Source organism: Toxorhynchites rutilus, chromosome 3 (genome assembly GCF_029784135.1).
Source record: "Toxorhynchites rutilus septentrionalis strain SRP chromosome 3, ASM2978413v1, whole genome shotgun sequence".
NCBI lineage: Eukaryota > Metazoa > Arthropoda > Insecta > Diptera > Culicidae > Toxorhynchites > Toxorhynchites rutilus.
The window spans coordinates 182805406-182919308 of record NC_073746.1 but is presented as its reverse complement, the minus strand read 5'-3'; the positions used below and the strand labels follow the sequence as shown (position 1 = coordinate 182919308).

The 113903-nt window shown below is 39.0% G+C and overlaps 3 protein-coding genes across 4 annotated transcripts; 2 read left to right on the top strand and 1 right to left on the bottom strand.

Annotated features, from left to right (window-relative positions):
* The first annotated feature begins 6581 nt into the window (after positions 1-6581).
* Positions 6582-85511, top strand: LOC129775271 (peptidylprolyl isomerase domain and WD repeat-containing protein 1). Its single transcript, XM_055779784.1, has 10 exons — positions 6582-6827; positions 6892-7279; positions 7343-7575; positions 7633-7846; positions 7908-8100; positions 8161-8270; positions 22352-22470; positions 22628-22968; positions 23030-23173; positions 85229-85511. Exons 1-9 carry the CDS (start codon positions 6716-6718, stop codon positions 23171-23173), a joined length of 1854 nt encoding a protein of 617 aa, XP_055635759.1. The 5' UTR covers positions 6582-6715; the 3' UTR covers positions 85229-85511.
* Positions 23175-39805, bottom strand: LOC129775274 (uncharacterized). Of its 2 annotated transcripts, none has more exons than XM_055779787.1 (5): positions 39670-39805; positions 39538-39613; positions 23531-23597; positions 23364-23468; positions 23175-23299 (listed from the first exon to the last, which is right to left on the bottom strand). In XM_055779787.1, the coding sequence occupies exons 2-5, from the start codon at positions 39601-39603 to the stop codon at positions 23217-23219; spliced, it is 321 nt and encodes a 106-aa protein (XP_055635762.1). In that variant the 5' UTR covers positions 39604-39613; positions 39670-39805; the 3' UTR covers positions 23175-23216. The 2 variants fall into 2 exon arrangements, with proteins under 2 accessions (XP_055635762.1, XP_055635761.1); XM_055779786.1 differs by having other exon boundaries at positions 23528-23597; positions 39538-39611; positions 39670-39780.
* LOC129773710 (uncharacterized) lies at positions 41014-109342 on the top strand. Its single transcript, XM_055777353.1, has 6 exons — positions 41014-41074; positions 45607-45763; positions 90829-90890; positions 92968-93109; positions 106129-106406; positions 108364-109342. The coding sequence occupies exons 1-6, from the start codon at positions 41014-41016 to the stop codon at positions 109035-109037; spliced, it is 1374 nt and encodes a 457-aa protein (XP_055633328.1). The 3' UTR covers positions 109038-109342.
* Positions 109343-113903: the final 4561 nt, after the last annotated feature.

Genomic DNA, 113903 nt, shown 5'->3' with positions numbered 1-113903 from the left:
TTCTCAATATTATCGCATGATGTTAAAAAATAACTGGTATAATACGTATTACCATATCAAGAGTGTTAAAACGGGTAAATGAACGTTTTATAACCGAATAAGTAAGTCGAACAGAAGTGTATGGTAGGTCGAATGTTAAATGTAAATCCACCATCTATAAAAGTTGTTACTTTCAGTGAAGTAAGTGCACTTAAAAAATGTCTGAAGGCAAATCTGAATTTTTAAATCATTGATGATTATAATCTAGGTAGTGCGGACTGAATCAAAACGGCTGTCAAAAAAGATCCAATTGAAATGTCAAAAGAGATCCAACGATCAGGAGTGTTATTTTTCTTATGATAATCAACACTATAAAAGAGGTATTGTTGTCAAGGGCAAAAATAATCAAAATTATAAAATGAACGAGCTACATTTTTCCGTCAATTGTTTAATTAACCATTCCATCTCTGAAAGAGCATCTCAGCCTTTCACTGAGCAACGCATTTTTAATGTCCCCTCTCTTTGACATAACGTTTTCCGAACGAAATAAAAACAAACGAAGTCAGAGTCACGTAAATGTTTACTCCTGCGATTTGAAAATATTCGATAAAAAGTGGAAGGGAGAGATGCCAGATGATTTTTAAAAAAAGTCTGTAAAAACATGTGAATGTCTGTTAAAAATGTGGAAAAGTCTGTAAAAGTGTGCAGATCTACAGAAATGTCTTTTAACGTTAATTTTCACATATTCATTAATACTTTGTACATCGCGTGGCACGTAACATTGTATTTTGTATATATATACAGCCATTCCATGCCTAACCAATATAGTGGTTCTCAGATCTTCGTCAGAAGTGATAATTTTGTTCTTTATCGCAAAACATTAAACTCGTATTTTTTTTATTTTCTCATTAGGGTGCGCATTTCCATTTTAGGGTGATCCAAAAAATGCGGACTGAAATAATTTTGACGTGAGACTACGTCTAACCGGAATATATGGAGGGTAAAATGAAAACCTAAACACAGAACATGCAGAAAAAAATGAATGATTTCGAATGCTTATAGCTCGAACATTTCGTACTGGATAGGAGAGATGTTTGCATCACTTGATAGGGAATATTTCTACGCATCTATCGCAACTAACAAAATGTTGTTTTTCATTAGATAAACAATTGAATAACTGTTAAAATATTAGGCGTTATCTAAATGCCCTAACTACATCGTTTTGATTGGCCCGATTTACGGTTTCCCTAACACAGCCATCAAAACCAAGCAGCCTTGGGGAAATCGGCATTGCAAATACATGAAAGTAGGGGGACTTTTGTTCTCATCGAAAAATGTTCCCTAACACAGACTTTAAAACCAAGCAGCGAAATCGGCATTGCAAACACACGAAAGAGCCTAGAGGCGAGTGAACTGAAAAGTTTAAACCCTCTTAAAGCCAAAAAGAAGAAAAAGAACACACGAAAGTAGGGTGAGCTTTTGTTCCCACCGAAATGTGTTCCCTAATAGAGATTTCTAAACCAAGGTGCCTGGAGAAATCGGTATTTCAAATTCATGCAAGTCGGGGGTATTTTTGTTCCGACTGGAATGTGTTTCCCTAACACAGACTTCAAATCCATGATGCGTGGGGAAATCGGCATTGCGAATTCATACAAATCGGGGGTATTTTTGTTCCGATTGAAATGTGTTTCCCTAACACAGACTTCAAAACCGAGGTTTCTGGGGATATCGGCTCTGCAAATAAATGCAAACTGCGAGTACTTTTGTCCTCGCTTGCCTTTGTGCAGAGTGGAATATGTCTGTCCTAACATGATCTTCTAAACTTAGGAACCTGGGAAAATCGTGCAGCCACTAGAAGCGAATGAACTTCCCAGTTTCAAGCAAATTCGAGATTCGAGAAGTATGTACACTTTTGGGATGTAAACTTCAGAGGGAAATGTAAAATAAAATAATCGTTTGATAATTTTGTTGTTGTCTTTATTGGAAAGATTTTCAGCCTTAGGCTGGTTCATCAAACGTTTGATAATTCTTCCGTACATATATTTTGTTCTAGTCATCATACCAAACGTAAAAGGTCCGTCATTAAATTTACTTGTAACGAAGAACAATCAATCACAATAAATGAATTGACTTTACACGGCATTTGTTCATTTTTTTCACTCACAGAGCAAATATATTGAACTCAATTGAATTTGGAAACTGTTTCATTCAATCAAGAATTTAATCAATACAAACGAATGATTGCTAAGCTAAGGTAGTTCCACGTGAACCTTGCGGTTATATCATAGATATAACCCACTCATTTTTTTTCCACTTTTTCCCAAAATGACTTTTTTCAAAAATTTATAACTTTCGAACCACTTAACCGATTTAGCTGATCGACATATCAAATTCAAGCCAATGAGCTTTAATTGAGAAATATTGAACTTGCAGATAATATCGATCCTATTTTCGCAATTATTGAGTGTAGTCGTTTTTTAATTTATTCATGGCTTTGGACCAGGGGGCGCTTTTTTTCTATATTTTTTCTTGAAAGCTGATAATTTTTACATAAAATATCTCGATATCAGAGATGCTATTTTTTTCGTTTTTGAAATATGATTCTTCAAAACTAATCGATGGTTCGAAAACAATTTTTCCCCATTTCTCCCACTACAAAAAGTCATAACTTTTGAACTATTGGACCGATTGCTATCATCGACATATCAAATTGAAGCTTACGAGTTATTTTTCTATGAAAAGATTTTACTTAAAGATAGGAGCGCTATTTTTTTTATATTTTTCATGGAAAGCTGAGTATTATTTACCTAACATATCTCGATATCAGACATGCTATAATTATCGTTTTTAAGTTATAACTTTGTAAATTTAACATGTTTTAAGTCTTCGATCAATATTCATATGTGCCTAAACTAGACCTATGCTACTAGAATCCAAACTTCCCGCAAGTGTGATATTTTTTCAAATTTTGCTTATTGGCTTCCATTTAATATATCGATCATCTAAATCGGTTCAGTAGTTAAAATGTTATGATTTTTTGCAGAATGTTATTTTTGGACAAAGGGGGAAAAATGATTTTTTGGACCACCGGTTAACTTTGAAAAATCATAACTAAAAAACCAAAAAAATAGCATCTCTGATATCGATATATGTTATGTAAAAAAATCCTCAGCTTTCAAGAAAAAATATAAAAAATATATAGCGCCCTCTAGTCCAAAGTCATAAAAAAATAAAAATACGACTGCAATCAATAATTACTAAAATATAATTATTTTTTTCGCAAGTTAAATATTTTTTGATAAAAGGCTAGGTCAAATCAGTTCAGTGATTCAAAACTTATTAAGTTTCATTTGTCATTTTTGGGAATAAGTGGAAAAAATTGATTTTTCAGACCACTTAATAACCTATGTGTTGTAGGTGTGTTTAAATGTTTCAACGATCTACACATACATACATACACGTACATACGCGTTGTTAATTTTTATAAAAATCAGTATTTCTTCGTTGATATATTGGACATCCACCAAGGCTTGCGGTCTTGTCGTTGATGAAATTTATAAGAAAATGCAGTGTATATTTTCCATCCGCCATGCGAGGCTATACAAGTCTTAGATCACCACATGGTCATGAACCATGTCTGTGGTAACAATATCGAACAGTAACCCATATTTCGTTATAAGCAGACCCGAGAGCGAATGTAAGTTGTTGAAAATAGAATGAAAATTTTAATTCGATGTTGTTTAAATACTTAGAAGACATAGTCCTGACCCTAACTTAACTATTTTTCAATAAATCTCCTTGCATTTCAGCAAAACAATCTTATCTAGAACAGAAAAAAATTATCAGAGACAATTTTCATTCAAGATTTTTCCTTACCTGCAGAGAATGCAATTTTTCATTGATTGTGAATAATCGTATCCTCTCTTTCGTTTGCAATGATGTCAGGGCAAAAGTACGGGTTTCAAACTTCATACACACCAGATGGGCCAACCAGAAAGACTGCCGGGCCGCAGGTTGAGTATCGCTGGTCTAACGTCATGTGTATTGATATAAATGTATTGATATAAAATATAATAACTTTTCTGTATTAAAACTGTGGAAAAATGTCATATGGTGAGTCGAATATCTTTGGTGTGATGAATAAAGCCTCTTATTTTTCAAAAACCTGTGAAATATTGTTATATCCAAAAAGTCTACAACAAAAATAAAACAGATATGTCTGTAAATTTACAAACATATTTGTAAATCTGGCATCCCTGGTGGTCTGAGAATTTATTGCAAGAAATCGCTTGAAAACATGCATGAATTTGCTTGAAAATGAAGTGGATTGAGTCCGCACCACTTAGATTATAATAAATTTATGTTCTTGAAATCTTTAAACACGTAGTTCTACGGGCATTCGGAGCCAAATGTGTTGCGCGTCCACTTACTATGCGAACGATCATGGGTTGAATCTATCTATCTTCTAAATGGCCTTTTCAACGCACATATTGATGAATAAACTTAAAAGTTCATTAATGCGTTGCAAAAGTTTTTACCCATCTGTGTTTTGCTTCGAACCCGTATCAGATTCTTTCTTCAGCTCGTAGAGGGTCTCGATTGATGATTGAAAAGGTGAATTCATTGAGAAACTTTATTGCCGATTGCAAGCCCAGAAATGAGCAGCGTTGGAGTCAAAACTTATCCCCAAACTCTGTAAAATCGTGTGACCCAGTTTGACCATGTGGTGAAAGCTAGGCGGAGCACCATTTCGTCAGCCTGCGTATGAGGTACGATACGGAGCATGTTTGGAGTACGTGGTGGAACAGCGTCTTGTTAGCCTGTATGTTTTTTTAAAGAGGTGAGGAACGACCTGCCAGCCTTGTCTGAGAAGGATTAACCTAGATGTCGAGTGAGGATCTCATCCATTAAAACCTAGCCCTCTAGCTGCCTCAATCCCTCCGGGACCACATCTAGGCGACTACTTCAGGGAGCGGTTGTGCTCATGCACTTCACGAGTCTCCAACGCTGACTATCGCTGACCCTCCACGTAACGTGCGCCCCGTCACAGTCACAATGATGCATTATGATGTATTATGATTATGAAAAATGAACAAGATTCCTCTATTTTTTGTAAACTTCTGATAAGTATTTACTGCACAATGTTTTATGTTGATGTTTAATTTTTTTTACTATAATGCATCTTCGTGTGATATAATGTCACCTTACCCTAAGGTTACTTTGGATCGGAGTACGCACGAAAATTCGATTGTACGAAGAGAAACAAACAATTTTGTTCGATAGAAGCTGACGAATTCGAACGAAGCAAGGGAGAAACAATGTAACCACACCAATATAACTCAATGTGGTTGTTTACTTTCACTACTGACGAATTTACGTTAGATTTACAACCAGATGGCGCAGCGAGTAAAGTGATGATGTTTTGTTTTTTTTATATGAAATTCGTTTAAATTTGTTAGAAAAATCCGAATTTTCCTTCAAACTTCCCGGATTCAAGCATCCTTTCTATGCTGAAAAGGTTAGAAAATCATCATTTTACAATGTAGTATGTATATTACGAGGAATAGCTTGTTATAAGTATTGTAACTTTAAATTTCTTCAACTAAGTAAACGATGAGTAGCGTGTTTTGCGCTAAAAATACTGCAAATCCTTCTCGTATCGGCCCCTACATAATCAATGATGTCAGTCAACTTGAGATGATATCGATTTCATCGCAATTATCTATATTATCAATAACCGGTACGCATCATCAAACTTAAAATTTTTGAAGATTATCTATGATTTTAGTCAAATGGCGTGTTGAAACCATCCTAAACATACAAAACTCCAACTTTCTTACCATATACTGACATTTAATGGCTGAAATAAATCTAAATTGAAATAAAATGAATAATCACAACCGAATCTTGCTTTTCAGTGCGTAAAATAAACAAACACCCTCACTTTTGTGGTTCTGAGCTCTAATGTAGATGTCGCATGAGCTGATTCAGCTTTGCGTAAATTCGTCAATTGACGTAAACGATGAATAGGGTGATCTGCGCTAAAATACTGCAAATCCTTCTCGTATCGGCCCCTACATAATCAATGATATCAGCCAATTTGATATGATATCGATTTCAATTGGCGATCTAACGCAAAACGTAAACGATCGATGAGACATCTGGATTTTGTTTTTGAACTAAGAAAATTATGCTAATGTAACCTAAAACTCAAAAACAAATCACGTATATTTTACTTCCGGGCTTTCCAAGGTAGTTCTCACATGCAGGGATCGTGCATTTTTCTACTTGTGTTTGGTTGTGCTCTCGAATTTCCTTCTTTAATTCAACCATTGTCAACATTTTTATAGTTTTCACTACTGAAAGAGGTAAATAACACGTTATATATAAAATTGCGCAGAATTAAATCTCTTACAAACTTATCGCAATCAAATAATCTTTTATGATTATAACATTGTAATTCATGGAAAGAACTACAAACCTTCCATAAGCTCACATGACAAAATTTAAAACCATCATCACTTTCACCGCAGCGCCGCTTAGGTGTAGATTTGTACGTTAGATCGCCAATTGAGATGGCACTTCGTGTGCAAAAGATTTTATAAATGCTTTGAAACGACTTCACTGGCATCCCTGCATTGAATATAAACAGTTTTTGTTTACTATCACTGTTTTCATCGAGTAATTAATTGTAACTAATTTTAATTTCCCACATTGAAAATATTTCGCAAACGTAATGAGCGATTCACAAGAATCTACGCTGAAACGGCATCAGGATGACGATGAAGAGGAAGACGAATGGATTGGCCCCCTGCCGTCGGCCGCAGCTCCACCAAAAAAGCGCAAAGGTTTGTATACAATTCTGCATAAGAAATTGCTATTTCAATGCCACAACATTTCTTCAATTCTAAGTTCTCGAACATGAAAAACTGTATCTGGATAACTTGCCAAATACGGACTGTTACGAGAAATCATTCATGCATCGGGACACTATCTCCCATTTGGTAGTGACGCGGACCGACTTCGTTGTGACGGCAAGTGTCGATGGACACGTGAAGTTCTGGAAGAAGATGGAGCAAGGCATCGAGTTCGTTAAGCATTTCCGGAGTCATCTAGCTCCGGTAAACTCGATGGCGGTTAATTTCAGCGGTACGTATCTCTGCACGGTGTCGGTCGACAAGAACATCAAGGTGTTCGATGTTATCAACTTTGATGTGATCAACATGCTGAAGCTGGATTACGTCCCGTACAGAGCGGAATGGATACACAACACGGGCGATGCCATAGCCTATTTGGCGGTGTAAGCAATGATCACTGTTACTATACGTTATAAAGTTCTAATATTTCATGTTTCATTCGGAAGAACTGACCAAGATTCAACCAAAATCTACATTTACGACGGGAAGGCGGACAACACCCCACTACACGTACTCGAAAAGCTTCACACAAAGCCAGTGATTATGTTGAAATACAATCCCGTGTATGAACTAACCGTTTCGATCGATAAAGCTGGCATTTTGGAATATTGGTTGGGTGCGCGGCATGATTTCAAATTTCCGTCGAAACTGGTTCACTTCGAATCCAAGCTTGACACAAGTAAGTTGTTTCGGTTAGCCCTGGGAATTGCCTGCAATTACCGTGCTTAATTTTAAGGTTTGTACGAGTTTGCAAAAAATAAAACAATCGTCTCATCGATGGCATTTTCGCAAGATGGCAAAAAATTCGCCACCGTGTCGACTGATAGGAAGATTCGAGTTTTCGGATTGCTTAGTGGAAAGCTGCTTCGGGTGTACGACGAGAGTTTAGCTCGATATAGCGAAAGTCAGCAGCTATCCCAGGCTTTATCGAATATGGAATTCGGTCGAAGGTGCTTCCTTGTAGGATTATTTTTCGTTTCTGAATAAGTGTTCGAGTTTTGCTTTTTTCAGGATGGCAAATGAAAGGGATTTGGAGAAGTCGGATTCGTTTAGTCTGATAAATATAACATTCGACTATAGTGGGCACTTCATCTTGTATTCAACAATGTTGGGCATTAAGCTTGTGAACATTGAAACGAATAAATGTTTGAACATTATTGGAAAGAATGACAATTTGCGCCCTTTGCATATAGCGTTGTTTCAGGTACGTGACTGTTAGCATTACAATTGTTATCGTTATATGTCGAAATTCCAAAATACGCAGGGACGGGTTAGAAACTCCAAAGCAGCGATAACGCTCGAGCAGGAAGCATCCGATAATCCTACCATGCAATCGGTGATGAATGATCCAACGTTATTTTGCACTGCGTACAAGTGAGTACATTTATTTGTTTATTTGGATTTGGAGCCCATTTTAGTGTGCTTGTAGCTTTTTTCTAAAATGGGCAAAAAACCTGCTCATCTTTTGCGTCAACAGTCAATACAGTCCAAATGACACAATCTTAATCCTAACAAAAATACGACTTATTCTAACTTAAAACTAGGGTAGTATGTCCAAGCACCCCATGGAACCTACTCTTATTGACGTGACGAGACAAGTGATAGTCAAAAATATGAAAGCAACGGTTGAACACACGACACATACTACTAATAGGCTCATTATAGCCATGATTGGTACGAAATGTACGAATTCGGAGGAAGTCATGGGTTCTCAGAGTACGACGAGGAATATTTATGTTGAATAGCTGACCTGGCAATCTTCGTCCCACCCAAAATATATTTTTCGTTATCACATGCACGTTTCCTCACTAAGCGCGCGTTCATGGGTCCAATCGCAGAACTGTTCATTGATTGATCTTCTAATCTACCCTTCAAAATTATTTTTTACTATAAAATTCAGTACTTCTACCAAAACTCGGCATTATAATATCGGATTATTTTCAGACACAATTCTCGTGCAAGATTTTCATCCACTTGCAAATAACATTTTTCTCCGTTTCATGGAATAAATGTTTGATACAGAAAATATGATAGAATGAAGACAGCCCTAAATCGGACAATTCCTTTCTCGAATTTTGCTCTTATCAACACATTCGCTAATCCATTTTTATTTATATAGATAGAAGACGATATAGGAGTGCGAGTTATCACATTTAAATCCATTTCCACTTTCGAACGAAGATCAATTTCGTTACCGCGAAAATCAAATGGACTAACAACGCTTGTCAATATGGAATTAAATTTTTCTAATTTTCTCATTTTCTTCAGAGTTTCCCGAATATTTTCAATTGTCATGTTTAGTTGGAATATGTTTGGTTGAAATATGTGCATTATTTTTATGGGACCTCCACTCCTTTCCAGAGGAGGAAGTGGTGTCATACCATCATAGAAACATTTCTCGTACCTGAAAACCCTCACATCCCAAATTTGGCTCCATTTGCTTGATTAGTTCTCGAGTTATGCAGAAATTTGTGAAAGGTGGGAGGAGTGTTGAACCACTCAGGGACAGGGGTGGAGTGTCTATTCACCATAGTTTCGTGACCCCTAAAACCACCACATATCAGATTTGGTTTCATTTGCTTGATTAATTCTCGAGTAATGCAGAAATTTGTGTTTCATTTGTATGCCAGAACAAACCACCCCCCCTCCCCTTAGAGAGGAGGGTGTAGTGTCTAACCACCATTTATTGCACCCTCAAACCTCCATATGCCTAATTTGTGCGAGGGAATATTGCACATTTGCTTCGCTTTGAAGATGAAAATGGTTAGCAAAAATTTTCACAAAAACTTTATTGGATACGTTAAAATTTGCGATTCTCGGCAAACATTTTCAAATCTGAAATGTAATGTGTAATACAGCAGAAATAAGAAGGGTCCAATGTAACTACCCTGTGGAACACCGGAAGTAACGTAGAAAGGTTCAGATATAATATCACCTACTTTAACTGCCATTGAACGACCAACAAGATAAGAATTTACCCAACTTGGTAGCGTACCAGAGAAACCAAGACGTTCAAGTTTTGCTATTAGTATTTCAAAATTAATTTTATCGAATATCGTGCTGAAAAATCCGTGTAGATTGCGTCTATCTGCTTATGAGCTTCTATAGCTCTGATGATGAAAGACGTATAGCTGATAAGATTGGTGCTTGTTGATCTTTTCGGCATGAATCCGTGTTGGGTAGGGCAAACGTGGTTGGAACAATGGTGCTTGAGAGAGTCGAGAACAATCAGCTCGAAACGTTTAGAAAAGGCGCGTAATGAGACAATTCCCCTGTAGTTTGAAACTTCCCTTTTATCGCCTTTTTTGAACACTGGAAAGACGAACGATTTCTTCCAGTATATAGGAAATGATCCAGATTTCAGAGTACGATAGAAAATTGTAGCTTGGGGCTTAGAGATAGCCATACTGCCCTTTTTCCGAATAATTGATGGTATTCCGTCGGGACCAGGATTTGATGAACCTTTCAAACGCGTGCATGCTGTTTCCACGAAGTTATGAGTGATCAGTGGATGAGGGTCGATGGCTGGGCGTTGTGGTACGTTATATGGAACATTACTGATCTGAATTGGGTTAAGTGTTTCTTCGGTGAAAACTACTGAGAAACGTTCCTTAAAAAGATCACTGATAGTAGGGAGAGATGATGTTTCTTTGTTATCTAGCTTCATGGTTGAGGGCAATCCTACTTCCTTCTGCTGTTCATCTATATAACCCCAAAACCTCTTGGGATTTATTTTCAAACTAAATTGAATTCTATTCAGATAAGTGTGGAACAATTGCTTGTTCCTACGTTTGTATCTGTTATTGCAGGCAAGGTAGTACGCGCTAGTGTAGGAGTTGCGGTCTTTGGAAAGTTTCTTAAGCGCCGATCTCTTAATCGACTTTAGCCGCTTGTGTGTTTTGTTGGATCATGGTGGGTAAGCATTGACCTTACATACCATTTCACTATGGTCCAGGAGGTGCATTTAAGTGGAAATTAGCATCTAGAGCTCGACAGTGATTCTCTAGACAAAAACTGTCTTCGACAAAGTTGTAACATATAATAGAGCGCTCATTTTTATGTTATCAAAAATAGGGTGACCAAAATTTACGATGAAATAAAAAATCTAACTTTCTTATTTTCATAGATAGAGGTAAACATAGGTCGACAATATTGTAGCCCTGGTTATTTTAAGTAACTTTGTGGAACAATATTTCCTTTTATCTCTTCAAATAACCGATACAGCGTTTTTTCTCTAGGTTGAGTTAGGGTTACCATGAAAAAAAAGTTTTTTTTTGCTCTAACTTTTATATGTAAAATCCTACATCAAAACTGTCTTCGATCCACGCATTTTACGGTGCATAACTTGTATGTATCTTAATTCTACTCAAAGTTATTGATGTTTTTTCCCCGAAAACACGACCTTTTCATTTGCTTGTCGTTTTTTTTGGGGCAAACATAATAAACAAATATTGATGGCATTTTAAAGAGCACATTTGACTCTACATAAGGTGAAACTTTCAAAAAAGTGTTATTTTTTTGTATTTGAGTAAATTAAATTTGAAATTATAAGTTTTTGCATATAATGGAACAAGTTGCAATTTTTGAATGCATATAGTAAGCGTAGACTTTGAAGCAGCATCACTTTAGTTCAGTCTTATAGCCACTCAACATGGAGGTTCAAATAAGACACATTGTTGATTTCCTTTTTCGGTGGACGAAATATAGAAGACGTTATACAATTATTACGAGAAAAATGCCTAGATATATGTGTTTTGAGTGCCAGAAAGTGTCTGAAATTTGAGAAGTTAAAATTCTCAACACAGTGGTCGAAATGTGCTCGTACACGCTCCCGATTTGAACGGCAAAATGCCACGTGGCTCGAAGAAGTCTTGGTTTTCTCAAAAAATACCTTTCTAATACTGCAAGAAGGCAAGAAAGGAAATGTTTCTCTGAGCTGAGTCAAAGGATGAAGCGTAACCGTATTCGGGAGATTACAGAAAAAAAATCTGCTGAAGAACTGGGCTTTGCAACAGCTCCCAGTATCAGGGTTGGTTGGTCCCGTCATTCGGCTATGGTTGTAGAAAATTTGGTGAAAACGCCTAATAAGAAAAATAGACGTTCTAAAGATACAGATACAGATACAGACGATCCAGAAAAATACCAGTATGGAATTTCACCGCTTCACGCAATTATTCGAACTATGGAAATCTTTATTAAGATTTCTTCCCGTTTGACCATGGAGGAGCCAGCTTGGAAAGTGCCCAAAACAAATCAAATTGCCAAAGAACGGGAAGAAACCGTTTGCAAAGAATTGAAGGAGCAGTTGGGATTATATATAAATGAACCACGCCCAGGAGGTATAGTACACCCGTGGCCGAGTGGTTAGCGTCTCACATTATCATGCCGGGTGTTCGGGTTCGATTCCCGTTCTGGCCGGGGGATTTTTCGTCAAAGAAATTTCCTACGACTTGCACTGTGGTCACGCGTATTCACGAATTTGCCCCTCGGAATACATTCAAGGCGTGTTATTTGGCTTAAGAAATCTCAACTAAGTATTAACAAATGACGCTAGTTAATGCATACGTTGAGACGGCAAAAGTTTCACAGGGAACGTTAACGCCATCCAAGAAGAAGACGCCCAGGAGGAGGAAACTCGAATTGCGGCAACGTTGTTCGTCGATTTTTCGAGAATAGAGAAGCGGTTGCGGAAATTACGGGGTTGGATAAGAAGTTATTGGAGAAATTTTATGTAATTTTGACATTAATCAATTGTAAGGCGCAAATCGATGTGCATGCTTATCAAGTGTATGTACATGCGCTAAACATGCGCTACTTCCAATCGGTATGTTTTCCGAAGAAGCTGCTGAATCCCGTAATAAAAGCATCCGCCAGTTCAGAGAGCGACACGTCAGGAAATTCAACAGAGAAGTAAACTTGGAGGACGTCTTCAAGAGGCTCCTCTTGACGTCGGATCCAGTATTATCTCTTAGTAATAGACAAACACCAGAGTATTCCGATCTTCTGATTCCGGAAAATGCTATGCATTTGATTTTGTAGTTTTTTTATTTGTATGATTTTTAATTATTACTATGAATTTAATTTCCATTATAACAACTAAAATAGGTTAATGTGTATATACGGAAGATTATAAAAATAAATTTGAATAAAACAATAGGAACAACAAAAGTTTGGTAAAATAATGTCATCAATCAACTCATCGCCAGTAAAATATGTCAATACATTACTAAAAAATAACACGTGGAGCCCGGAGTTGTTCTTTATACGGTTTCCATTCAGGAAGCATTTGAGAATTTGTCGGTCCCCGCTTTTCTTTTTATACAATAAATATAATTTATTGTATAAAAAGAAAATAGTCAGAAATTTTTCTCGTAATAATTGTATAACGTATTCTATATTTCGCACACCGAAAAAGGAAATCAACAATGTGTCTTCTTTGAATCTCCATGTTGAGTGGCTATAAGACTGAACTAAAGTGATGCTGCTTTAAAGTCTACGCTTACTATATGCATTCAAAAATTGCAACTTGTTCCTTTATATGCAAAAACTTATAATTTCAAATTTAATTTACTGAAATACAAAAAGTAACACTCTTTTGAAAGTTTCACCTTATGTAGAGTCAAATGTGCTCTTTAAAATGCCATCAATTTTTTTTTATGTTTGCCCCAAAAAGAACGACAAGCAAATGAAAAGGTCGTGTTTTCGGGGAAAAAACATCAATAACTTTGAGTAGAATTAAGATACATACAAGTTATGCACCGTAAAATGCGTGGATTGGAAAGCTCTTACAGTCATTCGAAGACAGTTTTGATGTAGGATTTTGCATATAAAAGTTAGAGTAAAAAAACCTTTTTTTTTCATGGTAACCCTAACTCAGCCTAGAGGAAAAGCGCTATATCGGTTATTTGAAGAGATAAAAAGAAATATTGTTCCACAAAGTTACTTAAAATAACCAGGGCTACAATATTGTCGAACTATGTTTACCTCTATCTATAAAAATAAGAAAGTTAGATTTTTTATTTCATCGTAAATTTTGGTCACCCTATTTTTGATAACATAAAAATGAGCGCTCTATTATATGTTACAACTTTGTCGAAGACAGTTTTTGTCTAGAGAATCACTGTCAAGCTCTAGATGCTAATTTCCACTTAAATGCACCTCCTGGACCATAGTGCATTTTGGGAGTGAACTGATTGATGGCATAGGAAACCACGGTGGTGAAAATCTCGACCGCTGAGTCGACATTTAAATCCTGCAACATGTTATCCCAATCTACAAAATATAAGAACAGGTTCATTTCCATGAAGATCGTTTTCCTGAAGCTTCTGAGACCGGGATGTATTGACAAGGAGTGAAATTCTTTTTTTTTTTATTAATTCGTTTATTTTTACAGGCTTAGTTACTTAAGTTTAAAGGAGCCGAATTCTTAAATATAATTTTAAAACTATATATATATATATATATATATATATAAACAATTTTCTTACATCTATGGTTAGTAAGGTGGAAAACCGATTACTCGCGGTGTACTCGAGTTTAGGAGGGTGACATATTTTTAGGAGAAGGATGGGATATAAGGAAATTGTAACAATGTTGATGAACACTCATTTCATAAATCTATTCGTATATCTATAGTGTATTTACATTTCAACTTATTCTACTATTTATAGCAAGGGGACGAATTACCCGCAAAGGAAGGAAAGGAGGGTATAAGGATGTAGGGACAATCACACACGAAGATCTATAGCTTTAAGGAAAATATATATATGGGACATGTAATCAAGGTCTAACCGAGCCAACACATCTCTCACCGGCACATTGGGCTGTCTTCCTCGGGCCCGAAGGGAGTTTTTTAAATTCGATCTGGCGACCAGATACACCTCGCACGACCAAACAATGTGCTCGATGTCGTGATAACCTTGGCCACAAACGCAGAGATTGCTGCTGGCAAGATTGAAACGAAAGAGTAGTGCATCTAACGAACAGTGATTGGACATGAGTCGGGAGAAGGTGCGAATAAAGTCCCGACTCAAGTCTAGACTTTTGAACCACGGTTTGAGGCTAACCTTAGGGATAATCGAGTGAAACCACCGGCCCAATTCATCTTCATTCCACTTGCGTTGCCAGTTAGCGATGGTATTTTTGCGGACTAAAGAATAAAATTCATTGAAGGCGATTTGACGCTGATAAATATCGCCTTCAATTGCACCTACCTTTGCTAATGAGTCAGCCCTCTCATTACCCGGAATGGAGCAATGTGAAGGGACCCAGATAAAGGTAATGACATAACAGCGTCTGGATAAAGCACTCAAAATTTCTCGTATTCTTTCAAGGAAGTACGGCGAGTGCTTTTCCGGCCTCACTGAACGGATAGCTTCGACAGAGCTAAGACTATCCGTTACAATGTAATAGTGTTCAACAGGTCGTGAGGCGACGCTGTCCAGCGCCCAATGAATTGCTGCCAATTCAGCAATATACACTGAGCAAGGATTCTGAAAACTGTGTGAGGTGCTAAAAAATTCGTTGAACACTCCAAATCCTGTGGACTCGTTTATAGTGGACCCATCAGTAAAATACATATTATCACAATTGATACCCCCATACTTTTCATCGAAGATCGTTGGAGCGATCCTCGAGCGTTGGTAATCTGAATATCCATGGATATCTGGCTTCATGGACAGATCAAAATGCACAGAGGAATTGATGTAGTCAGGGAAACAAACACGGTTGGGAATATACGAAGAAGGATCAACCTGCATGGAGATGAATTCATGATATGAACTCATGAATCCGGAGTGAAAATTTAGCTCGGTCAGCTGCTCAAAATTTCCGATCACCAATGTGTTCATAACCTTACACCGGATGAAGAACCGAAGAGATAATAAATTGAAGCGATCTTTTAGTGGGAGTAGGCCTGCCAAAACCTCGAGACTCATGGTATGCGTTGAGGGCATACATCCCAACGCGATACGGAGACAAAGATACTGAATTCGCTCGAGTTTAATGAGGTGTGTTTTGGCAGCTGATTGAAAACAGAAACTGCCATACTCCATCACTGAGAGAATAGTTGTTCGATACAACATTATAAGATCTTCGGGATGGGCTCCCCACCAGGTGCCGGTAATTGTACGGAGAAAGTTTATTCTTTGTTGGCATTTTTTACTCAGATACCTAATATGGGCCCCCCAAGTACATTTGGAGTCGAACCAGACCCCAAGATACTTGAATGACATAGCATGAGTGATCGGTTTACCCAAAAGTTGAAGCTTTGGTTTTGCTGGTCTATGCTTCCTAGAAAAAAACCACCATCTCTGTTTTCTCCGTGGAGAATTCGATCCCTAGCCCAATGGCCCAGGTTGAAAAATTGTTCATAGTATCTTGTAAGGGTCCTTGCAGGTCGGATTCGTTTGATCCTACGACAGACACCACTCCATCATCTGCAAGTTGTCTTAGGCTGCAATTTTGTGTAATTGTCGATGTCGCTTACATAGAAGTTGTACAAAAGGGGGCTTAAACATGAGCCCTGGGGGAGGCCCATGTAAGAGACCCGACTTACTGCCGAATCTCCATGAGAAAAGTTCAAATGTTTCTCACAAAACAAGTTATATAACATATTATTCAATAGAGGCGGCAGACCCCGAGAGTGTAATTTGTCTGACAAAACCTTTATTGAAACAGAATCAAAGGCCCCCTTTATGTCCAAGAATACTGAAGCCATTTGTTTTTTTCCGGCGTAAGCCATTTGAATTTCTGAAGAAAGCAACGCAAGACAATCATTCGTCCCCTTGCCCCTGCGGAACCCATATTGTGTATCTGAGAGTATGCCATTCGTTTCAACCCATCGATCAAGGCGAAACAAGATCATTTTCTCCAACAATTTCCGTATACTAGACAGCATTGCTATTGGGCGGTACGAATTGAAGTCGGACGCGGGTTTTCCGGGTTTTTGAATAGCTATAACTCGTACTTGTCTCCAATCATCTGGAACAATATTATTCTCCAGAAACCGATTGAATAAATTCAACAAGCGATGTTTCGCCACATCAGGGAGATTTTTCAGCAAGTTGAACTTAATTCTATCCGATCCCGGAACAGAATTGTTACATGAAAGCAGAGCAAGAGAGAATTCTACCATCGAAAACTCGGAATCAAGATCGCACCTACCTTGTGGTATATCTCGAACAATTTTTTGCACAGGAGCGGAATAAGGACAAACCTTCCGTGCAAAATTAAAAATCCATCGATGTGAATATTCTTCGCTTTCATTCGTTGAAGAGTGATTTCTCATGTTTCGAGCCACTTTCCATAATTTTTTCATTGACGTTTCTCGTGACAAACCTCTCACGAAATTTCGTCAATAAGCACGTTTTTTCCCTTTGATTAAGTTTTTAAATTGATCTTTAGAGGCGAATGAACTGCAAAGTTTAAAGCCTCTTAAAAACAAAGAAAGAAGAAGAATTGATCTTCAAGGGCTAAATACGTTTGAAAATTTTCAGGGGTTCCACGTTTCCGAAAAGCTTTAAATGCATTCGATTTTTCTACATAAAGCTTGGAACATTGGCTATCCCACCATAGATTGGGAGGCCTTCGGGAAATGGTGGAACCTGGGATGGGTTTCGTTTGAGCGCGAACCGCGCTGTCATAGATCAAACGAGAAAGGAAGTTATACTCCTCCAATGGAGGTAAACCATCTCTGGAATTGATGGCTAGAGCAATCGCGTCCGCATATTTTTTCCAGTCAATGTGTCTTGTGAGGTCATATGCCATGTTTATAGATTCAGAAGAATTCGACCCAATGGTGATGGGACTTTTTGATTGGCAAGTGATCTCTACCGTTGGGGTCCTGGATTACATTCCACTTGCAATCTAACGATAGTGAATTCGAGCAAAGCGAGAGGTCAAGAGCACTTGGGTTAGCAGGAGGTTTAGGTACACGTGTTGTTTCCCCAGTGTTCAAAACGGTCATATTGAAGCTGTTACAAAGGTCATATATCAACAATGAACGATTGTCGTCGTACTGTTCCCCCCAGGCAGTTCCGTGAGAGTTGAAGTCTCCCAAGATCAATCGTGGCTCAGGAAGGAGTGAGCACATGTCATCAAGTTGTTTGCGGCTAACCGCAGCTCTCGGAGGCCAATACAAGCTGACAATACAGAGGTCTTTGCCTCTGATGTTTGCATGACAAGCAACAGCTTCGATCCCTCCAATAGGTGGAAGGTCAATTCTAAAAAAATGAGTGGCACTTATTGATCCCCAAAAGCACCCCTCCGTATCTATCATCACGGTCCAAGCGTATAATATTAAAATCGTGGAAAGAGATATCATCTCGCGAAGAAAGCCAAGTTTCGGACAGAGCAAAAACATCACAATTGAAGTTATGAATTAAAAATTTGAATGTATCCAATTTAGGGATAAGACTACGACAATTCCACTGTAAAACAGTGATATCTCCGACCTCTCTATTTGAATTAGACATCAAGAGAGATAATCATTGCAAGGAGGGGCCATGTTTGCATCAATTGTTGCAAAATTGTCTTTAATACTGGAAGCATTGAGATGACAATGGTTCTGATGGAGTCGGAAACATTAAAACACTTGAAGATTTGATCCAAAAGGTCAGACAACTTTATAAATCCCGATTGGGAAGTTGAACTGGACGGAAAAATAGGGACAGTTGGGGTTTTTGATGTCCCCTCGAGTGCTGGGTCGTTCGAAGATGAAATATTCCCACAGAAGCCAGGAGGAACCTGGTTTTGCTTGTCCGCTGCACTCGATTTTTTAGGCAAGCTAACAGAGGATATAACCGTGGGGACTTGTTCTTGAACTTTGGGAGTGGTCACATTTTTGCGCCGGGGATTCCCTTTGAAAATAAACGGTGTGCCCCCGCTAGCTGTGTCCGCTTCCATTTCATCAACTGGCAACGTGGAAAAGGTATTGTGTGTTGAGATTGGTTGTTGTTGTTGTTGGGTCAGTGGCGAAGCGCCCTTCAAAATTTCCGCAAATGTGCGCTTCGAGCGTTCCTTTAAAGAGCGCTTCTGTTTCTCCCAGCGACTCTTGTAATTTTCACAAACTGAGAGCTCGTGTGGGGATCCCCCGCAATATGGACATTTATGCTCAGTCGCACTGCAGGATTTCCCCTCATGTTGCTCTCCGCAAGTGGCACAGCGCTCCTTGTTGGCACAATAATCCGAAGTGTGACCAACTGACTTGCATTTGTTGCAAGTCATGGGCTTTGGCACGAAGAGTCGCACAGGTAGTCTCAATTTGTCCACCATAACGTAGTCAGGGAGGGCGGCACCAGCAAAGGTGACTCGAAACGAGTCGGACGGCGTAAATTTAGTTTGGTCCCCATCATGGGAAAGTTTCCCGAGTTGGCGACAGTCCAAGAGTTTCACTTCCATTGAGGGGAGCTTCTAGAAACTTGCCTTTTCCTTCTGCTTTTATTTCTTCGCTCGTCAGACCCGTTTCAGTCATCACCCCCTCAATTTCTACGTTATGGGAGGGTATAAATGTTCGATATTCGAGAGTGAAATGTTGATCAGCAACAATCTCGTTTGCGTGTTTCCGTTCATTCACGACAACTCGCAATTTGTTCGGTCTAACCCTGCGAATTTCAGATACAGAAGTGTATCTGGCCAGATCTTTCATGATCTGAATCACGTTAAGGTTTTTTTCTTTCGGTTTTGGCCGGAGGAAAACAACCCAAGGGCCAGTTCCAGGTGCATCTTCTGGATAAACTCTGACACGTGGAGCGGAGACAACAGAGGGGGAAGACGAGGACGAGGACGAGGACGAGGACGAGGACGAGGATGAGGATGAGGACGAGGACGAGGATTGGGTTGGATCGGAAGCATCAGAAGGGGGAAGCGAAATCGATGATGGGAGAGGGGGAGTGGAAGTAACAGTGGGTTGAGAAGGGAGGCTTGTAATTTTCTTAGAGGGGGGCTTGGTAGGATGAGCGGATTCGTCCCCAGAAGAATTATCTTCCTTATGAGGGACTCGTTTATGTTTTTTCCCAGATCTTGTATGAGATTCATTATCGGAGATCTCCATCTCTGGAGATCCTCAACTATACTCCATTTTACAAAGATTTCTGTCTTATTTTTAATTTATTATTGATTTTAACAATAATCTCAAAAAAAAATAGCAAAAAAAAAATATGATAATAATTGATAATAATATTAAACAATGAACAAATGAATTGAATAATAATATTAATAATAAATATGTGTACCTTAATATAAAAGATGTTCCAATAATGCGCTCTACTGCCCTAATCAGGGAGAGACAGAGGCTACGCGCTACGGAGACAACACAATAGCGCAAGAATAGCTTACGGAGCCACGTGGTGATGAATCCCGTTTGCGACAGTCACGCGATGTCGATCCCGTTATGCCGAATCAGTTCAACAGCCGCAATCCGGCTCGCTGCAAGAGCGCTGGTTCCTTTGTTCCTTCGTTCCACTTAACAAAAGGTCAGGTCGAAAGCGGACAGCAATGACCTTCACTCGTACACGATTCACTCGTACCAATAGCACAATAGCAAAAGTGGCAACGCACAATACCGACACTGAACTTCACTCGTCAAGAGTTGGATAGCGAATGAGTGAAATTCTTGATGAACAAGATTATCCAATATAGCGATTAGAAGGAATATAAACGACACAGATAAACGTTGTAAACCCAGGAACGAAAAGTTCAGGCAAGTGCAATCAGGGGATTGCAGTAATCGGCATTTGTAGCCAGTAGTTTTGACGCTCGTCAGGTTTGAATGGTCTGAACGGAAAACTTTATACTCATTTCCAAATTGAGGAGAGTGTGTGACAGTTGAGCCAGGTCTCAGTAAAAGCATATAAATCGTATGCTCAAGGGAAGGTCTCGTTAGTCGTTGAACCCACTGGTCTATTAACCGAATGCGAGTTATATCGAGAAATACTATTTATCAAATACTACTGAACGATTTTCTTGATTTTTTTTTCCGTGTTCCAAAATTGCGACCTTGAGTTCTTCAATCGTGGTGTACCGTGTTCCCTCAGTGTAGATTCTGCGTACAAGGATCCCCCTAAGATTTTCAACAGGATTCAAGTCTTTAACCTTTCAACCCCTCTTTATGTGAGGATTTTTCTACCAAAACTTTTTTAACCAGAAAGCTTCGATTTACGTGAAGCTCTTTCCTTCTTACCGTATCCTTGATGATTCGTCAAATAATTGAGCACTACTAGATGGGATTGACCAATCATTTTCTTGGTGAAAAGCATTGATTTGTCTTTCTTTTCTCTCCGTGAGCACTTTTCCCTTTGGCATTTTCCAGATTTATTGGTCAAAACAACTAAAGCTACGGAAAAATGTAACTGGTCACTTGACACTTGAAAAATATAAAACCTTCGGTTTACGCTCAGCGCTCGCACACACACATGTGAAAATCATGCAGTGTATGGTAATCACCAATACCAATTCACTAGAATAGAAGTTGAAGCATTGTTTGTTTACACTGTTTACAAAGCAGCCAGATCATCACCTGGTCTTATAGAAGATGGACAGAGTGTATAATGCGACGCTCACACACACCAAAAGTGAAACGGGTTTCTGCAGTTTTTTTTACCCCATTTATTTATTAGGCTCATTACCATTTAGCTGTAACAGAGCCGGGTTTAATCGTGTACATGTACATATGTTTATGTTTCTATAAATTGTGAATTACACAGTAGTTAGTAGTAGCCATTTAGGCGTTAAGTTTTCTGTTCCATTACATTATGGTAAATTACACAGTAGTAGCCATTTAGGCGTAAGGGTATTCTTTCTGTTCTTCCATTGTTCAGCAGACCGGACAGCGGAGACAGTTGATATTGATCATTGTTGAGTTATTTATAGAACAGCAGCCTGATGTTTCTTGCAGAGCAGAGCAGTTGTATGGATGAATCGATCTTTGTTCCACCGTGGATCGATTTCCATCGCTGATGATGGTTGCGTGGACGTAGTTATTCTATAACAACACAAAGATGGTCAATTGAGGGCCCTGAGTTTGAACTCACGATCGATCGCTTGGTAAGCGAACGCGTAACCAAGTGGCTACGAAGACCCCCTAGGGTTTCTGCAGTTCGCACAAGTTATTTTGCTGCAGTGGGAAGCAGCACATTTTTTTGTCATCTCTTCTACACAAATTGCACGAGTGGCTGGAGAGAATGTATTGACTGATCCATTGTTCAATGATAGCGGTGACGTGTAAAGATGAAACTATATTTATCACTAATAATTCAGCACTTGGCGACCGAATAACGACGCGCAAAGCTATAAGCCGTATACTAGCGATGAAATATATAATTATCTAAACGTTTGAACGACCATAATCAGAAAAATAAGGCGGAAAGAAATGAAAGCGATTTGTTGATGTTTTTGTTGTTGTTGTTGAAAAGCTTCCAACAATTTCTCGTGCATTGATTTATCTTTTTTAACCGCAGAAAGCAACGATTTTATTTGTACAGTCGAAGGTTACCATCCGACCTGCAGGATGCTGATCGCGATGTCTTCAATGAGAAGCCTTCGAAGGAAGATATTATCTCAGTCACTGAAGGACAAGGTAAATACAAATATATTTCGAAGATTTAACTCGCATTGAACTGGTTTCGTTTAATCCCATTGCACTAATCATAATAAAGGAGAAGGTATCAATCAACAGAAATATCTTGGAGACATTATTGTCCACAATATATTGATCTTTTTGCATGTTTTGTTAGGTTCCCAAAAGATATACGATCATGCTGTGATCCACACCACCATGGGCGACATCCACATGCGATTATTCGGCAAGGAATGTCCCAAATCGGTTGAAAATTTCTGCGTCCACAGCAAAAACGGTTACTACAATGGACATATCTTTCATCGTGTTATAAAGGGGTTCATGATACAAACGGGGGATCCAACCGGAACTGGAACGGGTGGCCAGTCTATCTGGGGAGGAGAGTTCAAGGATGAATTTTGTTCGACTTTGAAACACGATCGTCCGTACACGGTCAGTATGGCGAATGCCGGTCCAAACACAAATGGAAGTCAGTTTTTTGTAACAGTTTTGCCAACGGTAAGTTGCCATCATGAGATCAGAATATCTTATTTTTTGTTAATCATTTCATACTTCATAGCCCTGGTTAGACAACAAACATACAGTGTTCGGACGTGTCCATAAAGGTATGGAAGTAGTACAGAATATTTGTAATAGCAAAACCAATCCAAAAACCGATAAACCATATGATGAAATTCGGATAATTTCTATTAATCTCTCGTAGGTAAGCAATAAATAGTTCTTTGTTTTCTCTTTAATACAGTAGATTAAATTTGATCATACGAGGGAGGTTTTTGGTATAATCCTGGTGATTTTATCACTTCCTCATATTTGGGCAGATGCGCTTCATCTGAGAAAAAAATATGTTAGGATCAATTTAACATAATTTTAAATGTCTCCTGAATTCAACATACTGCTTTCTGTCGGTAGTTCGGGTGAATTGTTGCGAACACTGTTATCATGTTGAAGACGAGAGTTGTAAACTGTAAAAATGTAAAATTGTTGACCGTCTACACTATCTGAAATGGGAAATGTGATGCGCTTCAGAACGATATTCAAAGGTGTTCTTCATTTTTACCACTGTTTTGGTTTGTTTGTGGAACCTGCTCTCGCCCTGAATCTCGTATTCCAAAGTAGTATACACGACGCTGCGAAAAAAATAAAACATTATTTTTTAGGTTTTTTGATATTCTATCAGATAGCATTGTATGTACAGGCAAACCTTTTTTGTGCGGGGGATAGGGACCGCACAAAAAAGTCGCATAAAAAAATCGTGCGAAATTTCACCAGCAGCTTTAAATAATCGTGTTCAGTACATATTTTGAAAAAAAAACTTTTTTTTGTGCGGTTAGTTGCATGTCGAAACGTGTTGCTGTTAGAAATCATGTCAGGCAAAAACTTTGAAAAACTTAAAGCATTTGGATTTCAGGAGGATTTCAGAAGTGGATGATTGAGACAAAATTATGCTTTTTTCGCACTGAAGTGCATATAAACCATCGAAAAAAACGGAATGGACGACAAATATGCTTATTTTCATACACCGCACAATAAAAAATCGCGCAAAAAAAAAATTCGCACAAAAACAGGTTTTACTGTATTGTTGTTAGATTTGTAGAATTTGACTGATGATAACAATTGAAAGATGGTTGCTTGGGAGTTATCTCGGGATTAACCCAGGAGTTGAGTGTGATACTTTAATATTTATTTACCAGCTACTCGGCAAACGTTCTTCTTCTTCTTCTTCAATGGCACTAACGTTCCTAGAGGAACTTCGCCGTCTCAACGTAGTATTACTTGCGTCATTTTTATTAGTACTTAGTTAAGATTTCTATGCCAAATAACACGCCTTGAATGCATTCTGAGTGGCAAGCTCTAGAATACGCGTGATCACAGTGCAAGTCGGAGGAAATTTCTTTGACGAAAAATTCCCCCGACCAGAACGGGAATCGAACCCGAACACCCGGCATGTTAGTTATGACGCTAACCACTCGGCCACGGGTGCACGGGGCGGCAAACGTTCTGCCATATAAATTGTTTCTAGGAAATAACTAATGTATTGTAAGTGTATTTGAATGTTTTAACGATCTATGAAATTTATCGAATGTGATCGCTTAAATAGAACGAAAGAGATGATTTGGACGAAAGTCTGTTTGATGTTTATGCTACCGGAAATGACGATGCGCATTGTCATTCGATAAACAAACCTGAAACGTTTGTGACTCTATTGAGGAGAAAATACAGTCAATCGCAAAATTGAGTGAACAAATTCTACTTGGCGATACTTTCCATTTATTTGGTATAAAATATTTTGAATACATTGATTCTTTTGATGCATATCAATTACTCACACATTTAACTAGCTGTACGTGCAATAAAATTCCGCGAAAAAGTTTCTGCTAATTGTGTATTCCTAAAAATTGAAAACAATATTTATTTTAGGCATCACAAAATTTAATGTACACCTTAAATTTCTCCGAAGAAATTAGTAGGATCTTCTAAGTAGGATCTTAGCGAATTAGCGTACTTTTTTGTCAGTGATTGATGTCAACACATAACCACTGCTTTGGCAGTGTTGGTTTTTGTTTTTTATTGATGTTTGAAAAAGTTTTTATCAAAATGGTGATGATGATGAAAGAGTAATTCTGCGAACATTTCGAAAGAACTCTAAAACCAAACATTCCTAAATTGACTACCGAAGTAGCCGGCATCGTTGGAATACCTGTCTGCGCAGACACTGTCTGGAGAGCAGCATACAGGAACAATCTGGGAGGTCTCGTTGGCCGTGAAAAGTCTTTCACCTCAAAGGTGAATATGAAAAAAACGACTACAGTTTGCTAAAGCATATGTGAACAGACCTAAGGAGTTCTTGAACAAGGTCTTTTATACGGAAGAGCCGGAAACCAATCTCTTTGAATCGGATGGAAGAACAGATAGTATGAAGGAAACAAGGATCGGTGCTCCAGATTCAGTATTTGGTTCCCACAGTAAAACAAAGCGGCGGCAGTCAGATGATGTATGGTACATTGGCGGCTTCTGGATCTGGAACCATGGAGTTTATCGATTCGGCGATGGACAAGATGGCTTAATTGAACGTTCAGAAATTGAGTCTGCCTCGTGATTACTACTTTCAACAGAATAATGACCCGAAGCAAACTGACCTGCTCTATAATGTCCCAATCAACTCAAAAAACTTCCGCAATCACCGACTTCAACACTATTGAGTATTGAACAAGTAGGGTAGGAAATCAAGAACCATCTGAAGAATAAAAATCCAGGGGACAAAGCGGAACTCAAATCGACGATTACGGAGATCTGGGAGGCACTCCTGTCTACAGTGTCCAAAAATCTCGCCACGGCGCTTGCGGAAAATGCTGGACGCCAAAGGGGGGCCATACCAAATACTAGGGGATTACCTTTTAGTTATCTGTTAACATTTCTGAACTGATTTAAATTTTCCTTAAAAAAAACATAAACTGTACACTCAATTTTGCCACGTCTTAATTGGAGATTTTGAATATTTTAAATATGACGTAGAAATATGACCATTTAATTTTTTTTTCTTATCACTATATGAAAGTAAAATGGATCAATTTTACGATTAATATGAGTCGCATTTAATTATTTACTTTTTAACTCCGAAAAACTCAGAAATAACAAAACAGCACGAGGTGTATAATTAATTTTGCGATTGACTGTAAGTATAAATCGAAAGTGAAATATTAAGTTTGAAATTGAAATTGTGTGTAACGCAGCTCTGTTCTAGGAATTTTTCGAGTCGGATTTCGGATGTAACTGTACCGGGCCGATTACCTCAAATACGACGATAGTGGGCATAATCTATACGTTATAGGCCGTTAAGGATAGATTCCACGTGGATATCGAGCAAATACGTGGAGGTTTGACGGTGTATGGTGTTGGATCCTTGTAAAATAGTCTCCCCGAACGTAAGTATGATGACGGCTCATTCTTGGGTAAATATCAAATTGATATCTAAGGATGCGATCCAGTGGCCTAGCGTACCCGGGTGACACTCGGGGCGGGTAGTCTTGAGTGTCACCCCCTCCATTCAAACTTTGTAATTTGGTGTAACCTAGGCTCGCCCGAGATCCAGTCCAACTGTTATCAAAATCTGTTTGTTATTTGCTTATCATTTAACTTAAACATAATTTCGGTGCGTGCGAGATACAATTGATTTCGTACCGAAAGCGATCATTACGTTCTAGTTTGCATGCTTGTGTATCATAAAGCGTTAACCGAAGCAGAGTTCTCTGGTTCTCATTTTGGGTTATGATTCGTAGCATGTAACAACAAACGAATGCCAGTGGGGGAAATTACTTCTGCAAGAACATATCTGAACCATTAAAAGTATGTTATTCAATGCAAATAACATTTAAGAGGCGAATGAATTGAAAAGTTTAAACCCTCTTAAAGCCAAAAAGAAGAAGAAGAAATAACATTCGCAACGTTATTCGGTTCACAACGAAAACTGGTGAACTCGTAAGCGCACGAGACCCTGGCATTCTTATCCCGATTTTTTTAAACTCAAACTCAGTTTCAAACTTTTTGGCGCTTTTTCAAACTCACACTCAGTTTCAAACTCACTGTATGAAAGATGATGAACTGAAGCACATCCGATGCAGTCCGATTATTGGCATTTTGCAGCTTGATTTCAACGCCCTTCATACAGAAATCATGATACAGAATCATACAGAATCATGGTATCTCTAGCGAAAAATCTCTCCATAACTTCGTCGTAGAAATAGAGGCGAATGAACTTCCAAGTTTAAAGCCTCTTAAAGAAAGAAAGAAAGTCGTAGAAATTTCTTACCTAGAGAATCGACTTTTCAGTTCGCTTTCAGATGCTGACATGTGTTGAGCTTGAATTACTTAAACAAACCGATGATTTTGAACGCCTTTGTAATTATCGATGGAAACGATCAATTCACTCCAACCATATCTTTCTCGTCCTTTATTTTCCCGAGTTTGGAAGGTTTTACCACTAAAATTACCGACAGTTTTAATATACCTATTTCTACCAAACCGGTTTTGACTGTTTTGACCGATGCGATTTTTAGTTGCCAAACTATAAAAAAATCGAAAAAAAATATTACAGAAAATAATATATTTCATTCTAATATTGCAAGTACATGATAAATACATCGATTTGAATAAAATAGAGTATTTTAATTTGTATTGACATAGGACTTTGTCTTTGATTTCTATATAGGGGGTCACTCTAAGAAGGAAGGTATTGAATTAGAGAGACTTTAAACTCTGAGAGTTCATTCGTCTCTGTCACTCTAAGAAAAATGTAACGATTCTTTAACACTGCTATACTCGCGTATTGGTCTGTCAGACCGAGAAATCGATAATTCGTAGTTAGATTCATACGTTCAAAAGCAAAATATAAATGTTTGACTTTCGCATAGTTATTCGCTAAACATAATGGTCATACATATACACACTTGTGAAAGAATTTCACTTGTGGAAGAATTGTAAACAGTAAACTATAAACTAATCGGTGGCTTATGGTAATTTTTAACAGTTACAGTTTCGGAGATATTTTTTTTATAATAGACAGTATCGACAAGAAAACAAGGAAAAGAAAATGAAGTTCCTAGAAATCATTTTATATCATCTTTTTGTGCCCCATCTAAAAAGGCATTAATTCTTAGTTTACCAAGAATACAGAGACGAAGAATATGCAAACTTCATATTCCAGAACCTTCATCATCTGGTAATTATCTAGAAGGTCGATATACATCCTTCTCTTCGATAAAAGACCCGAAAAACACGCAACAACTGCATGAAATGTAAAAAATATGTTTGTTTCGAGCATGCAGTTATGCTATGTTTTGATTCTTATTCCAATGAAACCACAATCGATTAATACGTTTTTATATTATTTTATAACTCTTTTTACTTCCCTGAATTATATTCAGTTGCTTGCATTTAATTGATAACAGTGAAAAATTCGAACTTCGCTATTACTTCGTAAATTACTCTGTTTTGAGGATGCTGAATTAGATGACTATTAAAACATAATAAAGACAAAGAAAACATATTTTTTGAGTTTTTTCATTCAATCATACCCTCTTCTTCAAATAAACACCAATAAAGCCTGAAAAATACACAATGGCAACATAACAGAGAAGTTCAATTTTCGGTCTGTGACACCGTGCGCGAGTATACGTGTTATGATTTTGCACGCGAGTACAGGAGTGTTAAGAGTTTTCAAACGTATTTTAATCGTCATTGCGACATATGTTTATATACCATTATATACCATTAGACAGGAAATTCATCCAGCATTTTTTTTGTTCAAAACATGAACATTGAATTTAATTAAAAAAACAGGAATCAGGTATCTGTGGTATAACCGCAAGGGTGACGTAGGACTATCGTTGATTTAGTGATCGTTTGTTTTAAGTGGCCTTTGAATCAATTCTGAATGAATGAATAAATGAATATTTGGGGGAAAACGAGAGAGTTCGAGGCACAAGGTTTTATGCATATAATATTGGATACGAAAATATTCTGTTCTGCAGAAACTTTCCTGTTAATTGCACTTGATTGAAAAATCACAAAACGAAATGCAATTGATCGCAGTATTATATGAATAAAAAACTTAAAGAAAACTCTTTCGCTTGAATGTAATTTTCAATACCAAGGGGAACTGGCAGATCATTTTTCAGCAACGATCACTTCTTTCCGGATTCTTCTCGATAACCAGCATACGAAAAGAGTTGCGCGCGTGATGTCTCAAGCGTAACCAATTTTCGATGCTGGTACTTTCTTGGTCGCCTTTTCAGTGGCATCACTCTCCTCCTGATGGATTCCCTTCTGGCCTAAGGTGCACAAACAGGCTCTTGGTGACACCGTTCATCAGCGCTTTCATGATGAACGAAGTTAGCTTCACCACAACAGCGACAACATGCTCCAATCGCTGTTCAATTATAACTGAGTGGATTCCCGAGCGGCGCTCGCTTATATACCGATTGGTGATTTCAATAGCCTGTTTTGAAAGCAATTCTGAGGCTATTGAAACAAGTTTTTGGATCAAAAAGTAACAAGTATATAACGCATAGACATTCATTTTATCTTTCGAATGAAGTGTTTATCATACATTTTACACCCCGGTATAGAAATGAAAGACGTAGTCCTATGTCAAAAAGGTAACAATTTGACGATTTAAATGGGTATGTTTTCTTTCGATTGCACCAACCACTCGCTTTCCTCCCCGACGCAACGAGCAATCTCTTTGCCTAAATTCGGGCGTTAGCTCGCAATGTGAGTTGATGCGTGTAATGAATTATTTTCCATTTACCGATGATAGGAATTTATCAGTTATTGTATTGTATGTTGCCCAATAAACGCCGTGCCCCTAGCCTCAGACCCATCAACTTTTTTATTTAGATATACACTCGACAAAAAAATTAGAGGAACAGAGAGTTTAGGTGATTTTTGAAATGCTGTAAATCTGCTTTAAGCTTTATGCTTTATGCTTTATTATCCGGTTTTGTCATGATTTAATGGGCAAGAATATCGGGAAGAAATGAAAAATCGATTTTTCTTTGGTTTTTCAAACTTTTTGTAGAATAGTAATAAAATCAATAAATAATGATCGCATCGCAAACGGAAAGGTAGTTTTGAAGACTTCAATAAATTATGTATAAAATTATTTGAAAATACATTTGAATATTTTTGCATCGATTTTACAAAAATTGTCAAAAGCACCTTTTGTTTTTGTGTTTGTGTTGTGAATATTGCAGTAAATTTCAATGTTAGCAGGTAATTATTTAGCATAGTCCCCTAAACCCCTGTGAACGTTTCGTATTGATACGTTCAGCCCTTTTTCCTGGTCGATCGATCAAAATTTGGAATAAATTTGAGGAGCACTTCATCGCACACTGTACCAACATTACAAAATGCTATGCGTACCCCCGAAATGAACGATTCGTAACTTTCGTTTCTATGCGTTTGTGGGTATGACGATTGCAAGGAGTGATGATACTCACACATATACTCGCGTATTCCTACATATATACACACACCACACACAGCTGTGGAGCTGCCGGCCTAGAATAGCACTTCGGGTCGAGGTCCCCGTCCCTGTCGTAGAAGATGACTAATCGGGTGACAACGCGAGTAAGGGCGCGGTAAAGCCTATTGAGAATGCACGGGGGAAATACCGTGTACAGGAGCAGCGAGAGGAGTGCCGAGCACATCAGGATCGACGCCAGTAAGATCCTGATTACGACACACTGGTATGACATGGAAACGGACAACATGCGACACTAAAGGCTGACAGTCGTGCTATTCTGCTCCCTGAGTAAGGAAGGGTGATACCTTCTTGAAACGGCGGGTGGGGTAATAGTGCGATTGCCCCCGTCCCGGTAACAACTTGGCTAGTCTTCGGGTACGTTCGATGCTCGTCTAGGCTCAGGCACTAGGTACTAGGCATCAGATGTCACATTCCTGACTTGCGCTGATCCGGCTCTGAACACGGTCCCCATGAAGGACCGTGTCAACCCCTGCATGGCCTCACTGCTTGCATAGATAACCATGGGATCACAAAAAGGCGACTATGTACAACGAGCGGAGATAGCGGTCCGGAGTTGGAACCCAACCAAAATGGAGACAACTAACAAAACCAACGAAGGACGAAGAAACAGTATGATGGATACAGGAGACCAAGCCAACGCGTTCGCTGGTAGTAAAAAGCTGCTGCGATCGCCAATACTGAAACAAGTGGTAACACCAGGTCCTAGTGGCAGTAATGGAGGAATACCCGAGACCCAGCAAAGTCGAGGGATCAATCCCCTGTTCCTGCCAAAGTCCAGCGGTAGTTTAACCCAGGAAGGAGGGTTGACTGGAGAAAGCATACTGAACACGATCATGATAAGGGTCAAAGAACTAGACACATTCGTGCAGGACAAACCCAACGTGCATAAAGAGATCAAGACCAGGGTGTCGGGTATAAGATCTCTCTTGGGACGAGCTATGAAGGAGCACGATGGACTCGTCGAAAGGACGAAAACTGCCGAGAAAACACTCGCAGAAGCGTTGCAAAAAGCTGCAGCTGGACAGGTGACGCCAAAGATTCCTCCAAACCGTTCGGAAAAAAGAAAAAAAGATTCACCAGCAGAAGAAGAAATGCTTAAAAAACGCAAGGACGACCACGACAACGACGATAAAGGCGATAGTGCCGCCCAGGGCGACAGCGAAGAGCTGGGTGACAGCGACGACCAGAGCGGCACCGATAGCAAAAGAAACGACTGGAGCACGGTCACGAGAAGAAACAAGAAAAAATTAGTGAACGAGCAAAAAGAGAGGGAGAGAAAAGAGAAAATGGTGAAAAAAAAAAGGATGAAAAGAAACAGGGGCCAAATGACAAGAAGCCTAATCCTCGGCGGGCGAGAGGCAAAGGCGATGCACTCATCGTCGAAGCCAAGGGCGACGTATCATATGCTGACCTCTTCAAAAAAAATGCGAGAGGACCCTGGCCTCAAGAAACTGGAGGAGAGCGTGGTGAAGTCTAGGCGCACCCAGAATGGCGAAATGCTGTTCGAGCTGAAGAGAGACCCAGAAATCAGGAGCACTGCATTTAAGGATCTTGTCGAGAGGGCTCTCGGTGACGGAGCGAACGTAAGGGCCTTATCCTCCGAGTCATCGATTGAATGCAGGAACCTCAGTCTGTTCACTACCGAGATGGACCTGCGTCAGAAGTTGGAGGAGGAAAACATCGTGGGCAAAGTTCCGATGAAAATCCGATTAAGAAATGCGTATCGCGGGACGCCGACCGCAACGATTTGTCTCCCAACGGACGCAGCGAACAAGTTGCTGAAGCTAGAGAGTATAAACGTCTGCTGGGCTGTGGGTCGTTTTAGAATCGTTCCGCCTGTTCCAAAGCAATTGGAACGATGTTTCAAGTGTTTAAACTTCGGCCATCTGGCGAAAGGCTGCTTGGGGCTAGATAGATCCAAACTGTGCAGGAAATGCGGAATAGAGGGACACTTTGCCAGCGACTGCAAGGGAAAGCCAAGGTGTATGCTCTGCGAGGACAGTAATGACCATACGACGGGAGGCTTTAATTGCCCTGTGTACAAACAGGCGAGGGCAAGCGAACAGTGATGGAGATAATCCAAATAAATCTCAACTATTGTGACACCGCACAGCAACTGTTGTGGCAGTCAACGACAGAAACAAAATGTGATGTCGCAATTATCGCGGAGCCGTATCGCATTCCCCCCGGTAACGGTAATTGGGTGACGGATAAAGTGGGAATGGCCGCCATCCAGGTCATGGGCCGATATCCCGTTCAGGAGGTAGTCTCGAGGACTCGCGAGGGTTTCGTGATCACAAAGATCAACGGAATTTTCATCTGCAGTTGCTACGCACCTCCCAGATGGACGATGGACCAGTTCCACTATATGCTGGATGTCCTCACCGAGGAGCTCGCCGAACGAAAACCAGTCGTTATAGGAGGGGATTTCAATGCTTGGGCAGTAGATTGGGGAAACAGATGCACCAACGCGAGAGGGACTAGTTTACTAGAAGCTCTGGCCAAGCTGGATGTTACCCTGTGCAACGAGGGTACCACTAGTACCTTCCGTCGAGATGGCCGAGAGTCCATCATCGACTTGACTTTCTGCAGTCTGTCGTTAATGACAAAAATGAGATGGAGGGTATGCGAAGGATACACACACAGTGATCATCAAGCCATTCGTTATACCATTGGCCAACGACACTCCGTGGCAGTACGGATAACTAGGACATGCCCACGCAGGTGGAAGACAAAAATCTTTGACAAGGATCTTTTCATCGAAGCACTACGCGTGGAGAGTGGCGTCTTGAACATGAACGCGGATGAACTGACGGAAACGCTAGCCAAAGCATGCGATATAACAATGCCAAGAAAAAGGGAACCCAGGTATAAGCGACCTACAGCCTACTGGTGAAGTGAGACACTTGGCGTGCTTCGGGCCAACTGCCTCAACGCCAGAAGACGCTTCCAACGGTCAAGCATAGACACCAGAGAAGAGCGGAGAGTGGAATTTAGAGAGGCTAGATCCACTCTTAAACGGGCGATTAAGCGGAGCAAATCTAATTGCTTCAGGGAGTTATGTCGGGACGTGGACGTCAATCCATGGGGCAATGCTTACCGAGTGGTGATGGCGAAGCTCAGGGGCCCAACGACACCTTCCGAAATGTGTCTCGAAAAATTAAAAACTATCGTGGAAGGGTTATTTCCGCAGCACGACCCAACGACCTGGCCACCCATGACATATGGAGAGGATGAGGATAACATCGAACGCAGAGAGGTGACGAACGACGAGCTAGTTGCAGCTATGAAACGCCTCAAAACGAAGAAAGCGCCTGGCCCAGATGGAATCCCCAACGTAGCTTTAAAAGCGGCAGTCCTAGCATTCCCTGATATGTTCAGGACAGCAACGCAGAAGTGTCTAGACGAATGCTACTTTCCGGATCGATGGAAGGTACAAAAGCTAGTACTACTGCCCAAACCAGGAAAGACGCCGGGTGATCCAGCATCGTATAGACCCATATGCCTGTTGGACACTCTGGGGAAACTTTTGGAGAGAATCATCCTCAATAGGCTGACGGAATGCACGGAGGGAGTTCGTGGACTGTCCGATAGTCAATTCGGATTTCGGAAAGGGAGATCCACGGTAGATGCCATTCGCATAGTGGTCGAAAGAGCAAACAGAGCATCCAAACAGAAGCTCAGAGGAAATCGACACTGCGCAGTGATAACGATCGACGTTAAGAACGCGTTCAATAGTGCCAGCTGGGAGGCCATCGCGACTGCGCTCCACACGATGAGAGTCCCTGAATACCTGTGTAGAATACTGAGAAGCTACTTCGAGAACCGTGTGCTGGTGTACGAGACAAACACGGGCCAGGCGCAGATTAAAACTACGGCTGGAGTTCCGCAGGGCTCTATCCTGGGTCCATCGCTCTGGAACAGCATGTACGATGGCGTACTAAAACTGAATCTGCCCAGAGGTGTGGAGATCATTGGCGGATGACATTGTTATTCTCGTGACCGGAGAATCCTTGGAACGGGTCGAAATGCTCGCGACCGAATCGATAGACATGATCGGAAGGTGGATGCAAAGTGTGAAACTGCAGATAGCCCACCACAAGACGGAAATGTTGATTGTCAGCAACCGCAGGGCGGTGCAACGTGCAGAAATCACCATCGGAGAGCACTTGATAACTTCGAAGCGAGATTTAAAATACCTGGGGGTGCAGATCGATGATCGACTGAACTTCAACAGTCACGTCGACTACGCTTGTAAAAAAGCAACGAAGACAATCAATGCACTGACACGAATCATGCCCAACAACTTTGGCCCAAGCAGCAGCAAGAGGCACCTTTTGGCTAGTGTCTCCTCATCGACATTACGATACGGGGGTCCAGCCTGGATCGCGGCGTTAGAAACTCAGCGGAACACGAGGAGGCTGAATAGTACGTACCGGCTCATGGCGATGCGAGTCGCGAGTGCGTACAGAACCATATCAACAGAAGCGGTCTGCGTCATAGCCAGGTTGGTCCCTATCAACATCATCTTGGCGGAAGACAGCGAGTGCTATATGAGGAGGGGAACCAGAGGAATCCGGAAGCTAATGAGGGCAGAGTCGATGGCTAGGTGGCAGCAAGAGTGGAGTGCGGCTCAAAACGGCAGATGGACGCACAGGTTCATACCGACACTAATGGGCTGGGTAAACAGGAAACATGGAGAGGTGAATTTTCACCTAACGCAGTTTCTGTCTGGGCATTGCTGCTTCAGGCAGTATCTGCACCGGTTTGGACATGCAAGATCGCCTCTTTGTCCGGAGTGTGGAGATGTGGAGGAAACACCGGAACACGTCGTATTTGTATGTCCAAGATTCACCACAAGGCGCGAGGGGCTGCCTACCCTTCATGCTGGGAACATCGTAGAGGAAATGTGTCGTGACGAGGGCACCTGGAACGCAGTGAACAGTGCAATCGTCCACATCATGTCCGAGCTACAGCGGAAGTGGAGGGCCGACCAGCGTGCGGATAACGCCTGACTATAAAAGATGAACCACAGTGAGATCTGAAGCACCGGAGTACCCCACGAGAGCGGCCGTGACGGAGTGCGCGTTATGTTGGAGGGCACTACCTAATCGGCGCTCCGCTGGGAAGAGAAATCCTGCGAGGGTGACTGTGACGGGGCGCGCGTTACGTTGGAGGGCGCTTCCTAATCGGTTCACGTCTCGACAGGTGAGAAATCCCGCGAGGGTGGCTGTGACGGGTTGCACGTCAAGTTGGAGGGCAATTCCTAATCGGTTCACGTCTCGACGGGTAAGCGAAATCTGACAAGAAGGATTGACAAATTGCTGGCAATGCCTCATGGTGGATTGTAAAGAAGAATACTGCGAGGACTTCGACGAAGCGAGCGCCTAGGAAGGCGTCACCAAATCGGTGTGTGCCTCACGAGAGTTGCTGTGTCGGAGTGCGCGTTATGTTGGAGGGCACTACCTAATCGGCGCTTCGTTGGGAAGCGAAATCCTGCGAGGGTGGCTGTGACGGGGCGCGCGTCAAGTTGGAGGGCGCTTCCTAATCGGTGCACGTCTCGACAGGTAAACGGATACTGTCGCGAAGAACAGAAAAATGCCTGCCTGTCAACGCCTTATCGTGGCCTGGATGGAGGAACACTGCGAACATTTCGAAGGAGCGAGCATCATGGAGGAAGCCATCGACAAACTGGTGCATACACCACGAGAGGAGCTGTGACGGAGTGCGCTTCATGTTGGAGGGCACTACCTAATCGGCGCTCCGTTGGGAAGAGAAATCCTGCGAGGGTGACTGTGACGGGGCGCGCGTTAAGTTGGAGGGCGCTTCCTAATCGGTGCACGTCTCGACGGGTAAATGGATGCCTGCAAAATGATCATAAGCGCAGTGGAGAACAACGAATGGTGAATAAGAATATAGAGAAAAAGGGAAGGATCAACGCTAGCTTGCGTTGAAAACTCGTGAAGTGCATGAGCACAGCCGCCCCCTGAAGTAGTCGCCTAGATGTGGTCCCGGGGGGAATGAGGCTACGAGTAGAGGGCTTGGTTTTTGTGGGTGCGATCCCCACTCGACGTCTGGGTTATCCCTTCCCAGATAAGGCTGGAAGAGCGTTCCTCACCTCCAATTATTGCTTTGAAATGACTGTTTATTTATGTCCTTTCTAGAGTACATTCAGCTTTTTGTGCAGATAGATCCATCAGCAGAAATTTCAACTTGTTGACGGTCATTGACGTGCTAGCGAAAAAGCTCGACGACTCGTTAAAACCTATTGTAACCGATCGTGGGAAAATTAAAACATCTATTGTCCAAGTTCAACTTCCCATCACAGTCTCAACAACAGTCTGGCCCAATATGTAACGCCCTCGCACTGAATTAAATGTAACGCCTACAAGAAAGCCAACAGCAGCTCTGCGAATAGGGACTAAGTCATCAGCACCCACCAAGACTATCGCAACTGTACTCAAGCCTGCTGATAAGTTCTGGATTTATCCTTCACGGATTGACCCGCAAGTCTCTGAAGAGGACGTAGCCATGTTGGTTCAGGACTGCTTAGTATGCTCAGATACTGTCGTTGCGAAGAAGCTGGTGAAATAGGAAACCGACCTGACAAAATTTCAGTTTGTGTCATTCAAAATTGGAATCAATCCGAACCTGAAGGACACGGCAATGGACCCTTCTACCTGACCCGTTGGAATATTCTTCAGAGAGTTCGAGGATGTTCGTCGTTCCCAGGTTTTTCGGATGCCGAGCATGACAAAACTTCTTCGTCTGGACCGACCACTTCATCCGAGGCTCGCACACCTCAGTCTACTCAACTGTCGAACACGATACCCCAGTGATAGATCTACCACTGGAGGATATTGAGGGCCATCGGGCCCTTATCCAGATAACTCATCACCTCCAGTTGATCCTGTATTCGCCATATACTACCAAAATGTAAGGGGATTACGTACGAAGGCCACGGAACACCGATTGATGCTCTTGACTTGTGGATAGGACGCTCTAGTTCTCACCGAATCCTTCGTGTGGACATTTCAGATTGTGAACTATCGTCAGAGTATCAGTTCTTTCGCTGCGACTGTAATCGAGTTACCAGCCAATTTTCCAGAGGAGGTGGTGTACTTATCGCTGTAAAATCCAACTACTCGTGTGCTATAGTACCGCTTGAGGACTGTGGCCATCTTGAGCAAGTGGCTGTGCGCATTAGTCTGCTGTACTATACATCGCAGCTATCTAGTTGCGCCCCCTCTCCAGTCCGGCTCTCTACACGTCTCATACCAACGCGCTACAGAGGATCATGGATGGATGTTCGAGTAAAGATGTAATCTTGGCACTAGGCGACTGCAACCTCCCGTTTTTGAGTTGGGTCTTCGATGAGTACATGAACGGCTATTTATCATCTAACGCATCTACGGAACAGGAACTGGTACTTACTGAACCGATGCTAAGTTTGGGATTAACTCAAGTGAATTCGCTTCCAAACTCAAACGGCAGATTTCTCGATTTGGCGTTCATAAGAGAATTGGACATTGCGAATCTTCTGGAGCCAGCGGTTCCGTTATTGGTATCCGATGAATTGGAATCAGGTTGTGTAATTTTGACTCGTTGAACAATATACTGTCCTCTATTGATTGGCTTCAACTTCTGGACGGAGGCTCGGTTGAAGTTATAGCTGAACGTTTCTACGACAAATTGTATGAAATTCTCTACGCGCAAATTCCCCTCCAACGACGTGTAGTAAAGCCAATTCCGACGCAACCTTGATGGACCTCTGATTTACGGAACGTACTGCGGGAGGTACGCAAACGCTATTTGAGCACAAGATCAACAGAAGATAATAGTTGTTAGTCTCAGATTAACGGAAACGAATTACAACGCATTATTGAGGTCGAGGTACGGAGAATATATTAGGCTGTCAAAAAAGTCCTGCGGTATTTCCTCGAGGTGTCGTTGTAAGCGCGTAGTTCTAGTTGTGTTCATTGTATCGAGTCATACTATAGCTTGTTGGAAAGGTATTTTTGCGCGCTATAATATAGTCCTTGACAGTGTATTGTTTGGTTAAGTCGTTCGTGAGTTATAGTGTCGCAAATATGGAGCAAAATAAAGAGAAAATTCGACATATTTTACAGTACTACTATGACAAAGGCAAAAATGCATCTCAAGCTGCCAATAAAATTTGTGCAGTTTATGGACCCGATACAGTTTCCATTTCCACCGCACAACGATGGTTTCAACGTTTTCGTTCTGGTGTAGAGGTCGTCGAAAATGCGCCACGCTCCGGAAGGCCTGTCGTCGAAAATTGCGAGAGAGAGAGAGAGAGAGAGAGAGAGAGAGAGATACTTCTGGCGACAAATTGTAGGAGGCCGAGTTCCGTTTGTCGGTGTGACCCTATCACGCGTTCAAGCATTCTTTGATGGTCTTGTAATCGCAACAAGGGGCTGATTCTGCTTCTCCTACAATTCTGTCGTCGTTGCCTAATGATTGTTTGTTCCGACACACTTGTTCTTATCTGTCATATCTGTTGTCCCAAAGGCTTCAATTTCTGTTGTCCTTGATGGTGAACAACAACTGCATTTGCGTGTGCAGCCACTCTTTTAAATCTGAAGATTGTATTGTACCATCGAGACTGTTGGCTGGTCCATCGATTTCACCATTGACTATTGAATGTCAATTTTCCGATGATCATGTGAACTTTTTAAGCACGTTGAATTTATTTTTTATGTTGTATCGATGTAATAATGGCTTCTAAAATCTCTTAGACATCTTAAAACCGCAAGTAGTAATATGTGACGTCACATGGCTTATAAAATCTCAACTAAGCATTAATGAATGACGCTAGTTAATGCATACGTTGAGACGGCCAAAGTTCTACAGGGAACGTTAATGCCATTCAAGTGAAGCATAACATTGATAATTGTGAGTGATGTAACATTGTTCTTATTTACGACCCTGCAGATCCTAGTTTCCACTGAGTTTCCAGGGGTTATAGAAACTGGTATGTGATTTTATTTCTTAATACTCACCAAAATAGAGAAGAATAATAGTATCACCAGTATCAACCAGAGCATATGAAAAAACCACAACATCATTGCTTTACCTCTGTAAAAAAACAATTGCCTCAAGCTCTCTTTCGATACAATATGTTATTTCAATACATTCAGTTTTACCCCGCAGTACCACTACTCTTGTTCTGAACAATTATTACGCGCTTCTGTTTTCTCCGGAAACAAAATTTGCAAACTGCTGTTCAATTATTGCACGTAGTGTTTTTGAATTGTGGTGATTGCTGGTTTGGTTTATTCGCCACGAGCGATAAGCCTGTGCTGGCTGATAAGTTTAATTATTGTGTAGGACTTTTATCAGTCTGATCGATTCGATTGCGTATCGTTTACCTTTCCGGAGATATCCAGGGGTATATTCAATGAAGAATATAAATTTATTCTGTTATTCTGATAAGCAAGGGAATGCGAAGGGAATATTAGGAAAAAATAAGTAAGTACCGTTCATTACTACTTTATTGATGAGTGAAGACACCTGTATTTATTAGAATCCTCTTCAAACATTTTAGAATATTTTTTTTCTCGATAGGAACGCATATCTATCAATGCAACCATCCGACCATCGATGTTCCTCATTGCTTATCACAAAATATGTGAACCATATTCAAAGGGAGCACGGGTTCATTGGAGGAATTAAGCTTATTTATTACATTTTTAATCGCTCTGATTTACGGTTCACGGTCACATCCAATGGTAATTGCGGTGACATCATATGCCTCGTGTACTCTTTAGAATCCGTCCGGCAAAATGTATTCCTCCCAATAAGTTTAGGGAGCTTTAGAGTCGATCGTGTACTTGAGTACGCGACGACGAATACGACCTTTGACTTCCTTTTGACTGAAATGGCGACATAGAAAAATACACACATTTTGTCAAATATATACCGGTAATTCTTAATTTCAGAGAAAATGCTTTAATAATCATCTAAATTTATATTGTCGCCTTGTCGCCCCTTCTGAAGAAATACAATTTTTCCAACAAACAATCCAGTTATCGAAACACTTTTTATATCTGTATTCAGGAATTACCCTTAGTTCACGCAGCGAATTCTTTTTTATGTCTCCAATGATGTCAAAATGGGTCCCACGAAGCGGTAATTTGAGTTTTGGGAATAGGAAAAAGTCACACGGGACCATATCTGGATAGTACGATGCTTGTTCAATCACATTCGTGCCATTTTTGTCATCGTGGAGCAAAATCCAAGTGTTATCGTTCCACAAATCTGACCGTTTGCGGCGAATTTTCTCTCTCAAACGCCCCATAACCCCAAAGTAATATTCTTTAATGACCGTTTGGCCCCCCGTTTGGGAATCTCGCATGGACAACATCATATCAACAATGGAACATTGGTCCTGAAGCCCCCACAGGCTGTAGACTTTTTATCGTCCAATAGTTTGATCGACTTCTTGATCAGTACGGAGAGATATGCATACGCGCATAATGTTAGCCCAAACCGCACAAAACTATCGGTCGATGGAAATTCTGCAGTCTGCGGAGGCTCGTAGTATATGAGCGCAACAAAATTACAACTCGATGCCCGCTTTCGTGGATGCCGCCGCTTCCGTTTCTGCACTTCTGCCGCTTCTACCGCCACATTTTAGAACAATAACCTTACCATATCAGCTCTGCTTCGCGGTTAAAAAATGAATGATGCATTTAAACATGAGGAACAATCAAGGATCGTCGTAGTACAGACAGAAAAGTGATCGTTACGACGCCAAGCCTCTCAAAAGTCGTCAAGAAGCGAATTCAACGCAACCTACGAAACACAACGTCTAAGAACACCGAGTACTTGTCAACGGGTCTGAAAATGCTGGTAAAATCAGAAGAACGGAACTTTGATCGTCTGTATATGTATATAGTGACTCAAATCCGTAATCGTACACCACCATGCAGATCTCTTTTCTCTTCTTTTGAAAGTGGAAAACAAGCTTTCGGAAACAACTCGATTTCGAAGGAGTTGGCCAATTTCAGAATTCAATCATTAGAATGGAATCCCTTGTCCATTGCAACTATCTTTAGCTGTATTTAGCCGTTATCTACGAGTTTTTTGGTGTATCCGGAAGGAATATTCATCCATTTTTTCATCAAGTTTTTTTAGAATCGTTATTTTTAGAAATCTGGTGGTTTCTAAAACACAGATAACATCCTTAGTTAGACGGCAATTATAATGTAACCATGTGCGAACTTTACATGCCTTATACTCTGGGTCATTGTCGTAGTAAAACTTGAATCCTCGATTCCATCCCATTTTGTTGACATTTTGCCTCAAAATTTCCTTCAGGATGTTCAAGTAAACATTCTGATCCATTAAACCATCCATGAAAACCAAATTGCCCATACATGCACCCTCATACCATCCTTCCACCATGTTTCAACGTTGCTTTCAGATTTTTTTACGTTTTATTTATCGTTTGGCTTTCTGCATACGAAACGATACCCATCGGAGCCAAAACTATTAAATTTGGACCCATCTACGGAAGTAACATTTTATCAGTAAGGCATTGATGTGTTTCATGCTATTTGGAAGAATCAAATTGGAGTTACTGATATTTTTTTTTTGCTGAGAAACGGTTTGTCCCTCTGTGCTCGGGCATTCAAGTTGCCCTTCCTAGGCACATTACTAACTTTTTGTTCCTCAATTTGGTTTTTTTTCGATGATGTAATGGAGAAAAATGTTTACTTGAACACCATGAAGTGAAATTCGAAGCAAAATGTCAACAAAATGGAATGGAATCGAGGATTCAAGTTTTATCAAGACAGTGACCTAGAACACAAGACATATAAAGTTCGCAGATGGTTACATCACAATTGCTCAAAAGTTATTGATATTCCTCCACGATCTTCCGACATCATTCCCAGTAAAAAAATAAGCAAGTTATCTGTGTAGAAATTTAGAAACCATCAAATTTCTAAAAATTACGATTTTAATAACTACTTGATTGAAAAAATTGTTACATATTCTTTTCGAATACACCAAAAAACACGCAGATAACGGCTAAAGACAGCTCAAGATAGTTGCAATGAACAAGGGATACTATACTAATGATGGAATTCTGAAATTGGGTAATGCCTTCGAAATCGAGTTGAGATTTCAACCAGCAAACGAATATAAGTTTGAGTCAATTCTCATACATTAGCACATACATTCGCCATTCCTCGGAAATTAAGAACCATTACTCTGAAAACAAATAGAAAACCTCTCAACTATCATATGACACTATGACTTTATCTAAATAGAATGTTCCGAAAGCTTGTTTTCGACTTTCAAAAGATGGGAAAAGAGATCTACATGGTGGAGTACGATTACGGATTCGAGTCACTGGATATCTGATCCCGCATCTGTGATATTATTTTTCGCTGGAGTAGCCGCTGAGTCGAGGACGGAACTGTTTTTTGTTGAAATAAAATGTGTAAAAAACTTTTTAAGTTAAACGGTTTCATGTGATTAAACATGATAACTATACAGATAACTAAAAGCTAGAAAATAATTAAGCAAGTAGCAGTTAGCAGTTATCATACCCCTTCTTTCATTAATCAATGACATTGATGAGACTAAAATAAAATCGCGGGGCGTATGATGCGGGTAATGGAAACCCAACGTGCCCCACGATTTTATTTTAGTCTGATCAATATCAATGACATTGAAAGAAGGGGTATGATAACTGCTAACTGCTACTTGCTTAATTATTTTCTAGCTTTTAGTTATCTGTATAATTATTATGTTTAATCACATGAAACCGTTTAACTTAAAATGTTTTTTTACACATTTTATTTTCTAGTTAGTACATTATTTGTATCACTAGCATATTTCTCAGTAATAAAACCATTCAACTTTTTTTAATTTTTTTTTATTTGTTACCTAATTTTCCTCGGAATATTTTTATGATGTACTGTATTCTATTAGTCAAATCGTTTCATTTGATACCGACTTTGAGGGGATTGCAAAAATACATGGTACGTACCCCACAGACATTCTAATATACATACAAACAGGTCAAGATGAATTAAACCATTTAGAAAAGTAATCGATTTTTTGGGGACTGCGGCCATCTTGGATTTGGTTTTTTATGATCTACTACGTTCTAATAGCACTTTCATTTGATACCCTTATTGATGGGATATTTAAAAAAAATTACCGTTTCACCGTTCTGTAGTGGTGGTCATTTTGGATTTGAATTTTTTATAATTAACTATGTTCTACTAGTAAAGCCCTTTTATTTGATACTCATATATTGATGAGGTTTTTAATAAAATATCTATAATGTGCCATTTTAGATTTGCATTTTTTATAAACAAATGTGATCTGCTAATCAAGCCCTTTTATTTGATACCTATATTGATGGCGTTCTGAGAAAATGTGTAATCCGCCATTTTGTAGTGGACGCCATGTTGGATTTGCATTTTTCATAAAAAACTGTTTTCTGCTAGTCAAGCCCTTTCATTTGATACCCATATTGATGGGGTCTTAGGAAACCCCATATTGATGGGGTTTTGAGAAAATATGTGATCCACCATTTTGTAGTGGCTGCCATCTTGGATTTTCAAGATAAGGAAATACGCAGTTTTATAGTGACTGCAGAGAGAAGTTGTGTTTTAAATTTCAGATCAATCGGTCAACAGGAAGGGGGTCAAATGTCTATGAATGTGGGACAGCGCTACAGACATGTTACAAACATACAAACAGGGCAAGCTAAATAAAACCGTTTAAAAATGTGTAGAAATCGATGAAAATTACTGCTCGGTTGAGGTTTTGAAGAAGAATGTGATGCAATGGGTCCAGAAGACCAACAATAACCACAATTGAATTTTCATGCAAGATTGGGTCCGGCTCAAACACAGAAGACGGTCCAAGACTAATGACTTCTCCATTTAGGCGAACTTCGAGAGAATTACTTTCGTTTAGATAAACTTGTTCACGCGTATAACTTGTGATGCACCTAGCACAAAACAGAACGTTGAACGTCTGGTAAATTCAATGTATACTCAGTTTATTTAACCCTTTCACTGCAACAGTGTGCTTCGTGGAAGTGCTACCACTGTACGGAGCATTGCGCCGAAAAGTATGCATATCGCGCTGGTGTGATCAATGTGCAGTACCACCCTGATGTCGTCTATAGACGACACTCGTACACACAGATCGTTGCGCGGATGTCACCTATAGACGACACTCGTAGAGAAAGGGTTAATAACATTGGATGAAATGAACCACTTCGATCGTTATGAACAAGGAAAAAACGGAAGTCAAAGTTGTAACACAAACAACAAATTGTCCAAACCACCACGTGCAAGCCTTGCGTGAGTGTTGGCAACCCTATCGAGAGACTGGGATTCTGCGAGCTTCTCGTGAGTAGAATTCGATTCGGTGGCTTCAGTATCGTGACTACCTCGATCGAGTCAACAAATATTCAGTGCTCGTCGGTGATCGTGGTTCATTGTTGGCGCTATTTTTCGACCTGTTCGTACAATACAACGATCATTTACCTGATCGCAAATTTGTGGCTCCCAATGCCGGCATCCACCCGTCTATGATCTATGTAGAAGAAGACGGCGAATAAAATACATAGGATCGTGTGCTAGTAGTGCGCTTCACATTCGGTATCAAGTCGTCAATCAAGCCGCGTTGTTCGCAAATTGACAGGTATTCAGCGTTGATTGTTTTGGGCGTTATTAAAGTGCGACAGTTTGGATGTGCTCGTGCGACCGGTTTCGTTGATAACAAGTTCGTTCCACTCAGGGCCCATCCGGAATGTGTGTGTGTATGTGAGAAGAGAGTGCCCAAATCTGTGACAGCATTTGGTTGCGAGATTCCGCTGGCTCAGTTTTGATTTGTGTGGTAAACAGAATACGCAGTGAAAATGAGATTGCAATGCGCAGATAGGTAACCTGTGCCGCGGTGATTTTGTTGTGTCGTTCAGCGTCCTTACGGAATGGATCTTGGAGTAGTCCGTGAAAATAAATAGTTCGAATACCTGTGATTGGCAACGTGGAGACCTTAATGGGAAATGCATCTGTCATAGAAGATTCTGTGAGAACATCAATTAGATTGCAGAGCTTGGCGCGGGGAAACATGCGTTGCTTTATTGTATTGGCTGGCGAATGACAATAAATACGATTTGATTGTGACTAATAGATCGACGCTCCCCAGGCGAGAATACGTTAGGCTTAGAAAGGGGATTTTGTTTTCATGGTGAGTATGTATTTCGTTTCGAGTAGCATTTGTATTGGCGTGTGCGTTCGTTTGTGTTATAAGTGATCACATGACTTGAAATGAAAATATTATGTTTTATATATCATTTTCGCAAAACTTATCTGTATGTATTCCGGTTATCGGAAATCACCTGTGTATGTCAGCATAGAGGAACACTTCAGTACATCATTGGGACCGAATCAAAATAGTTTCTTTGATTCTTATTTTCTGATTCCCCTGTACCTTTATCGGACTTTGAAAATGAGTTTTTATGACAGTGGTATCTAATGAATTCATTATTCGAATATTTTTTTTGAACAAAGCTCAAAAATGTTTGTTGTTTTGTGCTTATCGTTAATCCGCCCGAATAAATTGGAGAAGTCATGTGCAACAAGAACAGTTAAAGTTCGGTGCAAAATTTGGTAGTGCCTGTGGGAAACCACTGTTGCAAAGGGATGAATACATCGATTCATAAAGCAAATCCATATCATTGAACATTGCATTGAGAAAAGTGATTCTTCCAGTTCTTCCGACTTTTATCAATTCGTATCTCAAATGATACGAACAATCTGTTCGTATCATTTGAGCAACTTTGACGCCTGTCCCCATGGGGAGCAACATCTGATGTAACAACAATCCTCAATTTGTACATAAGGGAAAGTAGAAGTGATTAAGAGTCGACATTGAACTGGTTGTGCACTATTCTCGAGTGATTATAGCAAACTAGCCACAAATCCCGACATCACGCGAAACCCGTATAACGCCAGCTGGTACCAATTTAAGTGGAGCGCTAGGTTATCTGGTTGTGTACCGAGGGTAAATATTTGAAAATGATTAGTATTTACTAACCACAGCTAAGGGCACGAGACAGCACAGAGTATACATGCAGTATTTCGATTTAATTATAGAGGTATCGTTCATTAGACGACAATCGATGGCTGTCGCTCATGAGGCCGTAATAATCACATGAAGTCGGACTGTGAAATTCTGTGAATCGACAGAAAGTGTACAAAAGTTTTTTTTAATTGACTATTCATTCGAGTATACACTGTTCTGCAATTGACGCCATATTTCTTGTTACACACATTTTCACGTCGGAAAACCTTCAAGTGTTAATGTTGGGTATAGGAAAATTGTCCATTGAGAAAATGAGAAAACATGGAGGGTTGTGAACCTAGTCAGAACTCGAATTTTCCTCTCCAAAAGCCTAATACAGGTCGGACTCGATTATCCGGAGACTCGATTATCCGGAGATTCGATTATCCGGAGTATTTTAATTTTGATTTTCGGAAATTTTGAATAATTTGTATAATAATTCCATATTGAATAGCTAATATGGGTATCAAAAGAAAGGGCTTGACTAGTAGAATGCAGTTATTTACGAAAAACGCAAATCCAATATGGCGGCCACTACAAAATGGCGGATTACATATTTTCTCAGAATCTCATCAATATGGGTATCAAACGAAAGGGCTTGACTAGCAGAACACAGTATTTTAGAACACAGTTATTTTTTTTTTTCACAAACCCATCAATATGGGTATCAAATGAAAAGGCTTGACTAGTAAAACACAGTTATTTATGAAAAATGTCCAAAAATGTATCAAAAGAAAGTTCTCGACTAGTAGAACATAGCAGATAATGAAAAATCCTATTTCAAGATGATCGCAGTCCCCGAACAACTAATTACTTTTTGAATGGGTTCATTCAGCTTGACTCGTTTCTATGTATGTTTGAATGTTTGTTGGGTTGTCCAAAATTAATAGAAAATTGACCCCGTTCCTGTTGAATGATTGATCTGAAATATGGAACATACATTCAATTCTACTGTCATTATATAGGGTTGGGGAAAAAGAAATGTCGTATTTCTGATCGAAATCTGACGCTTTATTTAACATACTTAAAATTATATAATTTAAGTCAAATATGCGCCGTTTTGTTCGCGAACTTGTTGCCATTTAGAAGGCAACTTCATTATCCCCCCCCTTATAAAACTCCCCTCCTTATTTGCAAAAAACTCAGACAGCCAGTTTTCGCAAGCCTCTTTTGAGGCCAACTTAGTATCACCAAGAGCGTTTTGCATGGACCGGAAGAGATGATAATCACTTGGAGCCAGGTCCGGACTATACGGTGGGTGCAATAAATCAAATGAAATGATTTGACTAATAGAACACAGTACAGGTCAGACTCGATTATATACAGACTCGATTATATTCAGTTTGGAAAACAATATTTTTTTATATTTCAAATATGACTTATTTCATGGAGAAATGTAACCTTTCAACGTTAAGGTGGAGTTTAAGTGGCTATTACATGTACAGTGAGGTAAAAGTCGTGATTTTTGAAGATTTTGATTGAATTTTCACCAGAAATTGTTTATATCGATATTGCAGCCAAATTAAGAAAGATAGAAGTTGTGCGTCAAAGAACAAATTGTGGAGCGGTAAAGAACTTCATTTTAATTGAAAGAAACAATATAGTTTAATATAGATTTTTAGGATAAAATTAATAATAACACATTAAAATTATTAGCTTTTAAGTGTTTCACTTCCAAAATTCACTAATATAGTTGTTTCACTACTATATCCTGCACTAAATTTTCTCGTCTTTCAAATGAAAGCATCAGAATCGTCCTACGTAGCGTACTTTTTAATGTAGAGCCAGTATGAAGCAACAGAGTCCGAAACAAAAAAAAAAAGTTCTGTAACTCTGTCATTGTTGAAATTCGAACATATGCGTAGGAGGATTTTTTTAATCAAATATTATCGTCTATCACCTCCTGGGAGAATCTGGATAAATTAGTTTTTTTCATATGAGAAAGGTGTTTTCTGACTTTAAGGGGATGAATCAAAAATCAAATTCCTCTTTTATTTTCAAAAAACCAAAAATACATGCAAAAAAAACAAATAAAGAAAAAAAATTGTTTTTACTCGATTATCCGTAGGATTCGATTATCCGGAGTGAAAAAAAATCAATACCCCGGATAATCGAGTCCGATCTGTATACGATAGATCTTCTCGGTCTTTGAGGACTGTCCAGTATAATTCTAAGGTATTTATTCTGAATGATTTGCAGCTTGATTTTGATTTTCGCGTTTGACTTCCGGACCGACTAAGCATAGGGGAAGGTGGTTGTAACTCGACCGGTGCACCTCTACCGAAACTATTACTGGTATCAATTTGGTTGTATGGTGTACTTTTTCCTGGGCCCTTCATTAGTCCGTTTCGGCGCCATTTTGTGTTTTCAAAAAACGAAGGATAGTTTTTTGACCAGAATGGAAAATGAATCAAATGTTGTTTAAGATCACCTTTGATCAATCTGCGGCCCGGCGAACTCTTTTGGTTGGCCCACTTGGTTTTACTTTATTTTAATAAATCATTACCTATTTTTATGACGTGGAACTACGTTTTTTTTTAAATGGTGCCAAATCTGAAAACAGAGGCGAATAATCTGTGAAATTTGAAAACCTCTGTAATCCAAACCATGATCATGATCATCAAGATAGATATCGCACACAGTGATTCAATTTGGTTCGGTGGAGACAGCGCACCGATTTAGATGCCGCTAGGTGGAAAGTGCTTCTATATTTTTAAACCACACCATTCCTGTGTCTGAACTGGGGTGTAAGGTTAAAATTTCGAAAAATTTGTCGACAAATTTTCTAAAGATAATCGTGGCTCAAAAACAGGAAGTGAGTTATATCTGTGGTATAACCGCAAGGGTGACGTAACCCTATCGTTGATTTAGCGATCATTTGTTTTTAGTTGCATCTGAATCAATTCTGAATGAATGAATAAACGAATATTTGGGGGACTTTGAAAACGAGAGCGTTACGTTGAAGGCACAATATTCAGCAAAAGAAGCAATCACACGAAAGTTGTATAATACATAATACATTGCTTGTATTGTGATATGATCTGTTGTATCAAATCAGGCTACATAATTTTGGCGTTCGCTCATCCTTTCTCACAACACCCATTTCTCGTTTGAGAAATTGTTGAGTAAACATCGTTTGCCAGTGCGCGTAGAGCGGGAATTCCTTCTTAAGATTCATTGCACCTCTAATAAATTGCCGAAAGACGTGGTCTTACGTTGATCGCACTTGATTGAAAAATCACAAAACCAAATTTTCTAAAGATAATCGTGGCTCAAAAACAGGAAGTGAGTTATATCTGTGGTATAACCGCAAGGGTGACGTAACCCTATCGTTGATTTAGCGATCATTTGTTTTTAGTTGCATCTGAATCAATTCTGAATGAATGAATAAACGGATAGAAGAAAGAATGATTATATGGATAGAAAACATTAAAATAAACTTTTTCGCTTGAATGAATTTTTCAATTCCCAGGGGAACTGGCAGATTATTTTTCAGCAACGATAACATCTTTCCAGAATCTTCTCGAAACTGGATGGCAACCGAACGAAAATAGTTCCGCGCGTGTATGTGTGTGTGTGGCTGCTCCGATGTCTCAAGCGGAACCGTTTGTGGCATCACTCTCCTCCTGATGGATTCCCTTCTGGCCTAAGGTGCACAAACAGGCTCTTGGTGACACCGTTCATCAGCGCTTTCATGATGAACGAAGTTAGCTTCACCACAATAGCGACAACATGCTTCAATCGCTGTCCAATTATAACTGAGTGGATTTCCGAGCGGCGGATACCGATTGGTGATTTCAATAGCCTGTTTTGAAAGCGATTTTAAGGCTATTGAAACAAGTTTTTGGATCAAAAAGTAACAAGTATATAACGTGTAGACATTTTATCTTTCGAATGAAGTGTTTATCATACCATTTCGTTCGGTTGTTTAGGAGCTATTAACGCTCAAAATCTCGGTCTCCGGCGTAACGCTTTCGTTTTCGAAACTTTGATTTTACACCCCGGTATAGAAATGAAAAGCGTAGTCCTACGTCAAAACTGCATTGAAAGCAAACTATGGAAATCACAAAGGTCCATCAAAGTCAAGATTGATCGGCGGTTGATGCATGCCGCCGGATGGCTGTGGAAGCACTATTAACATTGTGTTCGCCCTGGCCAACCTCATTTTGCTACCGTGTTGAATGGACGTGCATAAATTCTTGCCTCGGAATGCATTTTCATATATTACTAGCTGACCCGGCAAATTTCGTCCCGCCCAAAATTTGTTTCTTTGTTATCAATACCTTCAAACATTCACGTTCTCTAACTATGAGCAAGTTCATGTGTCCAATCGCAGAACTGTTGATTGATTGATCTTCTAATTGACCCCATTGAATTTACCTTTTACTATAAAAATCCTAGAATTTCTAACAAAACTCATCATTATAATATCAGATTATTTTCAGACACAATTCTCGTTAAAGATTTTTCAACCACTTGCAAATAATATGTTTCTCCGTTACATGGAATAAATGTTTTATACAGAAAATATGATAGAATAAAGAGCACTAAAAGAAGAAGATATAGGAGTGCGTTTCATCGTGCGTGGAACATATGGGAATTTAATTTTTCGAATTTTCCCTTTTTCCTTCAGAGTTTGTGTTTCATTTCTATGACAGTACCGCCCCCTCTCCCTCAGAAAGGTAGGAGAAGTGTTGAACGACTTTAGATATGTTTTTTGCCCCCTAAAACCTGCTAAATTTGGTGCAGTTTGCTTGATTAGTTCTTGAATTATGTAGAAATGTATGCTTCATTTCTATGGTAGTCCCTTCTGTCCAGAGAGAGAGAGAGAGAGGATGAGTGCCTATTCACCATGGAAACGTTTCGTGTCCCCTAAAACATTCGCATGATAAATTTGGCTCCATCTGCTTGATTAGTTTTCGAATTATGCAGAAATTTGTCTTTAATTTGTATGGCAGCTCCCCCTTAGAAAGGGATGTGAAGTGTCTAACCACCGTAAAAACATTTATTGCTCCCTAAAACCTCCACATGCCAAATTTGGTTCCATTTGCTTGATTAATTCTCGAGTAATGCAGAAATTTGAATTTCATTTGTATGGCAGCCTCCCTTTAGAGATGGGGGAATAGAGAGTCCAACCACCATAGAATCATTTATTGCACCCTAAAACCTCCATATGCCAAATTTCGTTTCATTTGCTTGATTAATTCTCGAGTAATGCAGAAATTTGTGTTTTATTTATATGGCAGACCCCCCCCCCCTTCTTAGAGAGGGGGTGGAGTGTTTAACCATCATAGAAACATTTATTGCAGCCTAAAACCTCAATATGCCTCATTTGATTTCATTTGCTTGATTAATTCTCGAGTAATGTAGAAATTTGTGTTTCATTTGTATGGCAGCCAACCTTTAGAGAGGGGGGTATAGTGTTTAACCACCATAGAATCATTTATTGCACCCTAAAACCTCAATATGCCTAATTTGATTTCCTTTTCTTGATTAATTCTCGAGTATTGCAGAAATTTGTGTTTCTTTTGTATGGCAGCCCCCCTTTAGAGAGGGGGTGGAGTGTTTAACCACCATAGAAACATTTATTGCACCCTAGAGCCTCAATATGTCTAATTCGGTTTCCTTTTCTTGGTTTCCCTGAAAATTGGTATTTCAAGTTGATCGGTTCAGTAGTTTCCGAGTCCATAAGAATCAGACAGACAGACAGACAGACAGACAGAAATCCATTTTTATATATATAGATAGCGCGAAGTAATCATAGTGCAAAGTTTGCACTGACGAACAGAAGCAAAACAAAAGAAAAATATTGAATAGGGCCTACCGCGTCGGCTTTTATATCGTTATGTGGAGATTGGTTGTGTATGATTGAATCACACTTACTTATAAAATAGATAACATGTGGGGGGAAACAAATACGAAATAGCCTTGGGCCGCATTACGAGAAAAAAATCACGATGCATACTGAGTGCGCTATGTGCATTGGTAATAAGGACACAAATCTCATGTATTGTTCTAGCGAGAACAAGAATGAATCACGAATGTCCCATATCCATCTGCTTCTACAAGACTACACCAATGTGTTTTTTTTCGGGGCCATCAAAACTTTCAAACAAAACATTCTGCAATTATATCCGAAGAAATCAACAGCGGATTGGTTTTTATAGTTGTTTACTGGAACAGAGCTTCTGTGAATCTAGGAGCGTGTTCGGATTTATTGGTATAATGTTTCGAATTATAGAAGAATTATATAATTTTTCAGACTTCCAGACTTTTCAGTCCATCCGCCTCTATCAATCAATTTATCAATTTATTTTAGTGAATTCGAGCATTGTTTCCGGGTCAAAGTGGCGTCAAAGGGCAGCGTATTCAAAACTGGATGTGAATAAAATATTTTTCTGTGATGTGATGTGTGTGTTAGTATGAAATAAATTCAAAACGTATGAATAATATTCCTCACTCATCCTTCATATCCCTTGACTCGAACCAATATGAACCGATCTTTTTTTTCTCACGCCCTCAACTCAGTGTTATTTTTCTCTTGCTTAAAATTCCGAATTCAATACAGTTAGTGTGTTACGCTGTCTTTGAATTTATATAAATATCAGATATTCTAGGACCTCCAAAACTCCAAAACACTTGAGCAGTATTGCTTTGGTATTGAATCTTTTTAGTATTGGAATTTTGGAATATTGGAACAATTACTCCAAAATTTTAATACATATATCATTGCATAAATCATTCCACGGAGACGTCAGTTTGAAAGTTTTGCTCATGGTGTTGTTAGGCTCTCATTTGTTGCAATTTCTAATGTCCGCGTTCAAATGTTAACGAACGGGAGCTGAAATAAATCACGTCATACCGAAGGTTGATTTTTCTTATTCTACATTCTTCGTGACTGAGAAAAAGATTGCAACGAATATGGTCAAAAGGAACACTACCGAAAACAAAATTCGCCTTAGAAGAAAAAAAAAACTGAGAATTAAAGTTAGATTCCGTGTCCCCATGCACCTCAATTAATCTGAACATGGCATGACATGAAGGACATGGTGAACATGAAGCAATAAATATGATATTTTTCAAGTTTTATCATGTTTTCGAGAGGTTCTAGAAAAATTAATATTGCTTCACAACAATGTTCGAGTAATGTCATTTTAATCTGCTCGAATGATATGAATAATAAATTTTCTATTTCGATATTTAACAAACCTCATTTAAAAACTACACGAAGTTATGAAGTAAATTTAATTTCTCAATCCTTGGAATGGGTAAACAAATTATTTTAAAGCCGATCTTTTCCAAATAAAACAACGGGTTTACAGGACTCAGTTTTCTTCCAGTTTTTTAAGAGCAATCTTCAAGTTTTTTTGAAAAATATTTTTGCAATCCTGATTACGGCAATCGATATCGTTCGACCTTAGCTGCTCGGTACAGCCGAATAAGTGTGGAAGTGCCGCCCGGGCTTGCTGTCGTGCCGAAAACCGTCTCGAGTCATACCGAACCCAACCCGAAACAAGTGGGTCCGGATCGAAGAAAGTCGAAACGGAACAAAACAAAGTACATTCGTGTTGAAGACATTGTGCTTCGTGTGCAGAGATGCCAAGTTTGAAGACATGTCTTCATTTTGAAGACGTTTGACTTACTGTAAAGATTTTTGATTTTGTTAAGACATTTTGAAGACATTATCAAATATGTGTAGACATTTCTGTATGATAGCGTACGTGGATTTTCGAGAGATATTATTTCCAGGAAATTCTAACTATTGTCCGAAAATATCGCCCAAAGAAGTACGTCAGTGTCATTCTCTAGCTTTTTTAATCAGTGTCACTTGTTTACTTTTGTTCTTAGTAATCAACGGAGACTTTTGTCTCGGGGTCATTCACTTGCTTTCCCAAGCAGAAAATCCAAAAGCATATAGATTTAATTCAACAAGACCGATGCCTATCGGCATAATGTGAACGCGCCTTTATTCTATCAATTTTTCAATTGATATGAAGAACGCCAACAACAGTGAACCAAATTATCCAACAAGTGCTCTTACTTTTGGTTTGTTTGTTACAATGAGATTAGCAACTTGTCATGATCTTCCTACTATGCAAATCCTACACACACCAAGAACCGTGTTGGCATGATGCATTGACCCCCCATGTGGCCACTTTGGTCGCAAAACAAAAGCCATGCATCCGTCTATGCGTGTGAAATTGTTCGTGAGTGAATCTGTAATTATTTATAAATTCTGCGCTTTCCGCTATGTGGTTTGTGCCCCGCAGCGTGTTGCATTCAGATACATTGAGATTTACATATTAAAACTTAATCCACTGTTACGGTTTACTCATTAGCAGTGATGATTCCGGTATTTACGTGTATTCTTGCAGTGGTTTTTTTTTGTTCTTTGTAAGTCCTGATTGGGAGTATTCAATTGTGCAATCTTGGAGATATTGTTATTGTCTTCTGCTCGTAGTCTATAAAGAATATTGGCCTCGTTGACTTTTGACTTGTCTTTTCAATTCCATGTATGATGTTTTCAATCATCAATTTGAGTTTTGAGATTTTTTAAAATGAGAATTGCCGTATACTTTAGAGAATTCCACTCAATGAATTGCAATTGCTGGCTACATAATCTGTTTCAAACCGAAAATCATCGCACATTACGAAATCGTTACTGAGAATTAAATTCCCTTTACAATCGCCAGACGCATTCACAATGAGTTTATTGAAATTGATTTCAGCTGCTACCGGCGCAGGTATTGTTGAAATCCTACCCGCGTATCCGGTTGACCTAAAGCAGATTTTTCCCGCAATAAACTACGCGTTTTCACCCCCAGTGGGAACGAGATGCAGCCAGGCGAAAAATGGCAAATGCCGTTATGTCTTTATTGCATTGTAAATTTCATTTCATAAACTTATACAAAAAAAACATAATAATTGAGTCCTGCATGGGTGAGACGTGTGCATATTTCCCCTGTCGAACGGTGGGAGAAACAAGGACACATTGGTTGATTCGCAGATTTTTCTGCATTTTCATGATCACGCCTCACTGCTCCGTTTTGTTGTTGGTACTTTAGGAAACAAATGCACTGGAAAACCCGCACCCTTTTAATGACATGTTATTATTTAATCAGCGTTCACAATTCATTATATATATTTTTTGTAAACGTGTGCACATTTTTTCAACGCTTCCGGTGAGGTATCCTGCTCCTCCTGGTTCGCTTTTTCTACACTTGCGTCATGGTTTGTTGATTAGACGAGCAATTCAGAAAAAAAGCCTAGGGGCATAGACGGGATCTTGACATAGGACTGTGATTGTGTGTAGTAATTGCATTTGAATTGACTTTTTTCATCAAAATCTGTATTTTTTCTCTTTTGATACATCAAATGGAAGCCCCAAAAAACTGTTTGCTGTATGAACTTGTATCCTTTAAACGGGTTAGATGAGATAACGTGGTAGAATCCGGAACCACATTATGTTCAGAAATGTACACAAAAATACCATTAAAGCCATTACTACCCTTTTTTTCAATTATGCAGAAGAAGACAAAGAATCATAATTTTTTTCTGAATTATAGTGACTTTCAACCCTTTTACTTTTGACTGATTCGTCACTTCAACCTTCCATTTTGGAAGAATGTCGGGAGTGAGAATTGAACTCGTGATCTTTAGCGTGAGAAGTATGGATGTTACTACTACGGCAGATCGCCTCCCGAGTTATCATTTATCATTTTTAAACACAAGTCCAAATAGTTAATATCTACATAAATATAAGCCTAGGTCAAATGAATATATGACTACAGAAATATATTATAGATAAAAATAGTATTTTCTCTTTCGTTGCCACGTTGGAACATTGTTTGTAGGGGGTTGTAATAACTTTATAGTTATGTATATTAAGTATTCTATTGCCATGAGTGCTCTCTTGGGAAGTTCATGTAGCTGCTGTAGCGAACTGTTCTCATTGGGTGATAAGTTCTGCTTATGTATAGGGAAAGGAAAGGAGAATGGCAAGTGCATTTGAGGGTATGAAGTGGGCTTCTAAGGTAGACATACATATATTAAGATCGCGACTTCTCAAGCTATCATAATCTGATATGCGTGAGTATACCCTTTCGAACCTATAAATCAGCATCCAGTTCAATTCTTTACTTGAATTTTTACTTTACCAAACAACATGCTCGATGATATCCTGGACCAACAGTACATAAACTGTTAGTAGCAAGATCTGCACGATAAAAACGTGAATTGAGCATGAATTGATCGGACAACATACAATGCAACAACTGATAAAAACCTATTATCGGCAAATGGAGAATAATTCATAATACTCATTGATTAACATTGTGGGCTAACGCCCGCATTTAGGCAAAAAGATTGCTCGTTGCGTCGGGGAGGAAAGTGGGTGGTTAGAGCAATCGAAAAAAACATACCCATTTTTGTCATCAAATTGTTTAGTTTTTTTTACTATATTTTCTGCTCGCGTTTCAAGCAAAAATTACTGGATAATTTTCTGTCTAATGATATACAACACAACATATGTCGCAATAACGATTTCGAGTAATATGCGTTTGAAAACTCTTAATGAATCGTTACATTTTTGGTGGAGTTACCCCCCTATATAGAAATCAAAGACATAGTCCTATGTCAAAATATAAGTATTTTTCAAAGCGTTACTAACGAAGTTTTACAAAGCAGCGTACCGCTCGTCAAATAATAATTAAAATTAGTATTGCAGCCAATATATTAAGTTGTTCAATTCCCGATGGCTACAAAATTTGATGATTTACTTTGTTCCATTGTTCAATTTGTCATGGATGTTATGTCCAACTTTGATTCAATTCCAATTAAAATTCCTTCTGCATTGAAATGTTTTTTTTGACAACGTCAAGCAACACGATGCTCAGTGATCTTAGTTTGTTCTGTAGATAAATTAGTGTCATGTTTTTACATCTGCTCTGTCATTGACATTGATACTACCTTGATCAAAAAGTTCCCGGAATAACCATAGTGTGGCGCTCTCAGTCACCCGTTTTTATTTTTCTTTTTTTTTTTTGGTGGGCTGGCACATCTGTCATTTTTAGATAACTGTCATGGTAAGCGCGTGAACGTGTGAACATGTTAAATGATTACGAAACTAAAACAGGAGTCGTTATACTGCCCATGATTGCATAGGAGACGTAATCGCCAACACCATTAGTGTTGGGAAAACGCAATTTTGTTGTTTGTTTTTGCCTACGAGCGTAAGCATGCTAATTTCTAATGAAATTGAAGTTGAAGGATATTATCGACAAAACGAGGGCCTAGGAGGTTTTGCGGATTAAAACATATTTTTTCCATTTGGAAAACGCCTGCGTCTATTTATGCGGACAATCAATCGTTTCAATGAACATTTGGTTGCCATGTCTGTAGCATTAGTATTTACATTTCCGATAATAGTCAAAACGTATCTGTGGTAGTTTCAGTTGTTATCGGATAAAATCAAAAAGGTTTGGAAGAAATTTAGTGAAATGTCTGGAAAAGTTGCTCTGGATTTGTTACAAGTCTATGATAGTACTTTTTTCCTGAATACACTGGGATATGATAAGAACAACAGGTTCGTTTTTTTTTCAATTAATTAGATTTGTAAAGGCAATCAGTGCTCCCGTGGCCGAGTGAGTAGCGTCCCACACTATCATGCCTGGGGTTCGGGTTCGATTCGATATCACGATCGATCGTATAAAGATGGTGGAGTGACTTACACCAACGGTATGAATTAATGCTGAGTATGTGGAGTAGTTCGATGTCGAATCCATAGTTATAATGCTAAGAACCAATATTATTTTAATTTTACTACTGATCTGATTGTTCCATTATCTACTTCAAGATTCAAATGCAGAAATTCAGGTAATTATAAAATTAAAAAACACAATTGCTTCTTATATTATTAATGGTTTCTTATATTCATCCATTAGGAAAAACTAAGTAATAAGACACTATCGTGACAGACATGTTTGGACTTTACAAACAATGTGATTCAAATTTAGATTTAGCTTATAGTACATAATACTTATAATTGTTGATTTTCGAACGATGTATGAAAGCTGTATGGAACTACGTCTGTTATGCGGACAAACAGTGATTTTTCGGAAATGTTTGTTCAAATTACTCAAATGTTTTCGAACAAAAATTTTTGTTCATTTTGTCGCTTATGTCTTCTATACAAACATGGGCAGTATAGAACCCCCCTTTTTAGGTCGGTTCAGGACCACCTCGACTTTTTTCAAATGAGGACATGTCGTTCACTACAGGCTCCAGGTAGATTCAAGTTATGTTAAGAAATGAAACATAAAATGGCGCCAAAACCAAATTGTCAGCGTTTTGACACCTTTCATTTGGGTGTCGGTTCAGGACCACCGGTCGGATTAGGAACACCCTGTACATGTTATTCTATGATATTTGAGCCACTTTATGCTATGGACAAACTGTTGAAAGTGGAAGAAGTGAACGAAATCGGAGAATTATAATTGATTCTGGGCGCGGATGTAATTGTTGCGCCTTTTGAATGGTATAATTTCAAAATTCAATCCAGTGATTAGGGTGGAAAATTTAAATGATTCAAATAATTTTACTGGTGGGGTGAAAAGGAAGAAAGACGGATCGTGAAAAATGTTTGACGCATTTGTTTATTCTATTCTTGTATTCTATAAGAGGAAAACGAACGTAAATATCACTTGACAGGTTTCGAATTACGGGCTAAACATGTTCTGTTGTATAAGGAATTTACGAAATAATTCAGGTTTCCAACATTCAACGAACATTCGAAATGATTTCGTATCCTGATTAAATAATTATTTCTCTCGCGAGCGATAACCTTTTACAATTTGTATATTGACGAATTTCATGCCAAATCGACTGGCCGTTGGCAGCACCGTCTCAGATAGTAGTGAAACGTTGTGGGTGTAAAGACATGGGTCATTCAAGCAACTTTGCATACTTGAAATATTCGAAGAAGAATTAAGCTACTTTTTGAAAAAAGCCAATTTTTTTACGAAAGTTTATTACTACAAAACCTACCTACAAAATTCTGGTCAAACGATAAAATGTAAGAAATTGTTTGAATTTTTGCAAAAAAATATCAACATTTTTTTGGAAAAAAAATTCGCTGAAAAAAAAATATTTTAAAATTTAAAATTAAATTTTCTCAAAAAACGTATTTTTTTAAATTCCCAAAAAAAAAAAAAAAATATATATATATATATATATATATATATATATATATATATATATATATATATATATATATATATATATATATATATATATATATATGAACAGCCCTTACAATTCCCAACAAGTCGTCCATACATCGGAAGATGGGCACTTTTACAGGGAAAATGTTTTTCTAACAAAAACTTTTCATGTTTTCTTTGAAAAAATTATACCTGAACCTCATTTTGTTTAAAGTCAATATATCGATAAGAGGGTCTTCGTAGGTTACGCGTTCGCTTACCAAGCGATCGATCGTGAGTTCAAACTCAGGGCCCTCAATTGACCATCTTTGTGTTGTTATAGAATAACTACGTCCACGCAACCATCATCAGTGATGAAAATCGATCCACGGTGGAACAAAGATCGATTCATCCATACAACTGCTCTGCTCTGCAAGAAATATCGGGCTGCTGTTCTATAAATAACTCAACAATGATCAATATCAACTGTCTCCGCTGTCCGGTCTGCTGAACAATGGAAGAACAGAAAGAATACCCTTACGCCTAAATGGCTACTACTGTGTAATTTACCATAATGTAATGGAACAGAAAACTTAACGCCTAAATGGCTACTACTAACTACTGTGTAATTCACAATTTATAGAAACTTAAACATATGTACATGTACACGATTAAACCCGGCTCTGTTACAGCTAAATGCTAATGAGCCCAATAAATAAATGGGATAAAAAAAAATATATCGATATAGTGTATTCGACAAAATTTTTGGATATTATCAAAATGTGAACTTTTGTCGAAGACATCAACTTTCTATCTTTCATAGTGTTTTGGAATATAAGTCATTTTTGTATGAAGAATACTGAAAAAAATAATGTTTTGCTCGTAACATTTTTGTGTGTAAATTCTCATATTTGACATGTTCTTCAATTTGAATTTAGACACAAATAGAAAACAGCTAGCAGAGCAGGTAAATTGCGATAATTTATACATAAAAATGTTACAATTTCTACATTAATAGTATTTTTCGAAAGAAAAACATAAAAAAGTTATTGTTCGAAAAACTTTTGGCATCCTGCTACGCATATTTTTTCAGAGTTTTAAAAACATGTTTCCGGAGAAAACGAATTTTATTTTTCAAAATATTTTTTTAATGATTCTTTTTCCAAAAAATTTGTTTGGAATTTTTAATGAAAACCTAAATAATTTGCTACATTTCATTCTCTAACCAACTTTTTGTAGATCTTAAAGTTTTTAAATTAAGATTTCTCGAAAAAAAGAAGCTCACAAAAAAATTTATCAGACCTACAACATTTTGGTCAAAGAATGGAATGTAGGAAATTATTTGGGTTTTTATTAAAAATTAACAAACAATTTTTTGGAAAAAAATTTCATAGCATTAAGTCCCAAATAAGAAAATACAATTAAAAAGTACGCTACGGAAGATGATCCTGATGGTTTCATTTGAAAGACGAGAAAATTTAGTACAAGATATAGTAGTGTAACAACTAAATTAGTAGATTTTGATAACATTTTGGAAGTGAAAAGCTTAAAAGTTAACAATTTTTAATGTGTTATTATTAATTTTATCCTAAAATTTTTTATCAAACTAGATTGTTTCTATCAATTGAAGTGAAGTTCTTTAACAGCTCTATCTGTCCTTTGACGCCCAACTTCTATCTTTCATAATTTGGTTTCAATATCGATATAAACAATTCCTAATGAAAATTCAAGCAAAATCTTCAAAAATCACGATTTTTACCCCACTATACATGCAATAGCCACTTCACCTTAACGTTTAAAGGTTACATTCCTTCTTGAAATAAGCCATATTTGAAATAAAAAAAAATATGTTTTTCCAAACTGTATATAATCGAGTCCAAAATTGTATATAATCGAATCACATATAATCGAGTCCGACCTGTACTAACATAGTCTTAAGGCAAACATTGTCGAAATATTGAACCGGCCCCGTCAGGCTGACGCCATATGAGCCTTAACAAAAATATATATTTTGGATGAAAAAAATTTTGTAATTTTTTCAAAGAAAACATGAAAAAGTTGTTGTTAGAAAAACTTTTTCCCTGTAAAAGTGCCCATCTTTCGATGTATTTGTTGGAAATCGTAAGGGCTGTTCATATATATTTTTTTGAAAATTAAAAAAAAACAGTTTTGAGACAAATGAATTTTAATTTTTAAAATAATTTTTTTTTCAGCGAAATTTTTTCCAAAAAAATTTTGGTATTCTTTAGTGAAAATCTAAACAACTTCCTACATTTCATCCTTTGACCAAATTTTTGTAGGTAGCATAGTTTTGAAGTTATTAATTTTTGTAAAAAAGGTAGGTAGCATAGTTTTTGTAAATAAGAAAAATATTTTGGCTTTTTTCAAAAAGTAGTCTAATTCTTTTTCGAATATTTCAAGTATGCAAAGGTACTTAAATGACCCATGTCTTTACACCCACAACGTTTCACTACTATCTGAGATGGTGCTGCCAACTCCAAAGACGAGTTGGCATGAAATTCGTCTATTACACTGCCTGTTTGTTCTGCCCTCATCATATGTCCGTTATACATCATCACATCACAAAAATGTTCAACTTTCCGGTCTGTTTTTGTTCTAGCAAAACATTGGAAAACAATTTCTTGGGCAACATTTGATGAATTAGTTTGGGAAATAAAATATTGAACTGCAAAGGAACCCAATGTATCAAGTCCGCGCTTATAGACGAACAAACTAACCCGGCAAACTTCGTCCCGCCCAAAATTTATTTTTCGTTATCACATTCACGTTTTCTTACTAAGCGCACGTTCATGGGTCCAATCGCAGAACTGTTCATTGATTGATCTTCTAATCTACCCTTTGAAATTACCTTTTACTGTAAATTTCCTAGTACTTCTATCAAAACTCTTCATTATAATATCAGATTATTTTCAGATACAATTCTCGAAGATTTTTCAACCACTTGCAGATAACATGTTTCTCCGTAACATGGAACAAATGTTTGATACAAAAAATATGATAGAATGAAGACGGTCCTAAATCGGACAATTCCTTTCTCGTGTTTTACTATTATCAACATATTCGGTGATCTATTTTTCTATATAGATAGAAGAATATATAGGAGTGCGTTTTATCACATTAAAACCCATTTTCACTTTCGAACAAGAAGCAATTTCGTTAGCGCAAACATCGAATGGACTAACAACGTTTGTCACAATGTAATTGTGGAACATATGCGAATTTGAATTTACCTAATTTTCCTATTTTCTTTCAGAGTTTTCCGAAAATTTTGAATTGTCATGTTTAGCTGGAATTTGTTGGGTTGAAATATGTGTATTATTTTTATTGGACTCCCTCTCCATTTTAGAGGAGAGAGGGGTGTCATACCATCATAGAAACATTTCTCGTATCCAAAAACCCTCATATCTCAAATTTGGCTTCATTTGTATGGCAGCCTCCTTGAGTTCATGAGTTATGCAGAATTTTTGAGAACTACGTCTTTCAGGAAGGGTGTCAAATCAGAAAACAGGTCATGTTTTTATGAAATAAAGTTAACGTTAATAACTATTTTATATTATTTCATATTATATTTTATATAGGGTTTTCTATTTCGGGCTTCCGAAAGTATACAGCCCTGCGCTGACAACCGTTTGACATAGCTGTCAACCAAAGCGTCATATCGTTAGTTGAATGTCTGCCATTTTACAATATGGATCGTTTTAGCATCGCACAACGTGTTAATTTTGTTAAAGTATACTATAAAAATGATGAAAAACCGGCAAATGTTTTTCGAGCATTACGGACGGATTTTGGTCGTCATGGACGGCCTACAGAGCACACAATCGCTAATGTAGTGCGTAAATTCGAACAAACTGGATCCATAGCGGATATTGGGAGACCTGTGCATCATCGTAATGTGCGTTCGGCCGAAAATATTGCTGCTGTTGCTGCCAGTGTGGAGGATGACCCGAATGTTTCGATTCCACGGCGTGCTCAGCAATTGGGCTTGTCAAACACATCATTGTGGCGAATTTTGCATTTGGACTTGCACCTACATCCATATAAAGTCCAACTGGTACAAAAATTAGAGCGTGGTGACCATGGAATGCGTTCGGCTCACGTCGATTGGGTGAACGAACAACAGCAGCAAAATGCTGAATTTTCGCATCAAATTTTCTTCAGCGATGAGGCACATTTCGAGCTCGGTGGCTATGTGAACACCCAAAATTTCCATATATGGGGCTCAGAAAATTCACACGTGATTGTTGAGAGGCCATTGCATCCGCCAAAAGTCACTGTTTGGTGCGCATTATGGTCTGGTGGAGTCATCGGGCCGTATTTCTTTGAAAATGAGGACGGAGAGACGGTAACTGTGAATGGTGAGCGCTATGGCTGCATGTTAACCGATTTTTTTTTGCCACAAATTGAAGATATGGATACGGATGACATGTGGTTTCAGCAGGACGGCGCCACGTGCCACACAACACGACCGAACATGGCCATATTGCGAACGAAATTTGAGGGACGCATAATTTCGCGTTTTGGTGATGCCAATTGGCCGTCCAGATCATGCGATTTGAACCCGCTAGACTTTTTTTGTGGGGTTATGCGAAAGACCGTGTCTATGCCAACTCTCCGCAAACTCTTGAACATTTGAAAGGCAACATTCGTGAAGTTATGACCGAGATACCGCCCCATATGTGCCGAAAAGTCATCGAAAATTACCTGTTCCGGATCAAGGTGTGCGAGGAAGCCCTAGGTGGACATTTGAATGATGTTGTATTTCACACATAATGGTATAAACCAAACTTTAATTTGAAATAAAAGTTTCATCGAAATTCGAATTCTAAGTGTGTTTTATTTCAATTTACTTTCGGAATTTAAAGTTGGAAAACCCTGTATTTTCACTGTGAACGAACTCTCATGATTTGCATACCAATCGAATTGGAAATTCTTTAAGATTTGTTTGAGATGCTATACATAACAATTCGCTAATCTCTAAACAGTTTAAATTCATGAAAACTGGAACAACTTCCTTTTTTCCCATACATTTGTTCTGCCGATTTGTGTGCTAACCCTACCCGTATTTCGAATGCTCATAACTCGAACATTTCTTAACAGTTCGAAAAGATGTTTGCATCAATTGATAGGAAATATTTCACGCGTTTATCACAATTAATAAAATAGTATTTTTCATGAGATGAATAATTGAATAACTGTAAAATGTCAAGCGTTTTCTAAACGCAATAACTGCCAAGTTTTGATTGGCCCGATTTACGGTTTCCCCAACACAGACTTCAAAATCGATGTATCTGTGGAGATCCGCTCTGCAAATATACATACAAGTCGGGGGTATTTTTATTTCCACCGGGCTGTGTTTCTCTAACACGAACTTCAAAACTAATGTGCCTGGGGGAATCCGCTTTGCAAATACACGCAAGCTGGTCGTATTTTTTTGGTGTTGAGTACTTTTGTACTCGCTTGTCGTTGTGCAGACCGGAATATGTTTCCCCAAAACGTACTTTTAAACTGAGAAGCCCGGGAAAATCGTCATTTCAGATACTAGAGGTGAATGAACTTTCGCGGTTCGAGAACTACATAAACATGAGATGTGCAATAATTTTAGAAGGAAATGTAAAATACAATGATCTTTTGGCAATTCTTCCGTTCACATATTTAGGTAGTCCTAGGGATCATATCAAACGTAAAAAGACGTTCATCAAATTTATTTGTAACAAAGAACATAATCTATTACAAAAATTTCGATGCATTCTAAAATAATATTCGAAGCAGTAAACAAGTGGATTGCATAATTGCGTAGTTCTACGTCGAAAATATGCGGTCGTGTCCTAGATACAACCCCTTACAATTTTTTTCATTTGTATGGCAGCCCTCCACTTAGAGAGAAGGGAGGGGGTATGTAACCACCATAGAGACATTTATTGCACCCTAAAATCTTCACATGCTAAATTTGGTTCTATTTGCTCGATTAGTTTTCGAGTTAAACATAAATTTGTGTTTCATTTGTATGGCAGCTCCCCTCTAGAGAGGGGGGGAGGAACGTCAATTCACCATTGACACGTTTTGTGCCCCCTAAAACCTCCACATGCCAAATTTGGCTCGATTTGCTTGATTGGTTCTAGAGTTATGCAGAAATTTGTATTTCATTTGTATGATAGCCTCTCTTTAGAGAGGGGGAAGAATTTCGAACCACCATAGAAAAATTTATTGCCCCCTTAAACCTCCACATGCCAAATTTGGTTTCGTTTGCTTGATTAATTCTCGAGACATGTAGAGAGGGGGGAGGGGTCATATGAACCTTCCCCGGCCCCAAAAAACCCTACATACCAATTTCCATGTCGATCGGTTCAGGTGTTTTCGATTCCATAAGAATCAGACAGACAGACAGAAATCCATATAGATATAGATTTAGTTTAATTCAATCTCCGCGTAAACCATGAATGACATTCATTTTAGACAGGTTCAGTTCGATGCAGATTGTATGTTTAATTGGATCGCTACAGAAATCCAATTAAACATACAAATTGATGATCAATCAAAACAGTATACCGGAAGCAATGATACTTTTAACGTTGAAATGTAGATGGAGAAGAAAAACAATGTTGTTGCTGAGTGGAGGAGACAAAGAGTTCGAAAGGCATTTAACACTTTATTTAAAGTCAGGCGACCGTGGAGAGTGGATGTATGGACAAAAGCATCGCCCGAATGCTGCATGCCGTTGTATACATCCCAAACCTGCAAGAAAACCCCCGGAATAATTTTATTTGCACGTTGAAGAGCCGGTAATCATCCCATTGTTCATCACCGTCAATGCCAAAGGCGCAATAACATTTGACTATTTTTAGCAGTTTGTTGCTAGATTCGTCACCGATTTTGCGATCACGAAAAACCAATTTTATCATTCTTTTGACACCAAAGTGTCAACAAATAGTTACACATTCGCTCGACACATTGATTACTTCCATTTCGATTTGTCATTTCGTCATCACATCGCAATTATGCCCCCAACTGAATCAGGAAAAAAGACAAACATCAAGGCGGGACACTTTTGAATGACACAGATTCTCGTTCTCAGTGTTCACACTCTTGAATGTGGTGTAGACAAGCCCCATACACTTCAGGCTATCGACAGGCACTGATATATCAGGCACTTGATATGTTTGCCCTAGCCATCAATCCAACCGCAAACAGCTCCTCCTTTTCTGGTATGAGCAGCAGGTACACAACATCGCTCATATGTATATGCTGCAACTTAGACTTAACCCTCAACGGCTGATAGACGCCGCAGTGTCAAACATGTTCGGTTTGCTCGGAGCTGTAATTTATGCGGTCCCACGTGTGTACATTTCAGGTGAAGTAATTTGTATTTGGCTGCTAATTGTGAGCTCAGATGCCCACATATCAACACATGTTGCATATAGCTTCTGCGATCTGGCATGCTGTATTGAAATGTTACATTTTAAATTTATGGAACACTGGTAGGTTTGCTATACATTTGATACGAATTTGTGATCGTATCAATAATAAGAGAAAAAAAATCAAGCATCCAGCAGGGGGGATCAAACATCCAGCAGGATCTAAAGTATATCTGGAAGATGCTGGATGGTGAAGATAACATCAGTAATCACGACGAGCCTTAAAGTTCTCAATCACTCCTTGCGAAGTCCGGTGAAAAGGAACGATGATCTATAAATAACGATTTAGAAACAAACAAAGTTCGTAATATAGTAGCACGATTAATTTTAAAATCAAATAGTCTAAATGACTGATTCCTTTGATTTTGGATTGACTTTTTCGCATACACACAGGATAATAATCCAAAATTGTCACGAAGTTAATGAGAATGTATTTGCGGTGAAAATGAATTTTCATCTCGCAAGATAAACTTCTAAGCAATAGAAAAATAATTGCATGCAGTATAAACAATAGTAAAAAACTGCACTGCCACTCTCTTCCGATGCTCGAAATAGGTAGGTGAAATTGGACGGTGAAAATGACACATAAATATAATCGCCGGCATGAATTGGATCTTCTGTGTTGCAAATAAATCTTCAGTCAATAATCGTTTGTTTCAATTTATTTGGTGTGATGAAATAACACGACGACAATGTTGAAGACTATGCAACGGATACAGGAAACGATGCTGCACCGCCCACCGGATTAGCCGTGACGATAGACGAATCCTGCCCCTATCGCAGGGAAACCAGTTGTAACAACAATGGGATGAAAGTCTGGCCTCTGTTGTTTCACAGTGCCTAGAGCAAATAGTATGCAGATTGTTACTATGTCTGCCTAGAACATTGTTTCATGCTTCAAATACTGAATAATGCGTTTTGTAGCGTCATCGGTTTGAATGGTTCAAATATTGTACAATCGTAATGGTCGTTTCGGTGTGACTCGATGAGTTTCAAGTTGTTGAACAGAGAAGTCGGTGATAAATAATCACAGAAAGCAATACTAACCGGATTTTCGGGACAGAAGTCATAGAAAAATACAGTGATTCTATGCCTAACCGATATAGTGGTTCTCAGATTTTCATGAAAGTGGTAGTATTGTTTCTTGTCGCAAAATATAAGACCAGTATTTTTTTATTTTGACGTAGGACTACGTCTTTGATTTCTATATAGGGGGGTCACTCTACGAAAAATGTAACGTTTATTAAGAGTTTTCAAATGCATATTACGCAGAATCATTCTTACGATATATGTTATAATATATACCATCAGACGGCAAATTTATCCAGCATTTTTTTCGCCTGAGACATCAGCAGTGGAAATAATAAAAGAAGTGAGCAATTTAACAAATAAAAGAGGTATGTTTTGCGAGCGGATGCGAAGGTAAATCATGTATTATGCATTCTTTCTTTCAACTTCGTTCCCATGATGTTGTATTAAACACAAAATTGTGTGCAATAATTCTTTCTATGTCGAAGTAATCAGATGCAAGATTTCATGCACACTCCAATTTCCATCAAGATTTCATTAAAGCAACGAGGAAAGTGTCACTCATACAGCTACTGCCTTAAGCCGGATATTCAATGTAATCAATGACGATACATTCTTTTTATTTACCGATCCACATATACTTCATCTGGTAGATGAATGATTAATGAATGTCAGTGTGACACATAACAGGGTGTCAGTAAGACAGTTGAATTTCCTGCCAGAAGCTCATTTTCTTTTTGTGTTCGTTGACGGTTATGAGTACATATAACAAACTTTACTGGACTACTTTTTGGATTTTCAAAAGAGTTAAGCTAACAGATTTCTGAACAATGAAAAGAATTTCATTCGAGAAAACAACTGTTCTGAACAATCACAGTCCTACGTCAAACTTTCGTCCGTAACCCTAGGCTATGAGCCTTCTACTTTATTTTATTAGGGTGTCCATTTCCATTTTAGGGTGGTCCGAAAAATCATTTTTTGACGTAGAACTACGTCTTTCATTAAGGGTGCCAAATCAGAAAACAGGTCACGTTTTTATGAAATAAAGTTAACGTTAACAACTATTTTTGCCGCGAACGGATTTTGGCGATTTACATACTAAACGAATCGGATATTCCGTAAGATTTGTTCAATATGCTATACATTAGAATCCTCTGGTTTGTAAATGGTTAAAATTAATGAAAACTTTAAGCGTTTCCATTTCCCATACATTTGTTCTGTCCATTTGTGTGCTTTCCCGAACAGAGCTATCAATAACGAGCAACTTATCGACGACCAACGGAGGAAAAATCGTAGGATTTAAGGTCTCCGTGAACAAAGGAAAAGTAGAAGAATGAAGGGGAATACTTGCCTAGAGTATAAACAGTGGATCTTGCTGAGGCAAACTTTCTCATTCATTCGGCATCGGACTGTTGAGCAGTCCAGTTCACTTTGCTTTCGCTGCGCTTCGATCTAAGATTGGACCCCACCAGTGGTAATCCAACTTGGATATCGTCGTGTGGCTTTTTTCCTTTCGTTTTTCGCGTTATTCGTATCGTGTGTTTTTCTTCTTTCCGCGTCATAAATTGAACGCTTCGCGTAGTGTGATGAGCAAGAAGAAGAAGAAGGCAGGCTCGAGCCCTGCAAAAAATGAACGCATTGCCAGGGGCAATAAATTTTCAAGGCAAGCGTCATCTAATGATGCACGCGATGGTGGCGCGGTTAAAAGTGCTCGCACAGAGCCGAGCCTTCGAGACTGTGACACCGCATCGAACGGCACCGAAGCAGGCGACTTCGACGCGACGGTTGGAAATGCAAACTCTGCTACTCAGGTAGCAACCAAAATCAAGCTCCCTCCGCTGGTGGTGAAGGCGGTCGCTCTCGACAAACTCATCAGTGAATTCGCATCGATGGGCGTTAAAGCAGAATACAAGCTATGTGGCATCGGCACTAAAGTTTTCCTCCGCTCGCGGAATGAATTTGATCTGGCCGTGGCGTTTCTGAAGAATGCCAAAATAGAGTTTTTCACCCACGACATCCCGGGGGACAAACCCTTCAAGGCTGTTATCCGCGGCCTGTCCAATTACGACCCGAAGATGATCACCGCTGAACTCAAGGATCGGTTTAAGCTAGTCGCAACCGCCGTTTATCGGATGAAACGTAGAGATGAAAACGAGAAGATGTACCCGGACTGTCTGTTCCTGGTGCACTTCCATAAAGGGACGGTGACGCTGAATGCCCTCAAAGCAATCCGCTCTCTTTTTTCCCTCAGAATCCGATGGGAACCATACCGTGGCGGCCGTCGCGACGTCACTCAGTGCCAGCGGTGCCTGAATTTTGGGCATGGCACCCGCAACTGTAACATCAAACCTCGCTGCAGCACGTGTGCTAAGGACCACGCCACTGGTGACTGCCCAGTGGACAAGGCTGGTAAAGTGGAGTACAAATGTATCAATTGTGGTGGCGCTCATCAGGGTTCGGACCGGCAATGCCCGAAACGCGAAAATTTCAAACATATCCGCAGACAGGCGTCTATCAACAATCAACCGGGGCGGAAGAAGGAGAAGACGTTCAGGGCGGAAGATTTTCCTCCGCTACGCCCCACCCAGCAAACAACTCATCCAAGCGCTCGAGAGCGAGCTGCCCCTCCTCAACGTACCTTCGGTGAGTCCGCCGGACAGCGCTCGCCTCCCCCCCCCCTGGATTTTGGCGACCACCACAAACTGAAACCAACTCCGAAAAGTTCATCCCGACGGAGCTGCTGGAAATTTTCGACAAGATGACGACCGCCCTCCGCGCGTTCCGCAACAAGCCCGAGCAGATGAAGTTTATCATTGAATATGGTTCTTAGGTCTCTGAAAATTGCCACTTGGAACGCTTGCTCGATAAGAGCAAAAGCCATCGAGTTTGCCGACTTCATTGGCAGACACAGCATCGACGTGGGTCTGCTCTCAGAGACCCACCTAAAATCCGGCGACAGTTTCTGGCTGCCGGATCACAACATCATCCGACTTGATCGCACCAGCTCTAGGGGGGGGGGGCGGTGGCGGTGTTGCGGTCATCGTACGGAAAGGCATCAAATACATCATTCTTCCGCACATTCGCACGTCGATCATCGAGGCGCTCAGTGTGGATGTCGAATCGACAAACAGTAACATCCACTTCATTGCCGTGTACTGTCCTCATCAGTGCGTGAACAGCAACGGAATGGCGCGACAGTTCCAAAACGACTTGACCGCCATTACACGCACCTCTTCTCGCTTTGTCGTCGGGGGTGATCTCAACGCCCGCCATGAGGACTGGCGGAACTACCGACAAAATCAAAATGGGAGGCTTCTCTTCGACCACGCGCAGCATGGGCAGTACGCAGTACAGTTCTCTGATGAACCGGTGGGAAACCCAACGACATTGGACATCTTCCTTTCGAACATCATCCTGACCAAGCCAGTGGCGCTCAACGAGCTCAGCTCCGATCACCTGCCGGTAGTTGCTGAAGTTGCAGTCAACATTGTTCCAGCAATCTACCTCCGAAAGGATTACCATCACGTCAACTGGCTGGCGTTTGGAAGGATGGTGGACCAGAACATCGAGGAGAACCCGCCGCTATACTCTGTGGAAGATATCAACCAAGCGCTGGAAAGACTCCAATACGCCATAACCGTGGCCGATGTGGCGTGTGTGCGTAGTGTTCCTGGGAGGGGTAAGTTTGTTGCTATTGACTCTCACACTCAATTTTTGATCCGCTTGCGAAACGTGCGTAGACGCCAGTTCCAGAGGACCGGGGATCACGACAGAAAGGAATAGGTGGCCAATCTGAACAGGCAGATTGCTTCCAGGATGGTCTCTCTCCGAAATAACAGCTTCGGGCGCACGGTCCAAAATTAGGATGATTGCTCCAGACCATTCTGGAAGGTAGCCAAAGTGCTGAAAAATCATCCAAAACCAGTTCCTCCTCTCAAGGTTGGCGATAGTCTCCTCGTTGCGCCTGTTGAGAAAGCAGATGCGATAGGCAATCATATTGTATCGTCGCATTTGCTTGGTTCGAACATGGCTAGTCCGCTTGAACAGCAGGTTGCGCAATGCGTCCGAGATCTAAATGCCTCCCCTTGTGCCGTACCTCGGGAAGATATAGTCAATGCAGAACAAGTTTGCTCAGCGCTAAAGGCCACTAAGAACATGAAGGCTCCCGGGTTTGATGGAATCTTCAACCTGATCCTGAAAAGGCTCACACCCAAAGTTTATTTGTTACTCAGCAACATCTTCAACCGATGCTTGGAATTGTACTATTATCCAAGCATCTGGAAAGAAGCGAAGATCGTGCCGATCCGCAAACCCGGGAAGGATCCAACTCTACCTTCAAGTTACAGACCCATCAGCCTCCTATCAGCGCTGGGCAAACTTTTCGAAAAAATCATTTTGATCCGTTTGCTAAAGTTTGTTGAGGTCAACAACATCCTCCTGCCTGAACAGTTTGGGTTTAGACGGGGGCATTCCACCATCCACCAACTGGTAAGAGTTGTGAACACCATCCAAAGGAACAGGGCTGTATCCAAGTCCACAGCCATGGCATTGTTGGATGTCGAAAAGGCTTTCGACAATGTCTGGCATGACGGACTTATATATAATCTCTGTTCCTTTAACTTTCCAACTTACCTCGTTAAAATCATCCGGTGCTACCTTCAACAAAGGTTGTTCAGGGTATCGTTAAATGGCTGTTTGTCAAAAACATTCTCTATCCAAGCAGGTGTTCCGCAGGGAAGTCTGCTAGGCCCTTTGCTGTACAGCCTTTACACCTCCGACATTCCTCCCCTGAGAGATGGCTGCCCGTCCTTTCTGTTCGCAGATGACACCGCAATTGCCGTCAAGGGGAGGATGCCTCGTGAAATTATAAACAAGCTTCAACGATGCCTTGACGCCTTTGTTGATTATGCTAACATGTGGAAAATAAAAATCAATGCCTCCAAAACCCAAACAATCATGTTCCTGCACAGGCAGTCCCCAAAATTGAAACCTCCTCCATCTTGCGTTGTGGCGATGAATGGCACAAGGGTTGAGTGGTCCGCCGATGTTACATACTTGGGGCTAGTGTTAGATGAAAAACTCCTCTTCCGTCATCATGTGGAGAAGATTTTGAACAGATGTTCCGCTTTGGTTCGATCATTGTACTCTCTAATCTGTCGGCGATCCCGCCTCTCAAAAGTGAACAAACTGGCCGTTTACAATCAGATCATCGCTCCTGCCATCCTTTATGCAGCGGTGGTGTGGGGGTCATGCGCACAGACTCACAGGAACAAACTCCAAGTTGCGCAGAACCGGGCGCTGAGGATGATCCTCGATCGTCCTTTTGATGCTAGGATCTCGGACCTCCATCAGGAGGCTAATATACCGAAAATAGATGCAATAATTAACGAAATCAAAACAAAATTTGTAAACAAATGCAGATTATCAGAATTTGCATTGATAAATAATTTGTACATAGTAGAATAGTTGTATATAGTAGGTAGTAGGTAGTTAGTTTCTTCAAATTAATAATTAAAAACTTCAAATAATACCATAAAGGTGGTGCGCACATGCCAAATTAGAAATTAGGAACATTAGCACAATAGTATGATTTGAATTAAAAAAGAAAATACAGTATCAAAGATGAAAAGCTCGGACTGTATCACTTGCACTGTAAAAATATGTATTACCAAAAACAAACAACTGAATAAAAATGCATTTAAGCTGTAAAAAAAGGCAAACTTTCATTCGGTTCAATCCAGTTCACTTTGCTTTCGCTGCGCTTCGATCTAAGATTGGACCCCACCTGTGGTAATCCAACTTGGATATCGTCGTTTGGTTTTTCTGTTCGTTATTCGCGTTATTCGTATTGTGTGCTTTTCTTTCCGCGTCATAAATTGGACGCTTCGCTCGAGCCCTGCAAAAAACGAACGCATTGCCAGGGGCAATAAAATTTCGGTGCAAGCGTCATCTAATGATGCACGCGATGTTGGTGCAGTGAAAAGCGCTCGCACTGAACCGAGCCTTCGCGAGTGTGACACCGAACAAACATCGAACAACATCGAAGTAGGTGATTTCGGCGCGTCGGTCGAAAATGTAAACGTCGTTACCCAGGCTGGTGGTGAAGGCGGTCTCTCTTGACAAACTCATCAGCGAATTCGCATCGATGTATCAGAGTACAAGCTGTGTGGCATAATTCAGTCTTTTTCTAAGCAGTTAACATTGTTTATTTTCCGTCATCATAAGGGCTTCGTTGGTGCCTTTGAGAATGCATCAATGCATTAAACTGACGTTATGGCGAAGCAAGCGTAAAGGTTGTGCGCCAAAAAATTATTTGGGGAATACCAAGCATCTTGAATGTCTTACTGGAATGTTATAAGTTATTTGGGTTCGCGTGCCAGTCCAAAAAGTGACTTAAACTAGGATTGCATTTGTGCTAATATTGATCATAATGAAGCATTGCTACTGTTTTCGAGGTTGTTATTAACGAAAAGAGTTTATTTCGCTTGTTTAGTCACCAAGAAAGTAGATGTCGTTCTACAATTTTGTATGTTATTAGGTTTCGCTAGCTAGTAGCAAAACTTCCTCCACTAAGGGTGACAGCTGCGCTTCTCTCGAGCGTGAGAAAGTAATGAAACTTTTTTCGAGGCCAGTAATAATAGCAGAAGCGTTTCTTTTGAGAATAGCGCAAAATGATGAGAAGTGTTTATATTCCTAGTAGTTTCAAGCCACCAGTATGACTCTGTATGCATGCTATGGCGATCGCTTGTTTGGCGCTTGGTTTTCGTTGTACGAACGATGCCTAGAGGTGCGATTCCTTTGAGGCAATACTATTTCAAAGATTATTCTACTAAGCGGTTGTTTCTAAAATTTCACAGCATTGTAGAATAATATCCGAAGGTATAAACAAGCCACTTATATAAAATAACAGCGTAGTTCTACGTCAACAATGCGGTCGTATCGTGGACACAACATCCTATAATTTTTTTCTCTTTTTATCCAAAAATGATTTTTTTTAATTCATAACTTTTGAGCTACGGGACGAATTTAGACGATCAACATATCAAATTGAAGTCAATGAACTAAAGGGTGTGTCACATCAAATTGCATCACGGAAAAAACGCTGTAGAAATTCGCCCAGTAGACCGATCCTTTTGAAAATTTTAGACAGTAAAATAAAAACTATTAAACAACTTTTGGCATTTTCTTTTTATTCATACTTCGAGCCCAAGCCCGTATGCTCGCACCTTCCTCTTTACCCCGTCCATAAGATTCTGTACAACGTCAGGTTGTAGTTTTTTTTGAACAGAAATCCATTTTCTCTTGAAGTCCTCCTCCGATTTGACAACTTTTGGGTTCTTCCGGAGGGCCTGCTTCATAATCGCCCAATATTTCTCTATTGGGCGAAGCTCCGGCGCGTTGGGCGGGTTCATTTCCTTTGGCACGAAGGTGACCCCGTTGGCTTCGTACCACTCCAACACGTCCTTTGAATAGTGGCACGAAGCGAGATCCGGCCAGAAGATAGTCGGGCCCTCGTGCTGCTTCAATAGTGGTAGTAAGCGCTTCTGTAGGCACTCCTTAAGGTAAACCTGCCCATTTACCGTGCCGGTCATCACGAAGGGGGCGCTCCGCTTTCCGCAAGAGCAGATCGCTTGCCACACCATGTACTTTTTGGCAAACTTGGATAGTTTTTGCTTGCGAATCTCCTCCGGAACGCTGAATTTGTCCTCTGCGGAGAAGAACAACAGGCCCGGCAGCTGATGAAAGTCCGCTTTGACGTAGGTTTCGTCGTCCATTACCAGGCAATCCGGCTTCGTCAGCATTTCGGTGTACAGCTTCCGGGCTCGCGTCTTCCCCACCATGTTTTGCCTTTCGTCGCGGTTAGGAGCCTTCTGAACCTTGTATGTACGCAGGCTCTCCCGCTGCTTGGTCCGCTGGACGAATGAACTCGACAAATTCAGCTTATTGGCGACATCCCGGACCGAACTTCTTGGATCACGTCTAAACTGCTTAACTACGCGCTTGTGATCTTTTTCATTGACGGAGCATCTATTTTTGCCGTTCTTCACCTTCCGGTCGATGGTTAGGTTCTCGAAGTATCGTTTTAGTACTCTGCTGACCGTGGATTGGACGATTCCCAGCATCTTACCGATGTCCCGATGTGACAACTCCGGATTCTCGAAATGAGTGCACAGGATTAATTCACGACGCTCTTTTTCGTTCGACGACATATTTCCAAATTTACGAAAAATTGACAGTGAAGCATGGCCAACGTGATCTATACACTCTTATCTGATTATAAGCGAAAGCTGAAGATATTATTCCTGAAAATTAAATTTCTACAGCGTTTTTTCCGTGATGCAATTTGATGTGACACACCCTTTAGTGTTCTTTGAAAAAAAAATACAATTCCTAAAAAAAATGATTTCGTTTCCGTAATTATTCATTGTATTGTTTTTTTAGTTAACATGGTCTCGGGACCAAGGGCGTTATATTTTTGATGTTTTTTTCTTAGGTTTTTTTTACATAACATCAATAATCAGAGAGGAGTTGATTTTTCAAAAATCCGAAAAATCCATTTGTATCCCTTTTTTTCACCACAAAAAATCATAACTGTTAAACTGCTGGACCGATTCAGATGATCGACATATCAAATTAAAGCCAAAGAGCTATTCTTGTTTGATAAAATATTGAACTTGGAAAGCAGGGGATTTTGCTTCGCAATTATTGATTGAAATTGTTTTTCTAGTTTACATGGTTTCGGGAACATATATTTTCATATTTTTTTCTCTCGAAAGTTGAGTTTTTTCACATAATATATTCGAATATCAGAAAGCCCAATAGTTTAAAAGTTAAGATTTTTTGAATAAAGTCGTTTTTTGTTAAACAGGGAAAAACATATTCTTCGGACCATCGGTTAACTTCGAACAATCATAACTCAAGAACAAAAAATCAGGTCTCTCTGAATTTTGGATATGTTATGTAAAAAACCTCAACTTTCAAGAAAAAAATAAAAAATGTAGCCCCCTAGGTCCCGAGACCATGTAAACTATAAAAAAAAACAAATACAATCAGTAATCGCAAAAATAAAATCCTTTTTTTTCGCAGGTGTTATATTTAAAAAAAAGAAAATACTAGCTTCTTGCTCTACTTAATTTAATACGTCGATCATCTGAATCGGTTCAATAGTTCAAAAGTTATGAATTGTTGAGAAAAATGGGTAGAAGTCTATTTTTCGGACCACCCTAAAGTGGAAATGGGCACCCTAATAAAAAAATAAAAAAATACGGTCTAATATTTCGAGGTAAGGAACAAAACTACACCCTTTCACGAAAATCTATATCTATATCGGTTTGGCATGGAATGGCTGAATATATACACATGTCGGACAAAACATTAAGACCACTGCTCAAGCAAAAAAAAAAGAAAATGACAAAACTTTAAGAAAAAAAAATCGAGGGGTTGTTTCCGAGACACGACCGCATAGGACGTAGGACTACGCAATCTTTTTTTTTAATTTGTTGGCTCATCATTTCCGATATTATTCTAAATAATTCTTTAGTAAAAAGTTCCGGGGACCCTGAAAAAGTTTAATGGCTTGCGTAGTTTTGAGAATTGTTTCGAGATGCAAGGATTCTTTCTTGTCTTTGCGAGAACAATACTCTAATTGGTCGTATGTCGCAATTTGTTTCTTTATATCAATACACGCATTGCACGCATTGAGTATTTAACGCGAATACTATCCCGACGGTCTTTTTCGCATTTGACACACATGTGATTATGTAGTTGTTCCACCAACACCGTTATTACACATTTCTTAACCTCTTGAACGACAGTTTATTTGCGGTCAGCACTGCTCTGGCAGACAATTTATACAAATTACATCCTAACGGTAACTGGAAACATGCACACAAGTATATCAAAGCAATAGATATGACTTACAGATAATGCTCTCAAAGACATCAAACCTCAATAATTTCTGGCGAGTCCAGCTCGTTATTGTCAGTTTGTTCAGGAAAGTTTATGGCGAGCTGGACTCGTCATTTCCGTCCAAGGGATTAATTACTTGGCAATACTTGCAATTATCAAGTATCATGCTTCATTTTATTCACTGTTGCCTAAGTGGTATAACACTCTTAGGCATCTTTCGTGCATCGCCATCCAACAAGCATCAAACACGCGTCTAACAGATGCCTACAGTTGCAGTGATAAAAATGAAACATCGCGAGAAAGACCGTTTATGAAAAATCGTTTCTCAACTCTCGGTCAAAACCGTCAACAAAGCTAGAAACTTGATGCATCAGAACAGAGCCGATGTGCACGAGAGCAAATACGAATGGCAACTAAAATTATCGAAGGTACGCTACTCACATGTACAGAAAATTAATAAGTTCAAAGTTTCACGCAACGAAAACAAGCAACACACACAAAACCAAACACTGGTGGCTTGAAGTGTCCTATAATCATTTGCATTCTTCTCTTTTTTCGCCTGCTTTGCCATGGCTCGGGTCGTTGTGATAATTGCAATGCCAGATGCACTTCAAGTGAAATATTCGCTAGCCTTCACAGCTCGAGGGGAAACATAAAACACAAAACGAGCAGTATAAGCGACCTTTGTTGTTTCGGGCACAAAACGGTTCTGAGAATTTTCATCAGATGAGATGCAATACTTATATGCTAGCGACAACTTACTTACTATGCAAGGGTGTGAATTTGTGAATTTGCTTCACAAATATTCTGTTTTCACTATCCCTCTTCGTTGTATCTATTTTAACGGCTGCATAAGTTGCCCGTTATTGACAGCTCTGTTCGTGAAAGCATACAAATGGACAGAACATGTATGAGGAAATGGGAATGCTTCCAATTTGCATAAATTTAACCGTTTGAGTACGGGGCAAATTTTGTGAGCATATGCAAAAAGTCCGGATGAGTTTGAGTATATTTAAAAAAATACTAATAAACGTAGATAACTACGTTCACAAAAGATCACAGATCTTGTCACAAAAAGTGTGTTACAGCGCAACTTGACGTAACTGACATGTTTGATCTGTTAAATGTAAAGAGAAAAAAGTAATATATTTTTGTAGTAATGTAGAAAATAAAATATAGAGAATCAATATTCATTACGTTCAATTGCTGTCTCGAAGGTGGGCAATACGCGCATTCCTTTTTCAAGATGGACGGCTAAATATATATTTGCTGGGTACCGTGAATCGGGAAACCAACGATATGTCAAACAACTTCAATGGAGCTGATGTACACAGCCATACTGCTTCCTTTATTCACGGTCTTGCAAATGTAATAATTTTCTTCGCCGATCTACAAAACTCGACATTAATATGATCATTGACAGTTTTGTACATATTTCATTTGCCATGCAAGACGATGAAAGTTTCAGAGCTTCAGACCATGGCATGGACCATGAACCATGCTTCTGGTAACTGTATCGAACACTTTTCATTTTGATTTGTTGTGCAACGTAAGAACTTCACGACATTCACTAAGACGCGACGCGAGACAAGACAAACACTTATTATTCTTACTATTTGAACGGTTTAAAAGTTACCTTAAATGTCGACCAGTTTCGGGCGCGAAGCTGCCCATCTACGGGACAATGTCCGACTGATTACTCGTAGTCTTCGTACGTGTTGTGTAATCTACAGAAGGTTGAAGAGTTAAGTTACTGAATTCTCAGCTCCGTTAAGTTGAACAAACATGATGTGATGGGAGGATCATCTCTCTATCTCTTACTCTCTATCAGATTGGCAGACCTGAACGCAATTTTAAATTGTTATCCTTTTATGATTTTTTCTTTATTGGTGAAATAAATCAAGGTCCAGACACGATCAACTTGAAGTGAGCTTGTTCCTTCATATAATACAAGCCTAAATAGTTAAGACCTACATAAATATAAGCCTGAGTCAAATCAATCTATGACTACAAAAATATATTATAGATAAAAATAGCATTATCTCCTTCGTTACCACGTTGTCCGTAAAATTGTTTGTAATAACTTTAGAGCCCTGTAAGATCGCGACTACTAAAGCTATCATAATCTGATTTACGTGGGTATACCCTTTCGATCTTCTAAATCAGCAGCCATTTAAATTCATTTATTGCATTTTTACATAACCAAACAACACACTCGATATTATGACATCCTGGACCACAATTACACAAATTGTTATTAGTGAGACCTACACGATAAAAACATGAATTAAGCACAAATTGATTGGACACCATACAATATAATATAAAATTAATGGCTATTATCGGTAAATGGAGAATAATTCTTTTTACGCATCAACTCACATTATGAGCTAACGCCCGAATTATGGCAAAAAGATTGCTCATTGTGTCGGGGAGGAAGCGAGTGGATAGTGCAATCGAAAGAAAACATACCCAATTAAATTGTCAAATTGTTATCTTTTTTTTACTATATTCACTATTCATCACTATTCATGTTCCAAGCAAAAAAATTCTGGATAAATTTCCTCTCTAATGATATATAACACAAGATATGTCGCAATTACCATTTTGAGTAATATGCGTTTGAAAATTCTTAATAAATCGTTACATTTAGAGTGACCCTCCTATATAGAAATTAAAGACATAGTCCTATGTCAAAAATGACGCAAGTAATACTACATTGAGAAGGCGAATCGGTCCCCTGCACTGGGTGGATATCAGTACCGCTACGCCCAAATCCTAAGGGATGCTATGCTGCCACACGCCAAATGGGAGATGCCCCTGATATGGCAGTTCATACAGGATAACGATCCGAAGCACACCGCCAAGACCGCCAACAAGTGGTGCCAGGATAACAAAGTCGTCGTCATAGAGTGGCCAGCGCAGTCACCGGTTCTGAATCCTATAGTTGACCTATGGGAGATCATAAAAAGGTCGGTGTACACGGAGAAGTCGAAGAATAAGCAGCAACTGTGTGATAGGATCAAAGCTTGTTGGTACGCCATCCCGGTCACAACGTGCCAGGTGCTGGTGGAATCCATGCCGGGTGCGTGAAGTGATGCGTAACAAGGGTTACACGACTAAGTACTAATCCTAGAAGCTTTTCACGGTATTTTTTGTTTTTATTTTTTCACCATGAATTTTAAAACCGGTCCTAATGTATGTCGTGTCATTTTAGTGGTTAGGTATGCTTAAAACACATTATTTTAATTAATGACTATTGTTTTAACTACAGATAAGGAGTATATCGAAAAGTAGTATTAAACATTCAACACATTATTGCACTCAAACGGGTGAACTTTTTCTTGTCGTGTAATCAGGGCACGCTTTGTTTACATGTCAAAAATCGAAATAAAAGTCATTTAGTCGCGGTCATAAAATTGTTTTCGAAATGTTGCGGATTGATTTGGAAACTAAAAACAAAATTCTCTACAATTGGGGCACCGAAAAGGGTATACACATACATACATAACACAATATAGCAAAAAAAACAAAGTTTGTCCAGAAAGTGTTAAACGAATCGTCGCAAAGTTCGGTAATGAGTGTTCTTTCGAGGATCTCAGCAGAAGTGGACAAAAACCCGGGCCAAGTAATCCCGAAATGGACCGAAAAGTTGTAAATTACATTCAGAAGAACATTTATTCGTGAATTGGCCAAGAAGTTCAAACCCAGTGTTGGGATGATTCAGCGGATTTAACACCGTCATCGTCTAAACACCTTTAAAAAGCAAAAAGTGCCCAATCAAACACCGGAGCAGCAATATCGCGCTAAAACACGAGCTCGGAAGCTATATGAGCGTATTTTGAACAATCCCAACCAGTGCATTCTCATGGATGACAAAACATACGTCAAAGAAGATTCCAGAACGCTGCCGCGACCTCAATTTTATACCGAATCGATTGAAGAGGGTGTACCATTAGCGGATACGACTGTTGCGATGGAAAAAAATCGGTCAAAAAGTGCTCGTTTGGCAAGCCATTTGCACGTGTGGCATGCGATCGTCAACTTTTTTCACAAAAGGGACTATAAATGCTCAAATTTATGTGGAAGTATGCTTGGAGAATAGACTGCTTCCTCCTTATGGATAGGAACCTCGTGCCTCTATTCTGGCCGAATTTGGCATCGGCCAAATGCACTCTACAAACAACATCATGTTCGTCGAAAAAGATCTCAACCCATCTAACTGTCTCCAGCTGCGGTCAATTGAACGTTACTAGGCAATTGTCAAGGTCAAGTTCAAGAAGGAAGGTATAGTGTCTAAAAATATGTCAGAGCTCAAGAAGATTTGGTCTGCAGTGTCCAGAAAGCGCACAAAGACTACTGTGCAGAATTTGATGAGTGGAGTTAAATCTAAGGTTCGATAATTTTTTAGAAATCATCAATAAGCTTGATTTTTTCATTTCATTGCTATGTAAACTTAATATTCTTTAATAAAATTCACTTTTGTAAACACTTTCTAAACGTTTTCAATTTTATTTTTATGTTTGAAAGTATAACACTACTTTTATTTATACTCCTTATTATAAATTTCTTCGAACAATGCTAATAAATTATTAAAAATGGATCGAAGCACTGGATTGGATTATTTATTCTCAACATTTTGTCACTTTCTTTTTTTGCTTGAGCAGTGGTCTTAATGTTTTGTCCGACACTGTATCAAATCCATGAACTTAGTGGTTCCGAAATTCTCTTTATTTGCATATAAGTTTTCTGCCTCTGCGTATTGAAAAAACAATTTGTTTTTCATCTGTCTGAACACATATTACCGGTTTATTATTTATAATGGCTTTCAAGAATGTCGACCATTCAGGGAACTGAACTTGAATAAATGTATCCACGGAAAACTGCGGAAGAATCATCACCTTTTTGCGGCGAATTTCTTATAGGGGTAGTGCGGGCAAATTGGTCATGGGGGGCAAAGTGGTCACCTTGTTTGGTACTAAAACTATTGACCATAGATGCCATATTGATAGTCACCTTATGTTTAAAGAATTTAATGACTTTTGAGTCACCCTGTACTTCAGTAGAGCTGTCGCATGTCAAAATATAAATAGAAACAGAAATTGCTCTTTCGATAGCCATTAGGTCGTAGTTCTTTACATATGGTATCTAAGGAATTTCTCGTGAAATTTAGTTTATTCAATCTGATATATTGGACAAATCATCAGTTTGAACAACTGTTCACATATTCTGGGAGAGGTGAACAGATATTTTATTTAATCTCAGCGATTAATTAGCATAGAAATTACTTTGATGTTTGGGGGCAAAGTGGTCAATAGGTGAACAACAACTTAAAATGTTCTGTGTACTAAAACAGATGTACCACATTACATTCTGCTCTTTGAGAGGATCCTTTTGTGGCTTTGATGCTGGATAAATATGCCACTCCAACTAAACCATGCCTCATTATGCGGAACGTTATGTGTTTCTTATTACGTTTTTGTATACATGAGAAAATTTCAATTGAGAATCTAGGTGAATATGTCAAGCTAATTTCATACATGTACCTACTATATCAAATATGATTTGAACAAATTTGGACGAAAAAAACGCATAAGTCTATCCCATTTAGCTTGATATGGACGAGTGACCACTTTGCCCCCACTAGGTGACCACTTTACCTCCAAGTAAAAAAAAATCGAAAAAATTTCACGATTTTTTTTTTGATGAAAAGTGTACTATTTTGAATTTTCATATTAAAAGCCGTTTGTTATCTTGAAGAACAATGAGTTGAACTATAATATTGTTCAAGAAACGGGAATTGAAGTAGTATGTGAACGCTGGGAGTGGGCATTTTCCTAAGGGTCACCACTATGCCCCCACTTCCCCTAATCACTTTCTCATATTCAAGCTCGAATGGTTTGAAGAATCGATTACTCCACCCAAGCAGTAACATGTTTGTAAACTTTGCCATAAAAAAACCATAGAGAATATCTAGGAAATATAGAGTTAAAAATTAAGTTATTATTTAACAGTGGCGTCGTGTAGAGCTTTCGCACCCGGAAGTGTCTGGTTGAACCCCATCCCTTTTCTCAAGATTTTTCGATTCTTGACTATAGCTTCACAACAAATCCAGTAAACCCTACGAGAAATGGTTTTATTCTACGTAACAATATCGTATATATTACTTCATAGGCCGTTGATTAGCAATATGAAGTGGGTGTGTAAGAAACATAAATCGTCCAGAATAGAATTCCAATAACAACGTAAAATATAATTGATATGCGGTTTCGCGAAAGCGAAACAAACTGTTGTATAATACCCCTCCCCCGCTATGCACCGCAGAAATGCTTGTTTAGCTAGTTTCGATTATTGCCAATCCGGTAGAAATTGACCGGCTGACGGCGGTTGTATTTGCTTTGATTTGGCGGTCACGTAGCATCGTGGCATACGATCGTCTATCGGAACGCAACATGTAGGTACTGCCGTTACATCAAGATCAAGTTTAAATGAATCGTATATATTTTCTCCACTAGCGCTCTTTTGCCGCTCGGTTCGATTCTTTTGTTTATGCAAGCTGCATTCGCGCGTGTTTTCCCACGTTTAAGTACAGGAGGAAGTGAGTTAATCTGTGTTTTCCAAACAGGTATGGGGAAATTGTTTCCTCAATGTTGCGATACTTGACATTTGCTCACTTCGGGGAGCGTTATATCTCGTCAGTTATCTTATCGCAACTTGTGTATTGATGTATTTATTTGTTATCGAGCGAGATTTTAACCGATACTGCTGATCGATAGGGAGGCGCTTGAGCGGAAACTTATGGAGATATTGAAATATTCAGGTGTTTGAGTTTAGGAACCACCCGAGAATTCGTATCGCGTCAGACAGACTGCACATCGATAATTTGTGTTTTTATCCCAGCAGTGAGAGCAATGCCGAACATGTGATTATTTTGTTCTCGTAAGCGTTGTTTTAGGACTGTGTCATTATGCGTTGTGAAGTTAATAACTTTATTTTCTTCAATCTATCACTTTCAGGTGGTCCCCAAATGTTTGCAAGGAATGGCATGTGCAATATGGCAGAGTGGTAGGATGAGAACGGCGGTTCAACGGAACAAAGAATAATAAATCATGTGACTTTTAGTGAAATGACACTAGATTAAAGAGTGCTGGAAATCTTTGTGGCTGTGAATTTAAAAAAAAAAGGTGCTCGATGCTCGATGCGATCGATGCTCCAGGAAAAACTATCCGGATGTAGTTCAGTGATCTTCATTATTTACAACCTGTATTTAATAATTTAAACAATCATTTGTCGTTATTTGAAATGTGCCGGTGCTGTCAAAGGTAAATCTATCCTATATATCAAATCATACGCTGATTGATTACACATTTTATGCCATCTGGAGTTTTTCGTAATTTTCATAGAGCGGATTTGTTTATTTTTTCGATTTTCTATATAATGCTTGGTTTGGAAAATGTGATATCAAAACATCACTACGATGTATATAAGTGTGATGTTTCAACTAGTTTTTTATGGGTTAAGCATGGAAATTGTCGCTTGTTTCAACTGAAAGTAATAAATATGGACTAATAAGTGTATCGTTTTTTCATACCGTTCAGGCGATGTCACAAATGGATATTCGATCAATTGAGCCAACATTTGTCGTTATTTTAATTAGAGGCCAACAACACTCGTAGCCTCAAACGGCATTTTGACGGTGGACTACGTCTTTGATTTCTATTTGGGGGGGTCACTCTACGAAAAATGTAACGTTCATTAAGAGTTTTCGAATGCATATTATACAAATCGTTCTTACGATATATGTTATAATATATACCATTAGACGGCAAATTTATCCAGCATTTTTTTCGCCAGAGACATCAACAGTGGACATAATATAACAAGTGAGCAACTCAACATATAAAAGAGGTATGTTTTGCGAGCGGATGCGAAGGTAAATAATGTATTGTGCATTCTTTCTTTCAACTTCGTTCCCATGTATGCAACACAAAATTGCTTTTTCGAATGTAAAAATGCAAGAATTCATCAAAGAAACGAGGAAAGTGTCACCCATACAGTGATTGTTCGTTAATTTGATCGAAAAATCAATACAACTATCGAGTTTTACTCGCTAACTGGACTGCAAAACAGCAAAAACAATACTACAAATTGAAGATGACATCTATTATTGATACATCACTGCCTTGCAGCCCTGTTAACGTACGCCCTGTTATAGATAAGTCCAGTTGAAGATAGTCCAGTTAGCGAATGTCTTCTGTATATGACAGGGTGACGAACATCTTAAGCGAGTGTCTTCCGGGCTGCGGCAACATAGGCATTTGTATAGCGAAAAAAGGTTATATAATAGGAGGATGGCAGCGAGTATCATGCGAGGACTTATTGAGATCGGCGATGCCTTAGAATAAGACTAATAATAAGAATAAGATAATTGAATGTTTGTTTATCAATCCACATATACTTCATCTACCATTCCACCCTGTTATGTGTCACACTGATATTCAATAAACATTTCCAGTTAAACAGTTGAACTTCCTGCCCGAAGCTTATTTTCTTTTATTGTTCGTTACAAACCGTTTGACGGTTATGAGTACATATAACTAACAGTCCTACGTCAAGTTTCCGTCCATGCCCCTAGGCTCAGACCCTTCTACTTTTGTTAATCTGATAGATACCCAGTGCGTACATTCAAAATTAATTTGAAGCGCATGTTTTGGCATCACAATTTATTACATTAAATGAGCCTAGAAATAACAGAACATGTACTGCTCTCAAATACTGGTATAGCATTTAGATAATATATATGATATAGCAATATAAGATCGATGTGAGCGAATGAAACAAGGAACACATTGCAAATAAGCACGCATTAGTTTTTCGCATACTCCGTCACATATACGGCCCAAACCGAGAATGATATCGATTCACTTTATGCTCTCCTTTTTACTCTTAGAAAACACTCCATTATATAACGAGGTGTAATATTATCACGCATTTTTGCAACAGCACCAGTGGTTGTGTGGATAGCGGGGTCGTGTAAAACAACCTTGCATTCCAGCCGGCCTTGATTCGATCCCCGTTAACATCGTTTGGATTTTTCGACGTAGTATTACGTCTTTCGGAAACATATTGGAGTACAAATTGTAAATCAAATTTCAAATGCTTACTGCGCAGTCATTTCATGATGGATTGATATGATTTTTGTGTGAATCGATTTCGGCACTCCATAACAATTTTTACATTGAAAAAAATAATGTATATCATGAAACTAAATATCGAACAATTGAAAAATCTCAACCCCTATCCAAACTGAAATACCCACTTCTGTTTGGTCTAAATTGACGACACATGCGACGGCTCATGTACTTACAATTATTGGTCAGTTATTTCCTGATGGATTTACGAAATATTTGCATCAATCGATCCGAGCTCTTCAAAACAATTCATCACAATAAATAGAATAATATAATATATGAAACTAACTATCAAACAATCGAAAAAATCCACAAACGGAAATACCTCATTCTGATCGGTTGAAATTGAAGATACGGAACAATCGGTATTGCAAATACATCAGAGTAGAGGGAACTTTTGTTCCCAAATGTCTTCCCTAACAGAGGCATCGAAACCAAGGTGCCCAGGGGAAATCGGCATTGCAAATATATGAATATTGGAGGAACTTTTGTTCCCACCGAAATGTGTTCCCTAACAGAGATTTCTAAATCATGGTGTCAGAGGAAATCGGCATTGCAAATATATGCAAGGTAAGGTAATGGTTATCAAAATTTGTTACGCACTTCTGAATCACACTGCATTTCAATGAGTTCCATCTGCATTTTAAGGGGCAAAAAGTTCGGAGAATACTTTCATGACCTTCGAAGTTCTCAAATTTGCAAGAAAAATCAGCCTTCATCGCCTGGCGTGCTTCATCGTATTTCTTAGTTGACGATATTTTGGAAATTCTCAGTGTCAGAAAATGGGCAACATTCAATTTTCCCATTTGTTTTTCGAACAACATGATTTTGCAAAGAGGTCTTCGTAGCCTAATTGGTTGCGTGTCCGCTACTAAGCGAACGATCATGAGCTCATAACTCAGGGCCCCTCAACTGACCATCTTTGTGTGTTATTCTAGCTACTATGTCCACGCAACAATCATCATGTGAGGGTAATCTCAGTCCCTTACCGCTCACATTTTCGGTCTGCTGCATCGGTAATTGTCACTATTAATAATGCAACAAAGGAAGCCTCATATCAAAAGTACCGCTGTGAACAGCCCATCTGTGAGCATTCGAACAATAGCAATATTCTAACGCCGAAAAAGTCGACATGTGTTGTGCATCGATAGAATTAGGAATTCTCTTACGCCTAAAACGGCTACTGTGTTATAGATAAAACAAATGTTTATCGATAGATAGCGATACTCTTACGCCTCAAAATGGTAACAGTGTAATATACAACAAAAGTTATCTTAAGATAAAAAAAATTGACACGAATGAATTCGGCTCTGTTACGGCGGAATTGCTAAATGAGCCTAATAAAATAAAACTGTTTGGATAAAAAAAAAAATGATTTTGCTTTGTTTTTTTTTATCTGATTGAGTTTTGATCCGATTCACCTTGCAGGCCCAAATTCAAATTATTCAGACGGCTTGTGATGTTCGTTAGAAAAGCTAGATCTGCTATTCATTTCTCGTTTTTTTGAAATTCTCACCCGGTTTCAAATATGTACCATTTAGTTGTATAATTTGCTGTCATTTTAGAGGTAGCTTCATAATGCCTCTCTCATAGAAGTCTTGGTCCTTGTTGGCGAAATACATTAGTAAACGATTTTCATAATCTTCCCTTGATCCCAAATTTTTGCCACTCAGGAAGTTCGGCAATGTTTGGCGAGAAAAATGTGGTGATCGTTTGGCGTCAGATCTGAACTACATGGTGGATGCAATAAAACTTCCCAACCAAGCTCACGGAGTTTCTGGCCAGTCACAACAGACCTGATTTGTCCTGATGTAACACAATACCTCTCCCGTTGGCCAATTTTGGCCGTTTCTGAACAATCGCTAGCTTCATCCGGTTGTTGACAGATCTTTTGTGTTTAGCCATACGGAAGCAACTCATAATAAATGTTTCCTTCCAACTCTCACCATATATACAACATAATCTACCTGGCCGTTAGTCCTGGTTTGGCCACCGTTTGAGCTGCTTCACCACGCTTTGACCACGATCGATTTCGCACAAAGTTGTCGTATATGACCCATTTCTCTTTCCCAGTAACCATCCGTTTAAGAAATGGGTCGATTTCATTTCGTTTGGCCACAGCTTTGCAGATGGAAATTCGATCCATCATGTTTTGAATGAATTATTTTGGAATCTGACTGAGAGATGATATCCCATCCGCCTAACGAACCGGATATGGCATCTCAAGATTATCACAGGTTCAGATTCCTGCTTTTGAGCGGTTTGGATTTTAATTTACAGAAAAAAACGCAGGAAAATTGTGAAATATATAAAATTTATTGTTGGAGTTTAAAAATCAATTATTGCCATTTATTGTTTTAAAATATTTCATGTAAATGTTGGCCACGACGTTTTATGCGATCCATACGTGAAGTCCAATTTTGAGTTACTTTTCGAACATATCGGTTGTTATCTCACTCATAACACGTGCGATGTTATCTTCTAGAGATGCTGGTTTATTAGCATAAACAAAATATTTGGCATACTCCCAAAAAATGGCCAACGGCATCAAATCGCACGATCTAAACGGATAATTCATTGGTCCAAAACAAGAGATGATTTACTCGCCAAATTCATTGAGCAATATGTACATTGTTTTGTGTGCTGTGTTGCATCTGTTGATATCAAGAATGAACCAAATTTAGTGTATTTTGGACAATAAAAAGTTGAAAATCGTTGCACGATAGTGATCACAATTGAAATTGTTCTCATCTTCATCCTAAAAGAAGTATGGGCCAATGTTTCATCCGGACCATAAACCGCATCAAACAGTATCTGTTCCGGGATGCATTGGCAGCTCTTCTATTGCTTGTAGCTGTTCATCGGACCAAATACGACAATTTTGCCTATTAATGTATTTGTTCAACCAAAAATGTACTTCGTCACTAAAGACAATTTTTCAATAAACTAATACATTGTTAACAAGGCATTGAGTTTGATAATAAAATTTAATTACTTGGAAGTGCTGTTCGTTTTGTTTGTTCGTCCATAATGAAATGGCAATGAAATCTACAAAACTCTAATTTTGACGCATATCACGAACCACGCGTGATCTGTCAAAAACAGTGCGCTGAAAAACCAAACAGCAAAAAAATCTCCCGTTAGTATGTGTTAGACGAAGAATATAATTGCGTAACACTGCTTCTCATTGAGAAAAAAAAATATTTTTTTTTTATTTTTAAAAATTAAAGAAATTGATTCGTTATTACTTCAATTCATCACGACATCCTTCATTGCTCCGAATGCTCAAAAATATTTTTTACCATCATGTAAAAAATGATTTTCAAGCTATCGTTGCAATGATTTTGAACACATTTATCTCTACACTTTTATCTTTTTTTTTCTTCGCTAGCACGAAAAATCGTAATGAAGTTGTATCTTTGCAGCTGCTGGGAGGACTTGTACTGGAATTGCATAGAGGAACGGTTTTGCTACGATGAAGCGATTGGTGAGTAATCATTCGATAACTATTGGAACATATAACGTCAGCTCCCTGTTTTATTTTTCATCATTCCTCTGGACATGATGTAATTCAAACATTGCCAAAAATGTGCACCCCGCATGGGAGTCAGATATTTTTTTTAAACATTGTCGTTATTCTTTTCTAGTCGATTGAGCAGGCTGCTTCGCATTGTGAAACAATCGAGTTAAAATGTGGAACATAATCGAATTCATGCGCACCTTTATTTGCATTTATGCTGCCTTTCGTTCATACATTTTCATCGTTTGTGGTGAATATCACCAAGAAGACCTATAAGCTACATCATGTACAATGTGATTCCGATGGGTTCGTTTGTGGGATGCTACAAAAAAATGATTCAATTTAATTTTGTGTCACTTACCGAGAAATTTAGTTCAGTGGAATCATGGAATCCTTGAGAGGGAAGATTTTTATCCAGTATTCCTCATTGATTAAGGTCTGTGACAGAAGTTGCATTCATCCATGCTAGGAAGACGCGAACGACTGACAGGTTACATGGAAAATAAATTGTTCACAATAAAATTGAGCATCTATCACCCCTATTCTTCAGGAACAATGTTTGATTTATGCCTGCATTACAAAATTATTTCCTTTTGAAAAATACCAGCGTTCGTGCCAAGTTCATCATTTGTGGGAATTTCCAATTTTCGGCAATAGTTGGGGAAGAAGGCAATGTTGCGAGGGACATGATGGAATGGTGATTGCACGGTATAACAATGCTCGACCAAATAATGCGGAAACGGACATGCTTGAAACGTTGATATGTTGATATGTAGATTTTTTTCCGCCGTATTCTCTGGATATTGTGATCGGAGTATTGATATGGAGTTGGTTGGAGAGCACCTCCGATTTTATGAATAAATGACTGTACTGAAGATGATGGCTGTACTTTTAGAAGATTCACTTAATGCCACAGTCAGCATTAAGACTACGATCTCAAGCTTCATGCTTTGCTTTTTTCAATGCAATGCTATTTATTTCCCCCCTTGTATCTATCGTATTGATTTTTGTTTTCAAATTTTATAAATCGTGAAAAAAATCCAAAAAATATGTTTGTTTGCCAGAGATACTCCAGTGGATGTGGCTAATTAAATATTTACACCTCATTGAAATGCATAGCGATGATGGTGCATGGTGCATTTAAATTAATTTGGTTTCAGATTCAAATCCCGCATTGCAACAACAACAAGCGCTATCCGAGAGAGTTCGTCTCCAAACAACAAAAACAACGTGTTTGTCAGTCCAGTAGAATAGTTGCTCACAGTTGCGTGATTTGGTCGGCATGAAAAGGGGTACAGCACGCGATACCTAAAACTATAACCAAACAAATAGTTTTTATTCAACGGGAGCGGAAGAGTCTAACGATGTCACGAGAAGTTCACTATGAAAAAAGTCAAGAAACATGTTTTCTAATTCGCTTGTGAGCGATTATTCTTGGAAAAACTAATAGAAAACAAAAATGTGACGAATTAAAGCGAATTTATATCGAACCATTGAACTAACCCCAATGTGAATGCAACCCGAGTTGAACCTGCATCGCTTCATAATTCATAACAAACAGGCACTATTTTTCATTTAATTTAGGCTACATAATTGTTGGAGTGTATATGATGGAATTTGCTGGTGCAGTTTTCGCTGTGGCGCCCTTTTGCTGTAGTTATTTACGGTACCTACCCACCCCCGAATGGCCACGGGTTTCGCGAACAGATAAATATGTTTGTGTTTGATTTGATCATGTGCTGAGGACGGGTGTGGGGGAGAGAGGTGAGATTTTCAATCACATTATAATTGGACTGATAATTAATTTTGCCAGCCCGTTCGTGTTTCGAACCGATTTAGGAAAAGCGTGTTAATGTGTATGATGAGGGCACCTATTTGTTCTGTGGGGAAGGCGTGAACTTTGCGGTTGAGTGGGATTCAATTGGTGGCCTTGGAAAATTTGTTTCACTCGGCTTGTGTTGACGTACCTTTTAAATTTATCTTTTCCATTCCAGAATCTATAATTGAATAAAACAAAACATTGATCCAATTTTTGAACTTACAGCAAACTATGATCCCGCGGAGGATGAGTACGTTCCACAGACAAAAACTGGCAATGGGTTCTACAATTCGGATGAATCTTTGGAGAACAACAACGCTCCAATCTGTCGTCAACCGGCCAGCATCACACGCAGTACAAACTTTAGGTATGTATACGATAAAACTCATTCGTTAGGGAATGTATTACTTTAAAAAAATATTTCTTATTATGACACTGATTGAGCTAATTAACCTGAAGCTTCAGCGAAGCATAGTGCACCTCCATAGCCGAGCAAAAAAAAGGCCAGAACAAACTAGATGTTCTCCTGGTAACCGCGCGGGTTGTTTTTCATGTGCAAAACACACAGTGGTCTTACGACATTTTCATTAGCTGCCATTATTATGGAGCAATTCCATGCGAAATCAACCGATCGCTGCCCAGACCCTCCCCGATTTTCTGAGCCTGGGTACAAGGGCTGGTGGCCAATCTACGAAAGAATGTGCAGACTGAGGATACGAGGCCACTTCTTCAACATCAGCATCATCAATGTCCACAGTCCCCATCTCGGTAGCACCGATTACGTTAACACTTTCGCCGCCCAGAGCGAATCGGTCGAGTTTCTTGCGGGGCCCAAATTCAACTCTCGGTGCGCTAGAGAAATAAGCGGGCAACGATAATAATGAATTCGAGTTCGATTCAGGACTACTTTTCTGTTGAATCAGAATGAAATCAACTGACTGCTGATTAGAAAACTTATAGAAATAATTTATCAGCCAATGATAATGAAAAATGAAATTCAACCGAACGTACTTGCTCTATATACTGTATTCGATTACGATGGATAACTGCAATTTTATTGGAGAATATGGAATATTCTGTTCAATCGATTGCGAAGATACTGTGAATATATCATACCAAGAATATATGTCTTCTTCTTCTGTAGGAGCATTGTACCACTGCAACCATTAGTTTGATCTATTGTAGTGCACTCCAGTTTGCTATGTACGCAGTGTCAGTTCGTTCCATCACTCAGGGAATAAGTGATAGTCGCACCAGGACTTTGCATATCCCCCCACGAAGGTATGACTTCTTTTATGAAGTTCCTTACCTGTTTTGGTTCAGCAGACCAAATCTCGTTGGGCATAAGAATGCCCTTTCCAAGAATTCGCAGTCTTCGCTGAATTAGTGTACTGCATTGACACAGTAAATGTTCCGAAGTCTCAGCTTCGAAATTGCAGAAACGACAGTTATCATCTGCCAGTTTTCCGATTTTTTTAAGAAGATACCTGCTCGGACAGTGTCCGATCAATAGACCGGTTAATGTACTCAAATCGGCCTTATTCAAGCTGAGTAGGTTGCGTGTTATACTGTTATAAGGTGTAATGAATAATTTGGATTGTCTTGGTGTTGATAGAACCCTCCAGTTGGCTTCAATCACTGATATTTCCCAGGTTTTGAGCTCCGATTTCATGCATGATGTAGATAATCCACAAAATGGCTCAGGCTCGACGAATTTAATTATATGTCATATATGTCACTTTTGTGGGAAAATAATCGTCACAAACTGTAGGATAGGCCCAATTTTTTTTTCTTTTGTGTTTTTCCATCTTATAGGAGACGTAAACGACAAAATGAACAAAATCGACTTTTTCGCTGTTTCGCATTCTACACAATGTAATACGTTTGCTCAACATGCAAACAAACACTTTTTGTTCGAAAACATTTGAGCAATTTTGAAAAATTGTTCCCGAAAAATCACTGTTTGTCCGCATAACAGACGTAGTTCCATACAGCTTCCATACATCGTTCGAAAATCAACGGTTGTCAGTATTGTGTGCAATGTGTACAATCAGATCAGTAGTAAAATTAAAATAATATTTGTTCTTAGTATTATAACTCCTCGGATTCGACATCGAATTATTACCCATTCTCAGCATTTACTCATACCGTTGGTTTAAGTCACTCCACCATCTTTATGCGATTCATCGTGATATTGGTAAATCATGTAGCTTAAATTACCAACATTGCAGATTGCCTTTACAAATTCAAATAATTGAAAAAAAAACACGAACCTGTTGTTCTTATCATATCCCAGAGCATTCTTCAGTACTATCATAGACGCAACAAATCAAGATCATCTTTTCCGAACATTTCACAAAATTTCTTCCAAACCTTTTTGATTTTATCCGAAAATAACTGAAACTACCGACGGAGACGTTTTGACTATTATCGGAATTGTAAATACTAACTCTACAAACAGAGCAACCTGGTGATTACGTCTAGCTATGCGGACAAATGTTCATTGAAACGATTGATTGTCCGCATAAATAGACGCAAGCGTTTTCCGAATGGAAAAAATATGTTATAATCCGCAAAATCACCTAGGCTCTCTTTTTTCCGATAATATCCTTCAACTAGACAGATCATTTCATCGGAAATTTGCATGGTTATGCTTGTAGGTCAAAAAACAACAAAATTGCGTTTTCCCAACACTAATGGTGTTGTCGATTACGTCTCCTATGCAATCATGGGCAGTATAGTAGTCCGCCATTTTGGATTTTCAAGATCATGGAATACGCAGTTTTATAACTACAGCAGAGATAAAGGCGTGTTCCAAATTTCAGATCAATCGGTCAACAGGAAGGGGGTTGATTTTTTATTGATATGGGACAACCCTACAGATAAACATACAAACATACTTATAATGGCTCAAATAAAACCGTTTAAAAGTATAGCATAAAAACTATATTTTTTATGTTTTCAATTTTTTTTATTATTCTACATATCCCATATTTACATTTAAGTACCTATTCTATCAAATTCCGTTTGAAAATCCTATTCAAATTGAATGAGAAAAGTGTCTCCCACATCTGGGTTACGGGGCCTCCCAGGAAATACACCCGTCACCCAGATCTGGAGGCGATCAAAGGATTAAAGAAGAATTTTACGCGCAGCTAGAGCGTGAATACGATCACTAGGGTGCCAATGAATGTATGGGAAAAAATCGACCCTGAAATTTCAAAATGTTACCCTATACAAAATGTTCACCACCTCGGAAAAAAACCCTATGCAAAATATCAGCTCAATCGGACTTAAGGGAGAGTGGCGCAAAGCGCTCAAAGTTTGATTTTTTGAAAATCGAAAAAACACCCAAGGAAGGAGTAAAGGAAATCGGGGTTTTCGAAAAAGAAATTTTGATGCCAAATGTCTTAAAATTGCATGAAACGTCGGGATCTAGTGTCATCTCAATTTTTTTTTTGTCAAAAATCGACACTCTGGGTTTTTTTGGCGTCGTGCACAAATTACGTAACGTTAAAAATGAGGTTTTTGGAACTCTTCAACCCCCCACCCTCCTATGTAACAAAAAGTAACGCAAGACGAACCCCCCTTCGTTCTATGTTACGTAACGCTTAGAATCTGTTCGATTTTTTTGGTTTAAGATAACTAGAAGGGCTGGAATCGTGTACGCCAAAAGTTTTATTTTTTCGGAACTCGAAAAATTCGAGTCTCTATACTAGAATACCCTCTTAAGCGGTGCTTACTGCCCATTACAACACGTGCTTTATCATCTTGGCTCACGAAACACACCTCTTTCGGTCTCAGAATCGAAGTTAGGGGCGCGTGAATTTATCCAGGAATAAAGATGGAATTTTGTTACGTAACGACCACGACTTACACACCCCCCTCCCCCCCCATGTCTCATTAATTAACGAAATCTCGACCCCTCTCCCCCCCTACTCGCGTTAAGTAATTTGTGCACGACGCCTTTTCGGAATACGAGACGAAATGTATGGTTTTGGGTACCAATAAAAATAGTCATCTCGATTTTTCATTCGGAACTTGTTGCGAAATGTTGATTTGCATGATAATATACCCTATGCAAAATATTAGGTGATTTGAACTTCATTTATTAGTGTTGCAGAAGTTAAAATTTGAGTTGTTTGAGACCCGAAAAATCACCGGAAATCGGGGTTTTTTTAAAATTCTCATTATGCCTTAAACCTTGCCTTTTTATGTCTTAACGTTGTATAATATGACACGTCGAGATATACAGTTATTTCAAATTTTTTTTTTACAGAAATCGACTTTTCAGACGGAAAAACGACCATCTGGTTACGAAAAAGGGTTATATTTTAAAAAATTACGGTACAACGATATGCTCCTCTTCAATATACTTCCCTTGGCTCCTCTCACACCTTTCCATACGTTTTTCCATTGTTCGAAGCAGTGCTGAAACTCTTGTTTTGTGATGGCGTTCAAAAGCCGCGTCGCTTTTTCCTTCGCCTCTTCTACGGACTGAAATCGGGTACCTTTCAACACGGATTTGATCTTGGGAAATAGAAAAAAGTCGCAAGGGGCTAGATCTGGCGAGTACGGAGCATGTTCGGGTACCGGAATGCTCTTATCAGCTAAAAATTGCTTCACCGACAGCGCGTTATGGGCAGGTGCGTTGTTGTTCGTGTTGTTCGTCACACATGACTTCCGACGCGCCCTACAAACCACGTTCCATTCAAACCACTGCTGCTCGCAAACTACTATAGTGACAAAAACGTGTTTTCGTACGTTTATAGCAGACACTTCAAGCTACCGAACACACTATTCGTTTTTTCCCCCACCCCTCTAAGGCGCCCTCCAGGCGTGCTTTCTCATTATTTAATAGCCATACCTCGTAAATGAAGTTCGAATGAGCTAATATTTTGCATAGATAATATACCATCGTGCAAATCAACATTTCGCAGCAAGTTCCGAATGTAAAATCGAGATAACTATTTTTATTGGTACCCAAAACCATACATTTCGTCTCGTATTCCGTCTCTTGGAAAAAAAACAAAGTTCCAGAGTGTCGATTTTTGACAAAAAAAAATCGAGATGACACTAGATCTCGACGTTTTATGCAATTTTAAGACATTTGGCACCAAAAAAAAAATTCGAAAACCCCGATTTCCCCTTGGGTGATTTTTCGATTTTCAAAAAAAAACTCAAACTTTGACCGCTTTGCGCCACTCTTCATTAAGTCCGATTGAGCTGATATTTGGCATAGGGTGTTTTTTCGAGGTGGTGAACATTTTTTATAGGGTAACTTTTTCAAATTAAAGATGACCATTTTCATTGGTACCCTAACGATCACTGACTGAAGCAAAGGCAACAAACACATCTCTTTGGGGAAAAAGTGTAACCTTTATCGTTTCCGAAAAGTTCAGAAGTTCGTCAAGAAACTGAACGCCTTGTATAAGAGCTTTGAGCTGCGGGTCGAATCGTGAAGGAACAAAGTAGGAGACATTTTGATTGCGTTGATAAAAAAACAGGAAGTGGGTTATATCTATGGTATAACCGCAAGGGTGACGTAGGACTATCGTTGATTTAGAGATCATTTGTTTGAAGTTGAATCTAAATCCATTCTGAATGAATGAATAAATGAATATTTGGGGGACTTCGAAAAGGAGAGCGTTACGTTGGAGGCACAAGGTTTTATGCATCCAATATAGGATACGAAAAACCTTATTCTGAAGAATAATCTTCAGAAGCTTTTCGGCTAACTGTACTTGATTGACAAATCACAAACCCAAATGTATTATATGGATATTTTATGGATAGAAAACATTAAAATAAACTCTTTCGCTTGAATGTAATTTTCAATTCCAAGGGGAACTGGCAGATTATTTTCCAGCAACGGTTAGATATTTCCACATTTTCCTCGATACTGGAAGCCCACCAGTAGTTAATACTAACTCGATAACCAGCTGTTAATAGCACTTGATTGAAAAATATTTGGTCTCAGTGTTACATGGATAGAAAACATTAAAATAAATTCTTTCACATGAATGTATTTTTAAATTCCCAGAGGAACTTGCAGATTATTTTCCAGCAATGATTAGATCTTTCCGGAACTTTCTCGATGCTGAATGACATCCAAACGGAAAGAATTCCGCGCGTGTATGTGTCGATCCTTCGCCGTCCACCTCGTCCAGCACGTTAGGCAACGATGTTGTCTTGTCGATGTCCTCACGAAAAATGAATGCGTCTCACCACCAGAATATCGCTTAAGTATGTTTTGTGTGTGTGATTGAGTCGAGAGGTGTGGTTTACGATGGCAATTTGGAAGGCAATCTAGAGGGGAATGAACTCTCTGAGCTCGGAACTTTCGGCGACTGAGCAATAATCGATTGCGTGCGCATACAATATTGGATACGGAAATATCCTACTGATGGGGAAGAACAATCTTCAGAAGCTTTCCTGCTAATTAGACTTGGTTGAAAAATTACAAAATCAAATGTATTTGGTCGCTGTGTTATTTGGTTAGAAACATTAAAATAAACTCTTTCACATGAATGTATTTTTAAATTCCCAGAGGAACTGGCAGATTATATTCCAGAAATGATTAGATCTTTCCGGAACTTTCTCGATGCTGAATGGCATCCAAACGGAAAGAATTCCGCGCGTGTATGTGTGTGTGTAGCGATGTCTTCCCGGGGAACCGTTTGTGGCATCACTCTCCTCCTGATGGATTCCCTTCTGACCTAAGGTGCACAAACAGGCTCTTGGTGACACCGTTCATCCGCGCTTTCATGATAAACGAAGAGCTTCACCACAACAGCGACAACATGCTCCAATCGCTGTTCAATTAGAACTGAGTGGATTTCCGAGCGCCGCTCGCTTATATACTGATTGGTGATTTCAATAGCCTGTTTTGAGAACAATTTTAAGGCTATTGAAACAAGTTTTTGGATCAAAAAGTAACAAGTATATAACGCGTAGACATTTTATCTTTCGAATGAAGTGATTATCATACCATTTCGTTCAGTTGTTTAGGAGCTATTAACGCTCAAAATCTCGGTCTCCGGCGTAACGCTTTCGGTTTCGAAACTTTGATTTTACACCCCGGTATAGAAATGAAAGACGTAGTCCTACGTCAAAAAGGTGAAGGCAGTACTACGATGATCACCTAAACAGCGCGTAGCTAGAAGACTACACCAGTGCAGAGAACAACGACGATCTGCCTAAGATAAGGTCGTAAGATGGGTTAAATTAAGGAGGCCATTAATCGGCAAAGAACCACAGAGCAGCTGGTAAGGATGGCCTCGCAGCTTAGGGCAGTGTTCTAGTCTAGAAATTTGAAAAAAATCAAAATTTTTTTCCTTCATATTTCTGTAGTTTAGGCATTCAAGAATATACTATACAAAGGGCTTGCCGAAAATCCTATCATTTGCCGAGATAAAGCCATTTTAGTGAAGTGGTATCCTAATCTTATACGGCCACAACAATGAACTTCAAACGCGTTTTTCTCGGAACTAGCTTTTTAAAACTGGCGTACACGATATCTCAAGTTCTACTGAACAGATTCACATCGAATTTATATGGATACAATCTGCAAGCAACTATCTATCGCATGAATCTCTAAAAATTATATCTTTTTAGTTTTAGTATTTTTAAAAAATCGGGAAACGTAAAAAAAATCGTTTTAAACCGCATTTTGTTTTTCAAAGGCCGCCATTTTGTCAAGAAAGATCTTTTTGACTTTTCCGAGGTTCATGCCATAGCGGCATATTTACTGATTCAGAATCTGTTCGATTTATTTGTTTCCGATAACCAGAAAGGCTGGAATCGTGTACACCATGGCACAACTTTTTTTTTTGAACCCCCTTACTTCATCAGCTTGTAACCAGGGTTGCCAACTATTTTTTTTTGAAAAATCAGGGAGAATGAAAAAAAAATATCAGGGAAAATCAGGATAGCTTATATTGGGATGTCCGGAAAGTTCGTACTCATTTTTGAGAAAACAAAAGTATATATTTTTTTAAATGCTATATGCACACTGTTTTGCAATCAATACAGGAAGGTAGCCTAACAATTCTAAACATTATCTAATTATGGAAGCTAATTTGTCCAATTGCGAGCAGTATAGAATGGAATGTATCGTATGGTTGCTTGGTAGAAGCTCACACTACAGAATTCCACTAAAATACCACCTGAACCAGATCATAATTTTGTTTCAGAAGAAGACCGGAGCAGTCGGATTGTTTAAAATGACCCGTTTTCATCACCCGCCACGATTTTCTTAAAAAAAAATACCCCCTAACCCCCTAATATAACTCTTCAAGGGAGGTCCACCAAAATATATGCAGTGTGAGCACCGGTTTCCTATATATATATTTATATATATATATATATATATATATATATATATATATATATATATATATATATATATATATATATATATATATATATATATATATATATATATATATATATATATGCTTATCTCCGTCTCCTCCGTTGTTGTGGTATTGCGCTTCTGTTTGTGTTCCTCCAGTTTCCATCTTCATCGGTTTGTTTAGGATTCCTGCATTCTCGCTTTCGTCGTCGGAGTCCTTATCGCTGCTGCTTAGATTGTTGTTGGCTATCTGCAATCTTTGGCCTATCTCATGATCCTTGTCATGAATGCGTGGAGAGCATGCATCTTCTAATGTTCCCATTCTTTGTTAACAGCCAGTTGCACAGATGTTTCCTTAACCTATATATATATATATATATATATATATATATATATATATATATATATATATATATATATATATATATATATATATATATATATATATATATATATATATATATATATATATATATATATATATATATATATGTATATATATATATATATATATATATATATATATATATATATATATATATATATATATATATATATATATATATATATATATATATATATATACCCCATTTCTAGCGTGGTGCGTCTCACTCGACTCGAGAAATCTAGATAGGAGGGATATGAAACAGGGATACAACGAAGGGAACATTATTAAACGTTGACATCGGCGTTTCTGAGGAACAGATATAGATGAAGTAGAAGATCAGGATCACGGCTACCTCAGATATCTCGGACGGGAATATCCGATTGTCTGCCTTGGGCCCTCAATGCTCTGGAAAGCTGAGAGCGGCCAGCATGAAACCGGATACACGACCAGACAACATGCTCGATGTCGTAGTAGCCATCGCCACAATCACAAAGGTTTTTTGCTGCGAGCCCAATGCGATAAAGATGCGCGTTTAGGTTGTAGTAATTGGACATAAGCCGAGATATCACGCGACTGAAATCACGACCTACGTTCAATCCCTTGAACCAAGCACGCGTCGAGCCCTTAGAGATAATCAAGTGTAACCTACGACCGAACTCATCTTCACTTCATATGCGTTGCCAACTTACGAGTGTGTTGACGAGGAATGTGGAAAAAATCATTATTTGCCTTTCAGAAAGTGTGCTTTCTAAAGCGCCCACCTTAGCTAGCGAGTCCGCTTTCTCATTTCCCGGAATAGATAAACTTTTATTGAGTGAATTGCCTCTATTGAGCTGAGACTGTCTGAAAAAAATAAAATAATGGTCGATGGGCAGTGTTTCAATGATAACTAGAGCATAGTATATCGCACCTATTTCAGCGACATACACGGAACAAGGATTTTTGAGTTTGAAAGAGGCACTGGAATTTTCGAACCCAGTGAACCCGTTTATGAATGAACCGTCAGTAAAGAATATTTTATCAGGTCTAATTTTTCCATATTTTTTCCGAAAATATGTACGGATGATCTGATCTGGGATTCCATGGATTTTTTTGTCGCATGGACAGATAAAAAATGCCAATGGTATTGCAAAAGTATGAGAAGCAAACTTGGTTGGAGATGTCTGGTGAAGGGTATACGTCGTGGGTAAGGTACTCATGATATAATGACATAAAACTTGACTGAAGAGTCAGTTGGAGTAGATTTTCGGAGTTATTAATCACCAAAGGACTCATGATCTTGCAAATGGCTAAGAAATGTGTAAGATAATTCTGTAAACCGAAGAGTAAGCGGGGTGTCCCAAAAACAACTACCACGGAGGATAACGTGACAAAAATTCACGTTCTCGTATTGGCAGACCGCCGATTGAAGGTGCGCGAGATAGCTGAAACAGTAGGCATTTCAGAAGACCGCGTGGGTCACATCCTGCATGAAATTTTGGGCATGAGAAAGCTGTCGGCGCGATGAGTGCCGCGTTTACTCACTCCGGACTACAAGCGCAACCATGAGACCACTTCAGAGCAGTGTTTGACGCTGTTAAGCGCAGTTCGAAGGAGTTTCTGCGTCGTTTCGTGATCGTCGACGAAACATGGATCCACTGGTACACACCAGAGACCAAGGAATGGTCGAAACAGTGGACTTCACCCGGCGAACGTGCTTCGAAGAAGGTGAAGACTGTCCTATTGGCCGGAAAGGTGATGGCCACCGTTTTCTGGGATTCACAAAGTGTGATCTACATCGACTACCTGGAGAAGGGCAAAACGGTCACAGGGCTCTACTATGCCGAATTATTGGGCCGATTCGACGCCGAATTGCAGAAAAAAACAGCCCAATTTGGCGAAGAAAAAACTATGAATGGGTTATACCTATCATATAACCACAAGGTTGACGTAGGACTGCCGTTGGCTTAGTAATAAATTATATTTCTTCAATTAGCAATAATCCCACCTTGGATGTTCCTCATTGGGTACGATATAGCCGCTGCGCAGAGCTATCTTTTGTGTGTATTGATTAAACTAGTAAATGAATGAAACTATTTATGAATTCAATTGCAAACAAATCCCAATTTAAGTCAATTCATGCATTATGGTAGTACTTATCGTAGCAAATAGTTATCAGAATTTTGCATAATCATCATGACGCGCACTCCGTCACAATTACTCTCGTGCGATACACACCGGTTTGATGACTTCCTCCTAGACGCTCGCTCCATAGAAACGACTCTCACAGTGATCAGCCTTCCAGTACACGATCTGAAGTTGCCAGCACACATTTTAGGAAGCGCCCTCCAACCTAACGCAGTTCCAACCCAGTTAGCCCGGTTTATGCACTAACAGCTCTAAATGACCAACAATGATGGGTACCCCCTACGATATGGGTATTGGGTGAAAGGACTATATCAGCAGAAGTCGAATATCGTATTCCGATACCATTTTGGAAACTAACATGGTGGCTTCCGGTTAGTTGAAAACGGCACTAATAGACCGGAATCGAAGTTGAAGAAGTTGAGTTAGACAAGCGTTAAAGCGAGACACGGAAATGGGAACGGAAACGGAAATAAATGGTACGACAACGCTTAACGCTCAAATCCCAAGGCTCAACGCTCACCGTTCAGCGATCAACACAAACGATATTGTCAGTTTTGTAATTTTTCGACATCTACAAGAATATTTAACTCATTTTCCGTACAGGTCAAAACCTAACTGTCCTTTCATAAGCATAGAAAACACAAAACGGCGCCAAAACGCTACAATGAAGGAAGGTGGAAAAAGGTCACCATACAACCAAATTGTCAGCATAATGACGCCTTTCATTTGACACTACTAAGAAACATTCCCGAGATCCAAGGGGTAATCGGTTCAGGGCCACCGGTTGGATTAGGGCAACCTTCCCCTATTTATCGTCTTGACTCAGGAAACACACCTCATTCGGTCCCAGAATCGAAACCAGCTGATCAACATATAGGCGCCCCGTTGATTTATTTAGGAATAAAAATGGAATTTTGTTACGTATCGATTATGGACCATAATTAACGCCCATCTCCACAAGCATCTCCCTTCAAATACCTAGATTCGGTTGATGGGTGAGTCGATGATTAGGCGACACATCATTAATTGATATATCGGATATAGCTATCGGAATAAAACCATTTTTTTACAGCAGTTCAGTATATGTTTTTATTTCAGTTTAAACACGTCAATTTCCGAAACGTTTTTTTCAGTTTTTTCTGCTTCCTCATAATTTTTTTTTTCGTGCTTCGCCTCTTTCTTTGGTCTTCCGAAATTCAATAGGTTCCGATCGGATCAAGCTCAGAACAGTTTGGTGGGTTCATGTCATTCGCCACAAAATCCACAGAATCAACCGCATACCACTATTTCACGGTTTTTGGTTAGTGGCATGAAGCCAAATTGGGCTATAACAAGAGTTTTTGATCACATAAAGCCATTTTTGGAGGTACTCAGTTCTGTAGATCTCGCCGTTTATTGTGTCTTTGGTCACTAAAGGCTTACTCCGTTTGCCACAATTACAAATTGTCTGCCAAATCAGGTACTAAATAAACTTACCCTTACCTCACCCGTGAAGTATTCCTGACCCAGCAACTGCCTAAAATCCGCTTTGATGTAGGTCACATTATCAATAACACAGCACTAGTATTTTGTTAGCCGCTTCTTGTAGAGTTTGCAGGCCCATATTTTGGCAACACTCAGCTGGTGTTCGTCCCGATTCGGTGAGTTCTTCACCTTGCATGTTTTCAATCCGGATCGTTTTTTCTCTCTCTGGACGAAACTTTGCTAAACATCAAGTTTTTTGGCCAAGTCCCGTGTCAAAATGTTCGGATTCCGCTTGAAATGAGCAATGCCGCTCTTCCGTTTTTTGGCGCGTTATTTCCGATTGTCCAGCTTCTAGCTTGTGATCCACTGTCATCCGTTCCTGGAACGTTTGGAGGACCCTTGATATGGTCGAATGATGTAATTTCATCAGTTTTCCATGTGGGTGAATAGAATCATTTCGCGAACGGTTTGCTGATTTTCTTCCGTTTCGACTGAATCTCAATGACAACTACCAACTGAGCGGATGTAAACAAACACTCGAAGGAGTATTTAGGTAAAATTTGGTTAATTTCGATCAAGTATGGAGAAAGTTACGCAAGTTTGAAAATGTCGCAATAATTATCGACTAAAAAGAAATTTTCAATTGAGAAGATCATAACATAAGCTGTCTTGATATGATATTGTTGCCATTACGTGTTTTCTAGCACACTTCAACAATATTCATGAGAAGCTCTCGGGTTGAGGGAGCTATCTATTATCAATATCACGGTTTTTTTGCTAGGAACAAGCGTGATAACAACATGCAAGTGTTATCATTTTCAATTCATTGTGAAGTTGCAATATCAGGTGGCAAATCAAATGTGCGAAACATTCAGTATGTACTCGAATTATAATAAAAGAAAACAAATGAAGCAAAAAGGTTACCGGTCTTGAGGTTGAAAGAAACAATCGAACCAATGCTTTTTTGTGCTGCTAATACAGTCTGTGAAATTTTAATTTTATTACTCGACATATCTTAATTTTCTTCCTTTTCTCTTACAACCGCTTCCAGCTCGAAAATCCACGAAGATGACTTGCGCCGGGAAATTCAAACCAACGTCCCCATGCTTGCTCCGGAAGTGATGGCGGTGTTTGCGAACTCACAAATTTTCCAGGAGCATTCTCCGTCAAAATCCAGTACCAAGAATCCACCGGCGGTCAAATTTGCTTTTTCGTTGGAGCTGCCCTCCGATGAAGCAATTTCACCACGCTCAGAGGATAAAACGGATACGGCGACTTCCGACGCCAAGCGGAAGGAGGACTCGGATAGGCTTCTCAAGCGTCTAGAAGGTAACGATTGCATATAAAAGCACAGACACACACAAACACCTTTACGGTAATTGGGGTGCAATACTACTATCACAACACACTTATGCAGCTGCCGACCAGAATGCATGAATGGATTAAATCTTATTTAAAATTTGGCTGAGCATAACAGAAATCAACGTTAGGAATACGTTATGAATAGATTTCATTGTATAAAACTTATCATTCAACACGTTAGGAGTAACATTTAAGTCATATTGATTCACTTTACGATAGGTTTAACTTAGCATAAGGAATGTTCTTTACAATAAACTTATTGAAAAAAGCATGGAAAGAACGGTTTTAACTAACGTCTTCCAAATTACACTAACAAGGTGAGTGCATTTGTTCTTTTCACGTTGCTTACATTTAATAGAATACATTGGGGTGGTTGGAAGGCATCAACCGCATCATATGTATGTTTCATCTGGCACTTCTTCATTTGTGAGCCTAAAAGCCTTTTCACCATTCCATGTCACATTGAACACATAAAAATTAATCTATGTTTGACAGCACTTGAAAGATGCAACAGATGCAGTATAAAAACTGAATAACCTTTGAAAGCGGCTCAAGCTGTGTGACATGTCTTTCCCTACTCTCCCTTAATTTTTTGATTCTTCTATCTCTTCATAATCTTTTCCTTTTTATTATCTTTTTCTTTTCATTTTTCTTCTCTTTCCCCTTTTTTCGTTTGCTTGTTTTCCTTATTCTTGTTCTTATTTTTCTTCTATTTCTTCTCCTTCTCCTTCTCCTTCTCCTTCTCCTTCTCCTTCTCCTTCTCCTTCTCCTTCTCCTTCTCCTTCTCCTTCTCCTTCTCCTTCTCCTTCTCCTTCTCCTTCTCCTTCTCCTTCTCCTTCTCCTTCTCCTTCTCCTTCTCCTTCTCCTTCTCCTTCTCCTTCTCCTTCTTCTTCTCCTTCTCCTTCTCCTTCTCCTTCTCCTTCTCCTTCTCCTTCTCCTTCTCCTTCTCCTTCTCCTTCTCCTTCTCCTTCTCCTTCTCCTTCTCCTTCTCCTTCTCCTTCTCCTTCTCCTTCTCCTTCTCCTTCTCCTTCTCCTTCTCCTTCTCCTTCTCCTTCTCCTTCTCCTTCTCCTTCTCCTTCTCCTTCTCCTTCTCCTTCTTCTCCTTCTCCTTCTCCTTCTCCTTCTCCTTCTCCTTCTCCTTCTCCTTCGCCTTCTCCTTCTCCTTCTCCTTCTCATTCTTCTTTTTCTTCTTCTCTTTCGCCTTTCTTCCTTTTCTCTTTCTCGTTCTTCTTTTTCTGCTATTCCTTCTCCTCTTTTTCTTCTCCTTCTTCTGCTTTGTTTCCTTCTTCTAGTTCTTCTCTTATTCCTTTTTCTTCTTCTTCTTCGTATTCTACTTTTTCTTCTCATTTTATTTCTGCTATTTTTCATTTTTCCTTCTTATTTTTCTCCTTTTCCTTCCTCTATTTCTTCTACTTCTTTTTTTCTTCTTTTCCGTCTCTTATTTTTCTTCTTTTTATTTTTTTCTTTTCCTCTTTTTCATTTCCTCCTCCTTCTTCTCCTTTTTTCTCCTTCTTCTGTTTCTTCTTTTTATTCTCCTTCTTTTCCTTCTTCCCCTTTTTCTGCTTCTTCTCCTTTTTCTGCTTCTTCTCCTTTTTCTGCTTCTTCTCCTTTTTCTGCTTCTTCTCCTTTTTCTGCTTCTTCTCCTTTTTCTGCTTCTTCTCCTTCCTCTGCTTCTTCGCCTCCTTCTGCTTCTTCTCCTTCTTCTTCTATTCTTCGACTATTCTCCTAATACATCAAATTTCGAAACTTCCTTCTTAAAACTTTGCATTCTTTAGAATCTCATTTACGTTATCATGAGTTATCCTAAATTTCATATTCTCACTCTCATTTTTATTTTTATTTTTTACCGAGCAAATATTCATCGTTCATCTCGTCACTTCTTACTGCAATGAAGTAAAGCGCGAAATCTTCCACTATTCCACAGGATCCCAGCAGGACATCCAGCTGAGTCGGTTCGGCACAACCACTATCCCAGCGATCGTCGAAGAGGATCACGACGACGAACTGATTCTTCGGCCGCCACGGAGTCTAGGTAGTACCGAGGCATCAACTTCGTTCGGTGGATCAAACTTCGCCATCGGAAAAAAGGTATCCCATCTGCAGGCAGAACAACCGTACTTCCCAACCCGTCCAGCCAGCGAGAATGACATCTTCACCATTTCATCGACCAGTAACTACAATTCGATCAGCATGACACCAGAGGTGCCCGCGATATCGTTTACAAATCTGCCCAAAAATTACCTGGAAACCCCAACGGTGGAAAAATACCGCGAATCGGTTAGCTTATACTCGATTCAAACGGCAGTCAGTTCCGGAAAGCCGGACTACTCAATGCCTCGATATTACCGTAAATCAGATCTTATCCTGAACATGCCCGACCGGAGTAACACCCGGTTAGACGATAGCAACTTTACTTCCTCCGCCACTTCCATATCATCGGTCCCAGTGAAGCAGGTAGAGAAAAGTAAGCGACTGAAGAACATTCGAAATGCGCTGCCTCCACTTAATCTGCAGCTTATACGGGGAAATTCTTCCGCCAATCTTAGGGAGAAGGAAGCGAAGGAAAAACTTAAGAAAAAAGACAGTATTAGATTATAGTTGAGAGAGCGAGACATACTTAAATCACCGGAAGCAGTGCCACGAAACAGTATGATTCGATATACTTGATTTCATGAATGATCTGTAGATACAGTACCAATTGGTGGTGGTTTCATTACTTACTCTTTTCGGTTTTTATTCGTGTTTTACTTAGCGTATAAGTCATCGAGATATTGTTATCGGTTTTTACACCAGTGTACTTTAAGACTCTCGTGCCAATGCTGTTAAAGAATGGTTTATTATTTTTGTATACAAAAAATCAACTTGTTGCTTATAATAAAATTATATTCAATTCGAGACAGAAATCTACTTTAGGATTATTCAACTCTACTTAAATCGGATCGTTGTATAAAAATAATAATATTTCAACTCAAGGGTAAGTTATGGCGCAATCATACACGATAAAGCTAAATGTCGTTTGTGTCTTGAATTAATTGTGCGTATATCACATATTTAAATAAAAATTATCCGAAATAAATGCATGGTCTTAATTCTTTGAGATTTTCTACCGAATATTGGATAAAACATTCTGTCCGGGAATTTGCATTTCTCAATATTCCCATTTTTGATTTTTTTTAAGTTGGTACTAATTTTAAGCGTCATCTGTCATTTAGTTTGTTTACAGCGTCATTAAGAACAAGTTAACAGTTGTTTTGCTCTGCGATTTTCGATATGGATAATTTTATTGGTGAAACATATTGTGTGAAATTTTGTGTTGCAGAATACTATGGCAACACGGGAGTATGAATGGTATAAGGCATTCAAAGGCGGCCGAGAAGAGATGAACGATCTGCGATGTATCTTCAACTGATGAAAACATCGACAAAATAAAAGGGAATGGTGCTCGGAAATCGTCATTTAAGTTTGGGTGAGCTAGTCCCTAAACTAAATATATGTCACGAGAACGTTCGTCGCGATTTGGTTCATGTTTTGGGCATGAGAAAAGTCACAGCACGTCTAGTACATTTTTAGATTTAAAAAAAAACTCAATTTTTAACGTCTGCGACACTAATAAATGAAGTTCGAATGAGCTAATGTTTTGCATAGGGCATATTATCGTGCAAATCAACATTTCGCAGCAAGTTCCGAATGAAAAATCGAGATAACTATTTTTATTGGCACCCAAAACCATATGTTTCATCTCGTAGTCCCAGAGTGTCAATTTTTGCCAAAAAAAAATTCGAGATGACACTAGATTTTGACGTTTCATGCAATTTTAAGACATTTGGACAAGATGGTTTGATTGATCTTCCTGAATCGTAACCTGCAGTCTCCCGTTCAGAAATTGGGTCTCGCTCGTGATTACTGTTTGCAACATAATTATGACCCTATCTTCAACAGAATGAACTGACCTCATCGTGTGGGAATACCTGCTCTATAATGTCCCAATCAACTCAAAACACCTCTGCAATAGCCGGCCTTGAACACTATTGAGTATTTATGATGGGAAATCAAGAACCGTCTGAAGAATAAAAATCCAGGGAACAAAGCGGAACTTCAATCGACGTTTACGGAGATTACGGGAGACACTTCCGTCTACAGTGACCAGAAATCTCGCCTCGGTGCTTGCAGGAAATGTTGGACACCTATATCCTATATTAGGGTGAAAATGGTCATCTCGAATTTCGAATAGTTACCTCATAATAAATGTTCACCACCTCGAAAAAACACCCCATGCTCAATCGGATTTAAGGGAGAGTGGCGCAAAGCGGTCAAAGTTTGAGGTTTTTGAAAATCGAAAAATCACTCAAGAGGGAATAAAGGAAATCGGGGTTTTCGAAAAAAAATTGTGATGCCAAATGTCTTAAAATTGCATGAAACATCGAGATCTAGTGTTATCTCGAAATTTTTTTTTTCAAAAATTGACACTGGGACTAAAGTATGTACGAAAAGTATGGTTTTGGGAGCCAATAAAAATACCGACCTACCTACCTACGAATACCAATCGATTCATGTCGAATTTATATGGATACAATCTGCAGGCATCTCTCTATCGCATGAACCTCTGAAATATGATATTTTTTAAGTTTTACTATTTTTAAAAAATCGGGAATCGTAAGAAAAACGTTTTGAACCGCATTTTGTTTTTCAGACGGCCGCCATTTTGTCAAACAAGATGTTTTTGACTTATCCGAGGTTCATGCGATAGTGGCATCTTTACTAATTCACAATCTGCTCGATTTTTTTTGTATAAGATAATAATTGTAAGCACATGAGCAGCCTGGAATGGAAACGTTTTTATGAAATAAAGTTAACGTTGATAACTGTTTTTGCCGCGAACGGATTTAGACGATTTATATACCAAACGAATCGGAAAATCCCTTGATTTGTTTTTTATACTATAGATTACAATCCCCTGATGTGTAAACGGTTTAAATTGATGGAAACTAGAAGCATTTCCATTTTCCCATACATTTGTTCTGCTCATTTGTGAGCTTCCCTACCCATACCGTCAGTAACGAAACAACTTATCGACGATCCACGAAGGGGAATGACTTAAAGTCTTCGTGAACAAAGAAAAGAAGAAGAAGAAGAAGAACGAACGAAGGGAAATATTTGCCTGGAGCATAAATATTGGATCTCGCTGGGACAAACTATCAGTATCGTTCTAGATAGGAAGCTTGTTCTTCCTGGTTTTGCGTCATCACATGTCTTCGTTTCGGATTGAGCTGTGGACGCGATCAAATTACTTGCTCGCTGATGTCTCTGGCATTGCAATCATTACATCGATCTTACGCCATTCCATTGAGGTCCTGAACTACACAATTGTGTGGGGAATCCTCAAAGTAGGCTATCATCGGCTCACAAAGAAAATAATTGTTCAGGAATTTTGTGTGTGATTTGGTTTCGCATGACAGTAGCAAAACTATATCCACTAAGCATGACAGCAAATTCAATCGAGAAAAAATAAAAAGGGCTTCTGTTGAGAGGAGCGCAAAGCGGAGATAAATGTGTTTGTCTATATATTATATATAAAAGTCGACACAGGAGGGTTGTGTCCGAGACACGACCGCATAGTGGACGTAGGATTCCGTTAGGCAATCTATTGATTTTGGATATGTTTGAAGAATTATATCGTTAAACTCTTTGATAATGATTTAATGGCCCTGAAAAGGGCCGTTTTGTTTGGTTGTTAGGTATTGTTTGTTCACTTCACCAGTGTTACCCGAGTGATGATGACAGAAGGATGCTAAACAGTCGTTGGATGGTGAGTATCAACTAAAAGATGTCGAAGTAGAATGAGATAAGATGAGAACCATCCTCTGTGACCCTAGATGAGATGCCTCCTGTGTTATGTGTATGGATGAAGAAAAAAAAACTCACCAACGTAATATAAGATTACCAATACCGAACACAGTTATCGATTTTTCTCATCAGTAAAAACATGTTACTTAATATAGAGAAAACATATTTGAAATGGAAAAGGTGATTTTCTTTTATAATTTTTACTTTCTGAGTGTTTATTCAACCAAATGCGAATTTTAATTGGACTAACAATACCTAATACTATACTATACTTAAAGCATATGAAAAAGCACTTTTTGTAATATTTTTTCACTTTTCCAATTTTTCTCGTCGTATAAACTTTCTCTGGATGAAAATGAACACAACAACACAGACAGCTTAAACATAACGACCCATTTCCGAGCGGGAACACACCTTGGTTTTTATTTATGGAAATTGAAACAAATCGTTTCATACATCAAGTCATTTTTAACACATCTGCTACCATATACAATTTTACACATAAACTTGTGCAAAATTTTTCACAAACACGAACGGTCATTGACATGAAATTTCAGAAGGCAACCAACATTGAAATTCCAAATTTAAATTTTGGGCCTGATCAAGAACGTCACTTCACGGTGAAAACGGAATTAATTGTATGCAATTTGTATGCACTTAATTTCGTTTTCACCGTGAAGTGGCGTTCGTGATCAGGCCCTTTATTTGCTAGAAATCATCGTATCACTCACCTTACTTGCAATACCAAAATGCCCCCGACTTGCATATATTTGCAATGACGATTTCCCCCATGCAACTTGGTTTTTATGTCTCTGTTACGGAATACCTATCGGTAGGAACAAAAGTTCCCCCTATTTTCATGTATTTGCAATGCCGATTTCCCACAGGCAGCTTGGTTTTTATGTCTCTGTTAGGGAACACATTTCGGTGGGAACAAAAGCTCCCCCTACTTTTATGTATTTGCAATGCTGATTTCCCCCAGGCAGCTTGGTTCTGAAGTCTTTGTTAGGGACCCGCCGCATGTGTCGTCAATTTCGACCAATCAGAAGTGGGTATTTCCGTTAGGATAGGGGTTGAGATTTTTCAATTGTTCGCTGGTTGTGGTTCTGCCATAGAAATGAAACATACATTTCTCTGCATAATTCAAGAACTAATCAAGCAAACTGGACCAAATTTGGCATGAGGAGGTTCTTGGGGTTAAGAAACATTCTAAAGTGGTTCAACACTCCTCACTGCATCGGTAATTGGAACTATTAATAACGCAACAAAGGAAGCCTCATATCAACAGTCCCGCTGTGAACAGCTCAACTGTGAACATTCGAACAATAGCAATATTTTCACGCCGAAAAAAAAGCGACATGTGTTGTGCATCGATAGAATAGGAATTCTTGCGCCTAAACGGCTACTGTGTTATAGATAAAACAAATTTTTATCGATAGATAGCGATACTCTTACGCCTCAAAATGGTAACAGTGTAATATACAACAAAAGTTATCTTGAGATAAAAAATGTACACGAATGAATTCGGCTCTGTTACAGCTGAATTGCTAAATGATCCTAATAAAATAATCTGTAAAAAACACTCCTCCCACCTTTCTCCACCCCTCTCTAAGGGGGGGG

What these genes read in the sequence shown, in the direction of transcription:
- LOC129775271 (XM_055779784.1), top strand. Translation starts at nt 6,716, where the DNA reads ATGAGCGATTCACAAGAATCTACGCTGAAACGGCATCAGGATGACGAT. An exon ending in CTCAGTCACTGAAGGACAAG is followed by an intron (nt 22,471 to 22,627) that starts GTAAATACAAAT and finishes ATGTTTTGTTAG; the next exon opens with GTTCCCAAAAGATATACGAT. An exon ending in TTGTAACAGTTTTGCCAACG is followed by an intron (nt 22,969 to 23,029) that starts GTAAGTTGCCAT and finishes CATACTTCATAG; the next exon opens with CCCTGGTTAGACAACAAACA.
- LOC129775274 (XM_055779786.1), bottom strand. Translation starts at nt 39,603, where the DNA reads ATGATGTTGTGGTTTTTTCATATGCTCTGGTTGATACTGGTGATACTA. An exon ending in ACAAACAAACCAAAACAGTG is followed by an intron (nt 23,469 to 23,527) that starts GTAAAAATGAAG and finishes TTCCCATTTCAG; the next exon opens with ATAGTGTAGACGGTCAACAA. An exon ending in CGAACTACCGACAGAAAGCA is followed by an intron (nt 23,300 to 23,363) that starts GTATGTTGAATT and finishes TTTTTTTCTCAG; the next exon opens with ATGAAGCGCATCTGCCCAAA.
- LOC129773710 (XM_055777353.1), top strand. Translation starts at nt 41,014, where the DNA reads ATGTTAGCCCAAACCGCACAAAACTATCGGTCGATGGAAATTCTGCAG. An exon ending in TCTGCAGTCTGCGGAGGCTC is followed by an intron (nt 41,075 to 45,606) that starts GTAGTATATGAG and finishes AGATTCTGTGAG; the next exon opens with AACATCAATTAGATTGCAGA. An exon ending in TTGCTACGATGAAGCGATTG is followed by an intron (nt 90,891 to 92,967) that starts GTGAGTAATCAT and finishes TTGAACTTACAG; the next exon opens with CAAACTATGATCCCGCGGAG.